Source organism: Carettochelys insculpta, chromosome 27, assembly GCF_033958435.1.
Source record: "Carettochelys insculpta isolate YL-2023 chromosome 27, ASM3395843v1, whole genome shotgun sequence".
Lineage (NCBI taxonomy): Eukaryota > Metazoa > Chordata > Testudines > Carettochelyidae > Carettochelys > Carettochelys insculpta.
In genome coordinates this window covers 11,032,447-11,173,708 of record NC_134163.1, presented here as the reverse complement: position 1 = coordinate 11,173,708, position 141,262 = coordinate 11,032,447, and the positions used below count along the sequence as shown (strand labels likewise).

Below are 141,262 nucleotides of genomic sequence, written 5' to 3'. Positions count from 1 at the left end.
GCTGTTGGGTTAGAAATCCAACAGGGAGGTTCAGGTTGGACATTAGGAAAAAGTTCCTAACTGTCAGGGTGGCCAAACAGTGGAATAAATTGCCAAGGGAGGTTGTGGAATCTCCCTCGCTGGAGATATTTACGAACCGGTTAGATAGGTGTCTGTCAGGGATGGTTTACACAGTACTTGGTCCTGCCATCGGGGCAGGGGGCTGGACTCGATGGCCTCTTGAGATCCCTTCCAGTCCTATGCAGGGTCATATCTGGTTCACGGTGAGGCCTGTGTTTCACACCTGGAGTATTGCATCCAGTTCTGGGGCCTGCCGTGTGGAAAGGCTGTGGATGCATTGGAGAGGGTCCAGTGGAGGGCACTGAAAATGATGAGGGGGCTGGAGCACATGGCCTAGGAGGAGAGGCTGAGGGATTTGGGTTTATTTAGTTTGCAGAAGAGAAGACTGAGGGGCACTTTGATAGCAGCCTTCAACTTCCTGCAGGGGAGTTCTAAAGAGGATGGCGAGAGGCTGTTCTCAGTAGTGACGGATGGCAGAACAAGGAGCAATGTCTCAAGTTAAAGAGCAGGAGGGTTAGGCTGGATATTAGGGAAGCTATTTCCCCAGGAGGGTGGTGAAGCACTGGAATGCATCACACAGAGAGGTGGTGGCATCTTCATTGCTAGAAGTTTTTAAGTCCCGGCTTCACGAAGTCCTGGCTGGGGTGATTTAGTTGGGTTGATTATAAGATTTTATGAACCCAGAAAGAGTCCCAGGCTGGGGAACTTCCAAACAACCCCTCCCTGGCCGTCAGCGAGAGCCATCCCCCAAGATCCGACAGACACAGCCCTGCCCCCAGCTTACACGAGCTCAATAAACCAATTGTTTCTCAACATTTTTTTAAAATAAAGTACCCCTTTAAAAAATTAGAAGCACCCCAGTACCTGCAGTTTTCAGGCACACATTTGTTTTCATTCATGGCCACGCATTTGTTTAAACAACTTAATCATCACTGGTTGGTTGGAAGAAATTGTCTATAGGCAATGAACTTGCCATCGTACTTAGGACTGTGCAAAAAAGGACAAATAAACAAAAGTAGATGCCCATGCAATAAGTCCAGTTTTTTTGTTCATAAAAAGTCTGAGACACCTGAGTTAATGTAGCCTCTGGGAGAGCTCTGTGTGCCGCCCGGGGTGCAGGTACCCCTAGTTGAGAACCACTGCAATAAACAAGACCACTGCAGGACAGCAAGGGAAAGTGAGACTCCAACCAGTGACGTGAGCTGCCCAAGCTCACCCAGCAAATCAGGGCAGAGCCAGTCCCAGCCCCCAGCTCTGCCGAATGTTATTGCTGTGCTCCATCCGCTGCACCTCTCTGCCGCCCACGAGTCAGTGCCTGGCCTTGACGAAACCCTCGATCTCAGAACCACCGCCTGCCCTTTAAAGCTATGTGATCCCTCCTCCCTCAGTGCTACGGCTGGGGGCTGCAGCCATGCTGAGGGCCCAGGGCTGTGCTAGCTGCTGTGAGCAGGAGCCAGAGGCTGTCTAGCTTCAGGAAGCTAAATTCTCAGCTCCTGCCAGGCCAGAAGAGCTCCCTGCTTCTGTACAGTGGAGACAGGCAGGGCTGCTCCTGTCTGTGCAGCCACCAAAGCTGTCACACTTCCAGGACACCTTGTCACCACAGCCCTGCAGGGGTGGGAGTGAGGGCAGGAGGCCCAGCTTAGAGGAACACAGCAGCTGCCAGCGCCTCTCCCTTCGATCTGCTCCTGGCTGCACTTACCGGCTCCTGAGTGGTTTTTCATTATTGATGCCTCTTTTAGCTTTTATCTCGTGTTCGCCGCAGCCGTGTGGGGCTCACAGCTCCTGCATTAGTGATGAATGGGGAAGGAGGAACCATTCCCCACAGCCAGCTCCTGGCATTACAAAGCTTTCCTGGTTTGTGGCTTCTGGCACTGTTTCAAGGCAGCAGAGAGCATAGCCAGGCTCCAGGCCAGGCATCCCACCGGGCAGCTGCTGCTGCAGAGGTGACAGGGACCTCACAGCCTCCATTGGGAGGTCGTAATAGGGAAGATGGTGATGAAAACCACCAAACTCAGCTCCCGCTGCCACCTAGGCCTTAGACACAGGGCCGAATTTGTAAGGAGAGAAGAGAACGGGTCAAGCAGTTTTTTTACATTCCAAATTGATGTGCCAAGCCCAGAGGTGCAAGGGCTATGAAATGGCCAGCCCAGAAGTGCTGGGTCTCAGCCCTGGCACAAATGAAGCACTGGCTCTAAATCTCAAAGCACTTGACAAACAAAGCTAGTAGCATTGCCCCCATTTTAGAGGTGGAGAAACTGAGGCACAGAGAGGGGAATGAGATTTGCAATAAACCACCCAGCAGCAGTATTCCCTATAAGCTGAGTACCTGGGATGCCACCCACGAGAGATTCAAATGCCACCCAGCTGGCAGCATGTGTTCCTATAGGTGGTGCACATACCATCTGCGTTGGTGCACAAAACAAAATTTATTCCATACAAGGATAGAAAAAATTAGAGGGAACACTGCCCACTACACCAGCTGCAAAATCAGGAAGAGGACCAGTCCCAATCCAGTACTCTATCCACCAGGCAATGATCTGCCCTAGAACAAATCAGTACCAGCCACTTCCATCTTTAACACGCAAAGCACGGTGGATACCCTAACAAGGCAGGGAAATGCTTTTATCCCTGCCACAGTTCTGGGGGAAATGGAGGCAGCCAAGTATAAGTGATTCACCCAAGGCTTTAAGCATGAGTCAGTGTCAGAGGTAGGAAAACAGGCAGAGCTGTCCAGCGGGTAGGGCACCAGGCTGAGCGAAGACTGGTGTAGTACACCCACTTCCCTCCAGCAGATACTGTTGTACTGAGAGGCAGAGGCCACTAGACTGGGAACCAGGGCACCGGCTTCTATTCCTCACTCAGTCACTGATCTAGCAGGTGACCTCGGCCAACTCACCGTTTAGCTTGTGAGCTGTTTGGGGAAGAGACTGTTCAGCAGCCAGCCTTGGGGCTTGCCCCAGAAGCTCTTCAGAGCAAGCACAGCCTCTTGTTACGTACATACTGTACCTGCCACAAAGGGGCCCTGCCCTTAGCTGAGGCCCCTGGGAACTATAGTCATATAAATAAAGATTAATTTCTGAGGCTCTCCTGGCCCCCAGCCCTGCACTCTGCACATCCTGGGAGCCATCAAGCCTGTTCCACCAGAAGGACGAGCCCCACACAAGCCGCACTGGACAATCCCAAACTCCTTCCCAGCAGCGAACGTGAGCCAGCACCATCTCCTCTGAAACTCTTCCCTCCTGTTGTATGGTCTTCATCAGGGTCAGCAGAGAGCTTCGAGAAGAGACACCTGGAGAAGCAGAGGCTGTATTACTTATTCGTGAGATAAACATGTCTCAGGGCCCCAGCTGAGATCAGGATCCTTTTGTGCAAGGCACTACACATTTATAGCAAGACACATTCCTTGCCCCCCAGAGCTACAGAGAGCAGACAGACAAAGGCTGGGAGGGCAAAGAGAAACACAGAGAGGAAGTGTCTTACCCAAGACCTTCCAGCAAGTCAGTGGTGGAGAAGCCAGCTGTTCTCACTCCCAGCCCAGTGCCCCAGCTGCGGGGCACACTGCCTTCCAGGACAGCAGCAACTGCAGGAAGCAGATGGGAAGGAGTTAAATAATTCTCTTCTTCTCTTCACGGAAGTGACATTTACCTGCCAGCTACAGCTCTGGAGTTGGCTCTTCACGGCTGTAGCATTTAGCAAGAAAATGTGCCTCTGTATTTTTCACCTCAGCTTGGGTGACTTCCTGCACTGCAGTTCTGAGAGCCCACCCAGATAAAACTGGCTCTCTCTATACTCACATCATTGGCTCATGGATAATCCTAGCAAGTGGGGGAGCCAGGACTCCTGGGATCTATTCCCAGCACCAGTGTTCCCTGGGTGGCTGCCCAGGAGAGAATCAGATGCTGCCCAGCTGATCGGCATGGTGGGCAGTGTTTATTTCTATTGGTGGTGCACATCCCAATGTGCCTTGGTGCACGGAACAATATTTATTCCACCCATGGATGGGAAAAAAATCAGAGGGAACGCTGTCCAATGCTACCATCCTTCACCTCACCCGGCTCCAAAATGCCAACTAGAATGAGAACCTGGGCTAGGTTCTGTGCTCTGTTTTGTTTCCCTTCACAAAGACAGCTTGCACAAAAGGCGGCAGGTTTACAACACTGTACAATACAGGCTCCGATCCTCAGTGGGTCCGTTCATATGTTTCTACTTCTCTGCTGGATAAACTCAGCACTGGGGACAAGTATCAGAGAGGCAGCCAAGTTAGTCTGTGTCTTCAAAAACAACAAGAAGTCCCGTGGCACCTTCTCTGGATGTCAGACATCCTGGGAGTCCTTCATAAGAACAAAAGTCAACCCAGGTATCGCCAACCCTCAAATTTTCCCTCTTCCCACATTCCACCCTAGAGGTGGCTGCCTTTCACTGGTGCTTTGTAGAAAGGTTGGAAAGCCCTTTGGGATTAAAGGCACACTGGACAGGCAAAATAAACCCCAAATCAGACACACCCAGGAAAAGGTGAGGGGCTGCAAACCATCCAGCTTGGCAAAGCAAAAGCAAGGGAGGGGGTTCTCTGTAAGAGCTGCATTTCTGCAGGATTTAAAGATCTTGGTCCCCAGGGCTGTTTATTAACCTGTCTGGTTGGGTTCCTCTTGTGACATTAACACAAGTCTCAGGCTTTAACCTCCTGCTCACACAGCTGAGCTGCCTTGAATCTGAGAGCTAGTCTTAAATCACACAGAGGGCTCTGGAAAACGCCAGCTGCTTGCCTCTTGCACCTGTGCAAGGAAGGGACCTGTCTCCTCAGTTTCACCTTTCAAAGGAGTCACTGGGGTTGGCCATTTTTAAGCCTCTTCCTCTGCCAAGGGGAAATGGAAGGGTGATTTTTGGAGAAATACATCAGAAAACCAGCCACCTTCATGAATGGTATTTGACAATCAAAAACCTAGCAGAGAGAAATGGGAGAGAATCAGGGGGCCTTGCTACCACCAGCCTGAGAAATCGTAAGTCCCGGTGGGAAAGCCTAAGGCATAAAACCAATAGGCTCCTATAGAATCATGCTTAGAAAAGCAGAAAAAATGCAAGATGAGCCCAGCAGCTGTCCAGAGATCCAGGGCACTGGAGAGGGAGATGAATCTCTGTTTGCACTTTGAAAGGGTTTAGGGGCCCCTGCAGACTTTCTATATACAGCATATTTATCGCAGGGGCATGTATGGTAGCTATCTGCCAGGATCAGTGGTCCCTATACGCTGAGCACTTGGGATAGTCAGGTTCCGCTCAGCTGACTAGCAGAGCACACACAGCCACCAGTGGCTGGCAGCCTGTGTTCCTATTGGTGGTGTAAACTTGTTCCGCCCATGGATAGAAAAAATTAGAGGGAACTGCTGGTCAGGAGCCCATAGCTCTCAGGTGACTGCAACCCCCACTCCCGTCCTTCATTCCACCCGTGATTGACTTGCTGCGGCTGCAGATTCAAACGCCAGTAAGTTTTGTAAAAGAGTCACCTGTCCACGCCTCACACCTCCAAGGAGCCAGCTTGCAAACCAACACACAAAACTGATTTCATTCTCAGCTGTTGGAAGGTGACTTGGCCTGGTTCCACTTGCCTGCAGGCTAGATATGAACCCATGACCTAGCAGTGAACAACAGCATGACAGGAGCCAGCCACCTCCACGCAGCTATTTGTAGAGGACATGCTTTAGCAAATGTGGCTGTAACACCGCCCCCCACCAGGTGAAAGCCAAATTGGCCTCTTGCATTACAACCCTCCATACCCCAATGTAGCAAAGACCACAGAGCAGCTGTCAGACTAGATACATCTCGAGCTGTTGCTTAACAGAGCCTGCTGCAGGTTAGCCTCTGCGCCCCTGGCTTTTCCATCCCAGCAGCAGCGCAGACATCAGGCCTAAAGAGTGACTAATTGCATAGTGCTTTTTTTCCACTGTGCGTTGACAGGCTTTGCCCCCAGCGAGTCAGGCTGAGACCCATCAAACTCATTTCACACCAGTCCCAAAGCTGAGTCCAGCTGGCGGGGCCTACCAAAGATGCAAGGGCAGCAAACAGCCCCAGTAGGTGAAGGCTGCTGTGCATGGGGGAGTAGGGAGGGGGGGATCCAGGTGGTGTTGCAGCAGGCGGCTGATCCAGCCAGGAAATGTTTCCCTCTGTTCGTGGTGTCCACTCCCCAACTCAGCCAGCACACCGCTGCATGCCCTGGCAGCTTTCCCCTCTTGACTTGAACAGGAGCGAGACTGCGCCCCCCAGGCAGCCAAACTTTTCCCTGAGAACTAGGGGCCACCCAATGAAATGAATGGGCAGCAGGTTTAAAACGAACCAAAGGAAGATTTTCTTCACGTAGTGCCTGGTCGGCCTGTGGGACTCCTCGCCGGAGGAGGCTGCAAACACCAGGACATGAACGGGGTTCAAAAAGAACGAGATAAATCCATGGAGGTCAGGTCCATCAGCGGCTGTGGGCCTGGACGGGTGGGGATGGTGTCCTGAGTCTTGGTTTGTCAGAGGCTAGAAATGGATGACAGGAGAGAGATCGCTCAATGATCTCCTGTTCTGTTCACTCCCTCTGGGGCACCTGGCACAAGCCACAGTTAGCAGACAGGACACTGGGCTAGCTGGGCCTTTGGTCTGATGCAGTTCGGCCATTCTCATGTTCCCCACTCCAGCCGGCATGAGAGAGAGCAAGACCTGACTGCTGTTAGCGAGTTAGAAGGAGGGTCCGAAGCCAGAGGACTGCTCAGATTAGTGAGAGGTAGCAGCCGATTCCAGATGGCGAAACTAAGGCAGAGCACCAGGCCATAAAAGACCACGCATCCAATCAGCAAAGAACCCAGGTCCTTTGCTTCTCCCTTCCCCGTTCTCTTTTACTGACTCAAAGCCCAGAGAGCAGATGCCGAGTCATGGTTTTAACCACCCTTCTTATTTATTTGAAAGGCCCAGGCCCCAGGGCAGCAAGAGTCTGAGTCACCACTCCCGCATCATTTTTTTCTATCTATGGGTGGAATAAAATTTATTATATGCACTGAGGCATGTCCAGATGTGCACCACCCAGACACACACGCTACCGGCTGTGGCTCTGCTGATGAGCTGTGGGCACCAGAATCTTTTTTGGGTGGTTGCCCGAGTGCTCAGCTTACAGGGAACATGGCTCTGATTGTCCAGATGTGCTGAGCAACAGGGGTGCAGTGAATGCTCAGCGCCTCTCGGGGGTAGGAGGAAGAAACCAGGCCGGCAGCATTGCTGGAGCACGTGGAGGGCTGGTCCTGTGCAGACTGGAAAAGTCATGTTATAACAGCTGCAGGGTAGCACAGGTCATTTCCACCAGTCAGAGTGAGTGGCCCAGTGCTATAACATCCAACCAGCACAAAAACCCATTGCAGAACTAGCCTTCAGCCACCTTGCACTCCCAGAAAGGTCCCTGCTCCTTCCCCTTTATTGTCTCTTTGGCTTGCTCCTACAAGAAGCCGCCCGCCTATTTCCGGTGGGGATGTTCCTTTCACCAAAGCCCCAACAGCAGCAGCAGCTGCCTCTCCCACAGCCCAGCTCAGTGGGCAGGGCGAACCCTGGCAGCCCGCAATTGCAGAGCTCTGCCTGCAGCAAGGGAAAGGCCTGGGTGCTGAGGGCAGCTACTGTGCCACGCTGAGTGGGAGCACAGAGCAGGGGAGGGAGAACAGAAAAAGCCCCGTGAACGAAACACGTTAGTGCATGAAAGGTGCTGGGGGCAGGAGCAGCGTTCCCTGTAAGCTGAGCACTTGGGCAGCCGCCCAGGTGTGAGTCAGGTGCCCACAGCCGGCAGCGTGAGTTGCTATGCTGAGGTACATCAAATTTATTCCACCCATGGATGGAAAACTTCAACAGGAACCCTGGGCAGGAAATTCTCGCCCAGCCTTTTCGTCTGGGGCATTGCAATCGACCCAGCCAGGTGCAAACCAGAGGCAGGGCTCCTGCAGCCTCAGACTCCCAGCAGAAGCCGCTCTCCAGGCTGGCGTAATGGAGCAGATGGCCTCTGGGGAACCTTTCCCTCTCCTGGAAGTGGAGCATCACTAACGCCACACAGAGCCTGACGCTGTGGGACAGCACGTCAACGGCAGGCAGGATTGGGCCCTCGGAGTCTTCTCTGCCCTGCCACTGAGAGCGCCCAGCACAGGCAACGCGCTGAGCGAACACAACACTGAGCAGGAGTCCTGCCCTGCCGCTGATGTGGGGCGATTCGTCTCCTCTCTCAGCACCTTGTTCCCCAGACCCCCAAGCTCCTGTCTAGGTAGTCTAAGCTGTAGGGGACAGGACCTGCCTCTCACCACATGCTGGGTCTTGTACATACATAGCATGGCACTGACCTCAGGTACCTCAGCGGTAATATGAAAAACACCCCCATTTTGCTTCTCCCTTTCCCATCCTCCGGTGCTGACCAAAAGCCCAGAGAGAAGATGCTGAGTCACAGTTTTAACCAACCTTCTTATTTCTTTATTTGAAAGGCACAGCTAGTAACATCCTCCGTACAGCATTTTCAGTTCCTCTTCATATAGGTTGAGTGATTAAACACAAAAAGCCAAACAAGATTTCTCTCTAAAGGACTATGTACAAACACGAGATCCTTTTTTTAAAATTCCATTTTGCTTTGTTTTTGTTTTAAAGACAGACACGCTAGCGCACTGAAATCGAAACAGGAGACAGCTGCAGTATCCTTTTTTCCAAAGGCGGAGGGAGGGAGGGAGGGAGGGAGGGAAGCGGTGGGAGGTTTTAATCTGCTCCGATTTCTCCCCTCCTCCTTTCTCCCACCATCTTAGACAGCCGGGGGACCATGCTGGAGAGGGCCAGCTGGCAGGGACTCCAGCTAAACGTGGAGAAGCAGCAGGAAGAGAGAGACCTGGCAACTGAGGGCTCTGGACTGTGCTCCCAGGACTGGTTAGACAGGGATACATGCACAACAGCACTGTGCAGAACTGGCCCTAGGACAGGTGAGGGGCTGCGAAAAAACAGGTCCAGAATTAGCGAGCTGTCACCGAGACCTACCAAGGCAGGGGTGTGTAGGGGTGGGACCTGGGATGGAGAACAGGTATGTCTCTTTAAATACACAGCAGGTCTGGAAATAGCTTGGGTTTGGGGGAGGCAGGAAGGTACCACTGTGATTGCAGGGAGGAGCCGGAGTCCAGACACAGCTGGACCGTCAGCTCAGCATGTGTGTGCACGTGGGGGTTGGGGGGCGGGGGGCAGCTCATTGTACCGCAGGCCAGGAGCTGGAGACAGCAGCGTGGGAGCAGCTGCGATGGAGCTGGGGCTGGGAAGGGTGCAATTTAGCGACCTGGAGGTCGTGGCTGCAGCAGTTAGCGCTGCTGCGGTTCAAGGGAGACGGTGGTTCAGATTTCCGCCCCCCCCCCACGCGCACGCCACCAGGTGGGCGTGGGGGGGGGGCACATGTTGTGCGCCTGGTGGGATGCCGCCGTCCGAACCACTGCACTTCTGCAGAGCGCTGAGCCGGGTGATACTGCATGTTTTACAGACCGCGCCCCCCTCACCCCGCCGCCTCCCGCCCCCAGCTTTAATCCGACTTCTCCCCGTCGTCATCTGGGTGGGGGTCCCCATCGTGACCATTCTTGTCCTCCTTGGAGAGGTGAGCTTGGGAGCCCAGGGCTGAGAGCGAGAGGAGCCCGGTGCCGGCGCTGACAGCTGGGAGGGAAGGGGGCTGGAGGCCCACAGGCAGTGGAGTCAGGGGGAGAGCCAGAGCCTGGAGCTGCGAGAGCTGGTGAGCCTGAAGCTGCTGCTGTAGAGAACGATGGAGGGACAGACAGGACGGGCATGTGTCATTTGGAAAGCCTGCGGCCCCCTCCCACCACAGCCCCCTCCACCACTACCACCGCCGCTGCCCCGGGTAACCCAGCCACGAGATGGCCTCATCTCGAGTGGCTGCTGGGATGGCCGCCAGCGTTCCCTTGAATGTTTTCCATCCATGGGCAGAATAAATTTTGTTCTGTGCACTGAGGCAGGTGTGGACGTGCACCACCTATGGAAACACACAGCGCTGGCTGCAGGCGCTCTGCTAATCCGCTGGGCAGCACCTGAGGCTCTCCTGGGTGGCCGCCCAAGCGCTCAGTTTCCAGGGAATGCTGACGGCCGCCCTTTCGGCCAACCGCTGCTCCCACTTGAGCACAGGCCCCTGCACCAGACGTGTATCCCTCCGCAGATCAGGCCAGAGGGGAACCCCTCACCCTCTCCCACAACGACCAAGGGGTGGGCAAAGGGGGCCCAGAGCTCCAGCCACCATCACCGCCAAAGTACCAGCAGCTGAAGCTCCGGGCGCCTTTGAGTTGCCACGCCAGTGCAGCTCTGGCTGGGCGTGGCTGGGAGGGGATGGTACTGAATACCCAGGCCCCGCCCCTTCTGCAATTGGCCCCACCCCTTTCACCAGAGACTCCACCCACCCCTTCCAAGTTGCAGAGCCAGGCCTCCTCTCACTTTGCCCAGGGCCCACACTTGAGCCAAACCCAGACCAGGCTACAGCTTCAGGCTCAGTCACGTTGTGGGTCCCACACCCATCCCTTTCCTAGCCCTGTCTCTGCTCCTTGCTCTGTTCCTGTGCTGCGTGAATAAGCCAGGCCAACAAGTCAAGGGCAGCTCTGGCTAGACTAGGGATGGCCAACACGTGGCCAGAATCCAGCCCCCAAAGCCTTTTTATCTGGCCTGCAAAGCCTTTTCCTGCAGCAGCAGTGCCCAAGCTGGCCAAAGTGAGCATGGGGCAGGGGGTGTAATCAGGCTGGGGCAGGACAGACAACCTGAGGCTCCGGAGTCACATGTGACTCTTTAAGGAGCCACTTGCAGCTCCCTGCTCTGCCACCACTGAAACAATCAACTAAATGTAATTGGTTTAATGGCTGGCAAGGCGGTTGGAGGGATCCAGACATTAAATCACTTAAATTCAGTTCTATTATTTCAGCGTGGCAGAGCACGGCGCCGTCCACACTGCAGGTGGGGGAAATGAGTGAGTGTGGGGAGGGGGGGCCAAGGGGACAGAGCTCAGAGTCCCACCTGACCCTCCCACAGAAGAGCTACAACCTTCTCTGCCCTGGCCCGTCTGCTTTCAATAACCCCAGTGAGCCAGAGACCTGGCCCCGGTGGTCACCCCCACCCCGCTCCTAACCGCGCATCACGTACACGGATGATGGAATTCAGCTCCGGCGCAGTCACTTGCTTGGCTCGCTCGATGGCTCCCAGGACCTGCTGTTGGTGCTTGGGGGGGGGGGGGGGGGCATGGGGGTGGGGAGAAGAGAGGGAAAGTTAGAGCCTTTTAGAGGTATTTAAAACTTGCTGCGTGTTCCTCATACCGGCTGGGTCCAGCCCACACTGGCGACTCCAAGGTTCTCCCAGCAGCTCAAACTCATCCCAACAGCAGCAGGGCAAGCTTCACCCACGCAGGCCCCCTGGGGTGACTCAGACCCCAACGCTGAGAGGCCGGTCAGCCCTCGGTCGTGAGACACTGCTCCCCACCCACAGCACCAGGCGAACTGCCCCAGGGGGATACGCTGCAGGGCAGACCGGAGAGCTCCCACTGGAACAAGGGGAGCTGGACTAGCACCTTGAAAGGCCAAGGAGCAGAGACTGCAGGCTGGACTCCAGCCCTATGCATACCAGCCCCTCCAGATCAAGGAGGGAGAGAGATGGGCAAAGCCAGGGGGAGCAGCCACTGCCCGAGCTGTGTGGATGACAGGCAGCTTTCAGGTTATCACAGCATTCACATGAGGCCCTATGGAGAAGTTTCTGCGCAAAGCGCAGCCACGGCACAGAGGGTGGTGGGGGGAGAAGAGGGAACCCACAGGAACTTCCTGGGTCACCTTCCAGCTCTTGGTGACCAAGCCTGTGCCCTGCACACACAGTCACTGTCACATACGCATTGCAACCCACACTGGGTCACAATCTCTCTCTCTCTCTCTCACTCACACACACTTTCTCTTTCACTCATACTCTTTCTGTAGCCTCCCAGCCCCGCCCCTTCTGCCCAAGGCCCCGCCCCTTCTGGAAGGCCCAGAACCGGTCTGCAACCAGCGCCAAAATTCCTGAAGTGGCCCCTCTGTGAAAATTATTGCCTGCCCTGCTCCAGCCCAGACTCTCTTTTCAGACAGTGAACAAACCAGCTAACAGCCATTGGTGGGCCTGCCCTCCATGACCTTACCTAGCTCCTTTTTGAACCCAGTTCTTCTGGCCTTCACAACATCCCCTGGCAACTAAGTCCCCAGGCTGACTCTGCATTGTGTGTAGAGGTTCTTCCTTACATTTGTTTGAACCCTGCTGCCTATTCAGTTCATTGGGCAACGGCTGGCTCTTGGGTTATGCCAAGGGTTAAACAACATTTCCTCATTAGCTTTCGCCACACCACTTAGGATTTTATAAACTTGCATAGTAGCTGGAATCAGCATATTGAAGATTGATTGCTCTGGCTGGCCAAACAGCAAGCTCCCCCACCCATCTCCCATACTCCTTGCAAGGATGAGTACCATCAGGGACGACAGTAGAGCCCTGATAGTTCGATTTAGCCCCTCCCCATTAGACATGCTAAATCGATCCCCGGAAGATAGACCCTGAACGAGCCTATCTTCCAATAAAGGTAGACATGCCATTAATTAGCCCCACTTCCTCAACTTCAAACCCCCGAGGCAGCATACGGTTCAGTTAGGTAGATTGATTTAAACCAAAAATGAGTTAAAATAACCAATTTGAATCATGATTCAGATCACCAAGCAACACCCTTGATTATAATCATCCCTTTTAATTTTGTATTGTGTTTATACTAGTTTATTTTTCTAAAGAAATGTGAATTCTCATGGGCTGGTAACAAATAAATATGCCCTTTAATCTACATTTGGTGCTTCTTTTTGTGAACCAGAAGGATATGCTGCATCTATCTATTCACATTTTATTTAAGCAACTATTACGTTAGAAAATGGTGACTGACTCATTTGTGATTTCCTAGGTGATTAATTTTCAAATGTGGCGTGTCAAGCTCTACCTGGGTAGCAATACAATTAAAAATGCACAAAACCCCCCAAACATTTTAAAACATATTAGTTACAACAGAAGTGTATTAAATGGGCAGGTACTTGAGAAAAAGTTAAGTTTATCAAAACATTTCCCATTTAAAACTGACTGATCCATTAAACAACTGAACTATCACACAGAGTTGCTGAATTGAACTGATGTTTCTGGTCACCATGTCCTTCACAATATTAGAGCTAGCAGATCTCATCCTTTTTATACACAGATTGAGAAATGATGAAAGGGTAACATGACAGACGCCTCCAAAATTATGAGCAGTGTGAAAAAAATAAAGTATTATTTATCATTTCACACAAGAGCCCGGCACACAAAATGAAATTAATAGGCAGGATTAAAATTACAATAAGGAAGTACAGGTTGAACCTCTCTCGTTTGGCACCGTCAGGACCTGACCACTGCCGGACAAGAGAATTTGCCAGACCACGGGAGGTCAATATTGTCTAGCACATCATCAACACTTTCACTGCTTACTGGGCTCTGAGAAGACATTTAGGGATAAATTACAACTACGTAACAGGACAGAACACTGAGAGCCAGGCCTGGTGGCTGCAAAAAAACTCAATGGGACCACAGGAAACTTGGCCAGACCCGTGGTTAAGTGGTCGCCCAGGTAACTAAAATCATGCCAGATTACAGATGTTGCGAAACGAGCGTGCTGGATTAGAGGGGTTCAACCTGTATTTCTTCACACAACATATAGTCAACCTGTGAAATTCACTGCCAGGGGATTTTGTGAACTGTGTTCAGAAAAGGAGCTGGACTTATCCTGCATGAACTTATCAACAGCTATTAGCCAAGACAGTCAGAAAAGTAACTTCAAGCTCTGGGTGTTCCTAAAGCTATGACTGCCAAAAGGTGGGACTACATGACAGAGCGGCATAGCTTGCTCCATTTCCTGCTTTGCTTACTCCCTCTGAAACATCTGACTCCAGCCACTGTTGCATGCTGGGACCCTGTACTAGATGAACCACTGGTCCCCAATGTGATCACTCTTACACGCTCAATGCACATTCCTGGCTTTTCCAACTGTCAAGGGGTTTCTCTGTTCTGAATGATCCAGTCACTGAATGAGTAAGTCGAACTAACTAAAATGAAGGAAGTATTCCCTCTGCACCTGCAGAACAGGCCACCAAGTTAGCACTTCAACAAGACCCTGGATAAAAGGTACTTTGCTAAGGCCTGCTACCCGTTAAGCACAGTTCTGCTTAATGCTATGTAGATTCTTTTAACAGATGCTAGGATGTTCAAGCCCTAACATTTTTGTTCCAATTTAATTTTAAATCTATTTAAAATATGACTTTTTTTAAATTAAAGAAATGAGGGATTTTCATCCACCCTGGATCCCAAGCGCAGGTAGGCTTTGCAACCTGCAGGCCCCATGCCCACCCCGACACTGAAAGTCCATTTCCAACACAAGAAGGCCCCATGTGCCACAGAAGAAGGGGGCAGGATCGTGCTAACTGGACACAAGTGGGAAAGTTTTACCCTTCACCTGGGCCATGCAACAAATCTCAGACTACTGCCATAAGCAAGGAGCTACTCAGAACCCCTACGAAAAGCAGCAAGCAATAAACACTTGTTAGTTTCAGCACCCAAATATTTTCTCCAGAGATCCTACACTCTCTGCCCCGGAAGGTGACATGGGCAAAAATTCTCAGTGACAGGCGCCTAGAAAGCCATGGGAAAAGCCAGCACCTATGCTAGAAAAAAAATCAGAACAGCAACAGCTGTATTGAGAAAATGTACAATTGTAAATGGACCACTTGGGTAGCAATAGGAAAAAGCCTTCAGCTACTGTCTCCAGCCATTAGATTCTTCCCCAGCTTGGCAGAGGGACAGGATGAGGGCACTGTGCTGAGACAGAGAAAAGATTTAGCTGCAGTTAAGCTGCTCAAGAGCTCTGATCTTCGAGTTCTTTAAATTCTCCCCCACGTGGAGAACTCAGTAACCCCCCTATCACCAACGTTATGGCTAATTCCAGCCAGAGTTCCATTGGCCTCAAGTCATTTTATGAGACTGGTACTGCAAAGGTAAACTCTCCGAGCCGCTCAGTCAAAATCAAACTGAGGTGTCATTCTTCCCCTATGCTCCCTGTGCTTTTCTCCCTCTCCACTTAATCCGCCTCACTCTTCTCTTTAAAAAAAGAGAAAGGCTGCAAGTATATTAATTAATGAAGCAAAGGAATGAAGAAGAACTTCCGAATCAGCCATATGGAGAGGGTTTTTTTAATACACACTCCATCCTCCTAATTAGCTGCCAACGTGCCCCAGCCACAGTTCACAGAAGCAGACGATGACTCTAATCATGGGAAAGGCAAGGCAAGCGAACAGAGACGATCTTTGTTTGCGGATGCTCCACAAAGGAGGAGAAGGCATTTTCGCCAGCCCATGTAGTGTGGGGGTTGGGAACAGGGGGCCCCCACTCAGGGGCAACTTTAAATGTTCGAGGCGAGGGCTGCAGCAGGGCCAGCGCCCAAGCAGAGACAAAAGCAAATGACAACTTCTCCCAGATTTGTTGTGTCCGGCACAGACCACTTTGGAAACCACCCAGGCCTGGTCAGCAGGGCTGAGCACTTGAAGCGTTCCCTCTAGTTTTTTCCATCCGGGACGGAATACATTTTGTTCTGTGCACCAAGGCACATGCACAGGGGCATCACCAATGGAAACACAGGCTGCCAGCTGTGGGCGTCCTGCTAATCATGCGGGCGGCCACCCAGGAGCGGTTCAGGTGCTGCCCAGGTGCACAGCTGACAGGGAACACTGCCCCCCTACTCAGCTCGATGGGGCAGCCCCACAACGCCCGCTCAATCCAAGAAAGATCTGAAGGCATTCCAACTGGCAGGAACGTTCATTTAAGAGGGATTGTTAAAGCCCCACCACATGCAGTTCGCAGTGTGAAAACGGAATGGGGTGGGGTGGGGGAAATTACCTCCTGAGACAGGTAGGGCAAGACTTGAGCGCAAATCCCGTTTAACCGCTTGACGATTTCAGCCTGGAGAAAAAGGGGAGAAGAAGAAGAAGAAAAAAAAGTCAGAAGAGTGGCAGATGCCCTGTAGATTAACTGCCCTGGTCAATATCCACCGACCCAAGCTTCCAACCCACGTCCCTGAGTTCCAGAGAAGCAGCACAGACCCACTTGTGCGGGGAGAGGGTGGTAGGCGGAAGGGAGAGAAATCCACTCCAGACTCTTACACAAATAAATCCTGCTGATCAGAGAAAGTGAGTTTTCAATATTCCCCCTTCCCTCTCTGGGACTCAAATCTGCATTTAATAAAGCAAGCAGGGACCTATAGGAAGGAAATTTATTAGAAACCAGGCTGGGAAGCCTTGAATTATGCACGATGCTCGGCTGACTCTCTTGGTCTCACTTCCAGGAGGGAGAGGCTGTGATGAAATCAGTTGTCTGTCTCTGTGGAATCATCTGACCCCTCCCCCGCATTTTTTTTTTTTTTTTTGAATTCTATAAATCTTACGTGTTTGCACCAGGAACGTTCTCTCAGCCGCTGAGCTAGCAAGAGGGAGACTTGGTTAATAACCACCAATAGGCCCAGGGAGAGACAAAGGCCGATGCTTAATAGGAAGGGCAAAAAGGAAGGAAAAAAAAACCCGATAGCAAAGATCAGATAAAACAACAGTGTCAGCTGGTTCCCAGGGGGTTTACTAAAAAGACTAAATGTTTTTTTAATGCTTTTCTCTGGGGGGATGAGCACAGCTGTTCATTCAGTCAGAGCTCATCTCATATATATTTTTATGGAGAGTAAAATGAGGCCAGGGTGGCAATACGGACAGGCACCTACAAAGGGTTTACAGAAGCCACCAAGCAGGCTGGAAACCTAATGTGAAAAACGAGAAAGGCTTCAGAGAAGAGCAACGAGAAAGATTCAAGGATGGCAAAACACATCTGGGTGACAAACTCGAGGGGGGTATCCCTGAGATGGTACAGGGCTGACCAAGCCAAAGTACTTGCATGGAGGAGAAATATGATGAAAATCGAGGGCACTTCGCTCTAGCAGATATAGGACTAACAAGATCCGGTGCCAGGATACTAATGCCAGACAAATTTGGACTAGAAACAAGGTGCATGTTTTTAAACAAGACCTATGAACCGCTCCAGCCCAGGGCTGCGGTGGGTTCTCCATCCCCGGAAATGGGTAAATTTAGACAAGATGTTTTCCTAAAAGACACCCTCTAGTTCAAACTCAGACGAAAGTCAGGAGTCAACAGAAGGCTAACAGCATATTGGGCTGTACTAGTAGGAACACTGCCAGCAGACCGAGGGAAGTGATTACTCCGCTTTCTTCGGTACTGGTGAGGCCGCATCTGGAATACTGCATTCAATTCCAGGCCCCCGATTACAGAAAGGACGTGGCCGTATTGGAGACAGTCCAGCGGAGGGCAACAAAAATGATTGGAGGCGGGCGCACATAACTGAGGAGAAAAGACTGAGGGATTTGGGTGTATTTAATCTACAGAAGAGAAGCGTGAGGGGGGGGATTTGACAGCAGACTTCAACTACCAGAACAGGAGTTCTAAAGACGATGGAGAGAGGCTGTTTTCAGTGGTGGCAGATGACAGCACGAGGAGCAATGGTCTCAAGTTGCAGTGGGGGAGGTCTAGGTTGGATATTAGGAAAATCTACTTCCTCAGGAGAGTGGAATGGAATCTCCATCCCTGGAGGGTTTTAAGTCACAGCTGGACAAAGCCTTGGCTGGGATAATTTAGTTTGCATTGGTCTTGCTCTGAGCAGTGGTTAGGAGGTCATCAAGTCCAACTCTATGATAAGTCTTGAAGCAGGAATTAATGCAGAGAATTCCTTTGGCCTAAATTATACAGATGATCACACCAGGTGTAAAAATCTGTGACTGCAAAAATCAATAGGACTTATGTGCCTCACTGCATTAGGGACTTTTGCTAGTCCTGTTAGGTGCTGATCTGCATCTTTTGGCCTGGATCCAGCAGTGGGGAGAGCTTGGAAACATTAAAGCAAGTATTCTGCGTCGCACATCTCATGTGTACCAGATGGGCTCAGTCTGCTTGCTGCTAGAGAAACAAGACAGAGATCCCTCACCCCCACCATGGGCGGGCAGACTCAGATCTGGAACTCACTTAAAGCGCTCAGCAGTTAAACTCCGCCATAAATGGCAATAGCATTTTGTGGGACAGTGGGTCCAGGCAGAACCCAGTTTGGGATTTTCTTTAGATAGCCATGGAATGAGGAAATCCATGTGGAAAAACGGAGACCTCTTATCACTTGAATGGGACTGGTGATGTGTTGAGTGTCCAAAGTGAGACAACAGAAGAAAGTGAGAATTTTACAGGGGTGGGGTGGGGGTGGTTCGGTGCTTTTGGAAAATCAGGCTCCCTGAACCCTAAAAACATTGCCCGTGGTCTATAAATTCTGCCTTGCATCCCTGCCTTGGGCCAGCCAAATTCTGCAGCATCTTGCATCCAGAACAGGAGCTGCCCTTTAACTGGAACCATTTATTTTGGATTGGAGCTGGGATGTGGATCAGATGCAGAGGTCTGAAGTTACCGAGAGGTCCAAAAAGAACTAATTTTACCACGCCTTGCCCCAGAGAGAGACTTTATAGGGGCCTAAAATCTACCACACTCCCCCGCACCGCCACCAGATTCTCCCCTTGCCTGTCCCATACAACAGTAGATCACAGGAGTTTTATACAGCCCCTGAACAGTTAAAAACCCCACTTCACAAGCCCTCCTGAATCACAGGGTAATTGTTTCCAAAGAATCTTGAAAGGATTCTTCCTGCTTCCCCGGCCTTTTCAGCAGGACACGTGACAGGGAGGAAGCAGCAGCTGCTAAAAAGATCAGCAAGTCCAAACAAGATTTCAGGGGTGGGGGAGAGTGTTATGAACTAGGCACGGCTCAGCACAATACTCAACATTCCAACAGCTCTCCGGAGGGGAGGCCTCTCAGCCCGGCACCACATCCTCCTTTACGCCTCCTTTTGAGTCCTTCCTGTCTATGGGGCACTCCCCAATCCCACCGAAATACCCAGCTCACTCTGGTTCCCCACCTCTTCCGCCAGAGCCTAACATCTGAGAGGAGAAGCGGAACTCAGCATAGCCCACCAATCTCCCCTCTCCAGCTGGATTCTACTCCCAATAGGTCTGGCAGAGCCGTGGGTGTCTTCAATAGAACTGTAATAAGCTACAGGCAGCAAACGCGCATCCATGCTGGGGGTGGGGGGGCACAGAAGGAAATGAATCAACCCCGAAGGGAGCTCAAAGCTTGCATGCTGGAGGAGAAGCTTCATGGCTTTCCAATGACTTGAAAAATGAAATTAAGCCAGCGGGGCCAAGGGAGGTTCGTCGAAGGAAGTAACTAACTTCTGAGAAAGGCCAACCTCCTCCCCCACCCCAACAGCTGCAGAAAGTGCCCGGAGAGAGAAGCTTGTCTCACCTGTTTGTGCATTTCAATATTGAGCCCGTAGGACATCTCATAATACTGCAGGGGGAGAGGAAAGAGAAACAGCCACAACTCAGACTCCACACACAAGGAAAACGATCAAAGCTTTTATAATGAAGCTGCAAAGGGGCCAGATTGGAGCAGACCGGCACCTTGGTCGAGTCACTGGACATTAGCTGCACCTGCTTCAGAGGAAGGTGCAAGAAATCAAGCAGTAAAGCAGCTCCAGGAGAACCAGGTCAGGAGGGGAAATGATCTCCCCACCCCACTAAAGGCTAGAGCATGAGGGTTTCAGATCCCTTCCTGCACCCTGGGGTTGAAATACGGGTTGCAGTGGAAAATGCTTCCATGTATTTCAGTGAGGCCAGAGCCACATCTCTGGGACATTCTACGTTCGCTGCATTGCGCCGCCTCGATCCCCTTGTGCTGATTAACATCAACATTCATGTGCAAGGATTTTTTTTTCGTTTCTAAAGTCACACGGGGAACCGGGTCACTCATCAATTGCAATCTGAAGTTTCACGGCCGCGGCAGCCAACAAATTCAGAAATAAAAACCATTCCAATGGCTGTCCACAGGGGCAACGTGTGATTAAACGTAATGATTTACTTTGGCTGTCAGCTTTTGGAGGCCAGAAACTTTCTCTCTTTTTCCATGCCTGTACGGCAGCTAGCACATGGGGGTGCTGGTCCCAGACCGTGGCTCCCAGGTGCTGCCTAAGAAACACACCAATTGTCTCCTTCCCTGACCCTCAAACTGGCTTTGGCAGAAGGTGAGATTTGCTGGTATTTCCACCTCATCCTAACCCCTCCTGTCCTCCATCACCTCTTATAATGAGTTTGTTTCTACTGGTGGTGCACATTGGCACATGCCTCTCAGTGCACATAATTTATTCCACACCTGGGTGGAAAATATTATAGCTCCCATTGGCAGCACTGCCCCTTTGCTTTTTGCTTTTAAATCCGTAACTCTCCCCAGAAGTTCTGCCTTCATTCCTGCCTCTTCTCTCTCCATTCCTGTGCACGGACAGCAACTGACAGCCTGGCCCTGGCTCATCTTTCTGCACAGCACTAAGAACGTCCCTCTGGCTCCTCAAAAAGAGCACGCGAAGCCAAGCCTCAGCTGCAGAGCTGCACCTCCAGCCCTACCCCACCTGTGCCCAGGAGCTCTGGGGGCATGTTTAACAACACATAGCAGCAGCCCACATCTGGGAGTGTTTCCGTAACGAATTAAAGGGGCAAAGCGTACACATCAAGCAGCCATTTCTCCACCTGATACTCCACTGCCCTGCACCGTACACAGCCCTTCTTCACTCCAGTGCTTTAAGGTGGCAGAGCTTCACATCCACTCTGCAGCGGCGTAGATGACTGTGCAGATGACTGTACCAGGCAAAGAAGGATCAAGCCTGGAGTCTAATTTACGCCCAGCAGCTGTGTTCCAAGTCAGCACTGCCTGGTGTTTGCATTACAAAGCCCTGTTTCAAGTGTGGCTATTTTCCAAGCTGAAGATAACACTGTCTTGCCCCTGCCTTCCAGTCAAGGAGCTCACAGCCCTTCACCTCCATTAGCAAGTCAAAGCCTCACTACTTCTTATCAGGTAGGTAGGGGAAATGCCATCCCCTTTACAGGGGCACAGAGAGGTCATGCGGACACATGAGGTCAGTAGCAGATCCAGGAATCAAATCCCAGCATCCCAATGGCCAGGCCTGAGCTGCAACTGTAACCCAGTGGCCCCGAGACCACTGACAAGGGAGTGAAGTTTGCTCTACAGAGCCTGTTGGCTTTTAGCTCATGGCTTAAAGTCCCAGGTTTAATCCCACCTGTGACAATCTGGGCCCATCAGCTTTACAGAACTGCTCGGACATGCAGCTTCTCAGCTGTGGGCCTCCCCACCCCTCCTTAACACATAACCCCTCTTCTTCTCTAGGGTCCAGCTGTCACCAAGTTCATCTGCCTGTTGCTAACAGAATGTCATCCCTTTTCTAGGACTGGCACCTCCTTCATGTCCGGTGTTGCCCTCACCAACTTCACCCCAAGAACACACAGGTCTCCCCCACAATAACGCTGAGTCAGTTTTTAAATGACCCTTCCTGCTGCAGCATCCGAGGGCTTGGAGACCACATTCAACTCCCTCTTGGAAAACAGAGCATTACACGTGCATTTCTCCGGAGCTGTTGGATTCATTCGTAGGCTCTCTGGAACACAGAATGTCTGCACAGTGCCCCACTGCTCCTATTTTTTGTGGCTGGTCAGGACTGTATTACTATTCCAGTAACATTCTCAACTGTTCCTAGAACACAATGGGGTCTGTGGACTCCAGGATATTGTAAGGGGTCAATGAAAAAAATAAAATAAATAAAAACAATAGTAAATAAGTTTTAAAGAAATTGCAAAGGTACAATCAATTACTTCTAAATTAAATATCTTCTGGTAACGTTGCTAAGTGTTGTCCAAAACTCTACGTTGGGGTTTCCTTTTTCATTGAATGAAGTGTACCTCGTGGCTAGGATGGGCTGTGATGGGTGTCCATGAACCATTTGGCAGGTGTAATTGGGGTCTGCACTAGTGAAAAGGTTGGGAACCACCGCAATAACTCATTTGTCCTAAACCTCTACTCCCGCCACTCACCTGGCAACAGGACAGAGGCGAGAAGGTGGTGACATCTGCTGGCCACCCCCAAATGAGTAAACTGAGTTACTCTGGGGCAAAAGGAGGGGAGCTGTGTTCCCTGTAAGTTGAGTGCTTGGGCAGACACCCAGGAAAAATTCAAGTGCTGCCCAGCTGATTAGCAGAGCGCCCACAGCTGGCAGCTTGTTTCTGTTGGTGGTGCACACCAGCACGTGCCTTGGTGCACATAAAATTTATTCTCCCCATGGATGGAAAAAATCAGAGGGACTGCTAGACAGGAGGTACCCATTGGGTAAAAGTGAAAGCTAGCATTCTGTTTAACCACGTCCTCTTTCATCCCATGGTGTAGGCCTCTCGCCTCTGCCCCATGCCCTCTGCTCTTGGAGCACAGCCTTACCATGACATAGTGACGCTGCATCTCCGATTTCTCGCTGGCCAGCTTGTCGCATTCTAACTTCAAGCTGGAAGAGCAAAAACAGACAGGTGCTCAGAGAGCTCGGCCAGAGCTAACAATGGGGAGCTACAGCAGTCAGCTTATGAACAGTTGTGTCCTGTATATTTGCACAGCACCTAGCACTACTGCAGCCCCCAAATACTACTGAACTACAGTGTCTATAAAACACGATTGTAAACTCTTTGGGGTGCGGACTGCTTTTGTGCCAGGTGTTGTACAAAGGCAGAACATAATGGGATCCTGACCAATCACTGGCACTCCGAGGTACTACCACAATACAAATAGTTAAAAAGATATCTGGACATCATTACATTGCCCAGTGCCAAGAAGGTCTTATGCCCAGTTACCATAACCCAAGCCTTTATTTTCATCTGGAACAGTGCACACTGGAAGAAAGAGTTCTCCAGCTGGTCTTTGGGTCTATTCCTGTAGCCTATAAGCTGAGTGAATGGGTGGCTGCCCAGGAGAGATTTGGGTACCGTCCAGCTGATTAGCAGAGCACCCACAGCCGGCAGTGTGCATTTCTCCCTGTGGTGCACATCAGCACATGCCTTGGTGCACATAAAATGCATTCCACCCATGGAAAAAATTAGAGGGAACATCACCTGCAGCCCTTAATTGGGTGAGTCAAGTCACAGGTATCAGGAATGCCTGATGCATGGACCAGTTTCCACACCCAGTCTGTAACGATCACATGGGCGATCAGGACAGTATTACACACACTGTCCTGAAAGATCTGGGGTACACTGTGCGAAAGTAACAGTTTCTTGATAACACAGACACTGAAAAACCCAAACCAAACCTTCTTCTTCATTTATTTAAATTTAATAAAGCAGGTTGACTTCCACAGCATTTCAGTAAGCAGGTGCCACTGTTTCACATTTCAAAATGGAACTGTTTTCCTTGCACAGAACCTGTTTCTTTTTCAACAGGTTAGATCTCACAAATGTCTCCCACTGAAAGACCTACAGTCTTCTGTCAACTTACTTCTGGCCTTTGCATACGCCATACAAGGCACTGCTTAAAGGCAGAGGTGTTCTGAGAAACCGGTCATTTCTGAATAGTGACTTCTGTACACCACCAACTTCTGTTGTAATCCTGTTGGCACAAACCTGCCCTCTTATTGTCCATCAGAAGCCCGCTTGGGATGCCAGGAACATGGACAAGTCATAGCAGGGCTAAATAAACAAGCTAACAGCCACGGAAAGTCATAATCCTAAGGACACAAATTGGATAGGCCATAACGGCATCTTTGATCCTTAAGGAGGATACCATCAGGTTGATTTAGACCCCACTTTTTTGGCTTTGTTGTGATAAAAGTCAAATCTTAAGATCACTACAAATGTTCAGCATATATGAACTTCTCTAGATTTAAACATTCCCCTGCAGTGGCTGCAACTGAAACATTGCAACCATGTGCTAGTGCATGGGAGCCAGGATACAAAACTATCTAGACCAGTGTTTCTTAAACTTTTTGAGATCATGGAACACCAAACAATAACATTTTTTTATCCAGAACACCTATGGAAATTTTCTTCAAAGGAAGAAGAAATTGTTGTCACATCCAAAAACCAAAAAGCCAGCAACACAGGCAGCAAAAACAAAATGAAGTAATTTATTCAGGTATGAGAGCAATGAAGTAGTAACATTGTATCTGGTTTTAATAACAGAACATACATACCATCAGGGTATGATATATATCAGGGATTCCCAACCTATGGATTGGGACCCAAACATGGGTCACAATTAGATTTGTTAAGGCTCACTGGCAGCTTGGAGCTGCATGTGGCTCTTAAAGGAGACCTTTGCAGATCCTTAACACTGCCACATCCGGCAGCTCTCTCTATCAACAGAGAAGCAATTATGCATTGCACAGACAGCTTCTCCACCTTTGATATGTGTAGTCATCCCAAGCAAGCCACTTAATAGGCTCTTGCAGTAAGTAATTTTCACCCTTTTTTGCCCCCCCCCGTCTGTTCTAGGTAGCTGATTTCTCAGTTTTCATTTTTGTTTGTTTGTATTTCCCCCCAGCCCACGTGAGAGTCACCCAGCCGGAGTGCAACTCCTCCAGCCTCTGAGTGAGAGTCCCCCCAGCACCCCAATCCCCGCATGTAACTTCCCCCCAAAACCCCAACCCCTCCAGCCCTCGAGTGCGATGCCCCCCAACCCTGCCAGCCTTGGAGAGTGGGGTTTAAACTGGGGGAGTGGTTTGGGGATGAGCATCTTTCCCCCACCACAACTCAGATTAACCGAAATAATAATTCACAATAATAAACACAGTATTATTATTTGCCCTTTTTCTATTAAATAACTACTATGAATATATAAACACATGGGACACAATTTTATATTCTTGCCTCAGGCACCAAGTTAGCTAGTTATGGCACTGCTCCCCTCCCCCTCCCATTTTTTAATCGCTTTGGGCCACCGAGCCTTCCTGAATTGTCAAAATGGGTCCCCGCCTGGAAAAGGTTGAGAACTGCTTATATATATCAAAAAAGTGGCAGGCGCTTGCAAAACACAGTTTAAAAAACAGTGGTCTAGAAACTCCCAGAGTACAACCAGCTATCTACAAGGGCAAACCAACAGTGCTGCTGCTCAAGGGGAAGATTTAAAGCATTCAGCATTAATGATCTACAGGGTTATCACACAGCAGGACTTTTTCTCTTTTTAACCCCACAGCTAGGTGCCATTTTAGTCACAGCTATCCTGGCTGTAATGCTGTCCATTGCATTTCAAGTCTGGCCACTGGGAAGGAAGTCGTCCACTAAAGCACACTGCTCCAGTCTCTCCTGGATTGCCTGTTAGGGTCAGTTCTATTTCTCACATAAGCGATGCTCTGACAAGTGCAGTGGTATAGGAGGCTGCAAGAAACTGCTTTGTTTTTTCTGCCCATCTATCACCACGTATCTATCTAGCAAATCAACCCCTAAACATCTCCCTCCCTCCCGGAAAGCCCTTTTTAAAAAAATTCTTAAAGCCTCACACCAGAAGAGAATAAGCGACAGGCCCCTGGGACCCACCTGTGAAAGCATCATTTACCACCGCCATCTCTGGCAAGATACCGAGAGCACCACAGTGACAGCACGCAGCCTATTAGAAGAGCATCCCTTACGGCTGGCTGGGAGGAGGGGCGTCACCAAGGCAACGCGCACTTTGGCATGGGCACTGAATAACATCTCTGCTGGCTCCCCGCAGTCCATAGGCCACGAGAGCTGGACCGGGCGCAGGCTGCAGCTCACCTGTGATATTGAGCTTGCAGGAGCTGGAATTCGTCCTTAATCCGGTCACAGGAATCGGAGGTTGTGAACTTCAGCTGCTGCGGCAGGTGAGATGAGCCCTTTCAGGACACAGAAGAGAGTGTCTGGCAATGCGGCAGGAGGGAAAACAATGCCCCAGCTAGCTCTTTCCCTGCTCCCCCTGGCACGGCATAGCTGCCCTGGTGCCCACAGATGAGCATCAGCACCAGGCAGTCGCCCCCCAGCTTTCAGGCCCCTAGCAATGACTGCATCAACGGCCCCTTCCTTAGCACTCTTCTCCAAGGAGCAGGAAACAAGCCTCATCCTACCTCCAGGAAATACCTAATACCCACCCACCCCCACTTAAGAAAACAAGCCATAACTGTGAGGTGACTTGCCCAAGGTCATGCAGCCCTGTCCCTGCTCTGCCAGCTATAGTACTCAGTATGGTGGTGAGGGCTTGGTATCTGAAAGCCTCCATTAATGCATGTATCCTTATAGCAACCCTGTGACAGAGGGCAAGGTCATTATCCCCATTTTACAGATCGGAAACTGAGGCACGGGCAGGCTAAATGACTGGTCAAAGGAAGCTAACCCGGCTCTCCTCAACCCCAGGCTAGCATCTAACCGCTGCATCAAGCTTTCACTCACAGGGCCTGCTCCACCATGCTTCCCTGAATACCAGGAAGAAAAGTGCCTCAGCAACCAGGAAATACCCCACTTAAACGTGCCACAGAATTTCACAAGGAGAACTGAATGGGGCAGGGGTGGGCGTATGATATTCCCTCATCCCCCGTCTGCAAGCCTGAAATTGGGGGGTTTTTTTAAAAGGCAACACTCCTACGTGGCTTTAACACAACTAGACTTGGGTATTAAAAAGTGGAGGAAGAACAAAACATTTATTCTTTTTCTGTCAGGATAATCAGGGGCTCCAGCCCCCACAGCAGCAAGAGGGGAAGGGGAAAGGGAAATCTTCCAGAGAGTACACCCACCCCCCATAAAAACTGGAGGAAGCAAAGCAACCAGCTTTAGGGACAGGCACAGAGCGACTCAGCTAATAGTGCTGACTGTCACCCTCATCCCAACACACAACACTTCCCCCAATAAGCCCTGCACACCGCACACCACCCACCACCCATTCCCAACCAGCACCCCCAAAACACAGCTAGCACCTGCATCCCACCTGCTTGCCCTATCTAGCACCTCACCCAGCTAGTCCCAGCCTGCAATCAAAACTCTCTCTAGCACCTCACCCATCAGCTCGCCCCAGCCAGCATCCAAACCCCAGACTGCTTTGGCCAGCACCCCCAAATTCCAGTGTGGGCTCCAAAGCGTGCAGCCCACAGCCTTCCCCGCCAGTACCCCCAGCAACCAACCCCCATTACCCCAAGCTGCTCCCACCCAGCAGCCCTGCATCCCTTCCAGTTTGGCCCTCCGGATTAGCCCACGGCACCCCAAAATGTGCCCTAACAGCCCCTTCCTGCAGGGTATAGGTTCTCCCAGCACAAAAAGGCGGCGACAGCTTGTCGCAGCTGCCCCTTCTCAGCCAAGAGTACTCCGAGCTACCTCCTTCCCTCCCAGTGCCTGGCTGAGCCCTACATGCTATGCCCCACACCCAATGCCCCCTTTCTACACCCCCTAGCCAGCCAGCCACCCTCTAAACACATACCACCTATACGCCCTTTGCCTAGGAGGTTCTCCCACTCCTGTGCATCCCCAACACCACAGAAGCCCCCTGCATTTACACCAGGACTCCCCGATTAGACCTCCCGACTCTGGTGCACTGAGCCCCACCCCCATGCACACTCCAGTGTGGTGAGCCCAGTCCCTTCCCATCCCCCGCACCTGCACACTCCAGTGTGCCCAGCCCCCCAACCCAGACATTTCCCACACCTCATGCACAATTCACTGCACCCAGGCCCTCTCCGCACACATTCCCCTTCCTCCCCTCACTGCAGAGCGCCCAACCCCCCCACCTCCGCATTTCCCCCACTTACACTCCAGTGTGGTGCACCCAGTGCCCACCACCCAACCAACAATCTGCTGCACCCATCCCCCACCACTCCATGCACCCACACCCCTCACATCCCCACCCCCACTTGCACTCCAGTGTGGCGCACCCGAGCCCACAACACCTGCCCACCCACACAACCTCCCCCCCACGCACACTCCAGCACGCCCATCCCCCAACCCCACTTGTAATCCGCTGCACCCAGCCCCCTAGAGCGCCTCACTATGGAACACCCAGCCCACGCTCCTCCCCCCCCGTGTATCCCCAATGCATTCCCCTGCCCCCCCATACCCTCAGCACCACCTGACTCCGATGCACTCAGCCCCCCATCTCAGGCATTTCCACACCCACCAATGCCCCTTCTCACTCAGATGTGCCCCCGCATCCAGTGCCCTCAGCCCCCCACATCTCCCCATGTTCCACCCACACCCCCCACTCCAGTGCCCTCAGCCCCCCATGTCTCCCCCAGTGCTCTCAGCCCCCCCACACTGCTGCCCCTCAGCCCCCCATGTCCCCCCAGTGCTCTCAGCCCCCCCACACTGCTGCCCCTCAGCCCCCCCACATCCCCCCCACTCTGGTGCCCTCAGCCCCCCTCCTCGCTTCCCCCACTCAGCCCCCCCGCACCGGTGCCCCTCAGCCCCCCACATCCCCCCCACTCCGGTGCCCTCAGCCCCCATGTACCCCCCGTGCTCTCAGCCCCCCCACACCGGTGCCCCCCAACCCCCACACCAATGCCCTCAGCTCCCCCAACTCCAGTACCCTCAGCCCCCCACATCCCCCCCCACACTGGTGCCCCCAACCCCCCTCCTCGTTCCCCCACTCAGCCCCCCCACACTGGCGCCCTCAAACCCCCACGCCAGTGCCCTCAGCTCCCTACATCCCCCCATGTTCCCCCCACCCCCGTGCCCCCGGCCCCCCCTCACCGAGTGCCGGCTTTGCGGAAACATCATGTCAGGCTCCGGCTGCCGCTGCGGCCCCTGGGCCGGGACCCGCCTGCTCCGCTCGGCCCCCGCCGCCGCCGCCGCCGCCTTTTGTCCCCCCGCGCCGCGCCTAGGCCGCGTCCCCGGGCCGGGGCTGCCCTGCCGCGCCGCTCGGCTCCCGCTCGGCTCCGGCCGCGGCGGCTGCTTCGCCTATTGTCTAATGGCGGCTGCGGGCGCCTGTCCTGCGGCTGATCAGCACCACCTGCTGCTGCTGTTCCTGCTGCATCGCCCGCCCTGCCCGGGGCCCGTGTGCGCGCCGCTCCCGCCGCCCCCTCGCTGCCCAGCGCCGCAGCAGCGCCTCGGGCCGGGCCCCCGCCTGCAGCTCCCTCTCCCGGGCCGCGCAGCTGCACCCTCCCGGCCTTGGGGCTGCGGAACAGCGGCCGCCCCCTACCACGGCGGCTGGCGCGGGGGTGGTGTGGGGGCGGCACCCGGGTCCCGTCGTTCTTCCATCCGGGGGGCGGAATAAGTTTTGTTGCGTGCACCGAGGGAGCAGCGGAGGTGCACCACCGCCGTACGCTGCCGGCCGGGGGGCGCGGGGCTAACCAGGGGCTGGGTCTGTGCTGGCGGCTGCCCAAGCGCTGGGCTTACGTGGAGGGCTCCTTCGCATCCCTGTGCCCTCTGATCTTTTCCCTCCGTGTGCGTGTGCCGGGGGGTGGATATTTTCAAGTGCGCCGGGAGGCGGGCGGGGGTACACCCCCAGCAGAAACGCATAGCGCCCCGGCCCCTGGCGAAGCGGGTCTCGGCCCACGGAAGCTTATGCGCCGAAATACCGGAACGAAAAGGTCTGGGTTTCTACGTTCAGTGCTTCCGCAACCGTGCACGGCCTGACCTTATACGCACAGACTAACACGGCTACCTCTCTGGCACGATCCAAAACACCGGTGAGTCCGGAAGGTGCCGCAGGACTTCTCGTTGGTTGTTGCAGATACAGACTAACTCTGCGACCCCTCTGATGCTCAGCTTACCGGCGACGCTGGTTTCCACTCCGTCCAGTTTAAACAAGAAGTCCTGTGGCGCCTGATAGACTAACCGATGTATTGGAGCATAAGCTTTGTGGGCAAAGACCCACTTCTCGTTGCTTTTGCAGCTACAGATTAACATGGCAACGCCTCTGGTATTCATAGAATCCTAGGGCTGGAAGGGATGTCAGGAGGTCATCAAGTCCAGCCCCCTGCCCAAAGCAGGACCAACCCCAACTAAATCATCCCAGCCAGGGCTTTGTCAAGCAGGGACTTAAAAACCTCTAGGGATGGAGAGTCCACCACCTCTCCTGGGCAGCCCCTCAAGTGCTTAGCTTACAGGGAATGCTGGTTTCTACTTTGTCCAGTTTAAACAACAAGAAGTCCTGTGGCGCCTTAGAGCTGATATATACTGTATATACTATAATACATTACTACAACAGTGAGTTGGTAGATACTGTTCTGATACAGTCCCTCTCAGGGGTGTCCTCTTTTTTAAAAGTTCTTATATGGTAACCCTCGTTCAATGGCTCGCAGCACCCCCAACTATAAAAACTTCTCCTAGGCCCTCTGTCTGCTGGACTCTGTTTAAGACAGGCTGTAAGAGCCTTGGGGCAGGGATCCTTTTTATCCCTGGTTTGGCTGGGGCCAACAGACAAAGGGGTTTGGGCCTCTAGACCAGGGGTGCACAAAGTGGAGGGCGATGTGAAATTTTGTATGGGGGGGGCACAGCACGATCAGCTGCTGGGTCTCAGGCTCGTCCACATTTTAGTGTTTTTAAGACTGTGTATTCACTTTTATTTGCCGATTAATAAAGTTTTTTACATTCTACAGACTTATTTTCTTACACGTACCAAAAAGGTTTTTATTCATATGAACACAACTGACATTTTTGGATTACATTAGATGGGTTCGAGGAGGCCTGCTAATTGCAGGGATGAAAGTGGGGCCTAATGTGGCTTGAGCATTGGCCTGCTAAACCCAGGGTTGTGAGCTCAATCCTTGAGGAGGCTATTGAGGGAGCTGAGTCAAACCGATGTCAAGAGGGCAGGGGACTGAACTAAATGACCTTCTGAGGTCCCTTCCAGCTCTATGAGATGTGTATCTCTCTCTCTCTATATATATATATGTGTGTGTGTGTGTGTAAAGTTGGCTCATCCCTGCGCTAGACCCATGTTGCCTGTACGCTAGTGCAGGGAGGCTCAGGAGAAATTCAGATGCCACCCAGCTGATCTGCAGCAAAGTTTTATTGTATCTCCCAGTGGTGCACATTCACACATGCCTCGGTGCTCTTAAAATTATTCCACATCTGTTAAAATTCCACATGTGGATGCAAAAGATTACAGGAAACATTGCGTTAGACCAGTGGCTCTCAGCCTCTCCACACTACTGTACTCCTGTCATCAGATCCATGAAACATGCATGGAGAAAGTGGGCTCCATTCAAAGTTCTATCCAATTGTTTTCATCCATGGATGGAATAAATTTTACTGTGTGCACCAAGACGTGAGAATGTGCACCACCAGTAGAGGCTGTGGGCACTTTGCATTTGAATCTCTCCTGGGTGGCCACCCAAGCTCTCAGCTTACAGAGAACACAGGCACCAGCCCACAAAAGCTGATGCCAAAATAAATTTGTTAGTCTTCTTGGTACCACATGACTCCTGATAGTTTTTGTTGAAACGGATTAACGTGATCACTCCTGTCCACCCAAATTTCACCTCATTTAAAAACGACTTGCTTACAAGTTGCATCTGAGAAGTGGGTCTTTGCCCACGAAAGCTGTTAAATCCGTTAGTCTATACGGTGCCACAGGACTTCTCGTTACTTTTTGCTTATAAAATTAAATATAAAAAAGTGTCACAGCCACACTCAGTGAACAATTGCTGTCTCCTTTTTACCGTATCAAATAAATCAACTCTCACATAAATATTGTATTTACATTCAGTATATAGTACATGAAGTCTTACGAACAAGTCACTGTATGAAATTTTTAATCCATACTGATTTTGCAAGTGCTTTTTGTGTAGCTGTAGGAAAATATCAAGATGAGCTGATGTACCCCTGGATGACCTCTGTGTATCCCTGTGTTTTCTTCCCAGGCAGGGTCCCTCCTCCTGCACTGTGCTGGATGCATCTCCCCTTAATATGTCCCAACGTGTCTCCTTCCCTGCACTGCAGTGTAGGAGCTGGAAAAGTTAGCCCAGACACCTGAAGCTACTAATGGTTTCCTTGCAGTCTTGAGACTGAATGCAGACATTTAAACCCCAGCCATGCAGGAAAGGTTGAACACACCAGACTCACTCCCCTGGATGTTACAATCTCTGTTACGAGTGATAAACAAAGTTCCATGGGATCTTTCATTCCCACCTATATGCAGGCAGCAGGGGATCATGCCCACAACCAGATGCTACCAGATGTGGTGCGGAACTTGGGCTATGGATGAAAGAGCCTTATCAGCTGAACTATTGTAACGTTGTGTGCAGGGATCTTGGTTTATGTCTTGCCTATGAGTTACTCCACAGCTGAAGTCTGCCATGGCTAGGAACCTTCAGACCCGGAATTCCCCATGGGCTGTAACAGTAGCCACTGGGGCAAGTGGATGCCAAGTATGCCAGGGGAAGAGGATATAACCTTTTGTAACCCTGCCCCACAACTCCCGCCCATCACCTCTTTATTGCCTGGTGTCAGAAGGCAATCTTTGCCTCTGATGCAGCTACCTGAATCCTGAAGAGTAGAAGGGAGAGTGCTGGAGCAGACTTTGCAGCATTCCAAATTCTCCTGGAAGCAAGTGGCCTGCCAGAGAAATCTGAGAGGGTGAATTTCCCTGCACCTGGGATGGACAGGCCCAGAACGCTGGTGGTACATGCTCATGGCAGCATGAAAGGGAAGGGCAAATTACATCACAGAGCCATTAACAAATTCTTAGAACATGGTGACCCATGCAAGAAACTCAGCTGGGACAAGCACGTTTTTCCGTGGTGCCAGATGAAACCACGGATCGTAATGCTATGGACCTGTGTATTAAAGCTAGGCCATGTGAACTGGAACAGTTAACATTTATGTACTAATTAGCGACTGATCTACGTGTGGCATAACTGGTGGCTAAATGGGTCAACGCAAGGTTTTTATGAGAACTGGATCTGACTTTGCAAAGGGCTGGTATTTTTCAAGATTGATGAAAATGGCTTCTCTGAGTGTTAAAAGCAGCGAAAGAACTGAAATGCAACTAATTAAAAATGCATAAAGAGAGAATACAAAGGTAAGTAAACAGCAGATTTATTGTTTGCTGTGAAGGCGGAAGCAATCACGAGATGACAGAAGGGTGTGCAGCCTGAGAGATGCGGTGTCATGCACACAATAAAGGCAACCATTTTGCACAGGGGATTGCTTTCAGCACCACCTGAAAAGACATAGAAAAGCAAAATACGTTCGTGGCCAGACAGCTCTGACGATGATCTTTGATGGATCCCTTACAGAGCACGTTGATGTAATATAGTGGTTCATGATGCTGGAAATAAATGAACAAACAGCGAATGCCAGCCTAGATGGGGAAATTGAGTGCAACAGAATCACAGTCTGCATATGCAAAATTATTAGCAATTACCCAAGGTTAAAATAAAAATATCTAAGCGTGTTTCTTATAGCAAACACATAATGACCCCATGGAGCTAAGCTATCCCAGGCTATGTCTACACTCCAGCCGTCTGTCGAGAGAAGTTACTGTCAGAAGATATCTTCCGACAAGAGTTCTGTCGACAGATCGCAGCCACACACAAAAGCACATCGCTCTGTCAACGAAGAGCGCCTGGATTGCTTGGCCTCTCTCCCAACAGAACGGCCAACCAGAAGCACAGCAGACAGACCCGGAAGCTCTATCTGTCACCATAGGGTCCCCCTGAGCGTCCACAGATTCTGTCGAGAAAGGCGGCTGCCAACAAAAGTGCCGAGTTCTGTCGACTGTATGTCAACAGGGAGCATTTTTAGTGTGGACGTGCCATGAGTTTTGTCAACAAAACTCTCTAGTATAGCTGTAACTCCAGTGCTGCTACATATGGAGAGATCCCACTCCGTGGAGTTTGAAACGCTGGAACAAGAAGGATCCAATGTTCTTGCAGTGAAGAGCAGTTTGCAAACGCTTATATATTGAAATGGGTGCAAAACCTGGCCAAAATGGAAGAAATATTCTGGGAGCCTCTGGTAAGGTCTTTGAGAGGCTTAGATGCATCAATGCATCGTGTTGATCTACTGCCCAAAATACCTGTTGGATGTAATACAATGGCAATAGGGTGGAAGCGGGGAGGGCACCCTTTTTGGTACATGGGAATGGAAGTGCTCTCACAGCATATCAAGCTGAGATGAGGTTAGGGCTGCTAGCCCATGAATTTGGTCCCCATTCATCTCCTAATAGGGGTGGTTACAGAAGCAGAGGTTCTTCAGGCAGGCGGGCAATCTCCCCTACCGTCCGTCTGTATTTGTAAATGCCCTTGACATAGGTAAGATTATATAGTTTTTGGACCAACTTCTGTAGGTGAGAGAGACAAGCTTCTCAGCTTACACACAACACTCCTCCGGGTTCTGTTCTATGTCCAATCCAGATAGCACTGAGCAATAAAGTAAGGCCTGAACTTCGCCAGGGAGTAAAATTAGATGTGACTTAGGACATGTTTATGTCACCCGGAAGACCAACACACTCAGGCAAAAAACACAGTTTAAGAAGCCCTTGTACATCTCCACAAAGCATGCAAAATCAAACCTCTTCCCCTGCTAGAATAACCCAATGTACCACACAGCGCTTTGGGTAACGCCTAAAAGATACAATCTAGTCCAACCGCAAGTGACTGGGGTAGATGCAGGAATCACTAAATGAAGCTTCTGTGATTTTCATTTACATTAATGCTCCTTTATATGTAATTTGCTACTCTGGCAATGTATGGAGGGATCTTAGTATGAATGAGGGGCCAGCCTTTATGAGTCTAATATCATGAATAGAAATGGACAAGTTTCACACAGCTCTTGTGCATCCGCTTGGAATATATTTGTGGGCGTAAAAATACTGTCTTCTGTGACAGAAAGTTAAAGCTTGACCATCCATGTATCACTAGCCCTATACTTTAAGCAACTAAATGGAAATTCTCCTTTAACTCTAGGCAGCCTGAGCTTCTAGAGCAGGAGGATCTCAATTCTCCCCCTACCATCAATCTGTAATTGTAAATGCCTTGACATGTTTATTTTGCTGGGAGGGTGGTGAAGCACTGGAATGGGTTACCTAGGAAGAAGGTGGAAGCTCCATCCCTAGAGGTTTCTAAGTCCCAGATTGACAAAGTCCTGGCTGGGATGACTTAGCTAGAGTTGATCCTGCTTTAGGCAGGGGGTTGGACTCCTAAGGTCTCTTCCAGCCCTAGGATTCTATGATTCTATGTGGCTTAGTGACACCCAGGACTTCCAAGTTGTGGATTTCTTATTAAATAGATGTGTGGATTTATAGGAGTAAACACGTGGCTACTTTAGGGTCCTAACTCAAACTTTGCTACTGGCCCGTTTGGCTGGACCAAAACCTCCAGATCCAAAACAATGGAGAAATTCTGTTCTGGATGTAAATTTGGGCCGGGGTGCTGCAAACAGATGTGCTTCACATTAACATTATGCACTTGAGGGGTCCCACTGAATTCGGCAAATGAAATCCTGGCCCCTTGGAAGCCAATGGGAGTTTTATCCTTACCTTGTTGGAACCAGGATTACACCCAATCACACCCCTTGTGGGGGAAGATATGGATGTGAATAAGTGCTTAGAAAATTGGGTCCTTTGCATCCCTACTTTGACACAGGCATGCAAATGAATAATAATAATGCATAAAATACAAAATGCGGAGAGGAGAGAGATTTCCATCAGTTTTGGACACTATTTTATGCATGTCTCTTGCAAATGAATGCATTTTCTGATTAAAAACTAAAAGGCTAAGACGTCACAGCTCCAGCAACATGGACTGGTCTGTTGTGGTATTTATTTTTAAAGAGAACAATGTAAACGCCTGAGTTATTGTGACAGCTCCTGTGCCGTTGCGCTGTAGCTTCTATTCCCTTAGGCCTATCCATATTAATGAACAGTATGACAGCTTCATGTCAAGGATTATTAATAGTACGGTGAGGCTTTGCATCTCGGTAGCACCTTTCATCCAAGGATTACAAAGCTCTTTCCAAATCCCCCTAATCTACTGAACCCTCCACCCCCTCACCTCCAGTGTAGGGTACTCTTACCTCCATTTTACAGATGGAGAGACTGAGGCACATGCCGGGCTACGCGTAGGCCTAATTGGGTGAAATTCCAAGGCTGGAATTATATAGGTCAGACTAGATGATTTAATGGTCTCATCTGGCCTTAAAAACAATTTGTTGCCCCAAATGGACCAGGAGTGGAACAAGGCCTTGGAGCAGGGTGCCATTTTGTGGGGGGTTGGGGGGACGGGAAGCAGCCGTGCATACTGGGATGCCACTTACTATAAGGGAGTGAGAGGAATGTACGCTACTTGTGTGCATGCCTCCCACTCCTGGCTGGTGAGGGGAAGAGGCACAGGAGTAATTTGCAAGCTGTGAACTTTTCCCTCACTCCCTGACAGTCAGGGAAGAAGAACAAGCAGCATCCTGGTATGCACGGCTGCTGTTTGCCCTGCTACCGCCCTCCTGAAATGAGGGCCTTTGACCAACCTTTCTGTCCTTGCCACTTTCCCAACAGGCCGCAGAGAGCGGGTGTAGAGTCATGCCACAGAAACCAGGCAATGTTTGAAGCAGGGCTCTGTGTGGGACCACGTCGGTCCGTCATTTACAGTATATGCGTGGGGCACCTAACGCAATGGGGACCCAACCGGCTCGGCTTCTAAGTACAATATCAATGTTCAGTGATAATGATCAATGCTCACTAGTAGGTTAGGAGGTGTCTGATTAAAGTGGTGCAAACACAATGTTTTATTTGAGTTTCCCCAGGGAATTAGGGGTGGCGAAAGCACCAGATTGACGGTTCTGGCCGCGGACATCCTCCTTTCTTTTTTTTTTTAAAATTACTAACATCGGTAGCAGAGCTACTGCATAAACAGCAGCACAGGTTGGTATCCCCGGACTGCAGCATCCCTGCCGGTGATCATCGCCCAAGGGCAGCAAAGCCTCTACACGCCTGTACTTCAATTTAAGCCATTTCTTTCTTCACATTCAGAAAGGCTCTGCTGGAGACCATGACTCTCCCATCACGTCTGCTTCCAGCCAGACATGGAGCTCTGCAAGCCCTCCCTGCCTCAGTTTCTTTCTCTGAGGCAGGTCCCCTCAGCCCTTCCTGCATAAGCCACCGAGTCAAGTCATGAACCAACTTATAGCCCTTCCAGAGCAGCAAGGGTCCACTCCAGACAAAGCTTCTTCCCCATCCTTGGGCTACTTTTTGGCGCTCATTCTGGGCTCAGCTCTCTGTGGACCACACGTGCCTCTCACCTCACTGGAGTTCCTGCTTCCCTCACAATCAACCTCAGAGCCTTCCCCAGGAGCTGAAACAAGCCTAGCCCACTCCCTAGAGCTCCTTTCTCCCAGTTGCTCAGCCCTTTTTATGAGGCCAGCTGATCATCAGACTATCACCTGACCCTATAAGCCCCGCCTCCCCTCAGCTAATTACTGCACAAGCAGGTCTGGCCCCATTTCCCCTTAAAGGGGCTCCGCACCCTATGACAAGCTCATGTGTTCTTCAAAACATAAGGCCTTGTTTTTAACTGTGTGGCTGCTGGCACACAGAGTGCGGTGGGGAAGGAGCGGGCATGCATGGCTGAAAGTTTAGAAGGAAAACGAGAAATCATTATATCATTATTTATCTTACAGGAGCAAGCAGGGGACCTAACCAAGAGAGGTACCCATTGTACAAGCAGCTGTCCACATGTCTTGGGCGAGGTAGAGCCTGCCACACAATCTAAGTCAATCAGCCTGACAAAGAAAGGCTTGTGCAAATGGGGAAACTGAGGCACGGAGCAGTGACGTGACTTGCTCGCAGCCACACAGGTGCAATTTGGCACAGGCTCCACCCACATTTTTTCCATACCTGGGACTGGTTTATTTCCATCATCGCTGGTGGACACGGTGACCATCCGTCCCGTATTAGGCAGGATGATCCCATATTTGGGACGCCAAAAAGGCCTCATGGCTTATTTTTTGAAAGGGCCAAATTGTCCCATATTCAGGTCCTCCCCGCTCCGCTTTTCGGCTAGCAGCTGCACAGGCACAGCTGCTGGTGGGAGTCACTCCCCGGAGCCCCAGGGCTTCCCCAGATGTCTGGGTCAGGGCCGGCAGCTGCTGCTTCCCTGGGGCTCCCGAGGAGAGCTGGCAGCTGCTGCCCCCTTCCCGGTTCCCTGGGGCTTGAGGGAGCCAGGAGGAGCTGCCCCTGCCCCCATATCTCCCTGTCCCACATTTGGGCAGGGAGATATGGTCGCTCTACTGGTGGGATCACCCACTGGTCAGCACTCTGGATATTTTACTGCAGTGAACTCTTTCATATCGGGCATTCTGTCACCCGGAACTCTCAAAGAACCGGCACTTTAACCATAAGTGAACTTTAGTTACCTTTTCCATAAGTACAGTATGGTGAGTGTAAATACAGCAAATGCCATATAGGTTTGCAGTGTACAGTACTATTGTAGTTGGGAAATAAAGTACTCTGCCTACGTTCTGTTTGCTTCTTAATATCTAGGCTTGTTTTTCTTTAGTGTTATGCATTGCTAGGTCTTCCGCTTTCTTATCCAAAATATTTGAATATCCGGCAATCTCCCCGTCCCTGAGCTGCCGGGAATGAGAACTTACTGTATCTGCATCAGCGCCATCTACCGTTATGCACAGAAAAAAATCATCTGATTGCAACAAGCTGTGGGGCCTTTGTATAGCCCTCTCCATTTTATTCCCTCTGGGGTAGGAGAGCTGCTTCCAGCACTATTTACTGGCCTCTGTTAGGAGTGGTACTAGGTGTGGGTGCAGGGAGGTGCGTGTCTAGATTTTTCTTTCCAGGTGAGACACTGAGGGTATGTGCATCTTTGAAATCAGACCTTAAAGACGGTGGTTGTTTTATGCCGAAGCTCATCTGTCACTTTCAATAAGAGCTGTGGGTAACCTTCTCTTTTCCCAGTGAAAAATGTGACTTTTATTTTAGTTTTTTTTTTTTGCTGAATTTTCCACCCCAGAGGTGGCTGCATTTCAATGACTCTATGTGAGTGTTATCTGAGCAATCCTTTGATGTCCTCTGAGATGAATATCTAATCTATTCATCTATCAGCCTTTATTCTTTTAATTTTCTTTATTTCATCCTTTTTCCTGCATATATTCTTGTTCACTTGTAACTGGCTTTTTCGGCTCTCTTTCTTGTTTAAATGTTAATGGTACCTTGTCTAAACAGCACAGTAATTGTTGCTAAGTAAAACGCTAAAACAAGCAGATAAATATGGTTAACATCTGGGGTGATAGCCTGGTTCCATTGAAATCAATAGGCAGTTTGCCATCAATTTCAACCTCGATTTCACTTGTGGTTTACCTACTACTTTAAAAATAACAGTAAAAAAGATTAAACCATAAAAATCTAACGCTAAGGAATGATTCCAACTCCTCCCCCTCACTCCAAAATCACTGGAAAGATTCCCATTGGCTTCAATGCCCCTCCACCAGTTTGCACCAGCCAAAGTGGATCTGACCCAGCAGGAGAAGACAGTCAAGGTGAAAACTACCCTCTCTGATTCCCAGACTGGCAACCATGTCTCTTCGATAGCGTATGAGCTGCAGCCCCTACAGGCAAGCAAGGGTTAAGGAGAGAGTGCTAACCTTGACTGGATTTCTTGGCTGTTGCACATTTAAGTCAGCTCTTTAACCTTGACTGATCAAAGTTCCATGCCATCTTTATCTCCAGTATAACCTTTCATTCCTCCACTCTTGTGTTTCAAGCTATTTATTTGCCGCTGGTTTGTGGGGCCCTGATCAAATGGGAAATGAAAGATTATTTTGCTGGTGTTTATGTTTGTTAAACGTTATAAGCCACACAATTATAGAAGCTTGTGTCATTATTTCTTGCTCCACAATTATAAACTATTTCTTGTAGGTGCAGGTGGGTTTTTTTCCTTGCTTTCTCCAATAAACCCAATAATTTACAGCATAATCTAGGCAAGGCTAAATTCAGGAGGATACAAATACCTTGAGCCAGATGACTAATTAGCTGGGTTACAGGCAGGCCAAGGTGCACATATTTAAAGAATGATGAATTATATTGTCTGGAAAGGCCGGACTGGCTGTCCTGGAGAGGGGAATTCTCTGTGGTCAACTTGCTTTTCTTGTGCATCTGTCAGCCACTCCTAGGCTATGTCTACACTACAGCAATCCTTCAGAAGAAGTTCTTCCGGAAGACCTCTTCTGAAAATCTTCTTTCAAAAGAGCACCTCCATATTCAAAAAAGCAGATCAACAGAATCGAGCCGCTTTTTCGACAGAGAGCATCCACGCAGCTCTGCTTTTTTGACAGAACTGGCCAGGGATCGAAAAATCCGGCGCCATGAGGACCGCTCTTTCGAAAGAAGGGCCCAGGGAGCGTCTACACATGGTTTTCTTCAAAAGGAGGAGTGTTTCCTGATCCAGGAGCAGAAAAGGGCTTCCGGAAGACAAGCTGTGTTCTTTCAATTTCAGATCGAAAGAGCACATTTTGCGGGTGGACATGCTGCATGTTCTTTCGAAAAGGGGCCAGATTTTCTGAAAGAACTTGCTAGCATAGATGCAGATCCTGGGTGTGGTTCACTGTCCCATGAAATGGCAATTAGACCACGTACGCAGAGAAAGAATGAGTCTCCTTGGCTGTGTCTAGACTTACCTTGAAGGCCGAGGGCTGTTACACAATTTTTGGTACGCCAATTGCGTGCCAAAAATCGACTTGACAGCTCTCAACTTCTGTGCCTGTCTTCACAGCAGAAGGCCGATGGGAGCGCTCGTCCTGTCAATCTTCCTTATAACCATGCAGCTCAGGAAGAGTTCCAGGGTCGATGTTGATCCTGGAACACGCTATTTGGCACATGCGTGAAACGGCACCACAGAAGATCAACTCGGAGCTGTCGATCTTCTCCAGTAAGCGTAGCTGTAGCCCTTGAGCATCAGCTGGCTTTTAGCTCAAGCTGTAGAGGCTCCTGCACTAAGCTCTAGAGGTCCCAGGTATGAGTCTGCCTGCCAGCTAACAAGCTTTGACCTCACCCGCAGGAGACCACTTGTAGGAAAGCGAGTCTTCATGGCTCATTCAGGAACAGGCAGGGGGCTTTAAGCACATGCTTAAGGGCTTCCCTGCCATAATCCTTGTCCTCTCTTCCGGGAGAACCAACCAGGGATTTATTAATTGAGTGTGATTATATTTTATGACAGTGCTGAGACACCCCAACAGAGGAATAGGATCCGGTTGTGCCAGGCATTACACACACACACAATCACTGCCAATGCCAATCACAATTAGTGCTATGCATGGTGGTTTTGGTACTGGACTAAGAATGACCAAACTTGCGGATTGGAAGGCCAGAAAGAAGGGAGTATCCAGAGAATCACAGACCACTAGAACTGGAAGGGACCTCGAGAGGTCAAGGCCAATCCCCTGCCCTCATGGCAGGACCAAGCACCATCTAGATTGTCCCTGTTAGATATTTATCCAATCTGCTCTTAAATATCTTCAGTGATGGAGATTCTACAACTACCCCAGGCAATTTATTTTAGTTCTTAACCACCTCAACAGGGAACTTTTCCTAATGTTGAGCCTAAACCTCCCTTGCTGCAGTTTAAGCCCATTGCTCCTTGTCCTGTCATCAGAGGCCAAGAAGAACAAGTTTTCTCCCTCCTCCTTGTAACACCCTTTTATGGCCATCTACTCTGGCCTCTGACCTGTCAAAGGTCAGAGAGCATCACACAAGTGATCCCTGCACCTTAGGGTCAAAACAGCAGCCGATCTAAAAGCAAATTGGGTGTTTATACACAATCACAAAGTGTCACTGCAAAATGTGTAGACAGACTCAAGCTAGCTTGAGTCCCCATCAGGTATGGGGAACCTTTTTTGGGTTGGGGGTCACTGACCCACAGAAAAATCAGTTGGAGGCCACACAAAAGTGAGAAGCAAAAAAAACAAACAACAACAACAACAACCACAAAAAAACAAGAACAACAAATACACCCAAACAAACCCAATCCTCCCAGACGTGGCCCCCATCCGAGAAACCTCACTCCCCTCCCACTCCCGCCCCATGGGATGGGGCAAGGATCAAGGTTCAGGGCTTGCCCGGGCCAGATTAACTTCTCTGGGGAGCCTGGGGCTTGTAGGTTCTTGTGGGGCCCCCCGCAGGCTCTGGGGTGGGGACAAAAATGTGGTGTGCAGGAGGATGCTGCTGGGGAGCGGGATGGGAATGTGGGTGCAGGGTCTGGGCAGGAGGCAGGGTGCAGGAGCAAGCTGAGGGTAGAGGTTCTGGGTGGGAGGAAGGCTGCAGGATCAGGGTGGGGGTGCTGAGTCTGGGTGCAGTAGGGGAGAATCAGGAAGGGTGCAGGAGACGGCTGTGGGGCTGCAGCAGGAGGAGGGATGAGTTAGGGGGAAGGGAGTGGGGCACATGTGGCTCTGTGACCCCCACCACCACCCAGGTACTGCCCCCTGCTTTTCCCATTGGCCATGATTCTGGCCAATGGGAGCAGTGGAGAAAAAGGCCGGCGGGATAGAGAGAGGCCATGCATGGAATAGCTTCCTCCCCGCCAGGCAGAGCCTGTGGTCCTGCTCTGACCCTGGCTTGCCTGGACCGGGCCCGTGTGGGCCAGGGCTCCCCCGTGCAGCAGGAGGTGGGAGATGGGAGTCCAGAGCCTGGCAGGCTGGAGCCAGAAAAGCCCAAAGTTCCCCCCTCCTGGAATAGATTAAAGCTAATGTAAATGGAGGGAAATGGTCTCACTGTTGTCAGGAACTTCCCTGCCTCTCACTACCCCGGTGAAAAGAGCTAGTGAAAGGATCTGAGTGGGGCCTGCCTGGCCTCAGGGGACCCCTTCCACTCTCACTGAGGCTCAGTCCATGTGACCCCAACAAGGCAGGGCCCAGGGTGCCTGGACCCTCAACCCCCCAATCCCATTGTGGTCACTTAGGGCAGGAGAAAGGGTGTTCTCACTCCAGGGTGTTCGCTCTGCACTGGGTGCTTCATTACAGATAGTTCTAGGCAAATACAGGCTGCGAGCACAGTGGAGACGCACCCTGGGATATGTTCATTTCGTGCAAACCTTCAACACGCACTGAGCAGTGGCCCTGCATCGTATTTATCCTGGCAGCCAACAGGGGCCATGTGCCCTTCCCCAGCCAGCCCCCCGCTGAAGAGTTCATACAGACGTGCTCCAGTGAGGCCTGCCAGGTGGTCCCTGGTGACCGGCAGAAGAGCCAAAGACTAGACCAGCCCTGTGCTACCAGCGTTTGTGATGTCACCTGCAGTCCCAGCGCCAGGGATCATGTGACTAGGTGAGACTCACGGCTGCCCTCTCCCTCTTGTCTATCAAATATACAAGGCCTTGAACAAACATGCAGCAGCATCACAGCCGCTCCTGGCTGGGAGGATGCCAGTGCAATAGGTAGATTCTAGCACAGCATTGTTCTCATTCGGCCATTACAACCTCAGCTGGTCTGGCAGCAGAGCGGCAGCAGGTTCAGTCCAGGGCTGTGGGTCCATTCCAGGCTCTGCCACAGACTCCCTGGTTGACTTTGGTCAAGTCACTTCTCTGTGCGTCTGTTCCCCACTTGTACAATGGGGATAATAATCCCTTTGGTCTGTTTATACTGTTAGCTCTTTAGGGCCAGGGCTGTCTCTCACTGTTTGGATGTAGTGTATCAGAGGGGTAGCTGTGTTAGTCTGTCTCCACAAAAACAACAAGCAGTCCTGTGGCACCTTATAGACTAACATTTATTGGAGAACAAGCTTTCATGGGCAAAGACCCACTCCATTTCCTCTTTGCCCATGAAAGCTTATTCTCCAGTAAATCTGTTAGTCTATAAGGTGCCGCAGGACTTCTCTTTGTTTGGATGTACAGCACCTAGCACAGTGGGGGCTCTAATCCCAGTCAGGATCCTTAGGTGCTGTCATACAAATATTAACAATAAGCTAAAGCTATTTATTTCTCCTGTAGAGGAGGCCAAGTCATGGGGTTCTCTATCCACTGATTCATTGGGAGCCCTTGGTCAAGTCACTTACCCTAGAGCCCCCAAGGCGCTGAGGTGGCTGGATCTGTCTGAAATCAATGCCTGTGAGGCTCTGGGCTTTAACCTCTTCATGTCTCAGCTCTGACCTCCATAAAGCAGGAGTGAGAAGTGTTCACCCTGCCTCCTGGAGCTGTTGTGAGGCCTAATCTGTTCACATGCGGGAGGTAATCTGAGAGCCTTGGGCAGATGGGGCCCACGAAAAGCCACATCGTCAATGGCGTTGCCGTGTCCCATTAGGATTCCATCTCAGCTGGCCCCAGCCAGCCATATCACCTGCTCCCTCCCTTACAGAGAGGCCAAGCTCGTTTTAAACCCCAGGCAATGATGCTGCCTTATCCTTCTCCCTCATCACTGGGATTATTGGCTTTTTATATTAAGCCTTCTCCAGATGGGGTAACGAAATCAGCAATAAGGTTGGTAGAGGCTGGTCGGGCAGACTGCTGATTTATAAGCAGCCTGTCTATTGTCTCTCTTGCTCTAACACACACAGAGGCAGATTATTTTCCTTCCCCCAGCCACAATTTTTATTGATAAAATGCTCTTTCCCTGCATTGTCTGGAAGGGGGACCTGCACCCCGCCCAAATTAACACCTGACAAGATGACAATCTTCTCAAAGAGAGTAGAAATGGGCTTCTGCCAAAGAGACGACATTCGTCGTTTCCTGGCCTAAACAGTTTCATACGGTGTTGCTGCACACTATTGAGCAGCCATGGTGTTCTGCCCCAGAAGTGGCTGCCTTTTAATGACAAAGGGTAGTACTTTGTGTGTATGCAATGTTAGTAAAACACTTTGGAGTGACAGGTGCTTTAGAAAAAGGAGTTTATTTGCAGAACTTGGAGTCTCCCAATGAAATTAATGGGTAGCAGGTTTAAAACCTAACAAAAGAAGTTTTTCTTCATGCAGAAGAAATTCTGCAGGTTGGCCTGCAGAATTCCTTGACAGAGGAGGTTGTGAAGACCAGACTTTAACCAGGAACTAGAGAAACCCATGGAAGTCAGGTCCACAGTTCCAGGCTGGGTAGGAACTGTGTCCCTGGCCTCTCTTTGTCAGAACTTGGAAATGGGTGACAGGAGAGGGATTGTTTTGACGATTACCTGTTCTGTGACCTCCCGCTGGGGTGTCAGGCATTGGCCTCTGTCGGAAGACAGCACACTGGGTTAGATGGGCCTTTGGTCTGACCCAGTGTGGCCGCTCTTGTGCTCTTACTGGCACTGATTGTTGAAAAGATGGTTACAGTCTGACAGCTCTTGGTGAGGTGCCTGTTACCAACAGGTGCAATGAGTTTTAGGTCCATGTCTGTCTGTCTAGCTAGGCACCAGTCATGCACCATTATTGAAACCCTCCCCCAGCAGCTGGAGACTATACTGGCAATTTCAAAAGCGCCCGTACGCTAGGAAGTTCCCCCACTGGTCTGACTCCATGGTTACAGCACCAAGCGTGAACTAACAAAGCAGCATCTAATACCTCCAAGGTTTCTGAGCACCTAATTCTCTTTGATTTCAGTGAGAGTTGGATGCCTGCATGCCTTTGCCGAGGTCACGCAGGCAGCCAGGCTGCTATGAAAGGAGCAGCGGTAGGAATAAACGACACCAGTACAATGTCTGCCCTCGAGTGCTCCCAATCTGGGATTTAGACGCCGGGCAGCAGGTGAACGGACAAGTGGAGCACAGAGAGGACAACGTCCAGTACGTGGACGGGGGCATTGAGATAGATTGTCGCCGCAGATTCAGCTGCTTGCTCACCCAGATAATGCCAAAAGGAAGTGACTGAGAGGTACTCCATTTAGGAAAGACAGTGTGGCCTAGTGCATAGAGGAGTGACCCAGGAGCAGCGTTCCCTGTCAGCTGAGCATTTGGGTGTTCACCCAGGAAAAAGCCAGGTGCTGCCCAGTCGATTAGAGGCGTGGCCGCAGCCGACACCATGCGTTTCTATTGGTGGGGCACAGCCCCATATGCTGTGGTGTGCAGAAGAAAATCTATTCTGTCCCCGGCCGGGAAAAATTAGAGAGAACCCTGCCCAGAGCCCTGATTTATTGTGTGACCGTGGGAAAATGGCTTCTCCCCCTCCGTAGTTCTGGATCCGATCCCCTTTGTCTTGTCTCGCTAGATTGGATGCTCCTCGGGCGGGGGACTCTCTCTCTCTCTCTCCCCATCTGCACAGCGCTTCCATCCATCTCCACTGGGGCTGCCAGGCACTGGTGTACTCCAGATACTAATCACAACAGAGGGAATCGTTGGTGTTTATGAGCCCCATTAACCTTCTCAAGTGCTTTGCAAAACATTAGCTAATCGATTCATCCCTTCAGAACCACCCTGGGAAGTAGGGGGGGCAGGGTTATTAGCCCCTTTAGCAGCTGGGAAATTGAGACATGAGGCGGTGAAGTAACTTTCAGGGACACAGTGAGTCGGTGGAAGAACCCAGGAATCCTGATTCCTTCTCTTCTTCCTAGAGCCCAATCCTGTCCCAGAGCTGGGCATAGAATCTAGGTGTTCTGTTTCTCTTGGCTCTGCTCTAACCATGAACCCATACTCCCCTCCCAAAACTGACTCAGGAGTCCTGACTCCCCCAAGTCCTGCTCAGACCAGCCTTCTATATGAGAGCTACATCAGTTTGCATGGCCAGGAGGCTGCTCCCACACCTGGCAGAGTGCAATTCACATTCTGGTTGAGAGAGATACTTGTTTCCTTCCCTGGTCCCACCCCTGGCTGGGTTCACCAGGCCCGGGGACAGCTGAGACCAAAGCCAGGGCTGGGTTGTATAGCAGCCCTCAGGTTTAGCCTCTGCTGGTTCTTTAACCCAGAGCCATTGGGGCGAGGGGTAACAGTGGAGCCTCCAGGAGCAGCCATGTCTGTGGTCCTAGTCACACCAGCGTGCAGGTCCTGACCCTGAGTCCCACCCTCTGGGAGCTGGGGCTGTAGCACAGTTCAGAGGCTGGGCCTGGGGACGACCTGGTTTTTCCAATCAGGCCTTTCCGTGGGGGAGCTGCTCACATAGGCTGCCCATCCCAAGCCCAGGAGTGCCTAGAAGAGCCTGTGTAACCCACACGCCTAGGAGGGGTTCACTGCCCTATATAGGGGCACGTAGACCATTTATAGAGAGACACCCGTGACCCATAGCAGTGCCTCTGCTGAGGTCCCAGGTTCAAGCCCCACTATGGGCAGTTACATCAGCAGGACTCCCAGCTGCGCTGGCTGCTGCCCAGACACACAGGGTGAGGCTGTCCTTATCCCCAAGAGCACATGGAAGATGGGGCAGAGCTAGGAAGACAAGAACCAAATCCTGGGCCAGAACAGTTGCTCCCAAACTCCTTGAAAGGGACCCACCAACTGCACTTGGTCCTTTCTCCCCCGTTACATAAGGCCAATTCCCCCCAGTTGTCAGCAGGAGGGACTGAACCTGTGACCTTAAGGGCTAAATCCAGCTGGCTCTCAGCCAGGGCTGTGGAACAGTCATCCCTCTCCTTCATCAGTGCCTCTGGGGTTACATTTACAGCCTACCCACAGTCTCAGTTTGTGGGAGCAGGAAGACTCCTAGACCAGCGTCCTTCTCCCTGCCCTGCCATGGCAGCTCCAAGCATGCACAGAATAAATTTTGTTATGTGCACCAAGGTATGCGCAGATGTGCACCACAATGGAAGCACATGCTGCCAGGCATGGGCAGCTGTAGGATCTCTGCCAATCAGCTGGGTGGCATCTGAATCTGTCCTGGGCAGCGGCCCCAGCGCTCAGTTTACAGGGAACACAGGCCATGGGGATGTGTCCTTGACAGCCAGTGAGGGATCCGGGGAGTCTTTGAGTGCGTTGCTTGTGCTGGAGCAGGATGGAGAGGACTGTCACACAAAGCAAATTCTCTGCAGCAGCCCAGGCGAAGAGTGGAGAGACAGGGGGCCCTGTGTTTGGCTGTCCTGGAGCATGAGGTGTGATGGGGCCACCTTGCTACAGCTTCTGTGACACCGAGAGGTTCCTCTTTGTCACGCGAATTGGGTGACAGCCTCTGGGTTTGTTTTCAAATCAAGCCAGGAAGACATCACTCCCCACGGAGGCTTTTTGAGAAGTGGCGCTGCAAGCAGAACCCCAGGAGTGTCATTTGATGGCTGTGGACCGCTGAGCAAGTGTGCCCTCCCAAAACGACGCCTGGTGATTACACCCTTGCGTGCCGTGCTACACGCAGCCACGTGCGTGTGCTCTTTGCAATCGGACACTCACAGGCACACACCCGGTGGGTGATCATGCGTGGGTACCTGCTGTAAGTGATCAGACACTCACCCCCCGCCTTTGTTAGCAGTTACACACACACACACACACACACGCAGCCACACATACCTAAATGCTCTGCTAGTGAACTTACATGCACAAATCCACGTAGCTGTCAGGGGTAGGAAGAAACTTTTCCTAGAAATAGCATCATCCGGTGTTGACTAGGCCAGTGGTTTTTCAACTGGTGCGCTGCGACACACCGGTGTGCCATGAGAACTGTCCAAGTGTGCCGTGGAATTTCATCAATTTCCCTTCGCCCTGGCTCTTTGCAGAGCCTCTGTGGGGAGAAACTGATGACCCCACGTCAGCGTGGGGGGGGCAAATACCAACCCTGCAGGAGCTCCTTTGCACTGGGAGGCGGCTGAAATGCTGCTTCTTGGCCTACATGGGCTGGTGGGAGCCTGCCCCACCCCCTGCCCTGGCAAGAGGGGGAGGGAGGCAGGGAGGGAGTCTGTTGAAGCTGACTCAGTTTAAACGCAACGTCTTGGCTCCAAAGTGCTGGTGGGAGGGGAGCCTGTTCTCTGAAGCCACCTCCTCCCTCTCCCTATCTCGGAAGAAATCACTGAAGTGTTCCGTGTTGCTGAAAAGGTTGGGAACCACTGGCCTGTGATCTAGTCTCTTGCACCCTTCTGGAAAGCAGCGGATGTTGGCTGCTGTCAGAGACAGGGTATTGGACTAACTGGGAATCTCCTGGCGGGACAAGGTGACCAACAACACCATGCTCAAATGAACAGGGACTGCCACCATGCACACTTTGATCAAGCAGAGACGCCTGCGATGGCTAGGTCACACCTCCCGCATGCAGGACGGTCGCATACCTAAGGATTTGCTCTATGGTGAACTGGTGACAGGGGCCAAGCCGGTTGGAAGACCTCATCTCCGCTACAAAGATGTGTGCAAGTGTGACTTGAAGGCTGCTAACATCAGCACTGCCAGCTGGAAGACACTCGCCACCGATCGATGCCTGTGGAAGCAACGGGTGAAAAAAGGACTGTCCCAGTATGAAGACAACCTCAGGCAACAAGCAGAAGAGAAAAGAACCCTGAGGAAGTCCTGCCCCCAGTCCATCAATCAGGGCTCAGTGTTCTCCTGTACCCTGTGCAGAAAAGACTGTCACTCAAGAATTGGACTTTACAGCCACACTAGACGCTGCTGTAGATCCAACCCTGGGTGCAACAACACACCATAGTCCTCTGGACTGACGGATGCCTACCTAGGTCAGCAACGGGCAACCTAGGCTAATAAGTGGGCCGCAGGAGTGACCCTCCTTCATCTCAGGGCGCCTCAGGATTGTCCTATTGAAGATTGTTTCACAGGATAGGGCAGCTTTGCGAATGGCCTTTGCATAGGCTGTGCGGAGTGAACCAGAGCAGTGCTTTGATTGGATGCAGAGGGAGCACATGGGTCTTACAGTCCATGTCATGTGCAATCAGCAGGGCCCCTCGCATCCCATGCCCTGGCTTTACAGGTGGGTCACTTTCGCAACACCTGGAGGAAAGAAGTGATGAGGATGGAAACCAGCTGCATCAGGGAACCTTTGGACAATGATAGAGAAAACGTCTTGCGGGCCACACCCAGCACCCCGATGAGCCGCAAACTGTGAGCTCATCGACTGAACTAGAGGAATTGTGGGGCTGATCCAGTGTAGCAATTCCCGTACATGCAGGCACACACGCCACACACATGCTCACTCGCCCTCTGCAGGAACCTCGCTACTCGAACAGACTCAGAGGGGTCGCCCTGCTAGCCTGTAGCTTCACAAACGACAAGCAGCCCTGTAGCCCCTGAAAGACTGACACACTCATTTGTTAGGCAATGAGCTTTCACGGGAAAGACCTGCTCCTTCAGCTGAAGACTGAAGCCGATGAAGTGGGTCTTACCCAGGAAAGCTCGTTGCCTAATACACCAACAGCATAAAACTGCTTTGAGAAGCAAGGCAGACACATTCTAGGTCAGAGAGTCAATGCAAAGCCATTCGCTCTCTCTCTCTGGAGGCTGCATCCAAACACAAGCTGCAAGGTCACATGCTTCAGCAGCTCACGGCTGGGCCATTGCCAACTGTAGATTCTCCTGCATCCATGGAGAGGCAGTGTCTTCTCAGATCAGAAGGGAGCAAGCCAAAAAGTAGCTACCGTTCGCCCTATTGTAGGACCCATTCAGGCTATGGACACTGGTCAATTTCCTTTGCCCCTTCTCTCCAGTTTACCTGATGGATTCATGCACCATACTGACCTTAAAATCCCTGCAGTTAGGTGCAAGGGGACAAATTTTGGCTGATGTCAGAGTGGCTTTGCTGGCTTCAAATGTGGAGCTGTTCTGATTTATACCCGCTGAGGAGCTGCCCAGTAGAGGCTAATAGAAGGAAGTACAGCTAATGGTTAGTGCAGGGACGTAACACAGTGTTTCTCAACCAGGGGTACACTGAGGTCTTCCAGCAGGTACAGCAACTCATCTAGCTCTTTGCCTACTTTTACAACAGGCTGCTATAAAACACTAGAAAGGTCACAGAGAGGGAGCTGTGCTGGTCTATACACTATCAAAACAAAAAGCAGTCAAGCAGCACTTTAAAGACTAGCCGAATAGTTTATTAGGTGAGCTTTTGTGGGACAGACCCTGAAGAAGTGGGTCTGTCCCATGAAAGCTCACCTAATAAACTATTAGGCTAGTCTTTAAAGTGCTACTTGACTGCTTTTTTTTTTTTTTTACTAGAAAAGTCAGTACCACTGTGATGGAGTGGGGGGAGTGCATGTGTGAGACTCAGGCTGGATGTGTGTGAGACAAGCAGAGCAGCTCCCAACGGCTAAGGATGACCCTGGGGCTATAACCTAGGCTGGCAGGTATCACCTCTGCCCTGAACAAAGAGGAGGGAGAAGCTGAGCTGGGTTTGAATCGGAGGGGGCAGTTAGAAGCTGGAGGGGAGAGGGAGCTGAAAGGCCACCAGCCGGGCGAGGGGGAAGCTACACCCCTAAGGGGCACCCCTTGGGCTCCTCTCCCCCGGACAGGTTGGGATGACTTTCTCTAATTGCTGCACTAACTCTTCTGTGAGAAACTGGGCCTCTGTCGCCTAATAAACTTCCTATTCTACCTGCTAAGTGAAAGTCACTTGTGCCTGCGGCCAGGGTGCTGTGCATGGGGACCCCTAAACCCCATCACAACCACCTAAAAGTTCATTCGGACAATGACTTGTTTCCACCGCTTGATATGTCTGACGCTGAACAGAAAGTACAATATTTCCATTCCAATACATTGACTTGATAATAAGATGGTAGAAAGTCAGCAAGTTCTCCGTAGGAGTCTTTTGTGATATTTTTGCACGAGTTTGTAAGGAGTTTTTAAGTGTGGTGTAACGGGGTGGTATGCAAAACAAATGTGGCTCCTGAAAAGGGCACAGTCATCTGCACAGGTTGAATGGCCCTTGTTTCAAACCTCAGATCACCTTAGGACCATGTTTCTCAGCCCTTAGGGATACATGGGAGAAGTCTGAGGGTACTTTTAATTTTTCTGGGTGTGTTTTGAAAAGGGGTACTTCAGAAAGAAGATTGAGAAACACTGATCTAGCAGACATAAGTCCGTGCAGGCCTCTGTGGTTTTACTTCCCCCTGCTGCACGGGTGTTTTTCCTTGGGGTTCGGTCAATGGAGGAAGGGAGGGATCAGAATCATAGAGTCCTAGGGCTGGAAGAGACCAAATGTTGGGCCATGCCCCTGGGGGGGCTTGAACCACCAACCCTTCAGTTAACAGCTAGATGTGCTAAACAATTGTATCATAGCCAGACAGACTGTGCCCACTCAATAGGATTTGTGACAACAATGATGAGCAAATGGTGCACCACACTGATGCAAAATTGGGTCCAGGTTGCTACCAGACCAGGCCAAGATCACTCCAAAAGCTTAGAAACTTTCCCTGGGGTTTTTGCTCCTAACACAGCCTGGAGCAGGGCATGATTTGGGAGAGGTGGGAAAACTGCACAGTTCTACTGCCTGGCTCTGGAGCTGACACTCTGCCCGGCAGGAAGTCACTTTGGCCCAAACTTCGAAGAGTGGCTCATAGTTTGGAGTGACTCAGATATTGGGTGCCCATCATGAGACGTCTCGGGCTTCCACTTCAGAGGTGCTGAGCTGCTTTACAGCCCCCACCTCATGTTCCAAATTCAGACGGAGTGGCCCAGCCAATCAAGTGTCATCTCAGACAGGGCACAGTAAGGCTAAAGTATCACCAAAGAGTGACATTTTGAAAATTTGGGCCTGGGGCAGAGGCTGAGTCTTGGTAATTCCCTGCAAAAACCAAGAGGAATTACAGGAGCTCCATTTGTCTTCAGAGCAGGCGTTCGGTGCCTCGGTTTCCCCATTGGTAAAATGGGATGGATAAGTGGTTCACCGACTTGGGGAGGATTATGGGCAGAGACAGAGGAACAGGCAAGGATATCAGTGCCAGGATAACAAGAAGTCCTGTGACACCTTATAGACTAACAGATATTTTGGAGCATAAGCTTTCGTGGGCAAAGCTAGGCTTTGCCCACGAAAGCTCATGCTCCAAAATATCTGTTAGTCTATAAGGTGCCGCAAGACTTCTTGTTCTCGAAGCTACAGACTAACATGGTGACCTCTCTGATATAAGTGCCAGGATAGTGAAAGCAGCTGCTTTCAAGACTCTTTGTCCCATATGGAATTCACAAATAATATCTGCAAAGACGAAACTGGATCTTCAACACAAACATGAAAGTGGGCGCTTGTATGCACGCGAGACCTGGCGTACTAAACAGTCTTCAAATTCATCAACGGATGCCTGAGGTACATCCTTCACAGCAATTGGCAAGACTTTGTCGCACAGAGCAGGACAAGAACCACTTGACGTTTAAATCAAGAGAAGGAAGCGGGGATGGCTCGGCCACACTCTCAGACAACCGTCGTCCGGAAGAGTCCGTCAAGCTCTCCAGAGGAACCCATAAGGAAAACACGAAAGAGGAAGCCCTCGGACAACATGGAGAAGATCTACGGGGACTGTAGGACAACGACTGGGATACTCCTGGGGTCAGCGAGAAGTTTTGTCTCAAGACAGAGTGAAATGGAGACTTGTAGAGGACCGATGCACCACTCAGTGTACACGGTCATGTACTTGATTTGTCAGTTTTTATTGCATTTTTTTTTGGACCTCTGTGCTTATAGATGTCAGTCTGTACTGGAAATGAAACTGAGCTGATGAAGTGGGTCTGTCCCATGAAAGCTCGTCACCAAATAAATCGTTTTGTTAATCTTTAAAGTGCTACATTACTTCTGTTTTGTTTTGTTTTGTTTTGTGAGGATACAGACTAACACAGCGACCTGTCTGTTATTATTCAGTGTACAAGAGTTTAAGTCAAGGAAGTAAATCCTGTAACAAATCCATGACTACTCGGGACTTTGCACGTGTCAATCCATTTTGTGACCATAACATCTGAGCCCTCCCAACATTTAACCTACAGTCACTGGATTTTTATTCCATAGCCAGTTACAAGTATATGGAAAGAGGGGAAACAGGATTTAAATCCCTTTGCTGCAAAATGACCCACCCCCACCTCTGGAGCGAAAGAAAGCTCTCCACTAGCTATTTGCAGTACAGGGCTCATGTCACACAGCACCTCAGTTTTCATACCATCCAGTGGAGGGCAGCGATGCCACGTGTACACTATCTTGTTCATCACAATGCTTTCTTCTTGGGCTGCAAGCTTAATTAAAGAGTTGTGAGTAAAACGCTCTCAGCTTCCCAGGCAGAGGAAGAGGCTGCAAGACGCGCTGGGTATTATTAGCATTGCTTATAAACAAAACACTTCGTTGGTTGCACTAGAAACAAACGCCCCAGTAAACCCCCTCCCCACAGCTTCCATCCTCTCACAAAAGGAAATTAGAAATCTCCCAGCACAGGGCATGCAGTCTTCACCTGGGAACACAAGGTACAAGGTCAGCAGGAAAGGGAGCTGCGTACAGCTGGCATAGGTCCCCTCTGCAGATGACTCCCCCAGTTCCCCCTCCACACACCCACACCTCCCTTCCTTTCCTGCTTTCCCTTTTTCACTGACGTGGAATAATTGGGACCCATTAGTCTTTGTGTCAGTCTATCCCTCCTCCTGCTCCCCCCTGCACTGTACAGTGTTTGCACTGCAGACTGATTAGAGGGGTAATTATCACCTTGTTACCAGCTAAGGTGCAAGGAACATTTCTCACTCCCAGCAGAGAGATTCTCTCTCTCTGTCTCTCTCTCACACACACACACACTCTCTCTCTCTCTCTCTCTCTCTCTCTCACACACACACACACACACACACACACAAGGCAGGGGCTTCCCTTATGCGGCACAGGCCTGGCACAGCCAGAGGACCCAACCAAAGCCCCTTTCCTAGACATCAGTAGCCTCTTTGAGGTGCTTCCCAGGAAATAAAGAGGCTCAAGAGATAATACCAGCGGGAAGGCTCAATCAGTTAGAACCTTTGACCGCAGAGATGCCGCCTGCCATGATTAATTCCCCGAAGCAGCCACTTAAAACGCTCTGCACTTTAAACAGAGAGAATCTAGGCAGGCATGATCTTGGGGGAGGCAGCGTACTCTCTTGGGCTATATGTTTCGATTGCAGGCTTCTGTTGGGAGCCCTTTGCTGAAAGCCGTGTGGATGGGCCAAATGTTGGGAAACCCCCTCAGGACAGAACTGATGGCAGGAGATACGCAAACGCATTGCACAATTCACATATCTTTTGCTGACAGATCTCTTCAATCTAGGCTTAGCATTAGGGTAGGTCACACAGCAAAGTTATTTTGAAATAAGGGTTGATAGTTCAAAATAATCTTGCAAGCATCTACACAATGCAACTGCTATTTCGAAATAATTTTAATATTGGCATCCGAGAGGAGTTGTTATAGAAAGACCCTGAGAATAGGATGGATGCAGAAAGTCACCAATGAGCGATTCTATAGGAAGACACAGCCGAAAGAGAACCTACTGCAGAAGGTTAGACAATGCAAGTTACAGCTATTTGGGCATATTTGCGGAATGAACGACAAACAAAAAATCAAGACCTTGGTATTTGGTGTAATGGACGGTACCAATAGGAGAGGCAGACCCCACAGAGAATGGGTAGATGATTTAGTAGATTGGTGGGGAGCTAGTCTACAGAAACTAAACCAGTCCACAACAGACAGGGAAAGATGAAAGGAAATAGTGAGAGAGGCATCAGACACCAATGGGCCCTGAGCTGATGGTTGTTGAGGATGATGGTGATTTGGCAAACCTCATTGAATGAGCAATAGTGCCTATTTTGAAATCACTTCTTCAGATGCTGGTCCTGGAGAGAGCGTCTCTCAACCCCTCAGCTGATGGCCGCCATGGCGGACCCCACTATTTCGATGTTGCGGGACGCGGATCGTCTACACGTGCCCTACTTCGACGTTCAGCTTCGAAGTAGGGCGCTATTCCCATCCCCTCATGGGGTTAGCGGCTTCGACGTCTCGCCGCCTAATGTCTATTTCAACTTCGAAATAGAGCCCAAGACGTGTAGCCATGACAGGCGCTATTTCGAAGTTGGCGCCGCTACTTCAAAGTAGCGTGCACACGTAGACGCGGCCCTGGTCTCCTTATCTACATTGTCTCTCCTCATCTCACTCTCCACTGCTTCCCTACCTGTCCACCTGCTCTTACTCTCCCCCTTTCTCCCCTGACTGGGATGGCTTTTAAAAGCCCTGCCAGAAGCCAGCCATGAGATCAGCTGGCTCTCCCTGATTAATTGCAGCCCCTTCCCCTAGGTGTTTAACCAGCTCTTTCCCTTCTTCCTCTGGCTAGGGCTGCATCCTGAGCTGCCTTTCCCCTGCTGGCCTGACCCTGTTATACAGGTTAGGAAATTGGGAGCCATTGGAGGGAAGCCTGGTCTTGAGCAAGTCATTTCCCCCCATCTTGTGCCTCAGTTGCTCCATCTGTAAAATGGGAGTTATGACTCCCAAATTGTCAGCAGGACCATTATGGGCAGCCAGCCTGAATTCCTCCGTTACACAAGTCAGAGGATTTCACACAGTAACTCTTGCATGAAGGAGCTTAGGGTAGAACTAGAGCGCTAATGAGACCTACCACACAGGGTGACTGGGAGCAGCGTTCCCTCCAATTTCTTTGCACCCCGGGCAGAATAAAATTTGTTGTGTGCAGCCAGGCCTGGGTGGATGTGCACTGCGAATAGAAACATGCTGCCCACTGTGGGTGCTCTGCTAATCAGCTGGGCAGCTCCTGAATCTCTCCTGGGTGGCTGCCCAAGTGCTCATCTCATAGGGAACACTGGCTGTGAGACTAATGTTTACAAAATTCTCTGAGGTCCTTAGGTGAAAGGCCAAGTATTAATCCACAAATCTTCCACTACACCTGGTTAGTTTAGCAGCAAGGAGAAACAAACATTTCTTCCTGACCTCAGCTAGTGCTCCTCGTATGCCCTGAAGCATGAGGATGGACGGATTGTGCCTTGAGATTTTTATTTGCAATACTAGCATAAATTTATTCTGAAATCTACATGTCAGATGACTGCAATTTAATTATGTGCTTTGGGATCCTTTGGGATGAAAGAAGTGACATACGTGTAAGATGCATTATTATTTATAGTACTCCAACAAGAGATACAAAGTGGAGGGTTTACATTTTAATCCAACAATTGATGCTGCAGTCTATCTTTCTCCATGTATTTGATCCGAGCATTTGCTTCTATTTTCAGAGACCGGAGCCTTCTTGTGATATTTTGCTACAATGCAGCAATTGAGAATCCTTTTTAAAAAAGAATTGCAAAATGTTCATTGTCATTCAGCACCTTTGTTAATGCTGTATCGTAACAATCCCAACTCTTGGTCTAACCCAAAGCTGAGATTTCAAGCTCTTTGCTGATATTTCTTATGGGCTGCGATATTGGTAGGTGGTGTTTATTTTACAGGCGGAGAAACTGAGGCACAGAGCAGGGTGATGGCCTCGTCAGTGTTACACCATCAGTAAGCCCTGCTCTACATGCAGTTTTTGTGCTGTTAGAACTATGTCAGTTACAAAAGTAGCCAATCCTAACATAGGTGATTCCCTTTCCGATACAGGAATAGCTTTAACAATACACAGCACTTTCATGCTAGTATGACCGTGCCCATACAAGGTTTGCATCATTTTAACTATCCCAGTCTAGTTCATTCATTCGTAGACTTAAAGCCAGAAAGAACCATTACATTTAGTGTTCCCTGTAAACTGAGCACTTGGGCAGCTACGCATGAGAGATTCAGGTGCCGCTCAGGTGACCGGCAGAGCACCCACAGCATGGGTTTCTATGGGTGGTGCATATCCACACATGCCTTGTGCACACAACAAAATTTATTCTGCCCATGGATGGGAGAAAACTAGAGGGATAGAATTTCTCTCAGTACCAAGTCCAGTTTCTGGCCCTTTGTTCATCTGCTAGATTAACAAGTCCTTTAGCCCCTGGTTTTTCTCCGCTCAATGGTATTTATGCCCCACAATCGTGTCACGTTTGGTACAACTTGAGTGTGTGGCCAAGCACCCAGTCGTGGAGCTGGGCATAGAACTGAGGGGTCTGGATCAGCGTTCCCTGTAAGCTGAGTGCTTGGGCGGTGGCCCAGGAGAGAGTCAGGGGCCACCCAGCTAACCAGCAGAACACCCACAGCCACCCACAGAGGGCAGCATGTGTTTCTACTGGTCATGCATATCCCCACATGTCTTGGTGCATATAAAATTTATTCTGCCCATGGATGGAAACAAATGAGAGGGGACACTGGTCCGGAGGCCCGAGCCCCTGCCCACAGGGCCATACGGTAGCAAACCCTGCAAGGCGGTGGAATGCGTGACTGTACACAACTGCAGCAGCTACCTCTGCCTGTCTGCCAGTGACTTCCCGGCCACCAGGGACTGAAAAAACACTCGCCTGCCCCTGTGCGCTAAATATTGCTGCAAATTGATCGGTGCAAATTTGACATTGAGTGCTCTTTATTCTGCTACTATAAAGGGCTCCTCAGGAAGGACTGAGGGTTGAGCACATGCCCTTTGAAAGCTGTAATTGTCGCCTATATATAGTCCCCTTGGTACAGAACACCGTGTCAGGGACGGTGGCTCCTGGGCCCACAGAAATGCACAGAATGCTGTGGCAGATGATGGGAGAGAAAAACAACTCAGAGGAGAGGCCGGCGGGAAGGCAGAACGGACGGGAAAGGAGCGTGCTTCTGTCCGAAGAGATTTTCCAACAAAACGCCTGTTGACAGAGTGCGGCCATACACTAAAGTGGATTGAAAGAGCGATCTGTTCTGTCGACAGAGTGGCTGGACTGCCTGGCCCTTCTCTCAACAGAACAGGCACCCGGAAGCACAGCAAACAGGGCTCCCCAGTGTCCTGGAAGCTCCGTCTGGCGACAGAAGGCCCTCCGGAGCGTCCACGCAGCTTTTCAGCTGACAGAATCGGTCGACAAAGGCGCTCTTCCTCATGCGGGAGAGGCAGAAGGTTGTCGGCAGAAGTGTGGAGTTTTGTCAACAGACTGTCGACAAAATGCATTTTGTGTGTGGACGTGTGGCGAATTTTGTCGACAAACCTCTGGTTTTGTCAAAAAAGCTTGATACTGTAGCTGTAGCCTATGAGTTTTTTAAAAGACGCTTCTTTCAAATACTCACACTAAAACAGGATTTCATGTTTCCGCCCTGGCTTGCCCCATAGATACCCTCCTCTCCATCATGAAGTCTGGGTTTGTCCCTCCTACTTTAGGGTATGCCTACACTACAGAGTTAATCCAGAATAGTTATTCCAGAGTTATTATTCCTAAGTAAACTATTCTGGAATAACACATCTACACTACAGGGAAGCCCCAAATAACCAAAACTTATTCTGAAATTGTGCGTCCACACACAATACAGCCTATTTTGGATTCGAAGCACCGATTCCGGGGACTCTGATCTGAAATACTATGTCCACACGGCAGCTTTATTTCAAGATAAGTTAGTCAAGAAGAGTTTATTTCTAAATAGCCCCTATTCTCTGTCTACACCGCCCACATTTTGAAACATCTTTTTCAAAACAGGCGCTATTCCGCGTACATTGAGGTTTAGCCAATTCGAAATAAGGCGCCTGCGCTTTTGAAATTACTTCAAAATAGCGGCTGCGTTGTGTCAACGCTCGCAAAGTTATTTTCAAATAGGGGCTGTTGTTTCGAAATAACTTTGCTGTGTAGACCTACCCCTAGAGACCCGTGAGATTTTCTTTGGCTTGTATAGAAATATCGCACAGCTATTGCTGGGTTGAATATGTTCTGCGTAGGATGGGGCAGGGACAGTTTTAGAGCTCTCTGTCAATATCTGCTTTGCATTAACATCTCTCTATGGGCACCATATTTTGGCTGTCCTACGTGGGGGAAGAAGGGCCATCCCTGAGGCTGCCAATATGTCTCAGCGTGGCTCTGCGCCGGAGGCTGCTTCTATCGATCCCGGGCCCTGTCTCCTCCCGGTCTCTGGTTAGTCCTGATCACAGCCCACAGCAGCGTTTGTAATGATTTCCCCAGAAGACTTAGCGCAGCCCCAGCAGCTGGGGCTGAAGCATCAGGAAAATTTGGGAGGGGCTTTTCCTAACCTGGTATTTTAAATGGAAATGGGTGAGCAGCAGGAGGAGGCGGGGGGAAGTGGCTGGATCAAAGAGAAGAGAGATTTGCCCCGAGAATGACAGCTTCACATCCCTCCACAAAGCACAGCAGGCAGCCGTGCCCTGTGCAGCATTCAAGAGGTACCTTACCGCCGAGAGCCGCCCTGCATGCTTTTGATGCGCGGTCCCGGCTCCCGGCTGCCAGGTGAGTCAGGCACACTGATGAGACAGACTGACCCAGATCTGTGTCCTGCAGCCCCCTCGCTGGGGCCCGTGACACATCGCTGCAGGGATTTCGCCGGCAAAGCCTTTGGTCTCGCAATTCGACGTCGTGTCCCCGGCACGTATTCCCCGCGGCTGCACGAGGCGCAGGCCGACGCAGCTTCTTGTGCCCAAGCGTAACACGGGGGTTATCCCAATGTGGCGCCCCGCCTTTTGGGGACGTGCCCCTCCAGCCACGATGTGACGAGACGCCTCTGTGAGAGGGCAGCGGACTGAAAGAACTCAGGCCTTGCGCCTCAAAGACTTTCGGTATCAGAGCGGGAGCCGTGTTAGTCTGAAGCTTTGAGAACAACACCCGCATGGCCCACAGGGTGCCAACAGTTTTATGGCTGACCTGGATCAAGGCTTTGTCAGTTCTCGTTCCCTCGCGCCCCTCCTCCACCTGCATGACATTGATGACATCGTCATCATCTGGACCCATGCGAAGGAGGCTCCTGAAGAGTTCCACTGTGATTTCAACAGTTCCCACCCCACCGTCAACCTCAGCCTGGACCAGTCCACACAAAAAATTCACTTCCTGGACACTACTGTGCAGATGAGCGTCGGTCACATAAATACCACCCTATACGGAAAACCCACAGACCGCTATGTTTATCTACACGCCTCCAGCTTCCATCCAGGGCACACTACCCGATCCATTGTTTACAGCCAGGCACTAAGGTACAACCGTATTTGCTCTGATCCATCAGACAGAGACAAACATCTTCAAGAGCTTTATCGAGCTTTACAATACCCACCTAAGGAAGTGAGGAAAGAGATGGACAGAGCCAGACAGGTACCCAGAAGCCACCTGCTACAAGACAGGCCTTGCAAGGAAAACAAGAGAACACCACTGACCATCACATACAGCCCCCTCCTAAGGCCTCTCCACCGCATCATCAGTGATCTGCAACCCATCCTGAACAGTGATCTTTCACTCTCACTGCCCTTGGGAGGCAGGCCTGTCCTCGCCTACAGACAGCCGCCAACCTTAAACAAATCCTCACCAGCCACTGCAAATCACAAACCAGTGACTCTAGGCCTGGAACCAGCCCCTGCAACAGTCCTCGCTGCCAACTCTGCTCACATATCGACACCACTGACATCATCACAGGACCTAACATCAACTATGCCATCAGGGGCTCCTTTACCTGCCCACAAGACCTCATGCTGTTCTCAAAGACTTTTAGGTGACTCCCACAGAAATCAAATTACCTCTGAGAAGCTGGCCCTCAGGAAAGGCCAGACACCCTGGATCCGACCCAAGTCCCCTTCACACGGTATCTGGTGTCTGGCAGGGGCGAACTCCAGCTGCTTCCAAAGCAGGCACCAGGACCACAGGGTGGGTGGTTATGGAAAACCTGCCTCTCAGGGTAAATCTACCATGCTATGTACCTGGAAGGGAGCAGGTCCGAGGCTCCAGACAGGGAAGTCCACATCCCCTCAGCCAAGTGACAGCTACGTACCCAGAATGGCGCATGCCTCAGGACCCTGGGGAAGATGTTCACATGCCCTCAGAAGAGAGGCAGAGTGCAGAAACCAGGCTAGACCAAGCAGGAATTCCCTCTTCCCTCTCTTTGCAGCCTTTGCCATGGGATCCTAGAGGACAGCCTGGCTCCCCATATGTCTAACTTCTCTTTCTGCTCTCAGCCAATATCTATTTTTCAGAGTAACACAGTGCTGGGCTCCACCAGCCACTAGTACCTGAGGTTCTCAAGAGCTGTCTGGTTATCAGTCGTGGGAGCTAACAATTCCCCCTCCTGCCCCTTGAGAGCCCCAGCAGGACAAGAGAGAGCAGGGCTGCTACCAGCTGAGAGTCTTGCCTAGTGAGTAGAGCAAGGGGTTGGGAGTCAGGGTTCCTGGGCTCTCTTCCCAGCTCTGGCTTTGAACTTATGTGCTGCTGCTGGGTGCCTTGGTTTATCTTCTAGCTGCTGGGCTAAGGCTGCTGATCTGCTTGGCAGATCTGCGTTAGGCCCTCTGTGATTCCCAGCTGGAAGGACAGCAGGTCAGCAGCCTTGTTAAACAGCAGCAAGGCCATTTTATCTCCCTTCCTAGAGCGAGTTTCTCCCTGTGATGGACCCGGAGAGCACCCGCACTCCAACACTGCCCTCTGCTGAAAACCAGCCGGCACAGCAAGAGGGACCTGCGAGCTCAGAGGCACAGCAGGGAACTGAGAGAAAGGGGAGAATGCTGCCTGGGGGCCCAGCCAAAGGCAGGAGGGCGCAGCAGATAGAGCAGCTGTGTCCAACAAGAATTCAAAGCTCGCCACAGTTGTGGTTGTCGTCTTTCCATATTCGCCACTTTATATTATACAAAACTTCATAGAGCCAGGCACTCCCAGCCCTAACTGAATGGCCTCCCCCAGAGCCAAGCCCCCCAGCCCTCCCGCTCTATATAAATACCCTCCCCCTGCCCCAGAACCAGGGTCCCCCAGAGCCAAGCACCCCCCAGCGCCCATCTCTTTCAGTTCAATGCCAGCAACTCACCAGAGCCACTGCTGGAGCTGCCGACATACACTTCTCCCGCCAAGCACTGGGGCTCGTGCGTGGAGCTGGTGGATGGCACTCCCTGCGGGGGATCTCAGGAGGAGCCACACTTAAAGGCTCCAAGAGCTGCCTGCAGCTCGAGAGCCGTGGGTCGGCCACCCCCACATTCGCCACAATGCAGCGTCCTGCTCGCCACATGTGGGGCTTGGCGAATGTATTGGACACCCCGAGGTAGAGCGCTGGACTGGGAGTCAGGAAACCTCACCCCCTTGACTGTCTTCCCTTCCCCTGTTGGGGCACATCTACACAGCAGCAAGCCTCAGAGGCCAAGTCTACAGCTGTGGGCTAGTGCTGCAACCCTACAAATAGCTGGTAGATGTTCTTGCTCTGGGTTTCAGAGCCCAAGCTCCCAGTCTGCACAGGAACATCCGCAGTGCAAGCCTGATCCCCCAGATCCGCAGCCCTAGGCTCTGAGATGCTGCAGCAGGATAGCTTTGAGGGGGCTTTTCGCACTGTAGACCTATAGTCAGTGCCTCTTCCCCACCCTTTGTCTACTTGGTCTGTTAGCTCATTGGGACAGAGACAGTTTCTTATTCCGTCTTCGTACAGTGTGACCCCCCCCTCAAGTCTTGAACCTGCAAGCACTGCTATAAAGCAGGGGGGTGCAAAGTGGGGGGTGGGTCCCCTCAGGGGGGTGAAATTTTGCAAGCGGGGGCACAGCATGATCAGCTGCTGGGTCTCAAGCTCATCCATCTCCTTAAAAATGTTGCTATCTGTTCCTGGTTTTAAGTTTGTGGATTCACATTTGTATAACCATAAATAAAAGTTTTACATTCTACCAACTTTTTTTTTTTATATGAACATAACCGAAATTTCCATCCATTTGGATCACATTAGACAGGTTGCGGGGGCGGGGGCTGCCAAGTGAAGGGACAAAAAGCGGAGCCCGATGAAAAAGTTTGCTCACCGCTGCTATAAAGTGCGGGATTCTTTTCTAGGCTGTCTGGAAGAAGAGATTTCACTTAAGTGAAGAGGCTTAAAAGAGGCTTCCAAGTTAGCTGCTGCATTTCTGCCAGAAGGCTGAATTTTCCCTTGATAGGTTGCTCCTGGCAAAGGCTTTGTGATCATAACATACCAGCTGTCTCTCTTTTCTCTTCCCCCTCCTTCTCTCACTTTGCAGGCCAGCTCTCCTGTCCCTCATTCCCTCCTCATTCAGGCCTTTCTGAATACTTGTGGTCTCCTTCCCAACTTTCAGCCTGTTTCCCCAGCAGGTCTAGCCCACCGAGTGCTTCTGCTTATCTGACAAGACGTTAAATGAAGGTCTTGGTTACTTGTGGCTTTTAATGATCTCCTGTGGCGCTTTTTGGTAAGAGTTAACTCCGGTGTCCCGGCCACATCCGAACTTGGATAATTATATTCTACCTTGGCTCCGGCTCCCAGTTAGACACTGAGGAGTGAAAACACACACTGTCGTTCAAAATAGCTAGAAGGGATTATAATTTTCAACTGGCAACTGGCTCTTCCATCTTACTGAACAGCTGTGTTATTTAAAAGACATTTAAGTTTATAGAGCATTTTTCATTGGGAGATCTCAATGTAAATTATGCATAAGGCAGAACTTTAACGTGCTGCTTTTACAATGACTCAGCCTGAAGTTTCTGCCCAAGTTACAAGTCAGTGGCCAAGCCACGGAAGACCCACAGGGTCCTGACTCCCATCCATGCCCTGATACAATGGGCAACTTTAAGAACATGCTTAAATCTCACTGACTTAAGCCTGTGATTAAGTGGTTTGTGGAATTTGGTCGTCTATGTCCAAACCACTAGAGCGCATTTAGAGGAGAAAAATGTTTCCAGTTGAAAGCAGCTGTGATGCCCTGAATGCCTAGCCTTGGCTTTAAATGGTGTGATGTTCTCCATGCCAGTCCCAGGCAAACAGCTGCAGCAAGATACAAAACGCACATTTCTAAAACCAGGTGTTAGCTATTGCTAGATTCACCTAGTGTTGCTCGGGTCCTGAAATGATTCATTTTTGCTTTTTTGGAAAATAAAATAAAAATGTACAAATCATTCCTCTGGGGCTGGGCTGGGACTAAGGGGTTCAGAATTCAGGCAGCCCTGGGTAGAGAGGACTACCCCAGCCCTCTCTCATCACAGAAGCTTGGGGCCAGGTGAGAAGCACCTCCCCATAGCTGCTGCATCTCCAGCGGGCACAGCTAGGGGAGGAGTGCATGTCCCCCAGCTGGGGCAGGTCCAGGTTCATTTGCTCTGTTTGCTCCCTAGCCAAAGTGAGGAACGCAGCAAACTATGCACTTTTCCCTCGCTCCCTGATGATCAGCCAGCAATGTTCCCAAAAGAATCTATGCAGGGGGGGTACTTCAGCCCCCCTGCCCTCCCTACAGGGTGCCTGGTGGGACAGGAGGCTCAGGGCTGGGGCAGTCCCAGATGAGGGCGGAGAAGGGGGGAAGAAAGCACGCTCCCAACCAGTCTCTTTCACCTGACTAGTGATTCTACCTCTTTTCTGCATGGTTTTACGAGAAGCCATCCCGTTTCAGGCCCGTCCCATTTTCCTGGCACAACCAAACCCTGGCCTTGCTGTAAATTATAAGAGGAAGCTGTATGTTGGATTTAGTGGTCCCAGCTCTTACCGTTTACAAGGAGTTCTTGAACGGACAGACAAGCGCACCCGTGGACAGACATGCAAATTCTCTCACATAGGCTGTAGACTTTGTCAGAGGCCAAAACTGAACTTGGCTCCTCACCCAAAGGTCAGGAGACCTAGTAGCTCTTCAAAGCCTGTGAATCTAAACTGCCCTCATACAAAGCAAGGGTCAAAAATGGAGAGGGCTCAGGAAGGTGACTGGAGCCAGACTGGCATGTCAGTGTTTTGAAGGTACGATCACACAGAGAAAGTGAGAGTGTAACCCACACACCTCCTGGGTGTGGTTCATGGGCCCATGGAGTGGTACTGACTTGATTTACCAAGCACCATAATGAGCCTCCTTGCCAGCCTCAGCTGTGAACCCCTGGCTTTCAGTTCAAACTGTAGATGCGCCAGAGGTCCCTGGTTTGAGTCCCCCTGTGAGTGGTTACAAGTGCAGGCTCCCCAGGGGCCTCAACTAGGCCTCTGAAGATCTGGATGTGCTTCCTCATGCAGGCTAGGGCTACACTCACCCCTAGTGCTGGCAGCTTGATGCAAATGAGCAGTCTTGAAAATGCAAAATGGCTGCTCATTTGCTTATCTTAGTGGCTCATTTGCATATTCACAGCAGAAAACAAGCAGTGAAGATGTGGTTCTGCTGCAAAAGAACCCTTTGTTGGCAGCCCCTTATCCCTCATTCTTTCCAGGCCTAAAGGGCTGGTGACAGAGGGTTTTTTTTTTTGCTGGCAGAACCATATCCTCACTGACTGTTTTCTGTCATTAATATGCAAATAAGACAGTTGAATATGCAAATGAGCCACCATTTTGCATGTTTGAGACTGCTCATTTACCTCAAACTGCCAGCACTAGGGGTGAGTGTAGCACTAGACCCAACGAAATATGCAACCCACACATCTCCTGGGTGTAGTTCAGTCCCATACAGGCTACGTCTACACTTGGCCAAAACTTCAAAATAGCCGTGCTAATGGCCAAATCGGAGCATACTAATGAGGCACTGAAAAGAATATTCAGCACCTCATTAACATGCTGCCAGCTGCAGCGCTTCAAAAGTGACGTGTCATCTACATTGGGGCCCTTTTCGGAAGGACCCTGCAAACCTCAAAATCCCCTTATTCCTATCACCTAGAGCATTTGCAGAGGAAAAAAGAGAGTCACGTTTACAGCCTTAGTTGGGTGGCTGCAAGCTCAAACTATAGACATCCGGGTCCCTGGTTCAAACCTACCTGTATGCAGTTATATGAGCAAGGGTCCTTTACAAGGGCTTGGCAACAGCAAATCACTTTCTGTCTTTGGGCCGGGGCATTTACCTACTGTCGAGGAAGATGGAAGCTGTAATGGGCCTCTGTGCTAATTAGCCACTAAGAATATGGGCTGTGATAACAACTGCTATTGCTCTGAATTTGCCTGCACATTCAAGATCATGTTTATGCTCAGCACATTCCCATTTATTGGCAGGGGGTGCCCTTCCTGCAACATTCTTGAGAGTCACCCCACCAAAAATGTCCCAGCTGTTTGGCTAGCCTGCTGGGCAATTACACCTGGAGCAAGCAAAGCAGCTGTGGGGTGGGCACTGCATGGGGTAACACAGTAGGCAAACAGAAGGGGGCTGTGATGGGGTTCAGGCGTCTCCCAAGCTCTGCACCCCGTCCGCAGACAGGAGTGACTTTCACTCAGCAGAACAGCGGGTTTATTAGCCGACAGGACACAGCATCGTACAGAGGAGTCAGTACAGCAGGCAGGGACAGCCAGTCCAATCCATGTTGGGGAGAGGAGGCCCCGAGGGGCCCCTAGAGCTGGGGTCTTGCCCCCTCCTTGGTCTCACTCTCTCCCAGCCCAGACTCACTGCTTCCCACCTCCCACTTCCAATTCAAACCCCTCAGGCTTCGTCTTCTCCTTTGTCTTCAGTACAAAGGTGTTACCTGGTCATCAAGGTTACCCTCAGCAGGAGACCCACACCCTCTGTGAGCCACTCACATACACGCAGGTATCCCCCACTCCACCACAGGGGCTCTATTAGGGGGCATCTAGGAGACGGTGAGGCTGAAGTGAAAGCTTGGTTGGTGGCAGTTGTTGACGGTGCCCATTAGGGCAGACTGGGTGGGCAAGTCAGGACCTTGAGAGGGCAAGGTGGAAAGTCAGACAAAGGGTCAGGGAAATGCACAGAAAAGAATCCAGAAGGAGCGAAGAGGGAAAAGTGAAGCAAGAAGACTAGAAAATAGTTGTAGAGGATGAGGTGAGAAGAACCTCCAAAAGAGGCAATAGGTAAATGAGCCAGCAGCAATCTTGTCATTTGTATTATATTGTTCACAGGCCCTAACGGAGATCGGGGGACCATTGTGCCAGGTGCTGTACATTACTTCAGGCAGCTAACCGTCAAACTAGACAACAGACCAAGCGTGGCAGGGGAAAAACTGAGGCACAAGCGGGGAAATGACTTGCTCAGCTCACCAAGAAGATCAGTAGCAGAGCTGGGAACAGAGTCCATCTCTCCAGGCACCTAGTTCGGTGCCCTACTGTTGTGAACACGCTGCATGAGGACAGCAATAGCAAAAGAGAAAGTGAGAGGAATGCAAGTGCCTGAAGAATATAAGTTGCTATTGTTTTTAGCAGTTAGATGCCTATCAGTGAAAGAAAAGCAAACAGCTCCATGAGGTCAGAGGATAAGTGCAAATTTCTTTTCTCCCCCTTCCTTAGCAGGGGCGGGGAAGTTCCATTTTGCTATCTTCCGAACTTCGGATGTTGGACCTGCGCCTAGGAGATGATTGTAGTTTTAATCAGTCTTAGAACTTATTTTGCGCTTTGCCACCTCAAAGCCATGTAGAAACATTAACTAAATAGCCAAGTCTCCCAATACCCGTGGGAGAAAAATTATTTCCCCTCCTTCCCATTTTACGCCTGCAGAGGTTGGCTGGGAAATGCAGTGGGATTAAGTGACTTGCCCAAGGTCACAAAAGAAGCAGGGTCGGAAGTGGGAGTAGAACTCAGGCCCTCCTGCCTTTTTGTCATGCCATCAGCCCACGCTAAGGCCACACCATGAATACTGCATGTGGGTGTGTTATTTCAAAATAAGATATTTCTGATATCTCATTGGAAAGATAATAATATTATTAAGATAATATACAATATCTTATTTCAAGAGAGGGCTGTAGTGCACACATAGCACTAGTGACTTTAAAAGGTATCACCAGGCACTCGGACCATACATAGAGCTCAAATTTCGGCACTTCACATCAGAAAGGTTGCTGACCCCTGAGCTAAAATTGGGCACTTAAAGGAATGGTGGAACTGTGAAGTTACCAGAATCGGACCCTGTATGGGAGCAACAGTTGGAAAAGGGTGTGTATTGCAACTGATTACAGCAGAGAGTGATGGGAGCAGGATTTTATCTTAGGGACAACACTCTAAAGGGCTGGAACTGAGCGTGCACGGGAAGGAAAAGTAGATTATCAGCATCTAAGAAAAAAATAACTTAAAGCAATAATGACGAGAGCAGCAGAATCTACCTTGGAGGAAAAGAACAAAGAGCAGGCAGGAAAGTAAAACTAATAGGAAGTTGGATGAAAATGCAAGCAAAGAGAAATGAAAGTGAGGCAAAGACAATGGAAGAAACAATAGAACCAACTGAAAGATGCCTGGGGGAGTGAAGACAGAAGAAGAAAAATGGAGCAAGGACCCTGCCCACTCCCCAAAAAGCTGAGTGGGCTCCTATTTCTGTCTCACTCCAGGAAATGTGCAACATGTTTGATATTTTTTTCAACAGTTATGGGGAGAGGTAAATAGAAGTAAGCTGCAATCTCTCTTCTTGGCGGTCACTCGATAATGGGTAGGATGTCTTCATGTCACCCTCCTATTTGTGAGTCCATTGATGGCTGATTAGCCTGGTTCTGGAACCGCAGGGCTTATGACAGAAGGGACAGGTAGCTATTGGAGGGGCACGGAGCAGTTCTTGATGCTCTTTTCTTCTTCTGCATCTTTCCTCATCTGCACTGCAACAGGACCTCTCAAACCGCGACACCTCCTCACAGATTACCATTGTCCACTGGGGATGGTCTTGGGCAAGGCTCTCCCAAGCATCAACACTGATGCTGCACTTTTTCATGTGTGCCTTCAGCGTCTCCTTATATCTCTTCTGCTGGCCCCCAACACTCCTCTGTTCTTCCTCCAACTTGGAAAACAGAATCTGTTTTGGGAGGTGCTGATCAGACACCTGAACCATGTGACCAGTCCAACGAAGATGTTGATGAATGGTAGTGGCTTCAATGCAGGTAAAGTTCAACTCTTCCAGGACTCTAGTGTTCATGTGCCTGTCTTCCCAAGAGATATTTAGGATTCTCCTGAGGCAGCACTGATGATATTTGTCAAGTGCCTTCAACTGGTGCTTGTATGTTGTCCAGGTTTCACAAGCGTACAGTAGCATTGAAACAACCACTGCACAGTATACAAGAAACTTTGTCTTGGGAGAGATGTCTTGATTCTTGTAGACTCTTTCTCTCAGGCAGGTGGGGCTTGAGGTCCTAGGTAAAGTGGAATAAATGCCCAATGCTGATTACAACACCAGTGAATAGTTTATAATGGTGCGTGGGTCTTGTTGGGTCCTGGGCTCTCGTGCTATGTGTGGAAGGTGGGAGCAATGCACAGAACACATGACAACATCTCCCTGTGGGATGCACTGTATGCATTAAAGAGGAAGGTTTCAAGGTGAAGTGGAAAAGAAATTGGCTTATAATGGTAACACCCACAGGAAAACCTCCGGAGCTTAACGCAAGAGCCTCTACAGCTTGAGCTAAAATCCAGCTGACGTTCCGCTGAGGCTGTAGAGGAGACTCGTTCTTTTCTGTACAAGTGGTCTAGGTGCTACTCCATGGGAGAGTGAACCACACCCCGAGGTGTGTAGGTTACACAAGGAAGGAGGGTGGGGAAAGTTCAAGGAAGATGGGGCAGTACAGAAAGAGTGACTTGCGTGTCTGCCCCAGGAAGAGACAGAAAGGAGGTGAAGATTAGAGAAGTCTCAAGTCTTGAGAACCACCACAATGGGAAAATAGGAAACTTAGAGGGGAAGGCAATTAGATCCTAGGATCTAGGATAGCGCCAAGATTTCTAGCCTGGGGGGAGGTCAAAGTTCAGGAGAGCAGCAGTGAAATCAGAGATGTGGAATCAAGAGGACTTTTAACTAGGAGCATGCAAACCATTGTCTGATACGTTTATCAGTAACTGATCTAGTCCTAAGGTGGCCATGAATGCTGGCAGAGAGGAGGCTCGCAGCCTGATCCAGAGGAGCAGTAGAATTGGGGATCTTCAGCACGAGTGATAGTCCAGGGCGAAAGCAACCTCTGAGTTGTCTCTGTGGGACAGAGAAAAGTAACAAGGACAAAGCTTCAAGAGGTCTTCAGCAGGAAGAATGGGAGATGGGACAGAGATATCAAACCCCAAAGGAAGCATGCTGGAAACACTCTGAAATGTGGAGACTATTTGAATTGGATGCTGCCCTAAGATCAAGTGAGGATAGCAAAGAAAAAGGACTGTAATCACATTTAAGGCACAGGTCAAATCTTTCCCTGCCCCTTTGTCTGCTCTGCCACTTGGGCAAGTTGTGCAATGAGACCAACTTATGTATCTCAACCCCTAAAGTTTGTTGCAGGCTGGCACATCATGATGTGACAATGCCTTGGAACACCAGCACACCAAGAGTTACAGAGGGTACGTCTCAGGTCTACAGACTGGGGCTTGTAGGGCTTCTGCTAAGGTACTAAAAATAACCATGTATAGCTTTCCACATGAGCTCCAAGGCTCACCCACCCCACTGGATTTCAGAGCCCAAATGGGAATGTCCACACAGCTATTTTACTCCCATAGTGTGAACCAGAGTCTGTAGACAGGGTTTCGGCTAATTTTTAGCATCCAGGGTAGAATAAATTTTGTTATGTGCACTGCACCTGATGGGAATGTGCACCACCAGTAGAAACACAGGCTGCTGGCTGTGAGTGCTCTGGTAATCAGCTGAGCGGCACCTGAATTTCTCCTGGGTGGCCACCCAAGCGCTCAGCTTACAGGCAGTGCTGTCTATGGAGCTGGAATCTCTGCATCCAAGGGGATGGTTTGGGCAATGGTGTTCCCCTAGTCTCATGGCTTCTAATGGAAGTACCACCACAGTCTTCTCTTCACATGCCCCAAATATATACACGTGGCCCCCACCCCACTGCTTGAGTTGAATAATTTATGGAGGAGGAGAAATGAACTATTGCAGGATGATCTACCTAATCTAGATTTTTATACACCCAAGAGGCCCTGGAGGGAAATGCCTGCAGGAAGTTTTGTTGATGTTATCTGCCAAATGCATGAACAAATGCTCTTCTGAAAGATCTTTATGAGCCGAGGCACAAACCCCATGGCACAGAGAGTTGTGAAATGAGGACAGGTCCGAGAGCCAGGAATTTCCAGCTCCAAGGCATCAGAGAAGTTAATGAAATGCTCCATGCCTCAGTTTCTCCCTGTGTAAATCCAGGGTCAGCAGGAAGACTAGTTTGTTAAGTTCTGTGGCGATTACAGACCCTGTACGTAATTACACTAAATCCCTCTGAGCATTCACTTATTTTTGTGAGAAGCAGCAGACAAAGCTGTGGGGCTACCGGTACACATTTGACCTCTAGCGGGGACGGTTAGCCAGGGAGTGGGTGGAATTCTACCAGAGTCAAGGCAGTCTCCACAACCCTCCTTGCCCTCAGGCACCTGCATTCACCACTCATCTCCCATCCCTTAATAACAAGGGACGTTTCTTGGGTCAGTGTCAACGTCACCCACTGGAATGGACTGAGACAAGTCATTGAAACACACCCAACAAATGCCTCTCTTGTAGGAAGGGCAGACACTCATGTTAGCCTACAAATGAATCTGCCGTGGGGGAGTCCGAAGGTGTGAGGGCTCCGATATCTACTGCTGTTACTTTCCTCCACTGGGGAAAGCCATGAAGCCTTTCCATGAGGGTTCAAGAAAAGCAGCACTCCCCTTCCTCTGCCTGGCTGGCATCAGAGCTCCTTTTCTAATGTTTCCCACCTATGGACAGAATAAATGTGTTCTGCGCACTGAAGGATGTGCAGATGTGCACCACCCATAAAAACACACACTGCCCACTCTGGGCGCTCCGCTAATAAGCAGGGCGGCACTAGACTCTCTCCTGGGCATCTGCGCCAGTGTTCACCTGGCAGGGAACAAGGGCCAGCACCGCTCCCCCTTTTTCCATGCGGGGGGCTGCAAGGAGTCTTCTCCCCTCCCTGTCAGTCTACATTAACCCTTTCCTTCCCACAACTGGCTGATATTACCTGAGGGCTGTGTGCTCGACCAGTGCTACTACTTCCCGCCCCCCACCTCACCCCACCCCACCCGCATGTGCCCCCATTGGTGGATGCACATCCCAGCTGCCTCTCCCCCAGCTGAGGTCAGCACACCCCCCCCCCCCCCATGAGCTCCAGCTGCCCCGACTAGAAGGAAGCCCCCCGCTCCCCCTTTATCCTGCTCCACCCCACGGGCCCGCTCACAGCGCCCCCTGCGCCCCAGCTGCTCAGCCTGCCACTCTCATCCCCGCCCCCCAGCCCCCTCCCCCTTTCCCAGAGTCCTCCACGGTCCCACAATGCGCCACGGTCCCACGCCCCGGCTCCTGAACGCGCGTCCAGCTCCCTCCTCCCTTCCTGCCCGTCCAACCAAACTTGCACCCTGCTCCCTCTGCGGGCCCCGCCCCGGGCCGTGACTAGCCCTACCCCTCCCGGCCAAGAGGGGCTTCTCATTGGTCGAGGCCGCAATCAGTCAGGCCTTGTTTTCAGAGGCAGCGGGGTAGGCTGTGGGCGCTGGTCGCTAGCTCGGCGGGGCTGAGGGGGAAGGAAGGAGGGAGCGGGCGGCGCAGCCGGGCGGAGTGGGAAGCGCTGAGGGGAGGGAGCGGCGCTAGGCCCGGCCGGAGGGGTCCCGGGCTCGGGCGTGGGGCGAGGCCGGGCCGAGGGGTCCAGGGCGGAGGAGGCCGGGCTGGGCCGGGGGGCCCCGGGCGGAGGAGGCCGGGCCGGGGGTCCCGGCGCTGGCGGCGGAGCCATGACTCTGGAGTCCATGATGGCCTGTTGCCTGAGCGACGAGGTGAAGGAGTCGAAGCGCATCAACGCCGAGATCGAGAAGCAGCTGCGGAGGGACAAGCGCGACGCGCGCCGGGAGCTGAAGCTGCTGCTGCTGGGTGAGGAGCCCCCCCGCGCCCGGCACCCCCGCCCCGCTCACCCGTCCGGCTGCTCTGCTGGCCGCCGCCCTGCTCTGGAGCCCGTCCACCGGGATCCCCTCGCACCTGCCCTGCTCCGGATTCCCTCCGGTTACGTGTCCCCCAGCGCCTGCCCGGATCTGGCTCCCCTCCTTCTGTCTCTTATCGCCCTCCCCATGCACATCCACACCTGCCCTGCTCCGGGCCCCCCTCTGTCTATGCGTCTTCCCCCACCACACCCGTACACACCTGCCGTAATCCGGATTCCCTCCTGTTACCCGGCCTTCCCCCGACTCCAGCAGCTGCCCTGCTCCGGATCCCCCTCCTTTTCTCTGTCTGCCCTCTGACCTCGGTGCCTGCCTTCTGCCCCTCCTTTTCTCTCTTCCACCCACACCGTACACATCTGCCCTTGAGTCCTTCCGTTTCTCTGCCCAGCCTCCAACCCCAGTGCCTGCCCTGCTCTGGATCCCAGTCCCTCTCCTCCCCATCTCCCAGAATCTCTCCTTCTTCTTCCCATCGTTTGTACCCTGAATCTGGCTTTTGCTCCCCTGCATTAATTACCTTCTTCCTCATCAGTGATGATTGCCCTGGGCACCTCCTTTGTGGCTATATAGGCAGTTTTTTGCCTAGGTTAAAATAGGGACTCATTGTACCCATCACAGGTTCAAAAATGATGTCCATTTTAACTGTTTTATTTATTTATTGCTAACAATAATCAGTGTTTTTTAGACTAGTGCCTGAAGCCCAACAAAGAATGGAGTCCTGTAGTGCCAAGCACTATACTACTACACAATAGTAGCCATCCATCGAACCAAATGTTAATGTGACTGTCTGGAGTCACATGTGTGCTGGTCAGACACCCCTGCACCCCCCTGCCAACTCAGCACACCTTTTTGTATTTATCAGAGTTGGTAACTGTCAGGCACTTTGCTGTTGTCCAAAATATAACTGAGGAAAAACTGTGTGGGAAACTTAAAAGCTTTCTTTCTTAGTCATGCCAGATTTGGAGTAATTTTAATATTGAATCTGGGGGCTGACTGACTTATTTGGTTTCTTTGTAGTAGATTTTGTGTTTTAGAATTGTTTTTGATATAAGCAGAAACCGCAAAATTGAAATTACTTAGTCTTTAAAAAAAATCATCTTGGTGAACTGCTGGTCTTATTTGTGTATGAAATTTTCAATACCAAAACTGGTGTAATTACATATTGTTGGCAAACTTCTGGGTTCTGTTCTAACATTGCTTCATGAAGGAATCCTCTTTGCGTAGGCTAGTGTTCTGTATTGCCTTCTCCCTCCTTTTGTTAAATGAGGGGAATTTGTCCAGCAATAGCTCCAAAACTCCTTGGGTACCATTGTTTTCCTCCCATTTCCTCCTCCATCAGGGCACAAAAATCTTTTAACACAATGTAAAAGGGGAGAGGACTGGGAGAATAAAAGATAAAGCAAAGTGAATCTGAAGTCAAGTGGAGTAATAAAAATAAAGCAAGATTGGCACAAGAAAATAGTCAGAAGTGGGGCTCCCCTGCACTAGGAAAAGGACATAGCTTTCTGGATACCACACTGATGGGGTAAGAGTGGTGTTTAGTATGAGAGTATGGAAAGAAAAATTGTATTCATATTTCCATCAGCACCCTAAGGTGTTTCATAATACCTCTGAGGTTTCTGCTGGCTAGGGAATTGGTATTTCTGCATGATTTTCAGTGAGCTGCCATTATAAGTTTTCAAAAAGTAATTGATTACGGACTTTAATGATAGTAGGAAATGTCGGGCTGGGGCGCAGGAAGCCCAGAAGTTACGCTCAAGCCATGAAGCCCATGAAAAATGCCAAGTTACTGCTACTCTTTCAGACATTCTTTTGAGGGCCTTGTTCATCTGTTGTATCTGTGATTTCAAATCAAAATGGGAATCGAGTCTAATTAAATAAAACCATTAACTTGGAATCTGTATTGAACTGGCATGCCACTTAGGGACATAAGATATAAGGTGGTTTCAGTTCCAAATCCACCTGTGGGTATGTCTGTAGCAGCTTTCACAAGTTAAGCAAGCATGGCTCTGGCCTGGAATGACTGAACAAGAATATCTAGGCTGATGTGTAGTGGTGTTTGAGTAAATGGTGCACGTTCTTTCTCTTCATTAATTGTACAGTATTCCAGCAGTATGTTAAAAGCTTTCTGGAATTGCTGATGTCCAGGTGAAATGTAAAACCAGTTTTCTGATCACTTGTCCGTTTTCTTAAGGCTTGGAAGGTAACGTTCCTTTGCTCAAATTTAATTAGCTTTAAAAACCATTATCCTGAACCACTTTTATAACTGGCTGAACTATGGTTCAGCTAAGCTCTAGGAGGGCTGAACCATTCTGTGACTAAACTAGTATGTGAACTAGTTCATTCACAATTATAATGGAAAAAACCTCCAGCTGCCAGGACCCTGGTCTATAGCTGGCCACAACTTTTTTTTTTAAAAATCAATTCAGCTAAATTTTTAAAAACAAAACAAGCTAGTAAGTAGTCTTGTGGCACCTTCAACTATTAACAACAAATTATTAGGTCATGAGCTTTTGTAGCTAAAGCACACTTCCTCAGATGGGTTTTACCTTCACAACCTCATAATCTAATGCTTTTTAGTTTCTAAGGTGCCATAGGACTACTTGTTGTATGTGAAGCTACAGACTAGTGTGGCTGCACCTCTGAGACTACATCTACACTAGAAGCATTTGTCTACGGAAGTTACTGTCTGAAGAGATGTTCTGACAAAACTCCTGTTGACAGATTGCGTCTACACATAAAAGTGGATCGCCCTTTTGGTCTGCTCTGTCAACAAAAGGGCCCCTGGAGTGTCTACACAGCTTTTTTTGTTGACAAAACACATTCTGTGTGTAGATGCTCCGCAAGTTTTATTGACAAAATTCCAGTGTTGTCTACAGAACTCTTTAGCACAGACATGGCCTGACATTATAACAAAAACTGTTTCGGATTGTGGGGAACATCCATAGTTTAAACAAGACCTAAGAATACATGTTAACCGCAGGATGTGGTACTCTTCACTGTCTCTCGTAAACAGTTACATAGTATAGTACACTTTGAAGTGTCATTCACCTTGGCCCATAAAAGGGGTAGTTCTAACGGTGCTATGTATAGGTCATAAAGTCATTCATAATCCTTTGGTGAGTAAACTGCAGCATATTTGTAGGACATCATAATAGCTAGAGTGATTTTCCTGGGTAAGAATTTTTTTTTTTGGGCTGGGGGCAGGGGGGGAACAGGCTATATTTTAAGAGAAAATGTATAAACAGAGTATCAGTAAGACTGTAGGATAAACAGAGGTAATTCTCCCACACTCCTCCTCCTGCCCAGGGTGGTGACAGCTGGTTTATATTGAAGTCTGAGCTAAAAACATTGAGTGAAAAATTGAAGTGCTGACATACTGCTAATAAATAGTGCTATTTAAGTGCTTTGGTTACTGCCCACTGATACTGGGCATACATTCTTCTTTTTAATGAAGAAAACGAGGTTATTTTTCTTGTGTAAAGTTACTCTGGCCCCAATGTAATAACAAAGTAAGCAATGGGTGCCATTGACCTAACACTGAAGTTCTTTTTTAAATGCATTTGTCAAATACTTGGGGCCATCAGCAACACTTCTTATAAACTCAACGGCTTTTATAGGTTGACTGAAGGAATGATGAACTCAGATTATTTCCTTATCTCAACATTGTGGTATAAAGAAGGTTATTATGTTCTTATGAAGACAAGAAGCTATCCTCACTGGTGTTTTCAATGTTCCATAACAGTGATAGTATGCATATTGTAGAGGGACTGAAGCCAAGCAAGAGACACATTTAAAAATGGAAGGTCAGGGGCTGTGCATTAGATCTGCTGTGTGCTTTAATAAAAGTTAGTGATCTGGTGCTGAAGTGTGTATTACAGTTGCATCATCAAAGTACTTTGAGGCACCTCTCTCTCTCTGTTGGTTACTGTGGTAAAAGCATGAGGAAGTGTTTGTCACCACAGCGTGCTCAACCGCAAAAGATTTCACTTTCTGTGTGTTTTTTTTTTTTTTTGTTTAATTTTTGTGGTGTAGCTTTCAAGAGGAGACCAAGATAGTTAGCGACAGTTACATTTATTTTAATGTTCAGTAAATTGAAACATTAAAAATTCTGCTAGGCTACTTTGTCATCTTTCCTTGCTTTTGCTGATGTCCCACCCCTCCAGGTATTTGTCTACGCTACTGGGCAATAAACAAAGGGCCTTCTGAATTTACTCCTAAGAAGTAATTATGTGCCTTTGTGATAAATAAGCCTGTCTTACTATGTAGAACTCTCCTGACTTGATGGTTCACATTGCTGAAGTCAGGGATTTTACATAGATTGTGTTTGTGAATCTGGGGAATTTGAAAGATTTGTCACCTTCCTAAATTTCTCAGGATGAGCATTTGTTACCCTGGTAATCTAGTAATACACAGGCCGATGTCAGCAAAGCTCTATATTGAGGCAGCTTTCCACTAAATGCACATCAACTAAGTCTGGGAAAGCTTCCACAAGAGTGTGCTCTGGAATAAACTTTCATATTTTGGAGACTGGGCAGTGGACCATTGGGCTGCTACTCTGTGAAGGAATTAGATGCAGACTGTGTGAGGTCACGATGGAGGCATAGTTTGTGGAAGACGTGGTCAATCCCTACAGCTGATTGGTTGCCATATAAATGAATACATACAGAAGAGGCCACTTTAAAATACACTATCCCTCATCACTAGCTGGGTGTTGATTGTGACAGGGCAGTATGAAGCCTTTTCAGCCATCTTTTCTTCCTCACACTTACCCTCTAGGATAAGAAAGTTACCTCCTTCCCCTCCCCCCTTCCTGCTTCTTACTTTCATCGCTGGACTGTCACCTTTGCACCTTAAATCTTTCCAAGCTCTAATAGCAGGAATGTTGCTCTGTCCACCTCACCTGACTGCATGTACAGAATGCAGGCTTTGAAAGAGTTAGGTATGTGTGATACATCCAACCAGTGCAAATCTACCTAGCCCTCACGAACAGGTATTAAAGCCTTGTAGTGAAGGAGACTTGCACCATGTTATGTGTGGTTTTGCATCGTGCTTTGCTGAAGCAACAGTTGAAACTCCATCTTCGGATTCAGAGCACATTTGTGCCATCTCTTTTATTGGAGAGGTTAGCTTTTAGCACTTGCTTGTGTTGAAGCAATGCTCGATTGAAATTGTTTATTTTACAGTCTATAGTTTAAAATATTGCACATACCATAGAATATGCAGACTTTCCTAGATTTTAAAATACTTCTTTACTACTGCTGTGCAAACAGGGGAGACTGACTATGCAACGTACTGTTGAATGTCATGGTGTAACGAACAAAAGAAACAGCAAAGACTCTCAGATCTGAGTTCAAGTAGTTACAGGACTGGAAGAAACCTTGAAAGGTCATCTATTCCACTCCCCTGCACTCCTGGCAGACTAAGTATTATCTAGACTATCCTTGATAGGTGTTTGTCTAACCTGCTCTTAAAAATCTCCAATGATAGAGAATCCAAAACCTCCTGGGGCAATTTATTCCAGTGCTTAACCATCCTGACAGACAGGAAGCTTTTTCTAATGCCCAAGCTAAACCTCACTTGCTGCAATTTTAAACTCATTGCTTCTTGTCCTTCCCTCAGAAGTTAACAATTTTTGTCCCTCCTCCTTGTAACCATAGGTACTTGAAAACAGTTATGTCTGCTCTGTCTTCTCTTTTCCAGGCTAAACAAGCCTGTTTTATTCCCAGTTGTCCCTCATAGTTCGTTTTTACAACTTTAATCACTTTTGTTGCTCTTCTCTGGACTATGTTCTATTTGTCCACATGCATCCTGAAATGTGGCACCTAGAATGGAACACACTACACCAGTTGAAGACTAATCAGCACAGAGTAGAACAGAATTACTACTTGTGTCTTGCTCACAAAACGCTCCTGCTACTATATCCCAGAATGATGTCTGCTTGTTTGCAACAGCATTATACTGTAGACTCATATTTAACTTTGGTCCACTGTGACCCCTCAGATCCCTTTCTGCAGTATTCTTCCTACTTTGTAATTTCCCATTTTGTATATGTGCAAGTGATGGCTCCTTTGTAAGTGGAGTACTTTTCATTTGTCCTTATTGAATATTATCCTATTTATTTCAGATATTTCTTCAGCTTATTTTAAATTTTAATCTTATCCTCCAAACACTTGCAACCTCTCCCAGCTTGGTATTGTCCACATACTTTATAAGTTTACTCTCTCTGCTATTATCTAAATCATTGAAGAATATTTGAATGGAAGCAGACACAGAATTCTTCCCTGTGGGACCCCACTTATTCTGTCCTTCCAGCATGACTGTGAACCATTGATAACTACTCTTTGGGAATGGTTTTCCAACAGGTTTTGCACCCACCTTATTGTACCAGTTGAACTCCGTCACGCTGTTGTCTGGCAACATGTGTAATCTGGCATGATTTTAGTTAGCTGGATGACCACTTGTCATGAGGGGTGGTCAGATTTCCTGTCATCCTATAACATTTGTTTAGAGCTACCATTCCTGGGTCTCATTGTTCTGTGCTGTTGTTTAGCTGTAACTTACCCCTAAATGTCTTCTAAGAACCCAGTAAGCAGTGGAAGTGGTGGTAATGCTGCTAGACAATATGGGTCTTCCACAGTCTGGCAAACTCTCATTGGGCACTGGTCAGGTTCTGAGGGTACTGGACTAAAGATGTTCAACCTGTAGCTCCATCTAGGGTGCGTTTTCCTACTTTGTTTATGAGAAGGTCATGTGAGACCATATCAAAAGCTTTACTAAAGTCTAGCTGTGTGACATCTACCACTTCCTCCCTATTAAAGAGTCTTGTTACTCTCTCAGAGAAAGTTATCAGTTTGGTTTGACATTTGTTCTTGACAAATCCATGCTGACTGCTACCTATCACCTTATCTTCTAGATGTTTGTAAATTGATTGCTTAATTGTTTGCTCCATTATCTTTCTGGGTACAGGAGTTAAGCTGGTGTGTATGTAATTGACCAGGTTGTCCTCCTTTCCCTTTTCCTCTTCCATGTTACTTGCAACAATAGTAGGGTATCCAGTTGTAACCCTCTTACTTAGCCCATAAATGATGAAGGATGACTTCGTCCATTTCTGCAGTGGTAGAGGCTTTTGGTTTTAATGGTTGATACAGCTCAAGAGGATCTGGACTTTTTTTTTCTTTTTGAATTTATTAATTCCTAGTGTTAGGCCTGCTGATCTGTTTTTCTGTTTAATGTTCTGCTCAGCAGTAGAGATTTGAGATTTCCTTTCCTGGGTCCCTTCACAAGTTGTTCCTTACCCAAATTACTTGAGAGAGAAATTTTCAGATAATGATTTAAAAAAAAAATCAGGTGAAGTGGTGATTCTTTTTGAATTAGTTTGTGTTCACTATCAGCTGGTCATTTCAGGTCACTCAGAAGTAACGTCCAGTGTAGGTGGCTTCTTGATCCCTTCTTCCTTTCAGAGATGCTCTTTGTAATATCTCCAGTAAGAGGGAATCTAGATTTTTGGAAGGAAAAGTGATTATACTAAAATCATGGAAGCTCTAGTAGAATTCTCATTGCCGAACACCCTCCCCTCCCCACACTAACATTCCAGTTTGTATAATTTACTGACTTAGGGCCACACTATCCATCCATTTATTGTCAAGCCCTTAGGTACAATCACATCTGCTCCGATCCTACTAACAGAGACTAAAAACTTCAGGATCTTTACCAAGCATTCATAAACCTTAATTACCCACCAGGAGATGTAAAAAACCAGATTGGCAGAGCCAGACCCAGAAAAGCAGCTACTTCAAGAGAGGCCCAAGAAGGTCAATAACAGAACACCACTTGCCAGTACTTCTACCCCCGAGCTCAAACCCCTGCAGTACATCCTCTGAAACTTACAACCTATACTGGAACAGGATACTACACTCCGAGAAACCCTAGGTGAGAGGCTTGTTCTCTCCTTCAGACAACCACCTAATTTCAAGAAAATTCTCACTAGCAACCTCAGGCCATACCACAGTAATACTAATCCTGGAACTTTTCCTTTCAACAAACCCCATTGCCAACTTTATCCACCTATCTATTCTGGAGATACTGTCACTGGACCTAACCATGTTAATTACAGAATAAGGGGTTCGTTCTTGTGTATGTCAACCAATGTTATATATGCCATCATGTGCCAGCAGTGCCCTTCTGCTGTGTGTATTGGACAAACTGGACAGTCACTTTGCCAAAGAATGAATGGGGACAAGGCAGACATTAAGAGTGTGAATAAACATAAACCTGTCAGTGAGCATTTCAGTGGAGTGGGCCATACCATTAAGGATTGAGAATATGCGTTTTACAGCAAAGAGACTTCAACAGCAGGTTACAAAGGGAGACGTGAACTGCGGTTTATGCTCTAATTCGATATGTTAAGTCTTGACCTTAATAAAGATAAGTTTCCTCACACTACAAAGACCGTTTCCTTCCCTTTGATATTTGTAAGGGTCTCAGGCAGGACACTGTATTTTGCTCCCCTCCTCCCCACGCCCTTTCAATGCTCTGTGTCTAATTTGTCAGGTTTTTATTTCAATTTTTTTGGATCACTGTGTTATAAAACTGTCAGTGCTGTACTGGAAATGGCATCTCTCTAGATCTGAGGAAGTGGGTCTTCCCCATGAAAGCTCATTACCTAATAAATTATTCTGTTAGTCTTAAAAGTGTTACTTGACTGCTTGTTTGTTTTGTTAGAATACAGACTAACATGGCTGCCTCTGTTACTGTTTAGCTTGAGCTGTGATTCTAGCATCAAGGTGGATTGTATGGGGCTAGGTCTGATATTCCGGACAGCGCCTTTTGAGGCAGTATATGTGGGAGTGGCTATAATGTAAGATTTGGAGTACCGGCATTGCTCTGAAGCCTTTCAGAAAGAGCTAGTGTTTGTTCTTTCCATTGTGGTCACTTAGGCTTATGACTGGCATTGCATGGGCCCAAGAGAACCAGTAATTGAAGTAATAATCAATGGTGTAGGATCTACTTGAATACATTAATAGGTTCAGAGCAGTAAGATGCAATAATAACTTCACTCCCTTAGAAATGAACCTCACATGTGATCTCTATTGATTTTTCCACCCCCCACCCTTTGGTCTCCTCTGTTGCAGGCACTGGGGAAAGTGGGAAGAGCACATTTATCAAGCAGATGAGGATTATTCATGGCTCAGGCTACTCTGAAGAAGACAAAAGGGGCTTCACCAAGCTGGTGTATCAAAACATCTTCACTGCCATGCAGTCCATGATCAGGGCCATGGAGACCCTGAAGATTCTATACAAGTATGAACAGAATAAGGTAAACTAAAATGCAGAGCTCTATCAAGCTGTCATTTTGTCACATACTGAATTTAACTAGTTCTCATTTGTCTTCTGAGGATTTTTTAGTCAGTGGGAGACTCTAGGGCACAGCTATAGGTTCTTGCCCTGTATTTGCGCTGCCATTTGTGCCATATTCTTTACCTGTTAGACCTTCCTGGTATTTGGCCCACTATGACAGTTGTATCTTCCACTGCTTCTGTGCTTCTCTGTGGCTTTATAAATAGTGTTGCCATTAGAGGACGTAACAGTTTTCATTTGTTTAGGTGCGTCTTTTCTCCTTCTGAGCAAGGGCACCTGAAGACTGCTTTGTGAATCGTCCCATATAAAATTCTAGGAGCTGGAACTGATAGGTAGAGCCCTCCAAATCCACAACTATGCGCAACTCATTTTTGCAATTGTTAATTACAGATTTTGCATCTGTGCAGAGCTCTGTTGATCTGCACCCACCTCGCAAACAGCAAAGAATTTTGGGTGTTTCAGGCCTTCCATTGTATGGCAGGTGTCATTACACAGTACCAGAAGGTGTGTAAGAACTGTTATAGGCTGAGAAGATTCTGCTGTTAAAGCGATATCTACTAACAGCTGCATTTGGTGATCTCTGTTTTTCTTTTACAAATCCTTAAACAAATATATAATACAAATATTTTATTCTGGGAGAAAATTTGATAAGATTTTGGGTCCAGGAGTAAAGTTTTGAGTTATATGGTTTAAATTAGTTAAGCTAACTTTAAGGTGCGTGAATCAATAATTTTTATAGCGGTACGTTCTGCTGTCTCACCCCATAGCAGATTTATTTTTCAAAATGAAATTGTGTAACAGTTAGACCAGAAATTCTATGGTGGCTGCATTTTAATGTTTTAATAGCCACATAGGAACTGGGACGCTCGAGGGGGTGAGTTAATAGTTTCTTCTCTAAATCATTTGTCCAAACTGAGTTCCAGGTCAATACGGACTTGCAGATAGTGCTCTTGAATAGCAAAGGGCAAAAGACTTGAATGCCCAGATGAGTTTTTAATGATCAGGTATCCGCATCACAGCCCCTTTTAACTGGCCCTGTTGGCATTCTCAAGAGGGGCCAAGGATTGAATGGTTACTGAGGCTGAACTCCTCTTTGGCCTTCAGAGAGAGTTTGTCTCTGTCAGTGCTAAGGCATGGGCATGATATGAGGATACTTGCATAGTCCGTATTTTGTCAGTGGTATGGTTAAAGGACTGTATGGGCTATAATATGTCACCGCCGGCTAACACATAATATACATAGGAAATCAAACTAGACTGCATTCCTCTATGAGGAATACTATAGTGTGGGTGGACAGAAATTTGTTTCTCATTGCAATTTCTGATGGTTTTCTGGATGCAATATTGGTGTATGTAATAGCTGTATTAATACAACAGACTTCAGTGATGACTTCTGTCCTGCTGCACTTTGTGGTGTTAGTTTTGTTTTGATTATCTTTTTCCTCATCCATGAAGGAAGAGGCCTTGATTATAGCCACAGAAAGATTCCCCATGCTCTTAAAAATAATCTAAAATCAATTAAATCCTTAAAATGAAAGGTTGGACAGCCACTTTCTGGTAATAAAACTGACTGTGCTCCCCAGAAGTTAGCCAGTCTGGGACTCAGCACTCTCAAATCTGTGCTTGGGTTTTGGTGTCTTAAACAGTGGGTGATGTATGTTCTAATACAATTAGGTAAGTTACATTCAGAGTCTGTTGCCTTTCTTTGGTTAGATAATTTCTCTTAAGGCTCGTGTGATGTGAGTGCTACTGAGAATGTAATATTGATGTTTTTCCTTCTAACCTTTTGGAAATCGAAGTACAAATTGAGCTGATCATTTTGAGATACGCAGTCTGCCCATTGCTGTCCTGTTCTGTCGCAGCTGATACAAGCAGCATGACCAACATCAAGATATAGCATTCCTGAAGCCCTTGGCAAGAAGATGTAGGCTTAATGTACGCTCCCTTGTCTTTCACTCTTCTGTCCTTAGGCCAACGCACTGCTGATTCGGGAAGTGGATGTAGAAAAAGTCACAACCTTCGAGCAGCCATATGTAAGTGCAATTAAGACATTGTGGAATGATCCTGGAATCCAAGAGTGTTATGACAGGAGGCGAGAATATCAGCTCTCCGACTCAGCTAAGTAGTAAGTATATAAGCTCTCAGGCATCCTGCTGTATATCAGTGCCACACTGGACTAAACAAAAGCTTCCTGAACTGTAGCTGATGTTTACAGATGCATGAGTATGGCTGTCACACAACAAATTGGCCCTGCGGTCTGTCTTTTAGTTTCTGTAGATTATCATCTTTCCTTCCATTACTTCTGACCCCATGATATAGGTCTCTCTAGCTGCTAATGATTTACTCTGGTGAGATGGTCTAGGAAATTTGGATGTGTGCTTCTGAGTTTGAAGGGTCAGTAACCATCCTTTGACTCTGGTTCCAGACAACTTGTTGTCACCATGCTTTTTGATGCTGGTATCATGGTTAATTTTGTATACGCAAAGAGCTGTGTGGGGAGGTGGGAGTGGCAAATGGGAGGGGGATGTGTTTAGTGCTGCAATGTCCAGAAGCTCCATATATTCCTGCCGTACCATCAACCATTTTCCATGAGCTTTCTTTGGTGATAAACAGAGCTGCCCACACTTCTGTTCCAGGATGCACAGGTGGCTATGCAGTGCCCACCCAGGCCATCTCTGTCCCTGGTTCTGGCACAATAGAAATGACATTTTCCCCTGTTGACTTAGCTTTATGCAGGTCTGGGTTGAAGAGGATAGAGATTTGACATTTGGAGCTGTTGCAGAATGCCTGAGCACATAGAGACTCTGGAAGGTGGCATTGTGTTGGCTCATACAGAGTGTTTTGTTTTTTAAATAACCAGATAGGCTAGGCAGCTCATTTTAGATGAAGCTTAATCTGCAATACACATTGGAAATGCAAAAATCCATCCAATAGGAAGGACTTTGTACAGCACAAATTTCTGAAGGCCTAGTTGATGGTAATGGTCTCCTAAATCTGTTGTCTTCATGCTTCCTATTTGATGCAAAGGATGTGAGAACAGCTGCTTGTATCTGCTGCTTTGCACTTGTCTTTTTCTCTTCCCTTGATTTGAGGTAGAAGTTGAATGTTTGGCTGTAATTTTGTGAGGTTTGACACAAGGCATTTACTACATCAGATGGGATTCTGGGGAACTGGTGTGAATGAGGAAACCATCATAGACATTTACTTATGGAAAAAGATATTAGACCTATAGTCCACTTCCTTGGGATTCAATGGAAGGTTGTTCCCTGAAATGTCTTCCAGTACTTGATTGCGTCTGGTTTTAAATGATCCAGGTGATACTGCTAGCAGTCACCTTTCTTTTGGTCTCCTAATATGTGTTGTGTGCCTATGGGGGAGAGAGGAATTTATGGCTATAATGTGCTCAAACGCCCATGAGTTTGAGTTATAGTCGTAAGGTTTTTTTGTTTTGTTTGTTTCTTCCTTCATATACTCCTCACAGCTACCTTAGTGATGTGGATCGAATTGCGACCCCAGGATATCTTCCAACCCAGCAGGATGTGCTACGGGTCAGAGTTCCTACAACCGGAATAATAGAATACCCCTTTGACCTAGAGAATATTATCTTCAGGTACTGATTTTGTAGCCTATGCTACACTTGTTCTCTCAAGTGGAACTGAACTGGGGGAGGACTAATCTTTGGTTTTTCAAACTTCCAATCAAGAGTATCCATGTTTTTGGCTGGGGAGGATGTCAATATGTTTGGGAAGGTTATGTGATATATTCTTTGTGGTCCCTAAATGTGATAGGAGTTTTAAGTTGTCCAAGGGCATCTGAGTTAAATGGATAGAAACCAACGGCTTCTGGGAATTGAGGAAGTTGATGGTTGAATGGCGCAGTGTGGTACTAGACTCGCTGATTGTATTCAGGGAGCATGAGATGGTTTTACAGTAGGAATTGTTGCTATTCCTACATGACGTGTTTACTGTGCTGGCATCTGAGCACGTAAGCTCACCAGCCCCATTGGGCAGTAGTTTTGAAACTTAACCCCTTGTACAAAGTTCTGTCTTCACTGTTTTAGGTTCTTTGATCAATGTGTGTCTAAGTCTGATGAGAGATCGTGCTTTCTCTGCACTGATTCTTTTACATATGTTCTCCAGTGAGTCCTCCTGAAGGTGCTCTCCTATGAATAGCTTGTGCTGTCAGGATTTGACCCACTTCAGCATCATATCTGTATCTGTCAGGGTGCCTTCATATGATCCCCAAACAGTACATACTGATGGTGATGATATGTTTGCCACTTAAACAGACATTCTCCTTTATTTGATCAGATACTTATCTGGTCCATTCTGTCATAGCATTTGATGATGTAGAAGGGGAAGAGTGACCAAGTGGTAGAAAAAGAGACTAGAAACCTGGACTTTGGGGTTCAGTTCTTTGCTGCATAATGAGCAAGTCATTTTCTCTGATTTGTTTTCATGTGTAAAGCCCGTTCCAGTCCCTATATCTTGATGGAGATATACAGACTGGACTTGGTTGGCTTTGTGTCTGTGTGCGCATATTTATATGAGATCCACGGGTAAAAGGTGCAATAAACGTGAGATGCACATGTAATGCAGTGATTCAAATTGCTGACTGCATCCTGAGGTTTTTCATCGATATATGGTGTGAATGTGTGGTTGGCTTGGTTCTATGTTTTGCCTGTGGATTACCATAAGTGTTCATCACAGTGTCCCAGGAAAATCCCAATACCCAAAGGAAGTCTTTACCCTCAAACTCTCTCCCTCCCTCCCTCTCAATCAGCAGCCTTAATATCAAAATGTAAATACTGTTGGCATTTGGCACAACAGGATCTGGATGGATTTGCCATAACTTTCTTTTCAGTCTCGATAGTTCAGAGTGATTGACATGCCTAGTTCCAGAAATTCTCCTCACTACACAAGGCCAGGATGCAAATAGGAATAAGCACTGAATTTTGGGGGATGCTCATATTTGCTGTCAGATGCCCAGAAGAAGAAATAATTCCACTGTGATGTGGCCACAGAATTAGTATTCAGAGAACTTCCTGTTACTTTATATGAGCACGACTGCTCTTAAAGGATGCATGTTGTTGTGAAGCTGGCATCAGAATATTTGAGTGGGGGAGAATTGTTTTATTCATTCATATCTTAGTGTTTTGGGTGAAGGCAGAAAAATTCCTATTGATCTTTGACACACCCTGTTGCTTAATAGATTGTATGTCCTTCTCTTCCTTAGAATGGTGGATGTTGGGGGTCAGAGGTCAGAACGAAGGAAGTGGATCCATTGCTTTGAAAATGTGACCTCCATCATGTTTTTAGTTGCCCTTAGTGAATATGACCAAGTTCTAGTGGAGTCTGATAATGAGGTAAGCCTGGGCCTAAGCATAGGCCCTAACGATGAAGGGAGGGTCTTTCTCATCATCATCTTGGATGGTGATATTGGACTGCTTGGTGCCAAGAGAACTGGGACTTAAATTAGCATTGGTTGTTCTTTTTGGTCTTCAGCTTTTTCTGTTACAAAGTGAGAACCTGGGCCTGCATGTGTCGCAGCACTTCTGGAAATGGTGCAGGATAGTTTTGAAATGCACAGAGCACATAAACAGAAATATACCACTGTCATGGGTGGCTTACACCTTAGATTCACTTCATCCGTGATGAAAAGCCCTCAAGATGTAGCATAAGTGCCTTTTTTACACCTCCCATGTTAAATCCCTCACCCAAGACACCTAGTATCATGGCAAACATCTGGCCAAATAAAGGCTCATCTGTTTGCGAACAATCACTGGAGTTCTTTGACCAGCTAGATGAGCTGCTTCCCATGAGTCAACACATACCATTGCTGGGAACAAGTCTTCATGATCAGAAGTTGATCCCAGATCTCCCACATAACAAAAAGCATAAAATAACTTGGGCCAATAAGCTAGCACATTATTTAGTTAAAACCAGATAAATTAAATTGAAGTCAGTCAGAGATGTTGCTGTTATGTCTCACACATACGTTCTGCTGGACCAGAACTTAAATGGAACACAGGTGTTTCATGCAGTACACCTGAGATCTGGAGTGATGTGGATGAGTTCAAGTGCCTAGGATCAGAGGTGACCAGGTTTTCACAAATAAGCTGTCCTGATGTGTGCGTGTTTTTTTTTTTTTCTTTCTTGCATCAGAACCGGATGGAAGAGAGTAAAGCCCTTTTTCGGACCATTATCACCTACCCATGGTTCCAGAATTCTTCTGTCATCCTGTTCCTCAACAAGAAAGATTTGTTGGAAGACAAGATCCTGTATTCCCACCTTGTTGACTATTTTCCAGAGTTTGATGGTAAGTGATTTTTAAAGAGGAGCTTTGAAATTAGGATGAACCTTCTAAATAAGGAGAGGGGGAAGAAACCAACAAAAAACAGTCATCTGTGAAATTTTTAATTAGCTATTTATATTCATATGTGAGTAGCCTTTGCTTGCTGCTTTCTTCTGTTTATTTTTATAGCCAGATTTCATTGTAAATTAAGGTTTCACATTCACGGCTTAATTTGTTGTAGGTTTAAGTAGAGTTGAGAGGAGACAAACCCTTCATTAGATAGTCAGATTTGCCACTTTTGCTTTTTATTAAAATATTTCTATCTTCATATTAACTTGTAGCTTTTGAATTAAAAAATTAACGAGAACATTTGATCAACAATTAAAGAAGCTGCCAAATGTCACAGAAATGCTGCTTCCCCTGGATTGGTGCATGGCTCAGTTGAGTTGTGATTTGGATATTAATACTCTGAAATGCTTGAAATGTATGTACAGGTGTTCAGCTTACTTACAGACATGCAAGAATTTAATGGTAAAAGAGATGGAAAAAACAGGCCATCATACCTCTCTTTGTGTTAGAGCAGGGCCCAACCTCTTCACATGGGCTAATTTATTGGTGTTTAACTCATCCAAGTCTTTTTGGTGTCGATGTTGAAAGACTTGAGGCAGGGTAAAATCCCTGTCAATCTGCCATTCTCAGGTTTGGGCCAGTAAAATCCCAACTGGGAGCTTCATCTAGATATTAAGCCCTTCAGTGTAGACAGTGGTTTCTATAACCTTTGATATGTGTTTCAGTCTATCTGCCACTGTATTGGATAATGCCAAATTTGTATGGGATTGAAAGTGTGTGAGGGATTGGAGAATAAGATCAAACTCTCTCTCCCACTCCCCCCTTAATCCCTATCATCCCAGCTCTCTGCCGTTTGGGGTATCTTAAAACTATTGAGAAGATAAAGGGGGAACTGCCTCTTTGTTGTTTTGGCCCATAGTTTGAGAAACTTCTTTCCCCATGAAGAAATTTGTGTGTTCGGTCCTCCAGGTAAACTGCTTGCTCTTTATGGGCTTATAACAAAACTGTCCAAATAGTCTTCTTTCCAGCCCTGGAGTCTCCTGCCCCCTGGTGTCAGGAAGTACACTCTGAAGTGTTCACATGCTAGCGGTCCCCGCACTTGTTTGAAGGCCATTGGCGGTCCATTATGAATTCATCAGTCATATGATGCTGGCCTTTTTGTCTTAAGCTGCTAAATCACAGTTGACAGTAGCAAGAAAAATGTTAAATAGTTTCCTGATATTACTTGACCGTATAAACATTTGTTGTAGCTGCCAAAGGTAGCTGTGTGATTGCGAATGGGATGTGGTTGATGAGACTTTCTCTCGAGATGTCGTTCAGGGTATGAAAGCAATATGAGAACTCCAGGCACTTCTTCAAATAAATTACAGAGAATCACCAGGATTCCAAGGAGCCACTGGTGGCAGTTGCGGTTCATAGCTCTTAAAATTGGCTGGGCAGAGAGGAAATGCTACGGTTTGTTTTCAGAGGAGCATTTCTTGATTGGAATCTGATTTTGTTAGGCATGCCGATATAATGGGAACCAGATCTTGTGCTTCAGGGCATGAAATGATTACTGCTGAGGTTAGGAAGAAATCTGCACCCTTTGGGATCAGCATTATTTCACAGTTGACCTAAGCAGGTTATAGGAGGAAGATAAGATTCTGTTTCGTAGAGCACAGAGTCTGAAGCAGTCTCTCAAAGCTTATTAGAACTTGGTATTCTGAAGTTTTAAAAAGTACATATTTAGTTTTGACCAGTTAATATTGGGCATAAGATGTTCCAGACTCTGACTGAGAGGCAATGAGGGGGCTAAATTTCCGTGTGCCGCAGTTCTGGTGTGCCTTGAGAACTGTCCAAGTGGGCTGCGAAATTTTTGTCAATTTCCCTTCCCTGTGGCTCTCTGCAGAGCTGCGAGGTGGGGAGATAAGCAGCCTTGCTACTTGAGCCCCAGCTGGAGCTGGATCATCAGTTCTTGCACTGAGTCCCAACTGGTGCAGGGTTTGTCATTTTCCCCCCTGCAGGAGAAATAGTAACTTCAGAAGAAACTCAGTTGCACCTGGAGGCAGCTGAAATGCTGCTCCCCAGCCTGAACAAGCTGGCGGGGAGCCCACTCCCACACCCTTCTGTGGCAATGGGGAGAGGGTCTGTTGGAACGGGGACATGGTTCAGATGCCACATCCTGGCTCCAATGGGCTGGTGGAGAGGGGGAGCTGCTTTCATTGGTAACTCGTTTGTTCAATATCCCTAGCATGGCATTGAGCAGATTTTGAAAATGTCTGTGCTTGCTGTCTAAGATGGTGTATTCTGTGGTGGATTTGAAACATTAATGCATTTGATCCTTGTTTAGCTTTTGTATGCATTGCTACATTACAAAGCTCTCTAGCAAGACTGTAACCGTAGTAAATGTAAGGAAATGTGATGTTTGAGCAATTTTTTCAGCTGAAAAAAGTGGGTGTGCTGTGGAATTGTCTCACTGAAGTGTGCTGTGTTACTGAAAAGGCTGAGAACCACTGGACTAGAAGAAGCCAACTGGCAATTCTTAGGTTTCGAACTAAGTATGGACTGTGTACAGTGTTGTTTACTGTTGCCTTTGTTTGCTGTAGGCCCACAGAGGGATGCTCAGGCAGCCCGGGAGTTCATCCTCAAGATGTTTGTGGATTTAAACCCAGACAGCGACAAAATCATCTACTCTCACTTCACATGTGCCACAGACACAGAAAACATCCGTTTTGTCTTTGCTGCTGTCAAGGACACCATCCTACAGCTGAACCTGAAGGAGTACAACCTGGTCTGACCTGCTCTGCCCCTTGACCCTTTGAGGCCTCCTTGTGAAGAAAAGACAAAGAAAAATTTAAAAATTACAGGAAAAAAAATCTTAATTTTTAATGATGTAATGATTGCAAATTGTCTGATCTGTGGAGTGGCGAATTTGCTCAGTGTTATCCTGGAGTTTCATGTCTCTGTCCACAGAGTAGTTGATTTCATATTTTTAACAAGTTGCTTTTATTTCACAGTTAACTTCGGGGGTGGAGATACACCTCACTCTTAGGCACCTTCTTCACCTCTTAATTTTTGCCTACAGCCAAGGCAGCTTCATCTTGGGCTTTACTTTATTGCTTAGGCGCTTTTATTTTCCGTTTCATTCCCATGGTATTTATAGAGATCAATAACTTTTCTGGCCAAGATTGTAAATTCACTGGACTGTAGGAGTGTGGAATGCTACTGGTCCCTTTGCCTTGTGCCATAGGGTGCCTCTGGTGTAATTGTTAAGCCTGCTTGCTTTTTGTTCCCACCTGGCCCTCCCCAAGGACATGCCCCATGGTTCACTGTGATGAAATGTTGGGGAGGCTCTCCATTTATAGCAAAAAAAACCCACAACAACAACAAAAAAAAAGCCATCACTTTTCCATTCTTTGTACGGTTTAGCCTGGGTTACTTTTTTCTTATCAATTATAAAAGGTATGGAGACTGTGATTTTTTTTTTTTTTTTTTTTTTTTTTTTTTTTTTTTAAATTATTGATGTTCTATACATAGTTTGCTACATATTGCTGTATTTTGTTCATGGACTTTAAATGATGGGAGCTCTTGGAGCAATAGCTGCTGAGCCTGGGGAGAAGTGCCTGACTGTATCATTATTTTTAAAAGTAGGCTCAATTTATGGAAAACCTTTTACTGAGTAGAGTGTAAGGCATCAAATGAACGACTTCTCTGTGCAGTGAAGATCAGAAGCTCACCAAGTAATTCTGTGGCCTTGAAACACTATATATTTTGCTGGATTGAAGACCTAGGATGTCACACACCACGCTCTGGTTCTCTTGCATGCTGCGAACAGCAAGGAAGTCCTCATCACATTTTGTACTAGCTGGGTGCATTTGTAAGACTGCTTCAGTTCAGCCTGGCTTGCAAATTGCCTAGGAAGGACCAGAGTTGGATGGCGTGGATTCTGGGTGGGGCGGGGGGAGGTGGAGCAGATTCTTACTGTTTGAAAAGATTGTGAAAAGTTTTAGGAGTTGGGGAGTTCTGCTATTTTCCTGCCTGTGATTTGCCTGAGACAGGCACTGCTGTGGTTTTATTTTAGAAGAGCATAGATTCTCCTTGGAGCACTTGCACAGATATTTGCTCGGGAGGTGCAGGGTGCCTGATAACTGTGAGCAGTCACTTTTGGAGCATGTTGCTGAAGTGAGAATCCTGTTGTGGGATGGACAAGACAGCAAGCTAGCACAGGGGAAGGCAGCTAGGTTTCTTGATACAGGTGTTGTTGAGTCTGGAGATGGTTTTGGATTGTAGGTGCCAAAATAAATTCCACTGAACTGAGGGTGTCAAGCCCTTTACCTGATTGTATAAAGGCTCGCAGAAGCCTCATGGAGTGATCAAATGTACCAAAGCTCTACTGCCTCTAGTATCTGTCTAGAAGCCTGCAGTGGCAAGGCGAGCAGTGAGTAAGAAACAGGGGAATCTATCCCACCTCTGGACATATGTGAAATGTGGGCAACACTAATGATTCTGTTACAATTCCAACAAGTAGCATTGGGTCCAAATTCTCTGGATAAACCAGACAGCCCTTCAGTTGCTTATAGACTTCTGACGGTTGCTCAAGGCTAATGAAGGCCTCAGGCTGCACCATTGAAGAATGTGTTTGCTATTTTGTTGTCTTGTACTAAGCACTACATTGGTGTTTTGCACAAAATCTAACGAAATCTAACTGCCCCAGATGCCTTTGATGTATAACACTAAGTCTGAAGGTCACACTACTGTCCAGTAGTTCTGTTTTTAGGGCTCCCTCATGTTTTCCAGACTGGGAGAGGGAAGACTCTGTTGTATTCATAGAGCACTACAGAAGAAAGAAAGCTCTTGGAGGAAATGCCTGGCCTTGCCAGAGAGTTGGTACTGGAGTAATAGCCTTGGGACCAACAAGTAGAGAGCCCAGGTCTGGCTGAGGAAGAGGCAGCAGCTGCTTGTAGAAAATCTACATTCCTGATCCTGCCTAATGTTTAGGAGAAACAAGGGAGGGATTCTCTCACACGCCAGACAGCTTTGCACCGATTTTATGGCGTCTCATCTTGTCTTTATGCCAAAATTATCTTTTTTTTTTTCTTCTTCTTTTGTCAAAAGTATTCATTGAAGAGGATCTTATCGTCTTGGGTCTATTCAAAATGCCATTCTTCTGGAACATATGGTGTGCCAGTCATCCCGTTTCCTGGATCATGTGAGTGGCTCCAGTTGCCAGCAGCTGACCTGGTGCTGAGAGATTCGGATTCTTGGAGCACGTGTCCCAGGGTTCCTTTCCAAGGTTAATGATGGTGGCATTTCCATTTGAATCTCTGCTGGTATTGTCCCTCTACCTGCCAAGAGGAGAGATGCTGATGTGGCACGGAAGGAAGGATCTTGCATCATCCATTGTGTGGAACAGGGTCAGTTTGTCTAATCATGACGAATTCTGGGAGGATTTTGAGCTTCGGTGAAGATTGGAGCACGTTCCGTTTACCCTCCTGGTCATTGCTTGGCATAGGCATTGGCCTGGTCACTAGTTGGACATGAAGATAATGGGAGAGGTGGGGGATATCACATGTCAAGGCACTCCCACCACATGTTTCTGAAATGTCTTCTGACCTAGAGAAGGAATGGGTCAGAGTTGTGCACAAAATCCAGAGGTGTTTGTGGGTTGTGGCGTAGAAGAGACAGCAGTGGGGTTAGCCAGCCCTGCACAACAAGCCATGCCTGTCTGTCTCCATCTTGGATGGTGAAGCATTCTTGTAGAAATGGCTCTCTGCATCTCCGGGGGTGGACCCCAGTCAGATATCTGGTCTAGTGAAAGTGCCAAATTGAAAACCAAACTTGCCTATCTCATCTTCTTCGGTGATGGGGCTGGCGAGGATTTCTCATGCGTGAGGGATTGAAGCTCAGGACTGAAGTCTTGAGATTCACATGTAAGAATCCTGAATTAAAGGCTGAGGAAACAGCCTCTTGGCCAAGTTCAGTTCATAGTGCACTTTCTTTTGTCCTGAAGAAACAGGCCTACTCTGAGTTATGCTGAACTTTGTAGTGGAGAGACCCATGGCGGGGAAGGAAAGTGGGGAGATTGTCCTGATTTCCTTGCATTGGGGTCCCATTTTCTTGCATCATTCCATAAGGATCAATCATGTGGTGAGCAACTGCCCCTCCTTGCTCCAGCGTGTTGGATAGCTCCCGCCCTACTGCCTGTTTCCCTTTCTCTTGAAATCAGAGGTCTGCTGTTGTTGCTTCCTAGTGATGTTGGCCTTACCTTCCGCTATGGTTTTCTTTCCCCCACGTATATTATTACTTGGCAATTTTTTTTTTTAAAAATGTGCTTTCGGAGTGTGCTGACCATTGTATTGTACTATACAGATCCCAGGTTGTTAGAATCCAGCAGAGGTAAAGTCTGTAACGCAGCACCCAGTTTTTAAAGTACGGTTTGTGCCAATGCCCCTTCTTTAGTAGTGCCAGAGACTCTTTACAAGTGCCAATGTGGTGGAAATTATTTGGTTATACTTGTATATTATAGGATCCTGATTTAAACAATTTAAACATTATCCTATTTAAAAAGATACTATATAAAATTCTGTTTTTAAACCTTGTCATTTGAAATGCATGTATTGTTGTGTGTGTTGGGGTGGGGTGGGGGGAGGGAGGGAAGAGGGCTGGGAAGAGGAGTTTCTGAATAAGCTGCCCAGAGCCAGGGTCCAGTCAGGCTCCTGGCTCTTTTCCAGTCTAGGAGCGTGAGCATTCCTCGGAACTGTCCTACTCTGGCTCCTGGGCACAGACCCTTATTACAGAAATACCGGATGGCAATTGATTTTCATATCTTTCTCCTCAAATAAATTCTCTGTTTGAAATTGGAATAAATTTTGTTCCTAAAACCTGTTCTGGTGGCGTCTTTTTGCTGCTTTCCCTCTGCTCCCTCCTCCAGTTGGCTAAGTAACTTTTCCAGCAGGTGGGAACTGACTCATAAGGGTGAAGGAGCCTCTTGAAGCTTCTGACCTTTTGTAGCACCTTCTTTCTGCGGAGATGTAGTTAGCTCTATTTTACAGCTGGGGATTCTGAGGCACCAAAGTAAAGTGCAACAGAAGTCCTTGGAAATGAGATTAGAACCTAAGTGTTCTTCTAACTCTCCTCTGCCTGAACTGTGAAACCATGGGAGTGATGGAGTTACCGGTATTTGTAGATTTCTGTAATCTCAAATAAGAGCTGCTTTGCACTGGCAGCTCCATGTTCTTGTCTGCTGTGTGTTAGGGATAAATGTTCTATCCACATTAAGTGAAATGCATTCCCCAGAGTTCTGTCTGCATCATGTGCATGGCTTTTTTGCAGCTGGGCTACCATACCCTGCAAACCCAAACATGGTGGATTGGTTTCTTGCTACTTGCCCTTGGAAGACATTGTGGTCAGTGCTATTGAGTCTGTTTCCTAGTTGCCCGCCAGGTGTCACTAGTAACACTCACAAAATGTTGGTGAGCCACTTGTTAGGAAACTTCCCCCATACTGTTAGGGTGGAGGTGTGGGAAGGGGAAATAGACAAGTAGATAACAACTCTTTTTTTTTTTTTTGTACCATCAGGTATGTTACAGTAGCAAGGGAACCTTGCTTGGTGTTGACTTTCACTTTTGTCCTGAAAGCTGCGGATGGGGGAAGCAAAATTAATCATAGAATTCTAGGTTGGGAAAGGACATCAGAATCCAGCCCCCTGCCCAAAGCAGGATCAAACCCAACTAAATCATCTGAGCCAGGACCATATCAAGCTGGAACTTAAAAATTTCTAGGGATAGAGATTCCACCACCTCTCTAGGTAATGCATTCCAGTGCTTCACCGCCCTCCTGGCGAAATAATTTTTCGTAATATCCAACCTAGACCTCCCACACTGTAACTTCAGAGCATTACTCCTTGTTCTGCCAAACTTGTCCCTTGTTATGGAGTGAAGCTTTTTCTTTTAGACTATTACTTTCATAATCACTGTCTTACACACTCTAGCGAGAAGGTTGTTTTAAACATTCTCAGCATCGATGCAACATCTGCCCCTCCCCAGCCCCTCTACTGTTAAGCCTGCTCGTCAGCATGCAGTCCAATCCAGGATGCTTCTCTATGTCAGGGTGTCATCTTAAATCTTTGCGCATTAATTTCACTGATGAGTGAGGCAGCATCTCATTGAATTGCTGATGTCAAGAGTGATGCATCAAGATCACGAGATCAATGATAGGCTTTTGAAGACATACGCTGATCACTGGCCTTTAAGGCAATTGGTCACAGATGGAGAAAGGCCTTTAAAGTACAGTTATGGAATATTTCTTCCAGTGAACAAGGTTGTACAAAAATGCTGGCAACTGTTCTATGTTTGTGCAATGTGGTCATTGACTGGGATTCCTGTGTGGCGGAATATTGCTATTAATAAAATCAAAGATGTGTAACACAAGGAAGTGCAGTGTTCCAGTCCTCCTTCCCCTCTGTGTGTTACTATGGAGAGGCCATGTTGCTGTACTTTATGAAAGGTGAGGTAACCTTTTTTAACAGAACTGTAACCAATGATGAAAACGGAGGGTATCGAATGGGGCAGGGGAAAACTCAATACACCCCCCCCCCCAACCTTAACGTTTTAAAAGGTTTAATTTTTCTTTGGCATAGTTTCAGTTTATGTTCTCTACAACACTTCCTTGCCTGCAGAACTTACACCTCCGACAAGCAAGCTCTCTCATGAAGACCTTCCTGCCATCCCTCCTGCACTTGTGATCTTCAGGCATTTTACACTATGCATCTTCAGCACCAAGTGAATTTCCAAGGTGGAAAAGCACAAGGCTGCCACCAAACCCTGGAAACCTTTATCTGTGTAAGTGAATCTCGGCAAGGCTGCTTATGTAAGGTAAGGGATACAGGCAGCGAATGTAAGTTGGAACCTGTTTTGCTGAAAACTTTTCCAGCCACCGGGAAATGATTTGTAATGCATAGGTGCCTACGCTAGGGACTAAGACCCGACTGTGCCATGTAAACAACAAAAAAGCCAGTTGTTACCCAAGAGCTTTCAATCTATTTGAGCATGCTTCCTGGTATTTTCTGAATAATGCCTCAAACAGCCTGCTTAGAAATCTGCAGTTAGCTCAGTTTTTGCTTTGCAGGTCTCTGTTAAGAATGACTAAAGGTTTTAAAGAAACTTGAACAAATACTTGACTGCTTTTTGTTTTGAACAAATAGAGGTGCCTGTCTCAACTGCACTCATTTATTCTATCTCCTACATGGCTAATTCAGCCTTCCTTAGGCTTAGCTGTCTGGCTTTAAAAAGACCATTTGGAAAAGCCATAAGCAGCTAGTGACCAAGAGAGGGCAGCACTTAATCTCAAACTCCAGCCCAATCCTCCTGCCTTTGAAGCTAGTGCCAAAAACACTTCTAGTGGAAGTCAGTATGAGGGCAGGATTGGGTATAGAAGCTGTTAAGTTTGATTACAGTCTAGTTTCCTCTAAGTGGGCTGGCTCAGGACTTTTTAAGGCATTCGAAATACACGAAAAGCTTGAAATTGCTTTAGATTACTCCAGGCGTTGACGATGTTCCCTAAAAGTTTATTCCACCCATTGATAGAAATATTAATGTGCACTGAGGCATGTGTGGCTGTGCATCTCCGGTAGAAACACATGCTGCCAGCTATGGGCACTGTGCTAATCAGCTGCATTAGAATCGCCCCTGGGTGGCCACCCAGGCACTCTGCTTACAGGGAACGCTGGTCTTGAGGCAGGGCTAGCATTTTAATTCTGCAAGTGTACAGCACCTTCCACAGCAGTGTCCATGTCCCTGGTTGGGGCTTCTGCGTGTTCCTACAAGACACGCACAATAAATAACCTAAAGACTTGTAAAGGAACTGGGAAACTCAGACAAAAGTGACATTTCAAATTGGACTCATTTTTATCCCCTTGTAACTTGAAAGTCAATTGACAAATACACTTCAAAACTTTAACTCAGAAGACAAAGGAGAATTTGTGTCTTTCCCCCCTCCTGCACTCCCAATGTAATGTGGCAACTTTCAGATGAAGGGAATTTTCCAACCACAAAATACTAGTGATGCTTTAGAATGGAAACTGTTGCAGCCTTGGGATAGATTTATAAAAGTTAGGGCGACCGTACCTCCCTGTCTCAAATAAGGGGGAGGAAGGGGCGGCTCCTCCTGGCTCCACCAAGCCCTAGGGAGCCAGGAAGGAGGTGGCTGCCGTTGGCCCTCTCGGGAGCCCAAGGGAAGCAGCACTCCCGGCCCCGGGGAAGCAGCAAGGCCATGGTAGCAACCCACGCTCCCCAGCTTTCCTGAGGCTTGGGAAAGTGACTCCCGCCAGCAGCTGTGCCTGTGGTAAAGGTCAGCGGGGGAGGGCCCAAATACGGGACAATTAATCTCTTTTTTAAAAAAAAAAAAAGAATAAGCTGGGATGCCTTTTTGGCGTCCGAAAAACAGGACGGATGGTCACCCTAATAAAGGTATTTAGCTGCTGAACCCACCTAGCCCCATGCAGTCTGTCTCTGTCTCTTTGTAACCCTCTCCTCTGTAACTGCCCTTCCATAATTCCAGTGTTTTATAACCATCTCTGCGTGTTGGATTTTCTCCATTATAAACCACTGTCTCCTTTACATGCCACTGAACGAGTGCTAGTGTCATAAAATTCAAATCTTAACAAGCCGCAGAACTTGTCCTTCTGATTCTGCAGAAGGCTTAGGCTGGTGTCTGCCTACATCTCAGATCATCCTAACTACCTTGCTCAGGGCTGTCGGGGGGGGGAATACTGAGCCATGCAATTGTTAGGTTGACTTAACTTCTCCCCGTCCTCGCCACAACTAGGTGTGCAGATGAATTTTTCCACTGATGAGCTATCACCTCTTGGAGGGGTGGAAATCTTTTCCATCAAAGGAAACTTCCACCCTGTAGCCAGACTTTTATTTCTTCACCTGCCTGACCACCTCTTCTGCAGCTGGCCAGTCCTCATTGCTTGGGCATGACTGTGAATCATGCTTGAGGTATCAGCTAGCCAGTCAGCCTGTTAAATTTCTGGCATCCCTGAAAGCTGCAACGTTAATCTCTTCCTCCGAAAGAGTTGGCTCTTTTTTTTTTTTTTTTTTCATGGTTCACGGCAACGTTCAGTTAAGACAGATGGGGTGTAGAGTAAAGAGGAGCTTTAACTGTGATAGAAGCTGAATAAGGGAAATGCTCATTCTGTGGATTCTTGTTTGAATCTTTGCTCACATTCTGGCCTGGACGCCTCACAAGGGCAAGCCCTTCAACAGAGGGTTCAACCGTGGCTTGGATTTCTTCCTCTTTTTTTTTTGTTTCCAGTGCCAGTGGATATTCTGAATGGATCTTATTTCCAGTCCTCAGCAAATCTGGGACTCTTAGAACAAGGTTTCCCAAATGGTGTTTCATCGCACCCCGGGGTTCCGCAAAGTGAAAATAAGGGTTTGGCGAAAATTCCAGTTCCACTACATTTTATTACTTTAAAAGATTATGAATTTTATTAAAAACCCTTTTCGTTCGTGCTTGCCAAGATAAGGGTCCCCTGTGTAATGCCAGCATAGCCAGAGAATAGGGACGATGACGTCACTACTCTGTGCTGCGTACGTGGTCAGTCAGTGCAGTTGCCTGTTTATGTACCACCATAAATTCCTGTGCTCGCTCTCAAGAAGCGTAGATCAAGTGGGTGACTGAATGCAAAAGCTGCGTGATTTCTTATATTTAAAAATTGAGCCACGACAAATATAAATTGACTACGAATTAGGGCGGCAGCCTGCAGCTCCAGAGCCACCTGTGGCTCTTTAGGGAGTCATTTGCAGCTCCAAATGCTGCCACCACTGAAACAATAGAAATAATTGAATTGGTTTAACAGCCAGCAAGGCGGTGGGAGGGATCCAGCCTTTTAAACCAACTGAATTTAGTTCCCTTATTTCAGTGATAGCTGGGCAGGGAGCTGCAGAGAGCCCCTCGCTTGCAGAGTAGCCGGCGTGCAAATTTTGACTTGTTTATAATTATCCATACTTCTTTGCGATCTACTTTTTCACCTCCATATATGACTGTTACTAGGGGTTCTGCAATATTCTTTCGAGGTTTAAAAGGGTGCCGTGGCCAAATAAAATTGGTAAACACTGCCTTAGAAGCACACCAGCTAAATCAAGCTGGATCCATTTGTGTCAGTTCCAAACAAATGGGTGTCACCATTACAAACCATCTCCACTGCTTTCAGCACTGAACGGTCTCTCTCAGGCTGCAGCAGCTGTTGGCAAACTGGTTCCTGCAGGCTTAATCCCCTCCTTGCTCTCTCGTTCAATGTTGAAGACCTTTGCTGGTGCATAAGGGAAGATTGAAAGTTCTCCTTCTGCCAGTGCTTATCCTGGGGTTACATTGAACCGAACAGTCAAACCAGTCCCATTGACTGGCAGGAAATTCACACACTTATTATCTGAACATCTAACTTCAAGATTCTTTTTTTTTTTTTTTTTTGGTTTCAGGTTTTCGACACACTTCCTTGACTCACTTCTCGTTTCGTTCCCCACTGAGTGTTTCGCTTCCATCATGAACAGAGCCCACACTAGCCTTGCTCTCCCCTTGCCTTCATGAATCCACATGGGACTTTGTGACCCCTTGTTGTTGGTACAAGCCGAGGGACAGCTTTTCTGTGACGTGCTTCTATCATTCTTACTCTCTCTTGTTGCATGGATTCTATTAGGACTACATGCACAGTCTGTCATTTCTCAGCATGCATCAGGGTAACACAATTAAGCCCTAGTGCCTAGAGAGGAGACAGTGACTGGATTCCTAGCTTCAGCTGCTGGTTCTGCCACAAACTGCCTGTAAGATTTATGGGCAAGTCACTTAACCTCAACCACTTCAAACAGGCTTAAGCTGCTGATGTTTCTGTAGCACTCTGACATCCTCATGCAGTGCAAGGACTGATCTTTCTGCAGCGTTTTCTGGCTCAAACAGCTGAGGTCACGTGAGGGGGGGATGGAACATGTTGCAGCTGAAACTGAAAGACAGTTGTCACAATGCAGAAGCGAATGATCACCGCTTCATGAGGAGGGGTGTCCTGTAATTTTCAGACCTCTTGGCTTTGGATGCGTGGGAGTCTGCTCCCCTCCCGTCCTGGGGCAGGAGGATGTGAGGTGTGCAATGAGGAAGGAAAATGCTGTTGATGCTATTTCATGTGAACAAGGAAGAGGAATTACACTACTCTGCATTAGGCTAGGGCTGTTGCCCAGGCCTGTGAAAGGAGGGCCAGGTGGGTGGTGACACTCCCACAATGGGAGTGTTTCTTATTCATCACTGTTCCTGATGCAGAGAGCTACCTTACAGTTTAAGCAAGCCTGAAAGAGGCAACCTGTCCTTGTCTGGGAACCTGGACTTGCCTAAGGAAGGAGGAGCAAGGAATGTTTCTGAGAGGTTGGATTTTGGTTTGGGAAGGGTATCTTAATTGCCGTCCTGGTGGAATTTTAAGTTGAGATCATTTGGACACTTCTTGGAACAGATTTTTTTCCATTTTTTTCCCTATCCCTTCTGGTTTGATGTGGGTTTTTTTGTGACATTTCAAACACCTGATACAAGTTCTGATTTTTTTTTTTTTTTTTTTTTTTTTTTTTTCACCCCTTCGTCGACAAAAACTGGCCAGTTTGAAACTTGCTTGTGTGGAGGTGTAAAACATTTAATTTTGGAGAGTGCTGCATCGACATCTTTACCAGAAAGAGCAGGAAAAGAGGCGTGTGTGATTTTAATTGATGTTGGTCTCAGTGGATGAGTAACCCTCCATCAGAAACCTTTGCTACTTGAAGCTCTCAGAGAAGCTGAGCTACAGAGTGCTTGGGCAGAGTCCACAGCCACCAAGGCCAGAGCATGTGTGAATGGCTCACCAAGCATGCCTTAGCTCAATTTACAACCACGCTGTGGTGGGTACACTCTGCCTTCATCCCACTGGCCGAGGGGCATTCCTGTGTATTGGGGGGGGAGGCGTAAAGTTACTTCTCTGAGCTCTCAAGTCTGGCTTTACTCTCCGCTTTCCTCATCAGGCTAAGCTCTTGCCCACACCATGCCTTGGGGCTTCTGCTGTTGTTGGAAGTGCCCCTGTTTCCTGTCAGAGGATGATAAAGCTGCTGTTGTGTTAGATAGAGAAATCAACAAACTTCTAAGAGACCAGCAAAAGCAAGACAGCAAGGAGCTGAAGTTACTTCTACTAGGTGAGTTATCTTGTGAGTCTCACAGCTTTGTTTACACTGATTGATAGCTTGGTGGAGAAGGGGGGCGGACAGCCAGAATGAGGGATTTTAGACAGAGGTGAGGGAGGCAGGTGGGTGTCCCCCAAATTTCTCTAGTCCAAAGGGTTCCTTCCCTCTTCTCCACCCCCAGCAGTCCTGCACTGCAGAAACTGCTTTTCCCCTTAAGTTGGATAGTTTTGCAGATGACCACCAGGTTTGCTCTGGGAAGAGGAGTATATGGCCTCCCCCAGCCCCCACTGTCCAAGAGGATTTCAAACTGGAACAGCCTCGGAGGAGTCACCGTGTTAGTCTGTATCTTCACAAAAAAGCAAACAAACAAGCAGGCCTGTAGCACCTTCAAGACTATCAATTCTATTTATTAGTAAATGAGCTTTCGTGGGGAAGCTCCACCCATGAAAGCTCATTACCTAATATGTAAATCTGAGTCTTTGAGGTGCTACTGAACTGCTTGTTTTTTGTGAAAAGGGGCCACGTTCAGAGGAGGGCTACCAGGAGGTGGGGAAAGGAGGGCCTGCCTTACGAGAGGTGCTGAGAAGATGTTGGCTCATATAACCAGCAAAACAAAGGCTGAGCAGGGATCTAATTGCCAGCAGGACAGACAAATGCCACCAGCCCAGGCCAAGGTGGGAGGATGGCTTGGCTCTGGGCCCTGGCAAGGGCAGGGCCTAGGACAGTCTGCAGCGCTGTCTCACCTCCCCACCCCCTCCACATTCTGCACTTCAAAGAGGCCCTGGGGCAATTGTCCCCTCCCAACTGCTAATTGTGCTCCGTAAATACAATGGGATAGTTAGGAGCAGTGGGAGGATAAAAGCTAGTTGGATATTTAAGCTAAAGGAGAATATTAGCAAAAGGTCAGATGAGGTGAACTGGCTGTGACTAAAGCTGGGTCTACACTAGACCTTAAAGTTGATTGTGGATACGCAAGTCCAGCTAAGTCAATTCCAGCTGCGCAATTGATGTATCTACAGTCGACTTACCTCCCTCAGTAAGGACGGCCAGGTCGATGGGAGAAGCTCTGCCATGGACCTCCTTTACTCCACTAGGCACACACTTTGTCCACATATCTATTCTGGAGATACCATCTCTGGACCTAACCCTGTTGGTTGCAGAATCACAGGTACATTCTCCTGTTCCTCCGCTAATGTCATATGTGCCAACAATGCCCACGCACCATGCAGGTAGGACAGACTGCAAACGCTGTTTGACAAAGAACGAATGGACATAGAACAGGTGTCAAAAAAACTCCAGATCCACAAACCTGTCAGCCAGCGCTTTGATGGAGTGGGCCATTCTGTTAAAGATCTGAAAGTTTGTGTTCTACTGCAAAGGGACTTTAACAACCGTCTACAGAGGGAATGCTCAGAACTAACTTTCACATTCAAAGTCACATTGACACACATTGAATAGTAACAGAGAGGGAGCTGTGCTAGTCTATATACTATCAAAACAAAAAGCAGTCAAGTAGCACTTTAAAGACTAGCCAAATAATTTATTAGGTGAGCTTTCGTGGGACAGACCCACTTCTTGGGTCTGTCCCATGAAAGCTCACCTAATAAATTATTTGGCTAGTCTTTAAAGTGCTACTTGACTGCTTTTTGTTTTGACATTAACACATATCGGAGAGACAGCCATGTTAGTCTGTATGTTCGAGAACAGCAAGAAGTCCTGTGGCACCTTCTAGAGTAACAGATATTTTGGAGCATAATATTTCGTGGGCAAAGAAATCATGCATCTGATGAAGTGGGTCTTTGCCCACGAAAGCTTATGCTCCAAAATATCTGTTAGTTGATAAGGTGCGACAGGACTTCTTGTCATTCACATTAACACATGGCTTGAAGAGGGACAGCAATTACTTGACTCGCTATAAGGACTCTTTTACATACTCTGATGTTTTGTCTAACTCTTAACTTCCCCACCCCACAACCCCTCTGCCGTCCTGCTGCTCTTCTGATTTGCCAACCTCGATAACAATTTTTCTGATTTGTCAACCTTGATAATTTTGGACCTCTGTGCTTAATAGATTGAGTCCGTTCTGAGGCTGAAGAAGTGGGTCTGTCCCATGAAAGCTCATCACCTAATAAATTATTTTGTTAGTCTTTAAAGTGCTACATGACTGCTTTTTTGTTTTGGAAGAATACAGACTAACAGAGCTACCTCTCTGTCACTATGGGTGTGTGTGAGGGAGATTTCTGTGCTCGTTGGCAGTGAAAAATGGCCCTGTTCATTCGCTCACCTAGGCAAAGATCTTCCAACTTGATGAGGCCGACGGTCTAAAGTGAGGTGTCACTCATGCCTTTTGTCCCTCTCCCATCAAACAAGATCCAGCCTTCAAGGTCAAAGATCCCTTGATCCTGGGGAATATGCTGCCACCATCTACAGGCAAAAGCCGTATTTATGCCCCAGGAAGACACACTTGGGATGTCTCCCCATGGGAAAACCCCAAGCTCTTAACTCTCCCTTAGGAGATGGCTTGGAAACAAACGCTGAGTCCCTAATAGCTGAGCTCTCAGTCACAGGCAGGCGCACGCGCACGCACACACACAACCTCTTCTAGGACATGGGGATCAGATACAGGCTTTAAAAGGTGATTTTATTAACCAAACAAAGACAAGTTTGTTAAACATAGTTAGTTGCTAGTATTATGGTGCAGCTTTGAAAAGGTAGATTTAAAACAGAGTATTACTTCCCTGGGACGGCGTTTAAAAGTTAGCGTATAGGGGCATTTATCAGCCAGATGGAGAATTCCTGCAAACCAAACCCATACTAAACAAATAACCACCTTGCATCATGGTCTGACTAAATGTTGCCGCCTTAAATGTTCTACCTCGTTCCTGGCTCATTTCATCTTGGTATCTCTCCTGGGCTGCACAAAGGACTTACCCAGCAGATAACTGCTTCCATTCAGAAATCCCCTTCTCTTCCCATTGGCTCACCTTGGCTGCTTGCTGGCACTTCCTGGAGATTTTCTGGGTTTAACCCTTTACAAGCAAGTATGAGCAGGGTCGCAGTGTTAGTCTGTATCTGCAAAAAACAACAAGAAGTCCTGTGGCACCTTATAGACTAACAGACAAAAGCTTGTGCTCCCGAAGATCTATTAGTTTGTAATGTGCTGCAGGACTTCTTGCTGTCTTTACAGGCAAGTGAGTTCCCTGAAGATGGGGCTGTCTGGACAAGGGTGGTAGCAGGGCCTCCCATCCATCCTAGGGAAGAGCCCGACCTTCCTCTCCCTAACCCAGGAAAGCATTTATGCCCTGGATACTTACTGAAATTGCGACAGGACCTCCCAGACTGGCCTTGATTGAACTGGCAGCGAGTGGCTGTTTGGAAGTACTCCACTTGCCTCTGGACTCTCGCTGGCGGGTGGGGTGGCCCTCAAGTCCCCCACCAGATTCGTGAGGCTGTCTTCCCGGGGAAGTCTAAGGTCTCTGCCCTGTCTGCAGGCCCTGGGGAAAGTGGGAAGAGCACCTTCATCAAGCAGCTGCGGCTGATCCACGGGGCGGGCTATTCGGAAGAGGAGCGCAAAGGCTTTGCCGGGCTGGTGTATCAGAATGTCTTCGCCTCCATGCAGGCTATGATTCGAGCCATGGAGATGCTGCAGATCTCTTACGCCCAGCCAGAGAACGTGGTAAGTGGGGTGGACAGGGAGACCCCCAACCAGGTGGTGAGGGGAGACAGAGGGGTGCCCATGGCCACACTCGCATGGGGTGTAAATTGACACAGCGCCCTTGCAGATATCTGATAGCACCAGTCCACACAGCTGTAGCTACTAGAAGGCAGCGACACCCCCTTTCCGTGCGGGGTGGAGCACAGCCAGTCAGCCCAGGAGAGCCCAAGGTGCACAGTGAAGACAGGCATTGCAACCGGACGGCGTATTCCAAAGCTGTTGTCTCAAGAGCAGGAGGTGGAGTGAGGAGCCCCAGTTCACTTCACGGCAGGAGCAATGGCTCCTTGTCCAGGCAACAGAGGCACAATCACCCCCACCCCAGGCCTGGCTGAGGAGGCCAGGAAGGAATTTTCCTGCCTATGGACTTCCTGGGTCACCCTGAGCGGGTCACTTGCCTCCTGGTGCCTCAGTTTCCCCTTTTGAAATGGCATACTGTGCTAACGTTGCCCGAGGGAAGGGGTGGGCAATAATTTTTGATGGGAGGGGGCGCTCCAAGGCTTTGCCTGGTGCCATGGCAGGGGCCATGTGCATCAATGAACCTGAGGGGAGGGTGAGTGGTGCTCCAGTTAGGAAACTCCCATTGGCCAGAAACCAGCCAATGGGATTGTGCTGCAGTCGGGGGCAGTGCTTGAAGCCTCCTTCTCCCTCCCCCCTGGACTCAGCTGTTAAGACTAACAGGGTCCTGCACCCCCTTTTCTAAGCAGCATATGGGGTGGGGCCAGCAGGGAGCCTGCCTGAGGCTCCCCACTGTGTCTGCTGGCTGGTCTAGCAGCTTGGCGGGATGGATCTGGGCTGCGTTTTCACAGCCCTTCCCTCGGGCTTAACAATAATTGTACACAGAACCCAGGAGTCCTAGCTCCCGGTCTGATGCTCGGTGCACTACATTGTGTCTCCTCTCTTAATCGAAGCCCCAGATTCTGTGGTTTGGATTCCCCTCCCCACCCCCATGCAGGGGGGAGAGAGCATTTTCCTTGAGAAGTTTCTAAGAAGGCCGTTGCTCCCCCTTTTTTACCCTCCCCCCCCACGATTCACCTGCTTCTAGGAGAAGGCCAAGCTGGTCATGGGGGTGAATGCCTCGAAGGTGGTGACCTTCAGCAGGCCCCATGCCAACGCCATTGAAAGCCTGTGGAGGGACACGGGGATCCGGACCTGCTACGAGAGACGGCACCAGTATCACTTGCTGGACTCTGCCTTTTAGTGAGTTACCTGGGGAGGCGGCATTGTGGACATCAGAGCTCTGCCCCCTGCTGGATGGCAGCTCAGAAATCGCTTTCCCAAGCATCCGACTTGCCAAGTGGTTGAGGTTTTTGGCCCAAAAAGGGGATTTGCTCGGCAATGTTTTAATTGTTTCCATCCACTGGCGGGATAAATGTTATGTGCACCAAGTATGTGCAGATGTGCAGTGCTAATAGAAACACACACTGGCGGTTGTGGGGGCTCTGTTAATCAGCTGGGTGGCACCTGAATCTTTCCTGGGTTGCTGCCCACACACTCAGCTTACAGAGAATGCTGATGCTGGGTGAAACAGTGTGGCCCCCAGGGGGCCGACAGAATTGCAGGATCTGTGAATAAGGTGTGGGTGGGTCGGGGGCTGGCTTGGGGCTAGCGTCCCCCAGCCACCTCTTTAGTACACATCACAGCAGCTGCTGCAGTAGCAGCAGGTGTTCCAGGCCCTTTTGAACTGCCAGGCCCTGGGGCAGTTGCCCCTTTTTTTCCCCCAACCCCAGTTGGCAGTTGTATGTGGCCCACTGCATAGGGGCACAGGACTGGGAGTCAGATGCTCTGGGTTATTCTCAGCCTGACTGTTCTGTGACCTTGAGCAAGTTACTTCCCCTCTCTGTGCCTGTCATGTTTATTTTAGCCAGTAAAATATTCAAGGCAAGGACTGCCTCTCTCTGTGTGTATGTACAGCACTGTGCGCAGCAGGATCTCAGGGTCAGCTGGGCGCTCTGGGCACCATGGTGATAAACCCAATTACGTGTTAATAGATCTTAACCTTTTTTTCTTTAAATACATAAATAACCCCTTTGGGGTTTTGTGCGTTGTTAGCAACCTGAATAGTAAGTCTCCTTCCGAGTCCAGCCAGATGCAGAGAACTCCCAGCCGACGTCTGGCCCAAGCACCTGAAATTTAGGGTGATTCTCTGACAACATTTTCTGAGCTTTGCCCTAAAGTGATAAATAGCTGCAACCTACCCCACGCTCTGCCCAGCCTGTTGGAGGCTTAAGGGGAAACGGCTGTGTGGTTAGAACACAGGGATGAGCGCCAGGACTTGGGGAATTTTATTCCCTGCACTGCCTCTCCACTTCTGTCTGTGGCAACGTGAACGCTGCCCTGGGTTACTGAAAGTTCTGGAAAGTGGTTTGAACCTCTCTCGCAGGGGATGCCAGTGGAACTGACTTCCTCCTTGTTTCACGGCTGTTCTGCAGTTTTCTCTCCAGCCTGGAGCGTATCGCTGAGGACGGTTACATCCCCACGGCTCAGGATATCCTGAGGAGCCGCATGCCTACCACTGGCATCACCGAATACTGCTTCTCCATGCAGAAGATGATTCTAAGGTGAAGCTGCCTCAGAGCAGTCAGACCTGCATGGGATTCCCTGCCTTGTCTGCATGGGGCATGTGCGCTGTATTCAAGTGAGGGGCTGTGTAAACAGCTACGTTAAGAGCTCCTGGTTCCCCTCAGGCTGGGGGAGAATGGAACCTGATAGCCCAGTGTGTCTCTCTAGTCAGCCTTCCTGCCGGTCGTGCCTCCTATCTGCTGCAGTTTAAGGCAGGAGAATCCCAGCCCTGTTGTTGCTGTGTGCTGTGGGGTTAGAATCATAGAACACTAGAACTGGAAGGGACCTTGAGAGGTTGAGTCCAGTCCCCTGCTCTCATGGCAGGACTAAGCACCCCCTAGATCAGTGTTTCTCAACCTTTTTTTTTTTTTTTTTTTAGTACCCCTTTTTTTAAAAAAAAAATAAGTAACCCCAGACTTTTCTCATGTACTCTTGAGAGTCCGTATGCCACTGATTGAGAAACATGGTCTTAAGGCAGTCTGAGGTCTTGAAACAAACCTCATTCAACAAAGCCCGCTGCCAGCTTTGTCCACATATCTTCTCTGGAAATACCATCACTGGACCTAACCAGGTTACTCACAGAATCACGGGCACTTTCTCATGCTCCTCTACTAACATCATATATGCCATCATGTGCCAACAATGCCCAGATGCTTTGTATATTGGACAGACTTCTAACTCCCTTAGACAAAGGGTCAACGGGCACAAAACAGACATCAAAACACTCCAGATCCACAAACCAGTTAGTCAACATTGTAATGGAATGGGCCATTCTGTCAATGACCTCAAGGTACGTGTGTTACTGAAAAGAAATTATTGCTTCTTTGTAGAAAGGGAAGTGGACAAACTGACATTTATATTCAAATTCGGAACATTAACACATGGTTTAAATCGTGATGTGAACTTTCCGAGTCCCTATAGGGGCTCGTCTGCATACTTAACTCAATCTAATTCTTGATCTTCCCCCCCACCCCTCCACTCTCTGATTTGCTCACCTTGATTTATCTTTTTCTGATTTGTCCTCCTTGCTTACTGTTTTTGGTTCTCTGTGTCTTAAATATTGAGTCTGTTCTGGTCTGGATATGGTCTGAAGCAGTGGGTCTGTCCCACGAAAGCTCACCTAATAAACTAGTTTGCTAGTCTTTAAAGTGCTACTTGACTGCTTTTTGTTTTGATAGTGTATAGACTGGCACAGCTCCCTCTCTGTTACTTCTCATTCAACCTGTGCAGATTACTGTACCCTTTGCAGGAGTCAGATTCGTTTTGCACATCCCCGAGTTATACCTCACTTTAAAACTATTTACAAAATCATGCAAAACTATCCCAGTAGACTCCTACTGAAAACTTGCTGACTTTCTACTATCTTATTATCAACTAAATGAATTGGAATAAAAATATTGTACTTACATTTCAGCGTCACAGAGAGGTGGCCGTGTTAGTCTGTGTCTTCACAAGACAAAAAAGCCGTTCTGTAGCACTTTAAAGACTAACAAAAATAATTTATTACAATTTCCAGATCTGAAGAGGTGGGTCTGTTCCACGAAAGCTCATCACCTAATCAATTATTCTGTTAGTCTTTAAAGCGCTACATGGCTGCTTTTTTGTTTTATTTCAGAGTCAGGCATATGAAGTAATAGAAGCAAGGCACTGTCTGGATGAACTTTCAGATTGTACTGACTTTACTAGTGTTTTAATGCAGCCAGTTATAAAACTAGGCAAATATCTGGATGAGTTGATGTGCCCCCGGAAGACCTTGGTGCACCCCCAAAGGTACACATGCCCCTGCTTGAGAAACGCTGATCTAGGTCATCCCAGACAGATGTTTATCAAACCTGACGTTCAATATCTCAAATGATGGAGATTCTATAGCTGTTGTGGGCAGCCTGCAGCCCATGGCATTGCAGTTTGCCACCCCAGAGCTAGCTGCTTGCCGCTGCTGCTGAATGTCCTGCAGCTGTTTTTTGCACACTGGGGCAGCTGCGCCCCAGCAGCATAACCAGTGCTAACACCCCCATCCTCCTGGCTCCCTGCAGGATTGTGGATGTGGGTGGGCAGAAGTCGGAGCGCAAGAAGTGGATACACTGTTTTGAACACGTGGTTGCCCTGATCTATCTGGCTTCCCTCAGCGAGTATGACCAGTGCCTGGAGGAGAACAGCGAGGAGGTAAGGAGTCCAAAGGAGATGTGCTGGAGCGGATGATATGATCAGTAACCTTCCCTGCCACACGACCTTTGCCCACAAACGCTTATGCTTCAAAATACGTGAGTCTATAAGGTGCCACGGGACTTCTTGTTGTTTTTCATATCTCACCCGTAAGCATTTCTGTGGAGGCCCCACTCTACTCATCTGTCTGGCACCAGGGACTGCCTCCTTCCCGGCAGCTGGGCTGCTACGTTCCCTCTGTGAGCCTCTCTGACTCTCCCCGGGGTGCTCTGGGAGGTGAGGGGCTGAAGGATGTGCTATTTGTCTCCTCCCTCCTGCTGCAGAACCGGATGAGGGAGAGCCTGGCCCTGTTCAGAACCATCCTGGAGCTGCCCTGGTTCCAGAGCGTCTCTGTGATCCTCTTCCTAAACAAAACTGACCTCCTGGAGGACAAGATTGCCCACTCGGACCTGGCCACTTACTTCCCCAGCTTCCCAGGTACCTCCCGCCCATGTGAAGACCAACGCTTTTGGTGCCCTTTGGAAGCAGAGGAGGTGCTTGTTAGAGCCTTTGCGCAGCCCCTGAGAACGGGTCTGGAGCAGGTAGCCCCCAGTCTCAGTTACAGAAAGAGCCACAAGTGAGCTGCTGCTTATTGGTTCTCCCATGTTCAAGCCATCTCACAGAACTGCCCCTGCACCACGAGTCCATTCCCCGCTACTTTGTTACACGGTTACTTGTTTTATCAGCATGCACGGAAGTGGCATGGGGGGCGTGGGCGGTGATGGTGTATTCTCTGTCTGCTCCAGAATATCCCATGCTCCAGCTAGTGCAGCAGAGCTCCTGGCTTGCCCTCTAGGTCCTGTGCTTCCTGGCAGCTTTTCTCCTGTGCCTCAGAGGCTCACAGCAACTCTTCCACTCTCTCAGGTCTTCCCAGAGGCAAGAGTCTCCATTTACCTCATTGTTCGCATCATAGGCACATCACAAGTACAAGGCAAGACCCCTCTAATGGTCCTAGCACCCTGTCCTTCTGCTGGGGAAGCTCTCTTGGGGAAGGGTTGAGAGCCCAGGCCCACCCAGATACCCTAAACAGCAGCAGATGATGAGGGCTTTTCCCCTACTCCAGTCACAGCAGCCTTTCCCTGGGCCATTACTCCCACCATTTCCCTCTAACACCTTCTCCCTGGCACTTGTCTGAGTCTCCCCTTTCTTCCAAATCTCAGTTCTCCAGCATCACTTCCTGGTCTGTTCCTCTTCTTCCCCCTCTGTCACCTGAGGGAACCCTTTTAAAGGTGAGCCTGATGGCTTTTACTGCTGCAGATGTCTAATTAGCCTACTGGTGCAGACTAGCTTTTAATGAGCCTCAAGTGTGTGTGTGTGTGTGTGTGTGTGTGGTGTTTTTTTTTTTTTAAATGTGGGGAACAGAATCCCATTCACCCAGCTCCAGGTGTATTTTCCCCCTATAAAGCTTCTACAGTCCACCACTTCCAATCTGCCACACTGGTAAAAGTTAAACATCTCTCACTAACTCAGGAGGAGGGGGGGTTGGAGGGGAGGGTTCCCGATCAGAGACAGCTCTCTAAAATCTCTTTGCTATTTATTGTCACAGCACCTAGTGCAAGTGGGATGCTGATCTTTAAAGGGATTGCCCATCTCATAGCTTAAAATGAATAATCAAGGTTATGTTGCCATTGACCTACTGGGGAATGCCCCATCCGTGGTCACTCATGCAGGGAATGTCTCTCTTGTAATTGCCACTACAGTGACTTCCTGTGTATGAGAATGCAGATGGCCTCTTTCTCAGGGAAAAGGCAATACACCGTGTTTATTGAGACTACAGTAGAAAAGCACTTAGCATATTATCTCTCTCTCTCTCTCTCTGTCTTGCTGGCCAAGCTAATGAAATACAAGGCTGGATCAGGACCAGGTTCCTTTCAGCCCAGGCTGAAATCCCGGTGGAAGTGGCATTCGAACCCAAAGTCTGTGGCAGAACAGCTCCTTCTTAGAGCTGTTTTCTTGCATTGGGATCAGTGTGTTTTTGCAGCTGTTTGAAAGCGCTTGTGTTTTCAGGTTTCCTTCTCGTTGATTGTCCCATCCTGCTGGTTTCTATCACTGCTCTCTTGTTCTCATTGAAAACTGCATGCTGCCTCCTCCAGAGTCATCCATATGTGAGAATATACAACCATCCCTGTGCCTGTCCTGGTCCTGCCGTAGAACACCTTGTGATTGGTCTTGTACTTACCACACACATTCCACATTCACACAACAAGGGGGTTTCATTAGCACAGAGACAATATCAGCATTTAGATAGACCATCAAGTTAGTTTTAACCAATGCTTATTACACAGTTCTACAATATTTCTCTTAAGTCTGACTTGAGCATCAAGTACAGGTAAATGATTACAGCATTGTCCTAAATTACAACATGACTCTAAATTAGATGTAACTAAAGTGGAATTTTATACTGCACCCTTCTGAACGGTAGGACAAAGCCAGCCTGGTTTCTAGCTGAAAAGCCTGGCTGAGATCTGTTCTTTTCTTATATCAGGACCCAAACGAGATGCAGAGGCAGCGAAGAAGTTCATTCTGGAGATGTACGTGGACACGTATCAGCAATGCTCAGCTACCCGTCACAACTCGGAGCAGGGGCTCTCTGAGATGGCCTCCAATTCCAGGTGGCTTTACCGACACTACACCTGTGCCACGGACACTCAGAACATCCGCAAGGTCTTCAGTGACGTGCAGGACGTGGTCTTGGCCAGCTATTTGCACGACATCAACCTGCTGTGAGGGGAAAGGGCTTGGGGCAGCTTCATGCGGTGCGGTGGTCTCACAGCACTCGTCCTTGCCAGCAAACAAGAGGACGAATCATCTGGGTGCCAGGACACTGCACTTTGGCTGCTGCTGTTGGTAACACACTTTTGGAATGTTCTCCCAGGTGCTGTATTTGGACGGGAGCAGACTGGGGGCTGGGAGTCTCGATGCTGGGGGAACCGTCTCCCTTGATGCTCCTTATGCTCAGAGACACGTCCATGGAGCTGCCTTTCTCATGGCAGAATCCCAGTGCCACCTCAAGCTTCTCTCTATGGTTATTTCTGCCAGAGATGGGCCCAGAGCCCAGCACTAACTCCAGGGAGGAATGGGAACTGGCTCCTCGCATGGATTTTGGCTTCTTAAAGGTTATTTTCTCCTTCCCTTCTTGCCAGGAAGGGGCTGCTTCTTGTTGGGATGCTGGGCCCAACTTTGCTTTTATTGGAAGGGTTTTTTATGTGGATTTAGCCCTAGGAAGAGGTGCTGGATTGAGAATGCAGGAAACCAAAAGTTTGTTTGTGTTTTTTAAATCCACAGGCCAGGGCTAGCCTTCCCCAGCACTGACCAGCCCTTTGACCTAGGGGTGCCACCTTTAAGGATGAGAGGGAATTTGCCCGCTGTGGCTCATTCGGCCGTTGACTTCCTCTGTTTCCCTGCAGGGCTGGTTGGACTCTGCCGGGGAGCTGCCACATGTGTGGAATCCATCTAGCTCCCAGGACTCTTTAGGCTAGCAAAGCATCATGGTAAACACCTTGTGAGCGGATGCTCAGAGAGAGACCAGCTCACGTCAACACTCCGGCCTGTCTTCTGGAAGGAGGACAATCCCCTCCCAGAAGAGGAGTACAAACTTCTCCAATGGGAGCTGGTGTGCAAAACCATCTCTCCAAAAAGGAGACGCAATTTGTGTCTCTGGGCAGGGACATTCGGCCAGAGCAAAAGGGTTAATTATGGGACCTGACTTGGGACCAATCCTATTCAACATACTCATAAATGATCTGGAGAAGGGGGTAAACAGTGAGGTGGCAAAATTTGCAGATGAGATGTGCTCAAGATCATTAAATCCAAATCAGACCATGAAGAGCTTCAAAAGGATCTCACTAAACTGGGGGACTGAGCAATGAAACAGCAGGGGAAACTCAATGTTGATAAATTCAGTGCATATGGCAAAACATAATCCCAACTCTACATATAAAATGATGGGGACTCAATTAGCTGTTACCGCTTGAGAGAGAGATCTTGGAGTCGTGGATAGTTCTCTGTAAACATCCACTCAATGTGTAGCAGCGGTCCAAAAAGCAAATAGTATGTTGGCAATTACTTAGAAGGGGATAGAGGATAAGACAGAAAATATATTGCCTTATATCTAAATCCCTGGTATCCCCACTTCTTCAATAGTGCATGCAGATGTGGTCACCTCATCTCAAGAAAGATATATTGGCATGAAATGGGCAACAAAAATGTTTAGGGGCATGGAACAGCTGCCATGTGAGGAGAGATTAATAAGACTAACTTTTCATCTTGGACAAAGAGGTGACTAAGGGAGGGATAAGAGAGTATTTCTTCGGAAGAACTTATTCACACAACACACAGTCAACCTGTGGAACTCCTTGCTAGAGGATTCTGTGAAGACCAAGTATAGTGGGGTGTGGTCACAGAAGACCCCTTGGGATGTTCCCCTGTGTGCAGATTGGGCCACTGGTACCCACCTCTCTGGGGCTCCCCATCACACTGTCCTGCTGAGCCAGATCCGACCTTCTAGTCTTCCCCAGGCAAGGCACAGAGTTGAGGTTACCGCCCACCTGCAGAGCAATGCACACGCTGCTCTGGGTAGGTGCAGTTCTTAGGCACAGCACATGGGAAATAATCCCCCAGAAGGGATCAAACCCCCAAATAAATCAGTCTGTCTCTGTGGAAGAAATTTGCACAGGGAGAACCCATTAGGTTAGCCCCTTTACCAATCAATGGGAGAAATGTGCAGTGGTAACCTTCCCCAGGTCATAACTATTTACACTGGGCTTGATTATAAACAAAAGTTTTATTAAGCAAAACAGTAGAATTGAAGTGGTTACTAGTAAAACAGGTAGGTCACAGTGAATTACCAAATGAAAAGAAAAGAAAAGTCATCACTAGGTCTATTCCACTAAGAATCTAGTTACATGTGAGTTCTTACCCAAAATAGCTGTTCTATCAGGTGAAAGCTTCAGGTCAGAAAAGATCCTATCCTGATCTGGGTCTCCAGTACACTTCAGAACTCTTCTGTTTCTCCTTAGGGTGTGTCAGGCAATTTTCAAGGCAGGATGAAGACAAACCCTAGGGCCCTCTATACACTGTTGCCCCTGTGTAGAGAATTCTATTGTTGTTGCTGTGTGGAAGCAGGTCCAAGGTGGAGACTGTCATGTGAACGAATCACCTGACCCTGTCCTTTTTCAGGCGATCAGCCATTGCCTCTTTGCTGGTCTGAAGGTAGACAGCAAAGCTTTTCACATCTGGATTGGCCTCCATTTAAGGCCCTTTGTCAGCTAAGTACTGCTGTCCCTGCACAAGCCACGTCCTCGCCATAAGGGAGACCCACCCCCATTGAGCTCTTCACCAAGGTGAACGCTTGGAACACAGATACGTAGACAATACTTATAACTTCGACTACAAAAAATGATACAGATTCAGCAGCTCAGACCATTTGAAAATGATATGTTCCAAGCGGCATTTTGTCCAAAGCATTTGAGTTATGCATAGTTATAGTCATAACCCCTTTTCCATAAAGTGTGGCGAGTGCATCACACCAAAGCTACGTCTACACTAGAGGTTCCCCCCCCCCCCCCCAGCAAAACTGGGGTTTGGTCAACAAAACTCCCGGAGCATCCACACTTAAAAGGTGTGCTGTCGACATAACCCAGCAGTTCTGCTGACAGTGTTCTGCCTCTCCGCCATGAGGCAGGACACTTTTCTTGACAGAATTTGTCAACAAAAAAGCTGTGTGGGTGCGCCAGGAGAGCACCCTGTCAACCGACAGGGCTTCTGGGTCACTGGGCAGCCCTGTCTGCTATGCTTTCAGATGGCCGTTCTGTTGAGAGGGTGGCCAGGCAGTCCGGCATGTATGGCTGCGATCTGTTGACAGAAGATTTCATAGACTCCTAGGGCTGGAAGGGATCTCAGGAGGTCATCGAGTCCAGTCCTCTGCTAGCAGGATCATCCCCAACTAAATCATCTCAGGCAGGACTATGTCAAACTGGAACTTAAAAACTTCCAGGGATGGAAATTCCACCATCTCTCTTGGTAACACATTCCCGTGTGTCACCGCTCTCCTGGTGAAATAGTTTTTTACATACCCTCCCCCGCCTCCGCATTGGAAGAGAGCTTCCAAAAGTAACTTCTGCCAACAGAGGGTTGTAATGTAGACGTAGCCCAAATATATAAGTGTTTTGAAAGAACAGCTGGATAAATTAATGGAAGATACGTCTATCAATGGTTATTAGCTGGGGTGGGTAGGGATAGTGTCCCTCGTCTCTGTTTGCCAGAAGGTGGGAATGGGTGACAGGGTATGGATCACCTGAGAATCACCTGTTCTGTTCATTCTTCTGTGACACCTGACATTGGCACTGTTGGAAGATGGACCTTTGTTTTGACCCAATATGGCCATGCTTAGCCTTATGATTAAATAGGAACTATTATGAAGGCCAATTTATGAAGCAATCTTCATGTGAGCAGGGGGAAATTATGTTAACTCCCAATCCTCTTATATTTGTCAGCCGTGCTATTCTTTCTGGTATATACAAACTACACTACAGCATCTACTTAAAGATGGTTCATACATTTGCACTGATGCAGGCTTTCGACTGAAATGTGAAATAAAGAGGAACTGACTCATCAGACACTTCAGCTTCTTTGCATATATTCTGGTACAGCTCTCAGTCAGGATTCTTGGGGGTCTGTTCCAGACTCTGCCACTGACTTCCTCTGTGACTGGGGACAAGTCATGGCGCTGGTCTGTGCCTCAGTTTCCCCATCTGCAAAATGATAGGGATATATAACGATACTTCTCGCACCCAGAGGAGCATTTGGGTTTTGTGTGTGGTTTGTTTGGTTTTTTTTTTTCCTGGAGTGTAGGTGCTTTTGTAAGTGAGAATGGATGATGACTGCAGTTAAGAACGTGGCGGCTTAGCTCTAACCACAAGCACATTTAACCACACAACCAAGCTCCCCAGGGAATGGCTGGAGTCTCCACCTCAGGGTGTCTACAAATCAAGACTGTGAGCCTTTCTGGAAGATAGTAATCCAACACAAGCCTGGTTCAATATAGGATTTAACTGAGTGAAATTCATGGGTGGTGTTGGGAGGTCTGACAATGATCCCGTAATTCCTTCTGGTCTCAAAAATCTATTAATCATCTAGTTGATGGATTGTGTTGAGATAAATTTATTCTGGTTGTTTCTTAGCCTCACAGCTAAGTGCTGTCAAGCAGCCTACAGCTGAAAAGAGACTGCATGGCCCACTAGCTGTGTATTGAACTGGGATTCAACAAACCTGAATTCTGTTTGTGGTTCTGTCTCTGGCTTGCTAGGTGTCTGGGCAAGTTATAGCACCACCTTGTGCCTCTGTTTTCCCATCTATAAAATGGGGATAACACGGCAGTCCTCCTTTTGTAGAGTGCTTTGAGACCTTCTGTTGAAAAGAAGGTAAGAGCTAGGGCTTCCCAACCCCTGTTCCTGAGTGCTACTATAAATTGGGATCGGGGTTTGTCCCTTGGCTAATTGCCTCCCACTCCACATTTAGAATTTAACTACAGCCTTGCACGTTTTACACCTGCAGTCTGGAATTGCTTTCCTGTCAGGTGTTTGCTAGATTCTTTTCCACTCCCTTGAATTTGTACACCTGGAAGACTGTGTGTTGGTTAACAGGGACTGCTGGAAAACACCTTTCCCTTTCTTTTGCTTGCATAGGGTTAAAAGCACCAGGGCTGTTGATGCACATGGCAGGCATTTTCCAAAAGGACCCCCTTCACTTTTGCGGCTTGGATTTTGGGAGTTGTCAACTGCGGGGAACTGCTGCTGCTTCCATGAAAATTGAGCACCCAGCCTGTTTGAAAACCCAGCCCAGGGTGTCTTACACAGGGTGTCCCAAACGAGAAACCAGTTTGGAAGACCCCTCAGCAAAGTGGTATATGAACCCTCGGCACAGTTTTTTGTGGTGTTTGGCGCTCTCAAGGAAAATGCAAAGGAGGAAGACCTCGGACAATGTGGAGAAGATCTGCTGAGGTTGAAGGAGAGCCATTGGGGTCCTCCTGGGCTCAGTTAGAAGTTTTGTCCCAAGACAGAGTGAAGTGGAGGAGACAGGTAGATGACCTGTGCTCCATCCGGAGTACAAGGGTGTAAGTCAAAGTCAAGTCAGCTTCCACTCATTAATGGGGGAACCCTAGCTACTCTTCTCCAGGATATTTGGCTAACGGAGATGCTTCTTTCTCAACAGAGCATCCTGTGCTCTGCCTGCTTGGCTGACCTTGTGATGGAAGCCCTGGACTGGCACTCGAGCTGAGTTCAATTTCAAGTTCAACCACATCTGCCTGCTTTCACACTGACCATCCCCTCGGTGGTTTCTCCCCTGCGGTCTGTAACCTTCTTTTTGGAAGCTCTTAGGAGAAAACAGTCTCTTACCTCAAACTCCTGCCTTCCATCTGCTGATGTTGACAAATAGGTAACTAGTATCCGGTGACCTTGTTGCTGAATGTGGCCCAACGACAGAATCCCTGACCCGAAACGCTCGGGTTCAGCAGGGGGAGGGGGAACAGATGAAGAGGCGCATCGTGTGGAGAGGGAGGAGAGGATTAAGCTTTCCCTGAACCACTGGGGCCTTGTCTACACTACACCTGCTTTGCCAGTCTAGCTCAGCCAGCAGAGCTCCCTATGCATCTGATGAAGTGAATCTGTGCTCATGAAAGCTCATGCTCAAAACTTTGCTGTTAGTCTATAAGGTGCCACAGGACCCTTTGTTGCTGTTACAGATCCAGACTAACATGGCTACCCCTCCCATACTTGACACTATTGGACTTACTGGCTAAGAGTCTTACTGGGGCCTTTCTGAGCCACATCCCCTATGCCATCAGAAGCCTGTGCCTGTGTGTTCAGTTGCTTCTGCCCGTTTTGCTAACTTTGCCCCTGTTGGTGGCGTGAGTCTTTTCATGCTCCTAGCCCGGGCACGGCTGCTGGCAAAATTTCCTAGTGTAGACCCAGACTTTCAAGCTGAGAGACATAGTGATTCACAGTTCTGTACCTAACCCCACCTTCTCCCCACCCCCCATCTTTTCTCAGTCTCAGGCTCCCAGCACCACGTTCCCCTGGCAGTCAGGCACCCTGCAGGGAAGCACTCTGAAAGGCAGCACAGGGTTTATTTTTCAGGCTTGTGACAATCCAGCAAGGTAGCGACAAGGAAGAAACAAAGCTGCGGTCAGAGGAGGGGCTAGGCATGAATGGAGGCGTTAAATCCGGCTTGGCAGGCTGAGGCACGAGCTCCTGCCAGAGTTGGGAATGTTGGCCCAAATTCAGAAACGATGGTGTAAGTCAGACTCCCTTATATCCACCACCCTGGTGACCTGTGCTCAGATTGTCCCCCTCTGTTGCAGCTACCTGTGAAAACCCGAATGGAGACCAGTCGCCGGCCTTAGAGCAGAGCTACAGGATGTTTGATTTAAACAGAGCTGGCTTACTACAGGGGGAGACGGGTGCTAAATTCTCCCATGCACTGTGCCTTGGGGGGTCATTTGCTGCAGCCCAAAGTGGTACCGAAGGGGTGGCAGCCAGGAGAGACGGCTTGGTAGTAAGTCACTGGCGTAGCCCTTCGGAGACCTGGGTTGGAGTCCTTCCTCCATCTGCATGACCTTAGGCAAGACCTTTAACCTCTCTGTCTGCTCAATTCCCCTTCTGCACCATGGGGAGAGGCACTAGATACCAAGGGCTGAAGGGCCAAAGGACCTTAGCTGAACAGCAGGTGGAGGACAAAGGGAAATGAGGCCCACAGTGTTAAGAATGCCCCGGATCCTGGCAACTTTGTCTCCGTTGTGCTCCCAATATCAATGTCGCTGAGAGAAGCAGACTGGGTTAACAATGGTTTGAGACAAAAGGCTCAGTAAGGCACTCAGGGCCTCCCTTAGGGTTTCAGGGGTCCTACACAGTGCTATTAAACTGGTACACAAAGGCAGCTGGGGTTGGGGGGGTGACCATTTCACAAGGATGTGGCTTTATACTCTTCAGCACACCAATGAAACAGTTCAAAATTTGTTTTTAAACTAAGGTCCTGTTGACTGACCAGAGATGGGGAAAGTACCCCAAAAGTTACTTGAGTAAAAGTGCAGCTGCTTTCACTTCTGGGTACTTGAGTACAATAAAGATGTGATGGGCATGTACTTTTACTCAAGTAGTTTTCCAGAGGGATACGGGTGACTTGTACTTACATACACTCCCCACAAGCAGTTGTCCTTTTACTCGAGTAACTTTTGGGGTACTTTTCCCACCACCACAACTAACTCAGTAGAGTAAGGTTTCAGAGATAGCCGTGTTTGTCTGTGTCAGCAAAAACAGCAAGGAGTCCAGTGGTCCTTTCAAAACAAACAATTTTATTGGGGCATAAGCTTTTGGGAGTTGCAACTCTCAAAAGCTTATACCAGAATAAAATTGTTAGTCTTGAAAGGCTACAGGACTCCTTGTTTTTTCAGAAAATTCAGAGATGGATAGTATGGACCTGGGGATGCCAAATGCTTGCTAAATAGCTTCATTAGCTACTGCAAGGCCCTTTCCCAGATTGTGCTAATAGCTCAGGCAGGCTTTTTCACTTGTTTTAATTCGATCCTCTCCAGAGGAAGCAGAGCTAGAGAGCAGGGATAGGAAGAGACGGATGGGTGCCTCAAATTTTCAGGTCCCCTATGCAACTGTTTATTCTACTTATGGCTAAGGATGGGTCTGTAGGTGTTTCACCTCCCTTAACCAGTGTTCTTCCAATTTTTTTCTGCTGGGGTGGAATAAATTTTATATGCACCCAGATGTGTGCACCACCAATAGCATGTTGCTAGCCCTGGGTTGTCACAGAAGTGCTCAGCTTACAGGGAACCCTGGCCTTAGTTTTATGCACCCATAAGTAAGTTAAAATATGGCAGAGGTTACTTTAGTTGGACCACCTTCCTAATGGGGTGTAAACTGCAGCCGTAGTGTTACATATGCTGATGTTTGCATGCCTAAAAGGATTTATTTTTTCGTGAGGAAGACCAGTGGCATCACTTGTTGTCTTAGCCCTGAATTGTGACTCAGCACCCCAGAAAAGGGAGGGGTCGGGGGAAGCCACCAACCGCAGCCCAAGGAAATGCCCAGCTTTCAGAGGCAGATGCTGATGCAGGAGAGGATTCAGTTTCTTTCTCTTCTGTTGGCTACTTCATGGTCTTCTTAATCCAGGAAATGTAGGAGGCAATGTTAGTATAAAAGCCGAGATTGTCGCCAAAGTAATGGGAGAAGATTCCTTCGGCTTTCCCATCGCAAACCAGCGGATTACCAGCATCCCCCTGACAAACACAAGGCAGTTGTTGCATGAATATTTTCTACATGACCTCCCTTGAGTGCATAAAAGAAGAAAAGGACAGCAGCAAAGGCTAGGACATGCTGAACCTAAGGTACCCTCTGTCATCTTCACTCTGTCCTGTCGCATGTACTTTTCCCCACAGCTGCCATTCTGGCTCTACTGAAACCAACGACAAAGCTCCCACTCATTTGACAAGGGATGGTGGGGGTGGCGTGTCAAAACTTCACCTCTAGTCAGTGGGGTGATTATAGGCTCCTGGCTTGGGTGTTGTATACAAACAATGGTAATGTAGCTAAAACTCTCCAGTTGTTTCTCAGACTGTCTTGGGGACAACATCTTGCTTTAGAAGTTGGAGGGCTGAGAGAAGAGGGGGCGGACAGGCCTTTTGAACTCAGCTCTGGCAGCTGGAGGGCTTGGTTGCAAATGTGAAGGTGAAAGAGAGCTTGAAGGAGAATGGACATGGAATGATTGCATGATCCTGCCGACAAGGAAGGAGAAGAGAAGCATAAGGACAATAGGCTTCAAAATAGCAGGTCTACGCTGCCCCTGGAAGATTGACTGGCTCAGGGTAGATCTTTCAGGGTTCGATTTTTTGCGTGTGTAGTAGAGACCAAAAAAATCAACCTCTCAGGGGTTGCAGTCAACCCCTGTACCCCTCACGAGATGAGAGGAGTAAGGGAGGTCAATAGGAGAAACGTTCCTGTTGACCTCCCCCCGTATAGACAGACAAGTTAGCTGAGCACAGGTACGCCAATTTTGGCTATACAGTTCCCTCCATCTTCCCCTGTATAGACAGTTTGCTGAGCACAGACACGTTGATTTTTAGCTACGCAATTGACATAGTGAGAATTACGTATCCGCCGCTGACTTTCTTAGTCTAATGTAGACATGATCTAAGAGAAGTGGTTGGTAAGGTCCCTGGGAAGAAATTGAGAGGGAAAAATGGAATTCAGGAAAACTTGGTGCTTTCAGTGAGAGACTATTCAAGGCACTTTCTGAATGTATCGTCCTACAAAGGAAGAATAAGAGAACATGGGCAGAGGGTGAAGCTTCTTAGCCTGTGGCCCTGCCCAGGCTCCAGCACAGCTTCTTCTAGGCTCCATCCCTCTCCCCACTGTCACACACCTTCCGCACTGTCTTTCTCTCTTCTCTGCTCACTCATCCCAGCCATGTTCTTGAACCCAAATGGGGGCGGGGGGAACTGCACACTTCTCAAATTTCTTTCTAAAGAAGATGAAACGTTTTCCACGGCCAAATTGCGAAGACTGGACGTGCAGAAAGTACTTAAGTAAAAGCGCTAAATATGGGACTAAAAATGCCAGTCAGCGTTTGCAAAAACTCTATGGTAAGGAAAAGTCAGCTGTCTTACAGAATACCATGTTAATTATGGAATGCACGGTGCAGCCCTTCTCTGTTTTACATTTTCTTCATCAGTATTTCTAAGCTGATTTTATATTTTGAATATATCCCTGAACCTTCATAACTTAATCAGTCCTGCATCACTACATACTTAAACTCACTGATTAATTTAAATTGGTGTCTTTTTTTCAATCAAAGCTCGTTAGTGTGTTTATAACAAAGTTCACTGATTTTAGAAAAAGGGAACCTAAATTAGTTTGTCTGGGTTTTTTCAGAACAAGATATATTTACAAAATTTTACTATGTTTATATTAAAATATGTTTCCAAAGATTTTGAGCATCGCAAAGGATTTTATATCTTTGGCACTGATTGTGGTGGCAGGTTGTCTTAAAACTAGTTCATCAAGTAGAAGTAAAAGGGAAATTCGTTTTTCCAGCTAACTGAAAGAAAAGGGATGTTGTCTGTAAGGGGTCTCTGAAAGTGGGGCTCCATAGACTTGACAGGAAGAATTTGGAAGCAAGTTTTTGAACTATAGTAACTTAAATTAAAATATTAACAGACGCAGCCGTGCTAGTCTATATACTATCAAAACAAAAAAGCAGTCAAGTAGCACTTTAAACACTAACAAAATAATTTATTAGGTGAGCTTTCATGAGACAGACCCACTTCTTCAGAAGTGGGTCTGTCCCACAGAAGCTCATCTAATAAATTATTTTATTAGTCTTTAAAGTGCTACTTGACTGCTTTTTTGTTTTGAAATTAAAATATGGTTTTAATGTAAGGGTGGTCTTTTGAAGAATTTATTTAAAAAACTGTGACGAAGATCCAAGCATTTAAGGCTTGCGATAAATACTCAGCTGGCCTGTCTATCTATCTATAAAGGATTTTTAGAGATAAGATTCAGCCACAAACTAATGAAATACTTAAAGCAAATTTTAAGCTGCAGTCCAGTAGACATAGTAATACGTAACTGTTTTTGTCAGTAAAGTCAGGGTTAGCACATGCCTGTTAAATGGTTTTAATTACTACAGTTTGAGCCTCTCTAATCCAGCATGCTCTCATCTGGCAACATCAGTAATCTAGCATGATTTTAATTAGCCAGATGACCATTTAGGGGTGTGGCCAAGTTTCCCATGGTCCCATAAAGTTTGTTTCTAGCTACCAGTCCTGGCTCTGCGTTCTGTGCTGTTATTTAGATGAAATTTACCCCCAATTGTCTTCTCAGAGCCCAGTAAGCAGCGAAAGTGTTGGTAATGATGCTAGACCAGTATTTCTCAACCTTCTTTTTTTTTAAAAATACCCCTTTTTAAAACTAAATAAATAAAAAAATAAAAAAAAAAACACCAAGACTTCTCCAGCATCTGATGAAGTGAGTCTGTGCTCACGAAAGCTCATGCTCAAAACTTTTCTGTTAGTCTATAAGGTGCCACAGGACCCTTTGTTGCTGTTACAGATCCAGACTAACACGGCTACCCCTCCGATACAAGACTTCTCTTGTGTACCCCTAAGGTTACACATACCGCCCATTGAGAAACATGGTCCTAGAGTCACCGGCGGTCTTGAAACAAGGGCTATTCAACCTATCCAGATAACTGTACCCTTTGCAGGAGCCAGATTTGTTTCACACACCCACCAAGTTACACCTCACCGACAAACTACTTACTTACAAAAACTTGCACAAATATCACAGAAGACTCCTACTGAAAACTTGCTGACTTTTTACCATCTTATTACCAAATCAGCAAATTGGAAGAGAAATATTGCACTGACATTTCAGCATCAGGCATATGAAGCAATAGAAACAAGTAATTATGAACTTTTAGATTTGACTTTTCTAGGGGTTTTTATGTTGCCTGTTGTAAAACTAGGCAAATATCTAGATGAGTTGATGTACCCACTGGAAGACCTCAGTGTACTCCCAAGGGTATCTGTACCATGTTGAGAAACATTGGCAAATTCTCTTGCCAGGCACCTGTCATGTCCTGAGGGTGCCAGACGAGAGGGTCAGCGTGGACTTCCTGGCTCTTTCACAGGTTCAGTGTTAAGCTAATGGGCCTGGCAAACTGAATGGCTTTTCACTTTTAAGTTGATACTCTCTGGGGGGAGTCGCCTGTCTGCAAGCTGCAACAGCCTGTGGTAAGAGCCATCAGGAACTGTCAGAACGGGGACAGGAAGAGGGGAGAGGTTGAGCACTAAGACCCAAGGGTGGCATTGCCTCCCTTTGCTTCCTCTACACTGTGTAAGAGCCTAGCAGGCATGGGAGCACATAAGCCCCCAACCTACCCTGCTGGGAAAGGCAGGGAACCCCCGAGAGACCCCAACCAAGGAGTAATCTGGACTATTGGGACCATGTCCCAAACTTAAGGAATAACAAGGGAGTGGTTCAGGGTCCCTGGGCCAGGACCACAGGGAAAGGACCAGTGCCCCCCATGGTGGCCCTCCTACTTGGGAATCTAGCCCCAAGGCTACCTAGCCACCCTGGACCCGGCCACACTCCCATTCCACCCTCTCCTAGACATGTCTCCTACTGACCTGGCTGGAGTCCTGGGCCTGGCTGGAGTCTTTGGCTTGGCTTTTGCTGTTTGCGCAGATGATGCCGTCCGTTACCGCAGGATTCAAAGAGCGGCATTGCTTTCGTGAGAGGATGGTGACTCGGGTCTCAAAGAGTTTACTGGTGGCTTTTCCCCGGTCGATAGTGCCCCAGCCAGCTGTGCTACACTGGCTGGCTTTGGCAAGAACCTCTTTGTTGGTCTTGGGTAGGTGAATGATGTTGACATATTTGTTGAGTGTGGCTTTCCCGTTCAGCTGGGGGTGGGGGATGAGGAGAGCCAGAAGCGTTAATGGTTTTCAATATTACCCAATAAAGAATCTGTCACCTGCCTGTTTCTAAGGGCCATGCTGCCTCTACCCTCTCCATCTCATCAAACTTCACTCCTTTCCAGGCCCCTGCTGGCCTGTTCCCACCCAACGACCTCTCTTCTCTCACGTAATCCCGCCTCGTGCCCAGCAATGCTACCAGCCTTCATTGCCCATTTGTTACACTTTCCAGTATCCCCTGTTGTGCTTCCTCTCCTGCTGTCCCCTCTCCTGGAAGAGCCTGGGAATCTTCCCTCATAGATCATGTTTTCTAAACTCTTCTTAGGTGTGATGCTTACACAAGCCTTGACTGTCTGAAGGCAGCCCCTGGGACCACCACGCAGCATGCTGACGGATCAGTGCCATCTCCCTTGTTCCAATCCCCTGTCAATTTCTCCATCCGTCTCTTGTCTTAGACTCATCTCTTTGTGGCAGGGCCGATCTTTTTGCTTTGTTTTTGTACAGGGCCTAGTGCAACTGAGTCATGGTCAGTGTCTTGGGCTGCTAGTTGCTACCACAATACCAATCTTCATCAACGTCAGGCTATACAGGGCAGGGTCTGTGCCAGAGTTCCCTCAAATTTTTTTCCATCCGGGGGTGGAATAAATTTTGTTATGTGCATCAAGGCAGGTGCAGAGGTATACCACCAATAGAAACACATGTGGCCTGTCATGCATGGCTGTGGGCTCTCTGCTAATCAGCTGGGCAGCATCTGAATCTCTCCTGAGTGGCTGCTCAAGAGCTCAGCTTACAATGAATTCTGATCTGTGCCCTCCATCCCATCTGCAGAACCCATACGATGGACCTAACATGGGACCCCTGCTCTAAACTTGTCTTCAGCTCCTCTCTTACTACTTATCACCACAGCCAAGCACCAAACCTCAAAGGGGGCCCTGAGGCTGGAAACTTGGAAGTGAGTATAAGCCCGATAGGTCTCCATTACCTTCAGCAAAAGGAGGTCATTTTTCACATAGAGTTTGTAGTTCGAGGGCTGGTGATAACTTTTAACTGCAAATGTTTGCTGGGAGTCTTCTTGCTTGTGGATGTCGTGAGCTCCTAATATGACTGTTATGTTCCTGAAATTGGTAAAAGCAAATTAATTGTAAATTGCTTTTCCTTTGCTGTCCTGCTCTGTAAGCATGTGGTAGCTGGTCCCGATGCTCAGCCGCTAGCTACCTAGAAAAGACAGTGCAGCTGTAAACTGAAGGAAACCCACCGCACAACCTAGTGATTGACAGGTTATGTGCAACTGTGTGCTGAGTTCAAAGGGCCTTAAAGTGAGCACATGTTCCCCCTCAGGACCGTGAGTAATGCCAGGAGCTCAAAACTATGTAGAATCATAGAACACTAGAACTGGAAGGGACTTTAAGAGGTCATCAGGTCCAGTCCCCTGCCCTCATGGCAGGACCAAGCACCATCTAGACCATCTGGATGTTTGTTTAACTTGCTTTTAAATATCTCCAGTGATGGAGATTCCACCACCTCCCTAAGCAATTTATTCCTGTGCTTAACCACCGTGACGGTTAGGAAGTTTTTCTTAACATCCAACCTAAACCTCCCTTGGTGCCATTTAAGCTCATGGCTGCTTGTCCTGTCGTCAGAGGCCGAGGAGAACAATTTTTCTCCCTCCTCCTTGTAACACCCTTTTAGGTATTTGAAAATTGCCTCTGTCTTTTTCCAAACTCAGTTTTTTCAGGCTTCCCTCTTAGGTCACGTTTTCTTAGACCATTAGTTATTTTCGTTTCTCTTCCCTGGCTTAACCAATTGAAGGCTAAGGGAGGAGTTGGTCACAGTTTATCGGGGCCACACAGGGAACTAATATTGAATAATGGGCCCTTTGGTTTAGCAGAGAAAGGTCTAATGAGTGGTTCCCAATGTAGAGTCTGCAGAGGGTATTGCAGTGGGTTCATGAAAAAATAGAAGATACAGTAGACACCCCCCCACCCCGCCCAACTTCCGTGGAGGTTGCATTCTTGCACAACTCTGCATAAGTCAAATTTTGTGGAACTCGAGGAGCCAGGAAACTGACTAGCTGCTGCGCTGGTCATTTTCCCTGCTCCTGTCAGGGCTGGCAGCCAAGAGTCAGGCTGCCACCTCTGACAGGTGCTGGGAAACTGCTTCTGTCATGGGCAGCAGCCTGACTCTCTCTGCTCCTGACAAGAGTGGGGAAGTTTCCACACTCCAAGTGGCAGGGAGCTGGTGCCTGGCTCCAGGCTGCCCTCCATGCGGTGGGAGCCAGGAAACTGACAAGCGGGGCTGTGCTGGTCAGTTTCCCGGCTCCCTTGAGTGGCGGGTAGCCCGGATCCAGGCACCAGCTCCCCTCTATTCAGAGTCGTATTAACCCAAGTTACACACACTCAACTTGAGTGCATCTCGAGGTTCTACTGTAGATAAAAACAATCATAGAAAATGAGTTTTTTAAATAAATTGCAATACTACAATCAATGATTTTTAAATTAAATATCTTCCAGTCACGTTATCAATAGCTGTCTGAAAATCTATGTTGTAGTTTCCCTTTTTCATTTAGGCCTAGTTCAAAATAAGTTGTGCAAATTGCGTAACTTATCTGGAGGCCTCTTATTTTGAGCCCAGTGCAGGCACCACTTCCCCAGAGTTTGAAATAAGTGCTTCTTTCAAGCACCCCAGTAACCCTTGTACAACGAGAGTCACCAGGAACAAAATAGCCCTGCTATTTCGAGGGCGGTCTGTGGCCGCACGGTTTCTATTTCAGGATACAAAAGTATTCCTGAAATAGAAACAATACTGTAGCCTTAGGCTTAATGAAGCATACCTAGAGGCTAGAATTGGCTTTGATGGGGGTCTGCAAAGGGTTTGGGGGGTGGTTGGAGGTACATACTAGTGAAAAGGTTGGGACCCACTGGTCTAATAGAAGCCAATGACTGGAAGGCAGAGCTAGACGTAACTAGAGTGGAAATAAGGAATTTTTTTTTTTTTCTCAGTAAGCGTAATTAACCACATGAACACAAATTACTCCTTCACAGTCAACTTTTAAATCAAAATATGGCTGTTTTCCTAACAAATGGACTCTAGAAATCATTTTGTGGCCAGTCTCGGACCTGAGCCGTACAGGTCAGACTAGATGATGGCAGCGGTCCCTTCCGGCCTTAGGAACAAGGATCAGTCGGGATTAATATTATAAAATATTTTCAGATAAAACAGCAAATCCTTCCTGCGACACCTGACTTGGCAATTTCCCTCAGTGAGACTCTCCCAGCTCTTAAACTCAAAGTGGGACCAACCTGCAAGGCGCGCTTTGCTCCTAATGCAGAGGAAACAGGCCGCATGAGATGAGTTACAAGGCTTTGAAGAGTTGGGCAAAAGGCTTCAGACAGAAGGCGCGGTTTGGTTTGGTTTGGTTTCTCCCCCACAAAAAAGTTGCCTTGGTGACACTGACAGATTTTTGCAAATTGGGCTCAGTTTCACTGAACTGGTTTTGCCAACCCGTGTCTGAAAAAGTCAGTGACCTTTCTGTCTGAAAATGCCTCAGTACTTTTTTGTTGTTGTTGTTGTTGGGTGGAGGGAGGCAAAAAGGACTCTTTGACTTGATTTTGGATCACAAAATGCAGCCCCCAGAAAATATCCCTCAAAATGTTTTGTGTGATGATCAGGTTGGCCCAAAACTATCAATGTTTTTGGAATGGCTGATGAATCAAAATATCTATTATGTGGTGACAGACAAGGCAGGGAAGGAATATCTTTTACTAACAAAGAGCCCCAGTTGAGCGCTAAAGCTTCTCTTTCGCATCAACCTGTGTTGGTGCAATAAAAGTTACCACCTCCCACACCTTGTCTGTCTAATACCCTGGGCCCATTCCAGCTCTGTCACCCATGCAGACGTTAATTGTGTCATTTGCTGTACAGGTGAGGTATAAACTCTAGAGGGAGAGATTGATTATTTGTACTGTGGGAGGGTCTTGCACTTCCAGTCATGGATCGGGATTCCCTTGTGTAATCCACACTCTTCGTGGTGTGGTTCACTGCCCCATCTAGGGGTCCCTAGAACACTCCCAGAGAGGAAAAAAATGAGTCTCCTCTACAGCCTTACCTCAGCGCCAGCCGGCTTTTAGCTCAGACTGTAGAGGTCCCTGCACTGAGCTCCAGAGGTCCCAGGTCCATGTCCACCTGTGGACAGTTACACTTGCACCAGATGCTGTACAAACACCGAACAAAATCTTACCCCCTGCAGTGAGCGGCTGTCATGACCCAGTCTTTGGCCACCAGAAATCCCCCGCAGAAATCCAAGGTGTGTCTCTTTAGATAGGCCATGTATGGTCTGGAGTGGGGTTTGGCTTCCTGGCCTCCCACAATCTCACTCCATGAAGCTCCTGAAAGAGAAATACATCCCCGATGATGTGATTGATCTGATCTTTCCTCGCCTGCTAAATGCACCCCACGGGGTTGTCTGAACCCTGGCTTTGTCTACTAACCGGCTTGGGCTGCTGTGGCAGACAGCAGCAGGAGCAGGAGGCAGAAGGGCTGCTTCATCTTGGTGCTCTCAGCTTTGCCAGTCCCCTTCCAGGCTGAGTTTTAACTGGAGTCACCATCAGCTTCCTGCCTGGTTTTATAGCCCGTGAGATTCAACACCTAGGAAACCACAGAAGTTGAGCTCATATGACTAATCAGTGTAGAATCAGTTTGCTCTTGCACATCTCTGGAGCACTAGCTACAAAATGCATCTCTCAGCAGCATGGTTAGTGTCAAATTCATCCCCTAGGGAGCCATCACGCAGCCTTGTGCATCAGCCACATCTCACCTAGGACCTCTTTGGAAGGCTAAAATGGCAGCTCCTGCGTGGGGCATTGGAGCTTTGAGTTCAGTCTTCCCAGGGGTGGAATCTATTCTTTGCAATTTCCTCCAAGTTTTTGGTGGTGCTGGATTCCAGCTCTGGGCTCCAGGCTATTGCATCTCTTGGCTGGTGATACATGTCTCTGCTATCTGAGCAGGTTATTTCCCGGCTGCTCGGTTCCCTGCCTTCCTTGTGTTATATCAGACAAAAGACAGGATAGCTAAGCAGACCTGCTTTGCTTCCACCTTCAAGGCCAGTGCCCTCTCTAATTGCTGCAGCTAGCAATCGCCTCCCAGGCCTTTTTATGCAAAGAGTTTATTCTTGAGATAAAAGCACTGCAGGGAAAACATTTAAAACCCATATACGAGCCCACCTGCATGCTAATAAGCTGACCAGAAATTTCTACCCTCTATGCCCTCAAACCCATCCCAACACGGTCTTTGGTAAGAGTGGTTCTTCCACGTTCATCACACCCTTTGCTCAGAGTAACAACCACTCCCTACTCCTTGGGGACCTCAGGAGCACAGCCCTCTGCAGATGGGGGCGTCTTGTCCCTTTGTTGGATCTGGGTTTAAATTCAGTGTGTTTATCCCAAAGTCTTCATCTACTGGTCATCAGAAAATCCACTCTGAGTCTTGGAAGTGATCGGCAATTGGTATCAGGTTACATGATGGCCACACTGGTTCAGACCCAAGGGCCATGTAGCCCAGTGTCCTGGCTTCCGACAGTCTGCAGTTCCAGGTGCCCCCGAGGGAGTGAGCAGAGCAGGTCACCCTCAAGTGATCCATTAATGGACCTCTGCTGCATGAACAGATCCCTTCCCCAGCGTGGTGCTTCCCAGGACTGATCACCATTAACACCCCGTCTCCTCCAAGAGATGTTGCCGACAATATCACCACAGCACACGAACAGTTGCATTTTGGACACAGCGGGCGGCACAAGGTGCTCAGAGGATTTGATTTAACAAGGAGCAGGCGCAGGCCAATTGGGGGTGTGTTTCCACCTTCTCTGGGCTGGCGAACAGCCACTCTGCCTCACTGTACTCCTGGCTCAGTAGCTCACAGCGAATCTGGACAGGGCCCACTCCACCAATACAACCCCAGTCCCGGGGTCAAGGCGGGGCAGCAACAGTCCAGGGACTCAGGCTTATATTAGGGCTTATCAAACAAACCAGGCCTCCTAGCTCTGATCACAGCCTCTCTCCTGGCCTTGGAATCCATGAAAGGTATTCCATTGCACGCAATATGGTTTAATTAAATTCAGTAAGGTTTGTCCGGGGCGTTGCAGGAAACTGCTGTCTTGCAATCTGATCCTGAGTCTTGCAACATTTCGGGTGGGGCTGAATGCCCAGCATCCAGAGTCATCATGTGAACATCTCAGCAATCATTTGGGCGGGGCAGGGTGCGGGGTACTTTAGCCCTCATCGCTGGGGAGAAGAGATAGAAAGTCTCAGACTCCAGAAGGCAAAGAACCTAAAATGGATTAATTGAATTACAAGTCCTGGTTTCATTTTTAATCTTGTGAATTTTTTTTCGTTTTGGAGCTTAGCTCACCATGTCTGATCGTTTGGGCTCCACAACACCCTTTGTTTGTTCGTGTAGATTATTTGCTTTACATGGGGGGAGGGGGAACCAAACAAAGAGAATCCTGAACAATTTCGTTACCAGCGCTGTTCCAGCTAAGCTCTTATAACATCTCTGGCAGGGGTCAGCAGCCCCCGGCACGGGTGCCAGCAAGTGGCATGTGAGCTGATTTTCATTAGCACACTAGGCAGGAACTCAGTCCTGCCCCACCTTCCCCATGCAGCTGGGAGTTAATCCCTGAGACCAGCTGTACCAGAATGGGAAAGCTCTGCATCTTAATGCATTTATTAATGGTGCTGTTGTCAGTAGGACTATTAGAGACTTTATAAAGTGTCAGTGGCACTCGGCCAGTCTGTAGAGGTCAAAAGGTCAAATTTCTGCACTCGGCCTTGGATAGGTTGCTGACTCCTGATCTATGGGATCCATGCTGGGGGCTGCGGGGGGGGGGTGTTATATGTTGAAGGCAGCTTTCTCTGCTCCCCTTCCAAACTTTGTTTACCGAACTTCCCCCCACTCCCAATGAAGCAGGTCTTACCCACAAAAGCTCATGACCTCATATGATCAGTCTCCAGGGCGCTACAGGACTGCTTGTTTTTGTGAGGCTACAGATTAACACGGCCACCCCTCTGAGACTACTTCTGTTGGGTTCTGGCGACAGAGGGGGCTTGATCCCCAGCTGGCATACATGGGAGTAGCTCCACCGAAGCCGAGGGAGTGAGGCTGGTCTGCACCAGTTGTGGGTCTAACCCAGTGGTTTGTTGATGATTGTACGGGAAGGTGGAGCTCTTAGATGTTGGTGTCTGGAGATAAAGTCATGGATGACGGATGTGATAAATTTGTCACATCTGCATATTGATATCACCCTTTCTGCTTTCCCCCCTTTTTTTTCCGGGGTGTAACAACTGCCTTTGAGACGGTTATCAGAAGCCACCTGAGGCCTTTTTCTGCCTTCGCCCCATGTATCTGTTTGACTGTCATCTTTAAACTCAGAGGGGTCACCATGTTAGTCTGCAGCTTCACAAATAACAAGCAGTCCTGGAGCACCTTAAAGACTGACACATTTATTTATTAGGCCATGAGCTATCGTGGATAAGTCCCAAGTGGGTCTTATCCACGGAAGCTCATTACCTAATGAGCAAATTGTCAGTCTTTAAGGTGCTACAGGGCAGCTATAAACCCAGTTAGGAATAGATGAGTTTCTCTTTATGGCATATGGTGTCGCTACCTCGCATGTGGAAGACTGTGAGATGCTCAGATGGTAGGGGAACGGGGCTGGATCACACCCTAACTTCCTAGTCCACTGTCTTGTCTTTAGCAGTGGTTCTCAGCCAGGGGTACGTGCACCCCTGCTGGTTCCCAGAGCTGTTCCAGGGGGTTTATTAATGCAGTGTTTCTCACCCTTATGAATAAAAAAATTGGACTTTTTTATGCTCATCTAATTTTTTTCATTTATCCTTTTTGCCCAATAAGCCGTACTATGGCAAGTTGATTGCCTATGGGCAGTTCTTCCAACCAACCAATTACAATTAAGTTGTTTAAACAAAAATGTTGCAAGGGTAGCAAAAAATTGTGTGTCTGAAAACTGTAGGTACTGTGGTTAAGTCAAAATTTTAAAGGGGTTCTTTATATATATATTAAAAAACAAAACAAGGTTGAGAAACTCTGCTTTAGAGGAAGGTGCAAGAAACACAATTTGTAAATAAATTACCCCTTCTCAGGGAAGCTTCTTCCTCTTCCCATGCTCAGAGTAGTGCAAAGAGGAGGAGCTGTGCTAGGCACTAAAACCACATGAGTTGATAAGAACACAACGGGCCTAACCCTGCTCCAAATAATTCCAGTGGGATTTTTCCTCCTTGGTGCCCAATCCTGGCCAGGAATGCACAAGGAGGCAGCAGGAAGTATGCCAGAGGGATTGTATCCAAACCAAACTGTCTGCAATGCGACAGGTGGGTTACACGTTCCCAGTCACAGGGGCCAAGGGGCCTTCCCACTTGCAGATGTCTCACAAGACAGGAGGCGTTAAGCGCTGCTCTGTCCAGCACCAGAAAACCGCAGGGGCTTATTTAGTTCTGGTGCACTGCCCCTGGGACTCAGCTGCTTACTTACACCCATGCACCACACTGCAATCACAGGGCTCGTCCCATTGCAGCTGGGAGCAGAACTGGGCCTTCCCTGTGTGTTTCTCTGGACGCTGCTCCGAAACCTACTGAAAGGGGAAGATGTAAAGGAGGAGAGTGAGCCGTGGTAACATGCAGACTGGCATTTATTTTTCAAGCTTGTTACAGGCAGCACAGCAGTAGAGAAGGAATGGAGCCGTGATCAGTGTGAAGGGGCCTCAAGAGCCCAGGACGGGGAAGTCACTCCCTTTAGAAGGACTAGCAAGAATTCAGACACCTGCTGTTGTGTTCTTCGCTGAGGTACAGGCCCTCTTCAGGACAGAGGTGCTGGAATTGTCTTGGCTTCTGCTCTGTTGCACTGGCCCAGCGACCAGCTGCAAGGGCAGAGAGTGAAACCCCAGAGAAGCCCATCAGCCTGGGCCTGACCTGGCCTTCCTCCGGGGACTCAAATAGGGAACGCCCAGGATTTCAAACGTGGGAGCGAGCATGGGGCAGAGCCTTCCCCCACCAAGGGAGGCAAAACCACATCCTTGGGCTGACTTCAACCCAGTTCAGGTTGGGGATTAGCTCTGCCTCTACTCTGATGGTTTTAGCACCAGGCCAGAGACCGGGCGTCTGGGCCTTATTTGAGTCAACAGGAGCAGAAGGAACTCCAAAGACCCCCAGAACAGCAACCCCCCACCCCCCGGCTTGTCCTGAGGTTGATCCTTCAGGGGTCCCGTTCAGAGAAAATTAATGCAGGGGGCTGGAATTCGATGTTCTTCTCCTGAGCCCCAGGTAACAAGGGACCTGCAGGGCAAGCAGCCCCTCAAACCTAGAGTAATAAGGCCACAGAGGCTGCTAGAGAGAGTTTTGTCCTCTGTGATTTCATACACCAACCCGAAGGGAGAAAAAGGCCAGCGGCTGCAGTGTAAGAGAAAGCAGCGTGGGTCTCCAAGGCAGCAAGCGGCGGAGTAGCCAGAGTATCTCCCTCTCCAGTCGTCTAGCCCATGACCTTTCTGATCCAGGGAAGGTAGTGGGCAATGCGGGTGTAGACAGCTGGAGGGAAGCTGTAGCCGAAGGAGACAATTCCCTGCGCCACCCTGTTGCACACCAGGGGTCCCCCGGAATCGCCCTGCCAGAGAGAGAAGAGGAGAGATTTCAGACACGGGCCAACTTAATCCCCAGTGTGACTTGAGTGATTTCCATGCATGTCCCACAGGAGTCAACCCCTTGCGCTGGCCGTTCTGCACACACCCAAGGGGTTGCCCCACGTCACAGGAGCTGCAGGGACTGGGTGTGCCCCAGCAAGCTGTAATTCACCTGGCTCCACTATCAGAGATGTGAGCCAGCCGCAGCAGGGGCTGTACAAACCCACCCAGAGCTCTGGATCGGCACTCCAGCCCAGCCCATGCTGCTGTGGCTTCACTGCTCTCGTACCTGAGCCAGCTAAATTAAAGTTTTCGACCACAGGGTCGATCATCCGCAGGACTGCAGCAGAGACGTCCCCGCAGGCACAGTCCGCAGAACTAGAGCTGTGCTATTCATGGCTTTTTTTTATCTTTTTCTCAGCTTGTACCAGTCCCAAACAGCCTATCCTGGAATCCTCGGGCTGGAAGGGACCTCAGGAGGCCCTGCTTCAAGCAGGATCAACCACCACTATGGCCAGGGGGAAGATCTGGGCAAAATGCAACGTGTCCTTTGGGCATTGAGTGTTCACAAGGCCAAGGGAGGGAAATATCCGTATGATGCATTGTTTCGAATTGAAAAATCGCAGCCTTTCCTTCTGAGCCTGCCACAGCGATGGGCTGCAATCGCACTCAGACATTTCGGGGGTGGAGTGGGGTGCAGGGGGGAGTTGTGTTTGGACTGGAACCACTTGGTGAATGGGGCACCCTTTGGTGCCATGCTTTGGGGGGGACCTAAATCTGCTCTGTTTAGGAGGGGGCTCCTTTGCACCCTTGCAGCATACTGCAATCAAAGGGCTTGTCCTGTTGCCGCCAGAAGCAGAAATCGGCCCTGCGAGAACAGGGTAGGTTGAAAAATGTTGCCCAGCTCAGGGGTAGACAGGACTCGCTGGGGAACCCATCAGTGGTGGGCCTTGTGCTCCTATAGATCTCTTGCTTTCCCAGCAAACTCTCCTGTAGACTGCAGGGCTTGGAGCAGCCTGGCCAGCTAGGACTCCCCTTCCAGGCAGGCTCCTTGGTTTCCTCTCTAGGAGTCCCAGCCAGGAGCCAAGACCTTGACTCCTGCATTCTCCCACCCCACCCATTTGCCGGTGTTTCCCACACAGACCTGGCTGGAGTCTTTGAGCTGGTGGAAGCTGCCGGCGCAGATCATGCCGTCGTTGAGCTGGGGGTAGATGTGGAGGCATTTTCTGCGGCTGTAGATGGTGACGTTGGTCTCAAAGAGCTTAGTGGTGTCTCTCTCTCTGTCAATGAGTCCCCATCCGGCTAGGCTGCACCTGGTGTCGGTGGGGAGGTCGCTGCTCGTCTTGGGCAGGGGAATGACCTGGACGTATTTATTCAGCTTGGCCTTGGCTGTCAGCTGGGTGGGGGAGAAGAGGAGATATATGAAGCCGCTGACTTTTAGCTCGTGTGGTGCAGGCACATTGCTTTAGCCTCTGAGATCACAGGTTCAAGCTCCCTTGCTAATGACCAGCGTCTGTCGGCCTAGCCCCAAGTAGCAGCCGATGGAATCTGGGGACAGGGGTCAAGCCAGGACAGTATCTCGGGGAGAAGGTGTCCAGTAACCCCCAGTGCCAGGTGAGGGGAGAGTCAAAGCACCCTTAGAGTCAGCAACAGGGATCCCTCTAATGTTTTCCATCCAGGGCAAAATAAATTTTGTCATGTGCACCAAGCCATGTGAGGATGTGCACCACCCATAGAAACACAAGCTGCCCACTGTGGGTACTCTGCTAATCAGCTGGGCAGCACCTGACTCTCTCCTTGGCATCCACCCAAGAGATCAGCTTACAAGGAATGCTGCTAAGCAAGCTACCGCGTTGGGCCCTGAGCGCTTCCACTTCAGGGCCAGGAGTGCGGCAACACAGCATGCAGCCTGAAGGGGCATGGGACGCTGCAGCTAGTACCGGATGATCTGTTTGGAGAGGGGCTGCGTGCTCCCGGCCCCGGGGGGGGTGTTGAAGAGGAAGGATCTGGCTTCAGTTTCCTTTCTCTGCCTGGACCAGCTCAGAATATAAAGACCCACTTTGCAAAGCAAGTTTTGGCGTCTTCCCACAGCCCAAGATGCCCAAGTACCTCTCCGGTCTCAGCCATCTGTCGCTGCCCCCCCCGCCCCACAGCTCTCGGGGAGACCTTCCCCGCTGCAGACTCGTCACTGACCTTTAGCAGAAGGATGTCGTTCGATACCAAGATGCTGTTGTACTCGGGGTGCCTGTGGTAGCTCTCAACCCCCAGCACCTGCTGCGACTCCTCCACGTCATGGATGTTGTGAGCTCCCAGAACGACAGTGATATCCCTGAAAGTGGCAGGAGACAAACGGGGGTGGGGGTGCCGGTCACTTTCCCTGGCGCAGCCCCACACCCTCTCCCTGAGCTGGAGCAATGAAGGTGCAAAAAGAGCAGGCTTCAGACCGCAGATGGAAAAAGGACTCCCAAAGTTACTTGAGTAAAAGTACAGCTGTGGGGGGATGTACTTGAGTACAAGTCACTGCTGGCCCTCCAGAAAATGACTTGCGTAAAAGCACGTCGCATCTTGATTGTACTCAAGTACCCAGAAGTGAAAGCAGCTGCACTTTTACTCAAGTAACTTTTGGGGTACTTTTCCCACCTCTGCTTCGGGCAGACGAACCCTGTTTTAAAATTGTTTCCATCAACCAATACAAGAAGGACAAACCTGCTGATGGTACCTACCCCATGCAGTGAGCGGCGGTCATCACCCAGTCCGGGGCCACCAGAAATCCCCCACAGTTGAAATCACCAAAGACCTTCAGGGCTGCCATGTAGGGTCTGGAGTGGGGCTTGGCTTCATGCCCCCCCACAATCTGACTCCGCAGAGCACCTGGAAGACACGCAGGTGACTAAGCAGGAGGAGGAGAGGGGGCGATTCCTTCCTCACCTGCTGCATGGACCTGAGCCCATGGCTTGCTCTACTCACCGGCATGGACCAAAGAGTAGGACAACAGGAAGAGCAGGAGATACTGGAGCTGCTCCATCTCTGAGGATGCAGGACCCCTTCCAGGCTGAGCCACTGCTTAAGCCTCCTATTGCCATGGGGCTGGTTTTATAGCCCTGGAGCAACGAAACTCGGAAGCCAGGAAACCACATGTGCTGGGCTGATCTGAATGATCCGTGCAGCATCAGATCCTTGCCTGCCTATCTGCAATCTCCTCAACACTTGCCTCTGCTCGCTTGCTTCATGTGCTCAGAAGCTGGGTGCAGGGTTGTTTCCAGCGAGGCAGGCAAAACCAGGCCCCCTCTAGCTCCATAAAAACGTCCCTTTGGATCCCAGGGCAGAGCTGATGACCCAGCATGCACTCTGCTCATGAGAAATACCCCCACAGATCAATCCTGGGCATGGCATGTGCCTGAGGGGCATGGAATACCCTCCCTGTGGCACATGGTTCTGAAGTCCGTGTTGCTGGCCTGGCCCGTGTCACCACCAGGCCCTCCACACTGCAAGGAAGGCAACGTTTGCAAACTGCCTGCGGGGTTTGGTTTCAGAGGGGTATTTAAAGAGTGGGGTCCCAGTAAAAGGGAGGGCCAGAGCTGACGAGGTCTAGTCAGCAAGGTGGAAATGGCCCAGTATCAACAGTACTTATCAAAAGAGGAAAAAACAAGTCAGATCAGACAGGGGGATGTGAGCCTTTGTCAGAGTCTAATGGGGAGCTATTAGCACCCAAAGCAGAAAAACTGCCTTTGTAAGATGCGAAACACTCCCAGTCCCACTCCCAGAGCTCCTCATTCGACTCTGACAAAGGCTCACATCCCCCTGTCTGATCTGACTTGTTTTTAACTCTTTTGATAAGTACTGTTGATACTGGACCGTTTCCACCTTGCTGAATAGATCTTGTCAGCTCTGGCCCTCCCTTTTACTGGGACCCCATTATTTAAATACCCCTCTGAAACCACCACCCCCACTCATGCATCTGATGAAGTGGGTCTTTGCCCACGAAAGCTTATGCTCCAAAATATCTCTTAGTCTATAAGGTGCCACAGGACTTCTTGCTGTTCTTGTCTGGGGAGTGTATGCTTTGGGGGGCCACACAGTAGCAGAGCCCCTGGTGACAGGAGTTTGTTTCAGTCCCAGCTGTGGCTTTTCAGTGCAAGCTATGGCAGCCGGT

At 48.6% G+C, this 141,262-nt stretch overlaps 5 protein-coding genes across 6 annotated transcripts; 2 read left to right on the top strand and 3 right to left on the bottom strand.

The window, feature by feature from the left end:
- Positions 1 to 8,503: 8,503 nt before the first annotated feature.
- Positions 8,504 to 29,141, bottom strand: TLE5 (TLE family member 5, transcriptional modulator). Of its 2 annotated transcripts, none has more exons than XM_074978416.1 (7): positions 28,790 to 29,141; positions 25,859 to 25,956; positions 22,560 to 22,623; positions 19,530 to 19,574; positions 16,036 to 16,098; positions 11,212 to 11,286; positions 8,504 to 9,820 (listed from the first exon to the last, which is right to left on the bottom strand). In XM_074978416.1, exons 1-7 carry the CDS (start codon positions 28,814 to 28,816, stop codon positions 9,602 to 9,604), a joined length of 591 nt encoding a protein of 196 aa, XP_074834517.1. In that variant the 5' UTR covers positions 28,817 to 29,141; the 3' UTR covers positions 8,504 to 9,601. The 2 variants fall into 2 exon arrangements, with proteins under 2 accessions (XP_074834517.1, XP_074834516.1); XM_074978415.1 differs by having other exon boundaries at positions 8,504 to 9,823; positions 28,790 to 29,131.
- Positions 29,142 to 73,219: 44,078 nt separating this feature from the next.
- Positions 73,220 to 96,168, top strand: GNA11 (G protein subunit alpha 11). The gene is made up of 7 exons (XM_074977907.1): positions 73,220 to 73,524; positions 82,721 to 82,905; positions 84,916 to 85,070; positions 86,427 to 86,555; positions 88,181 to 88,310; positions 89,110 to 89,263; positions 91,894 to 96,168. Exons 1-7 carry the CDS (start codon positions 73,389 to 73,391, stop codon positions 92,082 to 92,084), a joined length of 1,080 nt encoding a protein of 359 aa, XP_074834008.1. The 5' UTR covers positions 73,220 to 73,388; the 3' UTR covers positions 92,085 to 96,168.
- Positions 96,169 to 102,504: 6,336 nt separating this feature from the next.
- GNA15 (G protein subunit alpha 15) lies at positions 102,505 to 115,640 on the top strand. Its single transcript, XM_074978068.1, has 8 exons — positions 102,505 to 102,539; positions 103,321 to 103,488; positions 106,968 to 107,152; positions 108,234 to 108,388; positions 109,621 to 109,749; positions 111,784 to 111,913; positions 112,237 to 112,390; positions 114,438 to 115,640. Exons 2-8 carry the CDS (start codon positions 103,341 to 103,343, stop codon positions 114,677 to 114,679), a joined length of 1,143 nt encoding a protein of 380 aa, XP_074834169.1. The 5' UTR covers positions 102,505 to 102,539; positions 103,321 to 103,340; the 3' UTR covers positions 114,680 to 115,640.
- Positions 115,641 to 122,980: 7,340 nt separating this feature from the next.
- LOC142002444 (mast cell protease 2-like) lies at positions 122,981 to 131,978 on the bottom strand. The gene is made up of 5 exons (XM_074978572.1): positions 131,921 to 131,978; positions 131,671 to 131,818; positions 128,416 to 128,548; positions 127,167 to 127,421; positions 122,981 to 123,239 (listed from the first exon to the last, which is right to left on the bottom strand). The coding sequence occupies exons 1-5, from the start codon at positions 131,976 to 131,978 to the stop codon at positions 123,108 to 123,110; spliced, it is 726 nt and encodes a 241-aa protein (XP_074834673.1). The 3' UTR covers positions 122,981 to 123,107.
- A 4,146-nt stretch (positions 131,979 to 136,124) lies between these two features.
- Positions 136,125 to 139,950, bottom strand: LOC142002363 (cathepsin G-like). The gene is made up of 4 exons (XM_074978426.1): positions 139,833 to 139,950; positions 139,303 to 139,438; positions 138,254 to 138,505; positions 136,125 to 137,093 (listed from the first exon to the last, which is right to left on the bottom strand). Exons 1-4 carry the CDS (start codon positions 139,919 to 139,921, stop codon positions 136,962 to 136,964), a joined length of 609 nt encoding a protein of 202 aa, XP_074834527.1. The 5' UTR covers positions 139,922 to 139,950; the 3' UTR covers positions 136,125 to 136,961.
- Between the last annotated feature and the right edge of the window lie 1,312 nt (positions 139,951 to 141,262).

Excerpts from the sequence above, each read along its gene's own strand:
- LOC142002363 (XM_074978426.1), bottom strand. The coding sequence starts at position 139,921 with ATGGCAGCCCTGAAGGTCTTTGGTGATTTCAACTGTGGGGGATTTCTG. Across the intron at positions 138,506-139,302 it reads ACGACATCCTTCTGCTAAAG|CTGACAGCCAAGGCCAAGCT; the intron begins GTCAGTGACGAG and ends TCCCCCACCCAG. Across the intron at positions 137,094-138,253 it reads AGCTCAAAGACTCCAGCCAG|GGCGATTCCGGGGGACCCCT; the intron begins GTCTGTGTGGGA and ends TCTCTCTGGCAG.
- LOC142002444 (XM_074978572.1), bottom strand. The coding sequence starts at position 131,978 with ATGAAGCAGCCCTTCTGCCTCCTGCTCCTGCTGCTGTCTGCCACAGCA. Across the intron at positions 131,819-131,920 it reads TGCCACAGCAGCCCAAGCCG|GAGCTTCATGGAGTGAGATT; the intron begins GTTAGTAGACAA and ends TTTCTCTTTCAG. Across the intron at positions 128,549-131,670 it reads ACAGCCGCTCACTGCAGGGG|GAACATAACAGTCATATTAG; the intron begins GTAAGATTTTGT and ends TACCAATTTCAG.
- TLE5 (XM_074978415.1), bottom strand. The coding sequence starts at position 28,816 with ATGATGTTTCCGCAAAGCCGGCACTCG. Across the intron at positions 25,957-28,789 it reads TTCCGCAAAGCCGGCACTCG|GGCTCATCTCACCTGCCGCA; the intron begins GTGAGGGGGGGC and ends GTGTCCTGAAAG. Across the intron at positions 9,824-11,211 it reads AGCTGAATTCCATCATCCGT|CAGCAGCTTCAGGCTCACCA; the intron begins GTACGTGATGCG and ends CGTTCTCTACAG.
- GNA11 (XM_074977907.1), top strand. The coding sequence starts at position 73,389 with ATGACTCTGGAGTCCATGATGGCCTGTTGCCTGAGCGACGAGGTGAAG. Across the intron at positions 85,071-86,426 it reads CTCTCCGACTCAGCTAAGTA|CTACCTTAGTGATGTGGATC; the intron begins GTAAGTATATAA and ends TACTCCTCACAG. Across the intron at positions 88,311-89,109 it reads TAGTGGAGTCTGATAATGAG|AACCGGATGGAAGAGAGTAA; the intron begins GTAAGCCTGGGC and ends TTCTTGCATCAG.
- GNA15 (XM_074978068.1), top strand. The coding sequence starts at position 103,341 with ATGCCTTGGGGCTTCTGCTGTTGTTGGAAGTGCCCCTGTTTCCTGTCA. Across the intron at positions 108,389-109,620 it reads TTGCTGGACTCTGCCTTTTA|TTTTCTCTCCAGCCTGGAGC; the intron begins GTGAGTTACCTG and ends GCTGTTCTGCAG. Across the intron at positions 109,750-111,783 it reads ATGCAGAAGATGATTCTAAG|GATTGTGGATGTGGGTGGGC; the intron begins GTGAAGCTGCCT and ends GGCTCCCTGCAG.